The 143863-nt window shown below is 38.8% G+C and overlaps 7 protein-coding genes, 2 long non-coding RNA genes and 1 other non-coding gene across 14 annotated transcripts in view; 4 read left to right on the top strand and 6 right to left on the bottom strand.

Annotated features, from left to right (window-relative positions):
• The window catches only part of grin2ca (glutamate receptor, ionotropic, N-methyl D-aspartate 2Ca), a 50285-nt gene extending 18612 nt beyond the window's left edge, over window positions 1–31673 (top strand). The window contains exons 3-13 of the mRNA XM_055052105.1: window positions 9158–9759; window positions 13643–13757; window positions 17832–18043; window positions 22789–22957; window positions 23403–23556; window positions 23720–23845; window positions 25037–25266; window positions 27235–27395; window positions 27490–27677; window positions 28110–28342; window positions 29197–31673. Coding sequence (XP_054908080.1) covers window positions 9158–9759; window positions 13643–13757; window positions 17832–18043; window positions 22789–22957; window positions 23403–23556; window positions 23720–23845; window positions 25037–25266; window positions 27235–27395; window positions 27490–27677; window positions 28110–28342; window positions 29197–30816 — 3810 coding nt within the window. The 3' untranslated portion in view covers window positions 30817–31673. The remainder of the gene's footprint in view (window positions 1–9157; window positions 9760–13642; window positions 13758–17831; window positions 18044–22788; window positions 22958–23402; window positions 23557–23719; window positions 23846–25036; window positions 25267–27234; window positions 27396–27489; window positions 27678–28109; window positions 28343–29196) is intronic.
• Window positions 1–34193, bottom strand: part of LOC129373950 (uncharacterized) — an 83575-nt gene extending 49382 nt beyond the window's left edge. The window contains exons 1-5 of one of the 5 annotated variants that reach the window (XR_008607428.1): window positions 34106–34193; window positions 32743–32824; window positions 32300–32354; window positions 21441–21526; window positions 20802–21197 (exon numbers count right to left, since the gene is read on the bottom strand). This is a non-coding gene — a long non-coding RNA (uncharacterized LOC129373950). Of the gene's footprint in view, window positions 1–20801; window positions 21198–21440; window positions 21527–22848; window positions 22936–25111; window positions 25316–32299; window positions 32355–32742; window positions 32825–34105 lie in introns of those variants that run through there. The other 4 variants (XR_008607427.1, XR_008607430.1, XR_008607429.1 and 1 more) reach the window with 4 other exon arrangements.
• A 28535-nt stretch (window positions 34194–62728) lies between these two features.
• tmem104 (transmembrane protein 104) lies at window positions 62729–100093 on the bottom strand. Its single transcript, XM_055052223.1, has 10 exons — window positions 99866–100093; window positions 98270–98336; window positions 97179–97300; window positions 96589–96670; window positions 94404–94491; window positions 93808–93885; window positions 88074–88173; window positions 87204–87300; window positions 73056–73149; window positions 62729–65709 (listed from the first exon to the last, which is right to left on the bottom strand). The coding sequence occupies exons 2-10, from the start codon at window positions 98312–98314 to the stop codon at window positions 64946–64948; spliced, it is 1470 nt and encodes a 489-aa protein (XP_054908198.1). The 5' UTR covers window positions 98315–98336; window positions 99866–100093; the 3' UTR covers window positions 62729–64945.
• Window positions 100094–101492: 1399 nt separating this feature from the next.
• On the top strand, window positions 101493–104366 carry LOC129373997 (5-hydroxytryptamine receptor 3A-like). The gene is made up of 9 exons (XM_055052178.1): window positions 101493–101529; window positions 101600–101763; window positions 102124–102168; window positions 102261–102370; window positions 102448–102620; window positions 103081–103232; window positions 103309–103519; window positions 103599–103754; window positions 104066–104366. The coding sequence occupies exons 1-9, from the start codon at window positions 101493–101495 to the stop codon at window positions 104323–104325; spliced, it is 1308 nt and encodes a 435-aa protein (XP_054908153.1). The 3' UTR covers window positions 104326–104366.
• An 827-nt stretch (window positions 104367–105193) lies between these two features.
• On the bottom strand, window positions 105194–109765 carry LOC129373988 (5-hydroxytryptamine receptor 3A-like). The gene is made up of 9 exons (XM_055052168.1): window positions 109680–109765; window positions 109414–109580; window positions 109174–109218; window positions 108935–109044; window positions 107385–107557; window positions 107146–107306; window positions 106863–107073; window positions 106467–106610; window positions 105194–105529 (listed from the first exon to the last, which is right to left on the bottom strand). The coding sequence occupies exons 1-9, from the start codon at window positions 109717–109719 to the stop codon at window positions 105279–105281; spliced, it is 1302 nt and encodes a 433-aa protein (XP_054908143.1). The 5' UTR covers window positions 109720–109765; the 3' UTR covers window positions 105194–105278.
• A 931-nt stretch (window positions 109766–110696) lies between these two features.
• On the bottom strand, window positions 110697–118142 carry tsen54 (TSEN54 tRNA splicing endonuclease subunit). Its single transcript, XM_055052130.1, has 12 exons — window positions 118076–118142; window positions 116643–116801; window positions 116479–116542; window positions 115255–115338; window positions 115080–115178; window positions 114955–115007; window positions 114439–114546; window positions 113436–113838; window positions 113227–113362; window positions 113097–113157; window positions 111929–112042; window positions 110697–111162 (listed from the first exon to the last, which is right to left on the bottom strand). The coding sequence occupies exons 1-12, from the start codon at window positions 118129–118131 to the stop codon at window positions 111012–111014; spliced, it is 1488 nt and encodes a 495-aa protein (XP_054908105.1). The 5' UTR covers window positions 118132–118142; the 3' UTR covers window positions 110697–111011.
• A 728-nt stretch (window positions 118143–118870) lies between these two features.
• Window positions 118871–118942, bottom strand: trnat-cgu (transfer RNA threonine (anticodon CGU)). The gene has a single exon. It is a non-coding gene; the product is annotated as a tRNA-Thr (tRNA).
• Window positions 118943–119331: 389 nt separating this feature from the next.
• Window positions 119332–122376, top strand: LOC129373955 (uncharacterized). Its single transcript, XR_008607434.1, has 2 exons — window positions 119332–119464; window positions 120811–122376. It is a non-coding gene; the product is annotated as an uncharacterized LOC129373955 (long non-coding RNA).
• Window positions 122377–123997: 1621 nt separating this feature from the next.
• Window positions 123998–138466, top strand: LOC129373970 (polycomb protein suz12-A-like). The gene is made up of 16 exons (XM_055052149.1): window positions 123998–124660; window positions 126601–126647; window positions 126741–126805; window positions 128757–128825; window positions 129599–129648; window positions 129749–129834; window positions 130543–130789; window positions 131071–131173; window positions 131291–131396; window positions 133183–133357; window positions 133449–133537; window positions 134547–134690; window positions 134790–134947; window positions 135024–135225; window positions 136564–136643; window positions 137026–138466. Exons 1-16 carry the CDS (start codon window positions 124495–124497, stop codon window positions 137351–137353), a joined length of 2115 nt encoding a protein of 704 aa, XP_054908124.1. The 5' UTR covers window positions 123998–124494; the 3' UTR covers window positions 137354–138466.
• Window positions 138467–143670: 5204 nt separating this feature from the next.
• Window positions 143671–143863, bottom strand: part of crlf3 (cytokine receptor-like factor 3) — a 10486-nt gene continuing 10293 nt past the window's right edge. Inside the window, exon 9 of the mRNA XM_055052211.1 lies at window positions 143671–143863. This exon is cut by the window's right edge and continues 253 nt beyond it. Within this exon, the coding sequence (XP_054908186.1) occupies window positions 143851–143863 (13 nt within the window). The 3' untranslated portion in view covers window positions 143671–143850.

The raw sequence follows: 143863 nt of genomic DNA, 5'->3' as shown, positions 1-143863 counted from the left end.
TAGCGTTAGTTCCTGGTGTTGGCCGATAATTTGATTTAATCTGTTAACTGACATTTTTGTTTTTGAAGATTAATTCTTAAAAAATCTGATTTTTTTTTTTACCAATGGGTTGAGTGACATGAGCGAGGCCGACCATCTCGTTTTACAGCTTCTATGTATTTATTTGGACTTTGAATTCAGCTCAGCTCAACAATAGAGTATTAGGGGCAAGCTAAGCCTTGTTCTTTAATTATGAGAAGAATGTTCTATTATTTCCAGCATTACGCTGTAATATTAGAAGAACGCCTATGTGAAAAACAGCAAAACATTTTAATAGTATCTTTTATATAATCTTTTATACTTAAAAAATAATTATTCTTCAACACATCAGTAGCATTATCAGTAGCAGGACTTTGAAATGGCCCTAATGCCTGTTATTTTTCACAACAGCTGTGGATGTTGAGAAGAAACAAACTGAGCTGGTTATGTCAGATCTTCATGACTATCTGTTTCTCATTAAAATGACTTTTCTCATAATTTTAAGATATGTCTTCTGGTAAAATTACATCTTTTTGCTAATATCACCGTATTTTATGTAATGACTATGTTCTATATAATGATTTATTCTACAAAGTGTAAATTACTTTGTGTTTCGGTTCAACAGGCCCTTTCTACTTATGGGTACATTTAAATTAGAACTTGAAGTTCAGGTTCTGTCTGTTGCAATATATTAGTCAATCACTCCAAACAGTCTAACACCTACTGTACTGTAATTACACTCCCAAAAGCAGAAAGGAAACAGTTTCCCTGAAAGCTAATGATGTATGTCATCAAACATCATTATTTCCATATGGACAGCGAATGTGCTGAAATAACAGCACATTCGCTGCTTTATAATGCTTTGATTCATTATTTTTATGATGAATCAGAAACAATCTCTGTCTGCAGAGAAATGCATAAATAGAAATCAGGAAATTTAACTGGAAACAGATATCTCTCATATTTAATCTAACCTTTGGCTTTATGATCGATGTGGAGTTTGAAATCAGCTCAGCTCCATATGTTGTGAGAAGGGAGTCGTGGTCGAGGGCTCAAGAGATGCTCGTGACACATCAGAGTGTTTAAACTTTGTTTGGTTTGAAGCTGGGAGGTTTAGCAGCAGCGATCCATCAAGGAAGCACAAATACTCTCCACAAAGGGATCAGCCACAGGGACAGACAGTAATCCCTTCAAAATGGCTTTCTCCTGGTTGTCTACTACAGATGTGTACAGAAGGACAGGCTGGCAGAGGAATGTAATACCATGGGAAATGCTTGTTCAAAGTGATGATCTTAAAAGATTTAGGAAACAGTATATGTCATGTTATAGAATAGGACACTGCTGGAGGAAATATAAATTCTGTAAGTGAAAATAATCAACATTGATGCACCGTAAGATATGCATACATCACTATGATCAATCTAAACTTCCAAAGAAATCACTTTGTGTAACTGGCTGGATGATTGGACATCCCTAAGCTTTCAAGGATGCTTAAAACCTTCTGAATAAGGGACTTTACAAGAGTTACACTGGAGGACAGAGATTTTAGCTTGTTTTGATCCATTTTCATCTGCAGTTTGTCTGATAATCTCGACAAAAGAAGTCAGGAGACTCAGGAGACGCCGGAGGCAGCACAACTGAAACTTGGCTTTAAGCAGAGAAGCTAAGCTGATAAACAAGGAGCAGAGTTGGTCTTCCGTTTTATTAAGAACTTTTAAAAGACAAACAGGTCGAATAATGAACTTGTCCATAAAAAGGAATCCAGCTTCTCTGTAAAGCAGCTTTTATTCTGATCTTTGTGCAGCCGTCTGCTAGGCTGTGTCTGACCTGATGGCTTATTTTGCTTTAAATGTTGTTTATCTAATTTCCAGCACACTGAGCTGCATCTCCTTTTAACCAACAATATCTGTCTGTAAGCGGTTCTAATATAATGCCAAGTCAGGCTGAAGGGCTTCACTTCTGCTTAGCTGATTTTTGCCATTTAGTGGTTGATCATTTGTGCTCTGGTAATCAGTCATCTGACCCACTTTGTGTGGGCAGATTATTGATCTCAAAGTTTCAGGTATTGATTGTCTTTCTGAGTATCTTTCAGACCAATCTAATGTTTGTAAGAAAGGAGCCAAACTGGGTGGTAAAAATAATTTCTACTTTTAGATTACGTGAAGGTTTGTTTTCATCCTGCTGTTTTTTTTCCGTAGTCCATCTGGGATTTGTCCCAGTGAGCTCAATTTCTCAGGATGCATTTCATCCAGGCCAATCAGTGAACAGAAGTTGTGAACAATGACTTTGAATTGCAACCTATCTATGGTTGTAGTTTGGCAATGGCAACAGAGGAAACAAAGGACGCCATTCACAATTGCAAATACTGAGCGATTAAACGAGAAATGTTTAGCGGTTTATATACGTCAAAGCCAAAAGCAAGCGACCGGCTAAACACAGATCCAATACTTGAGTGATCAATAGTCTCTCCATATCTGAGGGTCCAGATCTTCTGTATGAAGCAAGTGGCTGGTTTTTACCAGGCTAATTTATCACAGTACTAAAGTTTTTTTTTTTATGTTTATTTGACCAGGTGGGAAAATTTTGTTAAACTTTATTAAGGAATTAAAATTTTCAGCACCCATGATTTCATGGCAATAAATTTAAAAGGATGTTGATATAACCCTAAAAATGTATTTTATTAAATATTGCATGTCTAATTTCTTTACTTATTTCAATGAATTGTTTGGCTGCTTGACATGGATTTATAAATCTTAACGATGTAAAGCAATATGAACGGTGTTGCTGAAATCTGCTGTACAAACAAACTCGACTGACGAGTCTTAACATTAAAAAGCAATATGAAATTTAGTCCATTTATTAACTCAATGTGAAATTAGTAGATAATCTAAAATTCTGGGAAAGTATTTTGTTCCTTTTTTTAGTATCTCATTATTTTAATCACCCGATTTTAGATAAACTGGACTAAACAGTGCATGTTTACTTCCAAACTGAATGCATTTAAACAGCCTGTGTCCAGACAGCTCAGTCCTGAAGGGGATTTTTCCTCCAGAAACTCGGTGAGAGTTGTAATCCACACCCATTTGAACCAAATCCTTTTTTTTAGTTTCTGTTTTTCTCCCCATAATCTGCCCTTCACAGCATATGCCACAAAGAGAGAGAGAGAGAAGTTGCTTCTAAGTGGGAGAGACACGTTGTCCTGTAAAGAGCACTGAGATAATTTTGAGGTTAATCTGCATTAATGGGGTTTGCCAACAGGAGGTGAGTTTCCTCAAGTCAAAAAACAAACCTTCAGCAGTCTGGATGAAAGGTTAAGGTGGAAGCGTTCTCCTCTCAGTGAAAAACAGACAAGTTTATTTTATCTTTAGTCAAAAAAAATTATGCTTCAGTTCATCATTATCAAATAATTTCAAATCCTCGCTTCCTGTAGTGTTAACCCTTCATTTGTTGAATTAAAAACAAGTAAAGATCTTTGTGATTTCCATAATTCACGTGTTTTCAGACTTCTCCCTCATCAGCTGCAGCCATTTTAGCAGAGCTGCTGTGTGATGTAGCCATCAGCAAGCGCCTCCAAGGTAATGAAAGAGGTTTTACTCATCAGTTAATGTTTCCTACTGCTCATTTACACTGAAGCAATTCTAACTCAAATGTAGGCAGAGCAAATCAATCATAATCACTTGCAGAATAAACACGTGTAATAAGAAATAAGATGGTAGGTGTTGAAATAAATCACTGCTCTTTACTGGTAATTAGACAGTAAAAGAATTTGAAGCTGTTAATATATGCCGTCTAGTGAAGGCATTAAAGCTGCCTGTCAGAAAAGTATTGAACGTGTTATTAATGTGGAGCGTCGCTGTTGGAAAGCGAACGTAATCTCCTCACCCCGCTGCGGCACCAGCTTCCAGACGGACATGCCTCACCAGATCCGTTCCTAATTTTGTGAGGCCCTGGGTAATCATTCACTCTATATTCACTATATCTACACAGCAGGCAGCAAGGATCAGGTTACTGTCACTGACCTTTAACAACACAGAGATGACTGTTTTACTGTGCTACAAACAGTACCAGTTACCAAATCAAGAACTGAATTCAACAATAAAATGAATGAAATACTAAATAAATCTGTAAATGAAACATGTATTGCAAGAAGGCAAGTTAACTTTTTAAATTCCACTAATCAAGAACATCCTACAGATTGACCCTGCAGGATGCTAATCCGTAGGATGACAGTCATGAGGCTGTCATGAGACTGGTGTCCATGATAGCCAAGTCTGAATTTAGCCCAGTTCTCGTGAATTCAGTTGATTGGACTTGATTTGGATAGCACCTACCTGTCTATATTGACAGTGGGACCTAATATAGGTCCCACTGTCAGAGGTCAAACACCAAGAATGAAACCAAAGGAACTGGCTGTAGATTTCAAAGAAAAGATTGTCGCAAGGTACAAATCTGGAGAAGAATCCAAATGGCCCAAACCAGAGACTTGAATCTGCTTGAACAACTTTGGAGAGGTCTGAAAATGACTGACGGACGTCTTCATCCAACCTGATGGAGTTTCAGATGAACAGTAGAGAAGCACAGGCCAAACTGCCTAAAGATTACTGAGCTGATGGCATCAGATTCAATGAGAGCAGAAGCTGGAAAGGTGGATCAACGAAGAATCAAGCAAAGGTTGTGAATACTGACGTAAATGAGAAATTGCCATAACAAGGTATTTCTATAAAGACGTTTGACAAAGGAGAGTCATTTACTACATTTTGAAATAATGCTGTAACATAAAATGTGGAAAAAATTAGGTGCTTGAATACTTTCTGGGTGAACTGTAGGTTCAACAGCTTTTCAGAGTGTTAAACAGACTTTAACTACAACATAAAGCACAGATGTTCAGTATTACTCTACATATCCTGCAGTTTCAGTTTTAAGTAGAAAAGCATCAATATGTGAATGTAAAAAAATAAACATCAGTATGAAGGTAATTATGTTGGGGTTTTAGGTGTGCTTAGCTTGATAATTCCACTGCACATTTCAGAGAAAAATAAAATTGCCCTCTTCATCTTATCATATTTATCTGACAGCTTTTATCTTCATATCACAGTTGATTTATGTGACGCTGTCAGAAGCAGTTAAACCAATGGAGCTCACTCACTTTTAAATGCATCACTAGAAGAAAATTCTGATCTAGGAAAGTGGCGGGTGGATATTACAGGCTGATCAGATTCCTTTTCTTAAGCTATTTTACTTTGTTCTGTAACATTAGATTATAGGCTTTTGGTCTCAGAGGTTAAAACAACCGGACGGCTACCCGTCAATTTGAGTTGGAAAAGAAAGTTTTGATTTTGCCAGTAGGGTTGTCATAAAATGGCAGGGCTAATGTGATTGGGGAACAGACATTTGGTGTGCTTCAAATGTAATTTAGGAGTCAAAAGTGCAGGTATATATTTGCAGTTTTCCTCCAATCATTAAAAATTAGCTTGATATTTTAAGTTGAACTTCAAAGCATTCTTTAAGGGATCCATTCTGCAGACTGACACATCCCGTCCTGCGAACCAGAGTGTTTTAAGAGAACAAAATGTAAGTCTTGCAAGAACAAGAGCCTGAGGCGGTTCTCTAAACTAGAGCAGTTCTTTTTTTATCTGTCTGTCTTTTCTACTTTTTGAACTCACTTCTCTCCGCTGCCACATCCTGCATTTTAAAACTGACTGCACTGTTGCAGGCTGACTTATCTCAACTAAAGGCAACAGTGTTAAAACACTGATAAGCAGCAGCCAACAGGGAGCAGAGTTGGCGGTCAGTGGACAAGCATGAAGTCTAACTTCATTCTGCAGGCACTGAAATGTGAAAGACTCTGATGTGAACAGAGGATGGAAGTGTTGGAGAGCTTCAGTTTAGAGGGCAATGAAAAAGATTTTGCCCCCTTTAATGTCACAAATACGAAAAATGAAAGTCTTACTGTGAAGGTCAGTGCAGAGTGTATGGTTTGTCTGTAACTTTTTAGTTCAACCATTTTAATTTGATCATTGATAAACAGAAAAAAAACTAACATTTAGAGAGAAATGCCAGAATAGTCTGTCATTGTGCAGGATCTGTGTGATGTCAGCAACACAGGAAGCTGTTGCCAGGGCACTTCCTGCTGCGTGGCGGAGGCACATATGTCACAACCGAGAGACGTCGCCAGAAGTCACTCTCTTCATGAAGAACCGTGTGCGGGTGTGACTGTGGGATTGGCTTTGATTGACCCGTGTGATCAAAATCTTTAACATTGTTTTATGTTCAGACATGAACACGAACATCAGGTTTAAATGTTTGTGAACTTATATAACTATGTTATTGTTAAATTCATCTTTGGAACTATGAATGTTCAAAATTTCGCTTCCTTAATTCCTGTTTGAAGTATTTTTATAATTTTTTGCATTATGTTTGATAGCAGCAGGTCCGAGTGTCTTCTTAATGGAAAAAGGTCCAGTTGAAAGTTGGCACATTTGTTATTTATTTTACCCAACTAAGGAGAAAGTTTATATTAAAATTTCTGTTCAATAGAACTTGTTGTTAATCAGACTAATAATTCAAATGCAAGGGAAAAAACATATGTAAGTAAGATAAAGATCACGTCTATAGTTCTGAGACATACTGGGAAAAGTGAAAACAGTGTAACTACTTGGTATTAAATTGGTTTAAACCTCATGCAGCACAGTAGCATGAAACACGAGTTGGAGAAATAGAACTTAAGGTACAGTAAGATTTTAAATAGAGATGACTAAATTGTTTCCGAAATAAAACATTTATTATGCCCTTAACATGTATATCCATGAATCAGCCTGCTGTATATACCCTGCATGTGGTTGTTGGGTTACAATATAAGCAAAAAGTGCAACGTTTATATGAGCAGCATCCCTGCAAAGTTACTTCATTTTAAAAGAGGAAAACTAGTTTCCACATGTACATTTTTCGGATAAATATACTCCTTTAAATGCTTAATATCAGCATTTGTAGGATCTACTGAATATCATTTTCAACAGGGGACATTTATACCTTTTGTTTTTTTTTTTTATACCCAACAGAAATGTCAGACAATTTGTTCATTTCAAGTCTATCCAACTCTAAAATTTGCATTCCCATCGAGCCAGCATCCCTGGCGGAGAATTAAATTTCCATTTTCTGTAAATGATTCCTCGCACCCTTTGATTCCTCGGACAGCGCTCTGCACTCTGACAAGACAGTCGTGACTTGGGGCTTTGAGCTGCAGCGGTGCCTGCGGTAATGCCCTGGGCTCATTTGGACCGAGCCATCTGTCTGCCCTCTGCTAATTGAGCTGTCCGGGTCTGAGGAGTTAAAGGTACTTTGTGCTTCCATGTGCAAGGGAGCATGAAGGAATCACTAAGAAAAACAAAACCAGACATCCTCATAGACACTACCAGACAGCCCAGCACCTGTCAATGAGGGAACAACTGATTGAGGCTGTAGCAGTGACAGATCTGCAGCAGGAGGAGTGGATTTCTCAGGTTGTACAAACCTGCATGAAATCTCTGCACCAATCGTAAATGTTCACCTCATCCATCTCTGTCCACAGCGGGTTCACCAGGCAGAACCAGCTCCCACTAAATGAGTGTCCTATGAGCGAACACAGAAAGAGCAACCGTTTTAAGGAAAATATATGAGCTCTGGGCTGATTTAATGAAAAGAAAAATTAAGAATAGCTGCCACAGAAATTTAATTATTTTAATTCCCAGTTTGCTTTTATTAGGGGAGTAAGTTAAGTTCTTCTGGATTATATAAAATGCACTGTGCATGAAAGGTGGATTTATTCCATCCTTTCTTCGCTGTTTGAAAAATCAGTGACAGAAAGACAATGGTGCAGTCAGAGGCTGGATTTAGCCGTGGCGTCTGAAACTGTGAGACGTTAATTCATCACAAGACAGCTAAACCCGTCAAGGACAACAGGGAGTCGGAAAGAATACGATCACAAGCTGCCAAGCAGTCTCGGGACACCTGACCCCTGCACCGCCTGAGCTGCGAGGGCTCGGTGCTCGGGGTAGACAGGGTTCTCCCCGGGGGCGGAAACGGGTCAGGATGGGCTCCTCCAGAGATGTAACACCAGGACTAAAACTCCTCTTTCTCAGGCAAAAAAAATGTTTGGTCTGAATTTTTAGTTCACTCATTATACAATAACAGATCCAGTGGAATTGTGACTGTTTAAACAGCAGGAGGAGACTTACTGAAAATATAGCAAAGAGTCACATTTTTGGTCTGATCTGAACAGAGCGACGGCAATTCATCTTCCAAGATGAAAACATTTTCAGAACCGACAGATAAAACATGCGCTGATCATCTGTCTTTGTTCAGCCTGGTGTTTGCAGCTTGAAAAATGTTATGAAGGTTTATGTCAAGTTTATTTGTATAGTAGATTTCAGTAACAAGACAATTCAGTGCTTTATATCATATAGGTATAAAAATCTAAATCATCAAAAATAATCAAATATGTTGATCAATGTTCCAGTTATTACTAATCAAAAGCAACAGCTGGCTATTGAGCAGTGATTTAAATGAAGTCAGTGTTTCAGCTGCAGTCTGTTCCAGATTCATGGTGAATAAAAGCTGAATGCTGCTTCCCTGTGTTTGGTTCTGCTTCTGAGGATGCAGAGCAGACCAGAACCAGAACCCCCGATTGTTCTGGAAGGTTGAGACAACAATAGCAGATCTTTAGTGTATTTTGGTGATAATCCATTCAGTGATTAAACAGCGGGAGAAAGCTGACCTACTACCAAAACAAATAGATGTGTTGCACACTTTAAAATGTGTGATCTGTCGGGCTTTAACCTTCTTAAGAGATTTGATCATTTGGACCCCACAAGACTTTTTACATTGTGCACAAATCCCTCAGGCACTTTTACAATTTTTTTGTGCATTTCTGGAATTGCCGGTCTGACGGGACAACCCCTTCCCCTGCTGCTCATTTACGCAGTTACATATGCCGGCTTCCCTACCAACATACTGTATATAGCCGCGAGAGGTTTAAAGAATGTTCAAATAAAATCTGGAGAACCTTTTTGGAGTTTGTGTATAAGCTAACACTGCATTTATTTGAACATGACCAACAGGTTAAGTGAAGAAAATGACGCCATGTTGTTCTCCTTTCCTTCAGGGTGAAGGTTCCAACTTCCTTCAGCTGGGTTCCTCCATCGAGCAGCAGATTAACGGCATGTTCAAGGTGATGGAGGAGTACAACTGGGACAGCTTTGTGGTCATAACCAGTCTGTACCCGGGTTACGAAGCCTACGTGGATTATATCAAGTCCTTCACAGACACCAGCTACTTCATGTGGGACCTGCAGGACGTGTTGTCCTTCGACATGTCGGCTGATAGCACCAACGACATACGAGCACGGAGGCTGCTGCAGCAGATTGACGCCCAGGTCCTGTTGGTCTACTGCTCCCACGAAGAGGCGCAGTACCTTTTTTCATTAGCAACCGAAGTTGGACTAATAGGACCGGGCTACATCTGGATTATCCCCAGCATGGCCGTGGGAAACCCAGACATCCCGCCACCTGACAGCTTCCCTGTGGGGTTGATCAGCATCATCACGGACCGCTGGAGGATGAGTCTGAGGAAGAGGGTGCGGGATGGGGTAGCCATTGTGGTTAAAGGTGTCCAGAGCTTCAGAAAGCAGAGAGGCTTCATTCCTGAGGGCCACAGCGACTGTCACAACCCTATCAAACAATCTGCCATCAACGACACGCTGTTCAAGTAAGAACAGTCTAAATCTTAACCCCATATTTTTAATGTTAATAAGATGTACATACAATACAAATAAGGGGGAGGCAGGGGTTATCATAACTATTATTTATTGTGAACATTTATTTTCAAGATAAAAGTTTGGGTTTATTAATGCCACATTAAATTTTAGTCAATGTTCAAAACTGACTAAAATATTATTTTTGTTCCCTAATTTTCTCCATGAAAGCATAAAAACTAAAATTAAAAATATATGATCAAATAAAGTATCTATGCATTTCTCTCACAGCCATGTTTGATGAATGAAACGAACTTATTTTAAATCCAGGTAAAACCATAAATAGACTTCACATTTCATCTGAAGAGTTTCACTCTGGATGAACTCAAACCATTTCTGAAACCAGAACTTTTAAGTTTTTATTTAACTTTGGGTTGTTGTCTAGCAGAGGTTTCCACAAGTTTCATTATTTAAGGCAATTTAAATATTTAAGGTAATTATATTGACTAAATGACATTAACATCATTCTGACCCTGCCTAGTGCTTTCCTGACTTCAGTGTCTTCTCACAGCATATAGTCAGAGTCTGCAACTTCTATAACCCATGGAGACATTTTGCTCTGAGGCCAAATGTTTTTGTTTTTGGTGAGAAATGTACTCCTCCATGACCACATTGTTTTCTCTGATCTACATCGGCCTGGAGCTGCAGATGTAGAGCTTCTGAAGAGGACAGTGATATGTCTGACAGTAATGAACCTGAAGGTTTCTGTACTTCTGACTTCATTGTCTTTTTTTAGTAGTGCTTTAGGGCAACTTCCTACAATTTCAACGATAATGTAGCATAAGGTATTGGTAATAAAAGCAGCATGAAATCCCTTTTTTTTATTCTAACAGTAAAATTCTTACCTCCAATGTATAAAGTGCAGAGTAGAAATATTTAAATACAGAGTACTTAAATTTGGAGCAAGCTGGTACCTTGTCCTACATGTTTCAAAAACAGTCTGCCTTTGACTAACAACTAATAACTGGGTATTAACTCAGTTTCGTTTACAGCTGGCAATTTTTTTATTTTTTGTCAAAGTCATAACATGATCACACTCACGCTACACTAGATTATATCTTTGCGCCCAAAATAGAAGTTGAAAAGTGAGTGAGTGGAATGAAACAATTATTAGCATAGATGCTCCAGGTGTCAGGGGTTCACACTTTGTAATATTCAGTCTGCTGGATGGAGCCTCCCTGCAGCAGATGATCACACTTCCGATGAGTTAAAGTGCTAAAGATGTCAAATATCACATCAAGTGTTGGAAGCACAGATAAGAAACAAAGCCAATACTTTAATACTTTAATTATTTGTAATTATACATAGTAATATACATAGTGATCCGCGCCATCTTGGTAGGCAAGCGCAGCGCAAACCATAGCTGAATCATAAACTATCAGGAGTCGTCTACATGGAGCTGAAGTGATTTCACTGCCATGACAAGAAACAAACAGGTAAAAAGTGGTCAACAGTCCTGTATTGATTTAGGATTTCCCGTCTGTTTGTTGTGGTGAAGCATATTTCATGGTGTCCTCTGCGCCGCTGTCATCCATCTCTTCAGCACTAATCACTGCATGTCTGTTGGAGACTGTGAGGTAATTTAGTCAGAGGGCGGGGGAGTGAAAGTGGACGGGGTGTGGCTTTCCATCAGTAAAGCCATGCCCAAAAGAACAATATGACACCATCTGTGCCGTGGAGCACAGAGAAAATCCTATTTTGCCGGAAAAAATGTTTTAATCAGCAAAGAGAATAGTTGGAAAAAACAGTCCCAGCTACAGCTTTTGACTCATATAAGCTCAGGTTAGTCAGGGAGAATGGACGGTGCTCATCTCTATATGACCTGTTACAGATGATCATCTATCAAGGGCCAATTATCGACCATAATCAGAAGCTCAGGTTTCATTATGGAGGATCACTCTCTCCCTGTGACATCAAAAGCAATTTTCACTTAAGTCAACAGTCTTTGGAGATAAAACTTGAACCGTTTATAAAAAACTGACCATAATCGCTATCTTTGAAATAGTACAAACCATATCGTTCACACATTTAGACCCAGCAGACACGTGTTCAGAAACATGAGTAAGTTGGGTCAGCGAAACAGAACAAAGCGCTTTCAATTAGCTTTATCGTCAGATCTCATCTCGTTGCAGTCAGATCAAACATGAGCAGCATCCTCTGTTGTTGGATTTCTGCTCTCTGGATAAGAGAATCTTTTGATAATGAGTCGGCTCACCTGTTAATAAGATTATCGCACACTGTCAGATTAAACACTCTGTTCACACACACCGGGCTGTGGGCTGTTCTCCTCCCACTGGGCTTTCATCACCTCTGCTGGAGTGAGGTGTGAGGTGAGAGCCCTGTGCCACACGTCTATCGCAACAGAAGATGTGAGTGATGTAACAAGAGGATCAGAAGCAGCAGCTAAATCAATCAGGGAAATGAGATGAGTTTTCTACACAGAAATAGGTAAAGAGTCCCAAATGAACTCCAAAACTGAGGAGAAAACTTGTAGATAGCGAAGCAGTTGATCATTTTCACTAGTCTGACACCCGCCTGGTTTGCAGTAAAGTCGGAAACTAATGAACCATAATCTTGCCCCAGGACGTAAAGGCTAATAGACAAAATTCTAAAACTTTACAACCTGAAAATAGTGGGTTCGATTCCAGCATCCTCCTGTTGCATGTTGGTGTTCCCCTGGGCAAAGACACTTAACCCCAAGTTTTCTAGTGATCTGTGCTGAGTGTGAAAGTGTAAAGTGCTTTGAGTGGTTGGTATGTCTAGGAAGGATTTAAAATTTCCCCATTTGCCTGATGAAACACTTACAGCTTGATGCTGAAGCAATAGTCTGTTGCATTTTAATTCACTATTTTCCCTCTTAATCTGCAGTCTGAGTGAAACTACAGACATCAGAGCTGCACAGTACATTGATTCCTAATTGTCACTGCAATATCAATGTGTGTCTTATTACACTTGCAAATCACAGCTTGGACATAATAATTGGTAGGATACTTTATTGCAAGACCCATGCATACAAATTCTGCATGTCCACAGTGTGTTTGTCTGGTTTAATAGACTTTGTAGTGACTGAGATGTGGAAGGAAAAGATTACGTTTTAGAGTGTGAAAATAGGGACGTTTCCCACCTGAGCTCGGTCGACTCACTTTGGTGGTGACCAAAACTGCAACTTTTGTTCCATCTCCAGCTGCTGTGGTTCTCTTTCACACTGCACTGTGTAAAACCAACCAAACCCTTTGAGCAACCTGATCCCCTCCCTACCTGTGGGGCACTGCACCAAGAACCACTGAAGGAAACAACAAAAACCTCTTAAAAAGACCCTGAGCGCAATTTCCATCTTCACAAAACATAAACAAAAATTGAGTGGTGTCAAATTTTAGCAATTGGAGGATTTCTCTTTCATCTTTGGCCACAAGCCATTTCCTCCACTAAAGCAAGTCTCTCACGTTTATTTCGCTTTACCCAGAATGCCCTGAGCTGTAGTCCACTTCCTGCTTCAAGAACCGTCTCCAGTCCACTTGTTCACAAATGCATTCGAACTACACCAGAGTTCAAATAAACCAAACCAAGACCAGGGTTACACTCCTCCTCAAAGGAACTGGACTTTCTAGATAACCGACCAGAGTTTGATTAAAGCAGGCCAAACAGGGCTGGTGGGAATGCTTCCTTATTCGATGTGTAGCATTTCAATTAAATGTTTCACAACTCTGCACAACTGAAGTTTAATATCTTGCCTATATTTACAAAAATGAAATGTAAGAATGCACGCTTAGCTCTATGTTTATCTATCTGCCTTCTTAAGTCACTAATCATCTTCTTTTGTTTGCTTTGTTCCTTCAGACACATGTTGAATGTGACATGGGAGCACAATGACTTCTCCTTCAACAGTAATGGCTACCTGGTGAATCCAGCCATGATAGTCATCACTCTGGACAGAGAGAGACAGTGGGACAAGGTAAGCTTTGGGCTCATTTCCAAGAATCTTCTCTTCAAAATAACATCTATAATGAGTTTCAGCTCATAAAATGGGAAAACAGAGGGGATACTCTGCAGCTGTAGCCCATTGGTTCTGAAGCAGAAGATAGACTTTCCTCATACCAATGAAACAACTAATGAAGCATCGGCTCCCTCTCACACATGCTTCATTCACATACACTTAGACACTCAGACTCCAACCTTCCTGAAAGGACAGCAGAAAGACAACAGAGTCAAATGACTGCACTTCATCAGTTTGTTTAAAGACAAGTGCAAAATGTAGCCAAAGTGGTGAATGAGATGCTTGGAACATACTCATAATAACATCCACTAGTAATTTAAAACATATTATGTTAGACGTATAATTTAAGGTGGAATACTTCTTAAACATCAACAAGTTATTAGGCGCTAATGGCAACCAAAACTACCTAATTAGAAAAGTTTTCACAACAAAAGAAATACTGTGAGAATCGATGCTCCAAAAAGAAGCAATTAATTTTCTTGTTATGGGATTATACTTACAGCGGCATTACAAATATATCATATAGTTTTATAAAGTAAAATATGCTACAAGCTACAAAACTGATAAATGGACCACGAAATGCCACAAAAACTGATTTATAATCTACCATTTTAGGATAATGAATACAATTCAATTCAACCATTTCTGTGACAGTTTGGCTTATTGTTAAAACCAAGTCATTAATCCTGAGTAAAATGTTGCAAGATTACAATGCATAGTAAAATACTGGAGCAATGTGTGTGTTTCAATTGTTCTACATTTTGTTAGGGAAAAAACATGATTCTTCAACAGTTTCATTCCAATATTCTTTCCAAAAGGAAGATGACTTTTTTCCAATACTTGGAAAGTCATATTCTTTTTTTGGAAAGTATAATACATTATAAGATATTACATTATAAAAGATATTCTTTCCAATATTTGTACACCTGAAAAAAATCAAGACTAAGTAATAAGGAAAAATTGCACCAAATTCTAATTATTCCCTTAAAAACATGTAAGAAGCAGAATGGTGTGAAGAAGCTTTCAAATTAAATATTTTAGTTGGTAACGCTTCCCTGCCACAGAGAGAGCTACAAATAAAAGAGTTTGTATTTGTGTGGCATTCAAAAGATATAAAGCAACTGAACCGTAAAGTTCTGGGAAGGACATGAACCTGCTTCATATGAATGTAAAATTTAAAACCAAGTTGCAGCTTCATTGATTCTCCTCTCGTTATTTCCACCATGCTGACCTTTACGTAAACCTTTCAAGCCAGAAAAAGAAAATCTTACTCTTGTACAGGACAATATTTTGCTCATTTCACTAAATTCCAGCCAAGATGTGGAAGGCAATCTATTTTCTGTGTTTAACTTTCTCTTGCCTTGGGCTTATTTTCACTGCAAGCTGAAAATCAATTCCACCTTTGGATTGCCTTTTTTATTGAGTTTTCTCAACACACTGCCATGCAGCCAGATCGTAATATAATAATCATGCTAGGGATGCAAGTTATTAATTAATTAATCGAAAGCAATTAATTGATAACTGCCTTTTTTTTTTTTAAATGAGTATAAAATGGGTCAACCGTCTTTCCATAACATTATTTTAATTTTGTGTCGGGTGTATTAAATACTGGGTGAATAAGCAGAAAATTTAAGTTTTTCACATTACTAAACTTAGACAAATTTACAAAATGTAACAAAATATTACGTTGCTAAACAGAAAAAATAAAATAAAAAGAATATGTGAAACATTTAATCCCACAAGAAGAGGCAGAAATGTTCAGGACCGCAGACTTTACTGTCCACTTTGTGTTAAAGAAGTGAACAGAAACTGTGATCTACCTCTTTGCCATCAGTGAAATCTTATCACTGATGGCAAAGTGAGCAACACTGTTATTCTTGCCTCAAATTCAGCTTCCTTCTTGTTGCTCTCAAAGGCATGTTTAACTCTGCTCCATAAAGTAAATAAACTCATGAAAACCTTCAAAATCAACCATTTTTAGAGCCATGTTTTAGTTTTCTCCCTGATTTAATGCACATGCATCAAATCATGTCTCACGGGAAGGCCTAAGAAGAATATTGACAAGCTGAGAAGGTTGTTACTACTAACACAGATAGGATGCCGACCCTTGAGGACCGACTTTGGGTACCCCTGTTTTACAACTATCAACTCATCAAGGATGAGCAGCGGCTCACTCGCTGGCCATACTGTAACACTGAAAGAAGGTCCATCTAAATGGACATTAAATCAATCAAATTAAACATTTTAATTCAATAAATCATCATGCGATAATTAATAACTAGTCAATTACTTGTTTACATCACTAGTTCATTCATATCTTGTTTCAGTCCAGGTCTTGCCGCACAACAAATACAAAAATGAGACACCATACGGCTCAGCTTTCAGCTAATAAATCTGTGTTAATGCAACGTTCTTATAACTAGCAGTTTCTGTTACCTGGCAAATTTCCACAATAAACCATTCAGGTGATCAAAAGGTCAGTGACTTTTGAAGACTGATGGAGATGAAAAGAAAACAAAATGGAGTAAAAAGGCAGCAGAGAGAAAGAAGAATTAGTCCTGACCGAACCGTTATCTAGCAACTAGATATCCAACAAGGCAATAAGAAGCTGCTGCCATTACATGTTTATCTGTAATGAACACAGAAATGGAAATTATTGTCTCTGTCCTGAAAATGAATTTTTGAAAAGTGGGGAAAAAAATATTAGCTTCTCGTGTACCTTATCTCTTTAAATTTATACAGCCACTATAGGCTTTGTTTACAATTTTGTTTACCACTCAGGTCACATTATATTTCAACACATGCTTTGTTTTTTAGAAATAACCAACACTAATTTTTGCTGTTCACTGGATGAAGTTGAGCATATTTTACCAAACAATGAAATCTGAGAATCAACTGGGAGCCGTTTTTTCACCCCAGAGTATTTCTGTAATTTAAAATGTAGTTTTCCTCAACAAAATACCCATAAGAGGAGCAACAGTAAAACAGTAAGACTGGTCGATATAACTGGCAGCAGAGAAGAATAACTGAAGTCCAAGAAGAAATTAAATATTTGCACTTCTTCCCCATGTTCCATTTTTCCACCCTTTTCATTTCATTGTGACAAGCCAAACTCGCTGCAGTGTATAAACTGGATTGCTTTCTTCCTGCACAAACAACAGAGATAATGCTGGAAGAAAAACTATTTTGTTTATCTGCAGGAAGTTACTGACATTTGGAGAATCAGTACTTTAATGTGAAACAGCAGAACCAGTTCACATTTACATTGATTATTGCAAATGTAAAGGTAAAATTTAAGTCTAGTGTTTAAAATGCTTTGTAGAAAAGAAGCTACAACGCTGTCATATTGCTCTGATATAAACAAACGGTGAAAAAAAGTTACTGCTCTCTAAAAAACATCCTAAACAGCTGCTCTTTGTTTTATGGCTAATTATCCCCACAGTTCTTTCTAACACCATAACTGGGAACATGCAGATTATAATGAAAGAAATGGCACGTGTGACAATCTACATATGAAATGGGTCAATATTTTTACACTTGACTGTTTTATAACTAAGTGCATACCCAATTGCTTAGTTAAAATAATGTGCAGAAATTAGAATTTCCTAAGAAATTTCAACAGCGGCAAAGGGACAGCTACTAAAAAGTAAAGGCTTCTGAGTTAATATGGTTGATTAAACATCAACGTCCAATTAAAGTCTTCTCACTGTTAATTTAGAAGAGGCTGGAACTGCTGAATGTTTAATTATACTGATTACAAACTCTGTGACTTAAAATCAAAACCCTTTAAAACCTCAGCTCACAGCTAAGGATGAACAATGTAGAGGATTAAGTAGTTTCATTAGTTTAATACATGGTTTATTTCTCACGTTTCTCTTCAATACGTAAGCGTTCAAGTCTGTTAATCTGAGGCATTCTTCCACAAACCGTTGGTGTCTTTGGCCTTTTTATGGAACAGCTAAGTATTATGAGTGCCATCTGTTTGTTTGACTGCCTCCTGCTGATTCACCCTTCTTGTCTTCACTCCTCCAGGTGGGGACGTACGAGATGGGAATCCTGCAGATGAGATACCCGGTGTGGCCGCGGTTTGGCTCCTACCTTGAGCCGGTGTCAGATTACAGACACCTGACTGTGGCTACACTAGAGGAGCGGCCCTTTGTTATTGTGGAGGCAGTGGACCCTGTGACTGGTACTTGTGTTAGCAACACTGTACCCTGCCGACGACAGTCCAACAAGACAGAGGCGTAAGTTAACTGATAGAAATAACTTTACAAATTTTACATTACGTTTTTATTATTTAAGACAAGCATGGATTTTCCCCAGATATTAGTCACCATTGCTTTATAGTGTTTAACATTGAGGTAAAAACTGATTTTCAATAGAATAAAATACTTTGTGCATCTTGATAAATCTTAAATGTTTGAATCTGAAATTATATTTTTAGGCCACATGAATGTACAAATGAATCACACAATGGAACAATTAGAAACCAAACAAATTACAAAGAGGAAGCCACCAGGGTTGCACTTTTCTGGCTGATCACCAGTCGTTAAAAAGCCTGACCAGCTGATTACGATTTTGGCAGATTAATTTTTGTAACTACGTTTCCAACAGTGGGATGACTGTTTTTAACTATCTGTGATGGCAGAGCAAACGGGGACAGTGGCTTATTTTCAGAGCTTGCCACAATTAATCAATCACATAAAAACTAAAGTGAGCTTGATAATTTCCAATCTGAAGGGAATTTTGTGTATAGAGACTTTATATTAAATTTATGGTTTTGTTTGTGTTTTAGATATTCAAAATATCTCGCAGTTCCAGTATGAAATGCTATGTACAAAATTGCATTATTATTGTATTATCAATCCATGACTTGAAAGTGGTCTTATCACTGGTTATTGCAATAATTTCTGGCACAATTTGTTATCTTGCAGAATTTGCCATTGCACCTACTGATAAAACTTAAAGACCTTCTGCAAGCACTCTGTTGCACTGGTATTTCTCTGTTGAGTGAATCATTCAATCATCTTGAGTAAAACAAACCAACATCTGATCGCTGTAGAGTCCCTCAAACACCCTTATGTGCTAGCAGAGCCATCTTAATTGATTTTGAATCTAACTGGAGAGTGCCATTAGCCATGAGATGAAGAGGCTCTTCCCCTGCCATTACCACATGCATGGCTTCTTATCACTCAATGAGGTGAGATACTCATTAGGCTGCTTGGCCAGAGTGCAATATCCCAGGGATCACCTTGTGACCCAATCAGGGAAATATATGTGGTGCATGATGGGGTATCAATTAGATGGGACGATTAGGCCATGTCATCAGTCCTGAGCACCTGAAGACTGATATTGGTGTTCATTAGCAGGGGAGAGAAGCACTGGCCATTATCCATTACTGACAATGGTGTTAACGAGGTGAAGGGAACAGAAGATGAATATCGCGCCCCTTCAGTGTTATGAAGAACTGTGGTGCTTTATCACTCATGTTGACTGAATCTTCCAGCCTCTAGTGGAAAAAATCCCTGTCGGACAAAGGAACCTTTTCATTGAGTTGCATTTTTTCTTTTTAAAGAAGCAGTCAATAAAAGGTCAATGATCCAGTCAGCTTTCAACCAATCAAGAAGAATGGCTTCTACACATGTATGCGTGCATAGCAGCAACAATATGATTTCATAGTAATTAGTAAAAATAAATAAAAATAAAAATGCAGCTTAACAACCAAACCTGTCAAAACAGCTTTACTGTTAAGATTTAATCAGCAGCTCTGATTGGATTCAATTCATAAACCATGAACCAACAGAGGATGTCCTGAATCACTAGAAACTCTCAGTAGAAAGCCAACACCCACGTTACAAAGTGCACCTGTTTATATAATTTGATGATTATCACTTTATCTTATTCTTGATTTGAAGATTGCTTCTTTTGTTAAGGCAATTGAAGTTCGCAACAGTTTTTCATCCAGAGTTGAATCATAAATCAAATCAAATCTGGATGCTGATCAATGCTTCATGGCAGTGATCAATGTTCTGAACACAAATACTATTACTGCAACACAGCTGTTCTTGTATCATCACATGTTCTCTGATGCTGCCTAAACATTTAATATTAAAATATTCTTGCACATGTAAAAATATCTATGACTTGTAAAACTGGAAGGAAAATTTCCTATGTTTAAAAATGACATTATTCAGTGTAAGGCAGAAACATCAAATGCATTTATAATAAGACAGACAAGCTGCAGCCAAAACAAACAGGTTGCTGGTGAAGACGCTGGACTTTATCAGCATAGAGGCTTTATCCACCTGAGGACCTAATTTACAGATTAAAACCTGGCACACTCAAACACTTGAAAATGCAAAACTGTGAGATAGATAGCATAAAATCTTGATATGAAATCCTGTCAAACTGTATGATGAAAATACCAGCAGAAACTGAGATATGACTACGAGTGTTGCTGTGCTTATTATGGGTTAGATGCTGAAAAGGGAGAGAGGAACTGGAGGGAAAAGAGACAGAGGTAACAGAAATTATGACTGGGAAAAAAGGAAAACAATCAGATTCCTGTCACAACAGCAGCTACAGAAAGAGCAGTTCCGAGAAAACAGACACAGCTTGATATTTGTTGCTGGTCATCTTTGGTTGGGAAAACACTAAATCTCACGTGTGACACTGAACAACCTCAACCCATGGGCTTATTTAAGATTAAGACCAGAGATTTTCTTTCATGACAAAAGATTTTGCCAAAGACTACCAACAATCAACTCTGAGCAAAAGTGCTTTTGTAAATAATGATTTAAAGCTCTTGAAGAAAAAATAGCATGTCATTTCCAAAGATCCTAAAGATTTACAGAGAAGACCCAAATGTGTCATATCTGTGGCAGATTATTTTCAAACAACAAAAAAGCTGGTTTTTATTGAAAATGTTAAGAGAATTTACTTTACAAATGGTATCATAGGGAAAAAAATACTCCTGCTTTAGTTACATTTGAAGAGATACAATGTCAAAAATTATTCTTAGTCAGTTATGGTTTCTAAAAAATATATAATGTTTCACAGAACTAGTAATCTGTTTGTACATCTCTCTTGGTAGTTTTGAGCATGATTAGGTCAGTCACAATAACAAATTTAACTGGACAATAAAACATCCCAAAAGTTACAGTGATAAATTATGATATTTAGATTTAAAGACACAAACAAAGCACAGACAAATTAGATGTTTAAATTATTTCGTAGTTTTGCAAGAAACTTTGACGAGCTCCAGCAGATTTCAGCAAATTCAGCTCACAAAGTAGAAAAAAGTTCTTCAGAAGGACCATAATAAATAACACGTTTCCCTCACAGCACTCTGGGGATGATTCATTCAGAGATAATGTCCTGCTGAAGGATGACATTGAGCTGAGGAGATAATTATACATTAACAGTGTTCAATAAAAATGAAATCATAAGTTGATTTAATAAAAGACATAAACTGAGTGCAACTGTTGATGAGCAATAAGATCAGCACCAGATAGCTTTAAATATTGAAAGCTTTTTAAAGTAATGTTTAATTGCTGTAACTCTAAGTTCTGTCAGGACATTTAATCAGGCTTTTTCATCTTCATTTCCCATAACTATAAGAACACACGTTAGACTGATTACTTTTAATTTGCCTTTAAGTGCTGCTGTTTGTCCTGTCCACTGAATTCACTCTGTGCTCGATAGAGAAGGCCCAAAGACGACACTTCCTATGGAAAGTTCAGAAAATGACAGCACAAAAAAGTTCAAAACAAAAGGCAGAAAATAATTTAAATAAAAATAGCTATACTTCGCACTTAAAACCTGAGATCAAATTATAAAACATTTATCACAGTTACACACAAGTTTAAAAGACGCTAAGAACTTTGGTTCATATTTAGTGTGCAGTTAGGCTCAAACTGTTAATTTACTACTAATGACTAAGTTAGAGGGGAGTCGTGAACCTGGCAGCTGGTGAGGCGGTGTGTTGGGAGCTCTGTGTTTACATATGGTCTGCTGTGCCAGGCTGAGTTCCTCTGAAGGATTCATTTGTTTCTGGTTATTCTTTGCTGCCTCGTCTCCTGGCCTATCATGTGTGAGTCCACAGGTCATTAAACTGAGGGTCTGGGGGAGGTTAGGGGTGATGTGTCCTTAGAGCTCTCTGCCTTCAATACATGGCTTGCTAGATACCTAACACACCACAACATGTATCATAAGCAGGAGGCTCTCCTACAGGGCTGTCTCCTATGAAGCCCACTTTAGCCCAAACAAAAATGCTTTCAGTTCTGAGAAACCAGTCTCTTATTTCTGAACATCGCTGACTTCCAGAAGTATGTTTCTTTTCTTGGAAGAAACAGGAGTTTTTTTTCTTTGATAAGAAAATATTAAACACAGTTTGCTTTAAATGTGATAGAAACTATGAGAAAACATGAGATGAACTACGCTTTTATATCCATCAAACACAAAATCTTACCAAGTGTTTTGGTCTAGCACAAATATCTTGGTACACTTGAAATACCCACAAGTAGAGCAATAGAAAACAACAAAATTAACTTATAAGTAACTTTACAGCAGTAAAGTTACGCTGGCAATGCATTACTTATATCAATAATTTTTTTCCACGTTATAAGTGCAATAATCTGCCAGAGAAACTAGTACTTTTTCATCAATATTGAAGAATATTTAGTTCATACAAGCTCCATATCTGGCTGCAAAATTACTTGTAAGTTAGTTTTGTCTTATTTCAAGCGTATGAAGACATTTGCACCAGAAACAGTACCATAATGGTAAGATTTGGTGTTTTCACAGCAACATCACCCAACCAGTGTATTATATTTCAAAGAAAATGTTGCATCAGCAGTAGGAGCTTGAAAGTCTTTTATACAAAATGTGTAAAACACATGCTGGAAGTCACAGATTTGAAACCATAAACCATTATGTATGAGAGAACAAAGAATCTTGCCTTAAAACAACACTGTCTTTTGCTTTTCAGTATTGTGGGTCACACTGAGCCATACACCAAGCTGTGCTGTAAAGGTTTCTGCATAGACATCCTGAAGAAACTCTCACGCACCATCAAGTTCTCCTACGACCTTTACCTGGTTACCAACGGCAAGCATGGCAAGCTGGTCAGAGGCATCTGGAACGGGATGATCGGAGAGGTAGGAATGACAAAGACCTTATAATGTATTCTATTTAAATGAGTTGGGTTCCTTATTAAATGTGTTTTTATAACTGCTAAGTTACAAAACAACACATTTATGAAAAAGAGTTACAAATCATGTTCGGGTGGGGCAACTAAAATCTTAATGTCCGCTTTAACTATAAAACGATGGTCTTATTGCATCTAGATTTATTGATGAAAAGCATTTCTGTTGCAAATCCTACCAAGTTGCACAATATATTGATTAACAATGGTTATGACAATATAAATTTTTAGTAACAATAAAGATGTTAGTGACCAAAATACTAAAGGTCACGTAGAGTAGTGCAGACACTGTGATGATGAAAGAGAAAGAAAGTAGCAAGGAAATTGTGGATCAATTGAAATCAACTGCAACTAGACACAAAAAAAATCTAATTATAAGGTTTTATTTTTGTCAACAGGTGTTCTACAAGCGAGCGGACATGGCTATCGGTTCACTGACCATAAACGAAGAGCGTTCAGAGATCATTGATTTTTCGGTGCCATTTGTTGAGACGGGAATAAGTGTGATGGTGGCTAGAAGTAACGGGACTGTCTCTCCATCAGCATTTTTAGGTGAAAACCAACTCTGAGAACATGCTACCAACTAAAACTGCATCAGAAGTGGTTCAGTATAACTTTTTAGAGCCATCTTAATAGCCTACCTATTTTACTATTGTTAACTAAAAGAGCCATTATGAGTTCTTTCCCTGCCTAATTAAGCTGTGTGTCTCTGCAGAACCATACAGTCCAGCAGTCTGGGTCATGATGTTCGTCATGTGTCTGACAGTCGTGGCCATCACAGTGTTCGTCTTTGAATACTGCAGTCCAGTTGGGTATAACCGCAGCTTGGTCAGTGCCAAAGGTAAATCTCATGTTACCCAACACACCTAAATTCCTTCAGGTAGTTACATGCATAAAGAGAACCGCTGTTGGGGATATAGTCACAAATGTGGTTTGTCAGGAGAAAAGAAGCAAAAGACAGGCAGAGTGGAATGAAAAAGACTGCAAATAACTACAGACAAATCTACAAGTAGTGTGGTATTTTTCTGATCTAATCAAAAAAGCCTCTTCTCCCCACTATCAATGTTTTCTTTTTGTCATGTTGACCAAAGAAACAGAAGTAGTCAAAGGCTTGCATGTAGACATATGTTGCCTAGCAAGGGTTTTGCAACTTTTCCTGAAATACAAAGCTACTGAAAGCATCATTTTAAAATACTGTCAGAGCTGAAAATACAGAAAGCTGTAATTCTGTACTCCTTACACTGGATTCTGAAAAGGTATCAAATGTTGAAGAGAAAATGTAGCATGAAAGCCTATTTAAGGTGTTCACACATTGGATCAATTCTTGTTGAATCAAGATACTGCAGTTTCATTTCATCGCCATGTGGTCCCCTAATACCCAGTAATGGATGAAAGAGCAAAGAGTCACGGGTTGCCAACTAATCTCTACAGGACAAGTCTTTACTTTCTTCCAATATTTTATGTTACACATCAGCTTTGGCCTTAAGAGATGTTAGTGCAGATGATATCCACTGTGTAGATTTTATATCTCTGACATGCACTGAAATTGAGTAAATCAATGAGGAAGGACCTACTTTCAAAAAAAAGTTAAAACTTATAACAGAGAATAGGTTAAAAATAAAACTAACTTATCTTGTACAACTTAAAAGAATTGCATATTATGTTGCAGAAAATGAACGATTGTCTCCAGTAAGAGAATAAGAGTAAATAAGAGCAAAAAAGAGAAAATATTGTGTTAATTACTGTTTCAGTCACATCTACTTTATTCTAATTATAAAAATGTTGAACACAAGAGTTTGTTAACTCCAGTATTTAAATGTACTGTTTACTTCATAGTTTCAGTGTTTTATCCTTAACAGCTTGAGAGACAAAGGCTCCCACAGCTACCATTTGGAAGTATGAACCACAAATGATCTATGCCAAAAATGAACAAATTAACCAAAACAAAATAAAACCTTTTCTAATTTCAGAATTCAAGTTGGAAAACAACCTAATAAAACTGACTCTCAACTCTGTTTTCTTTGGTTTTTAGATCCCGGAGGTCCCACATTTACTATTGGAAAATCAGTTTGGCTACTGTGGGGAATCGTCTTCAACAATTCAGTTCCTATTGAGAATCCAAAGGGTACAACCAGTAAGATCATGGTTCTGGTCTGGGCTTTCTTTGCTGTCATCTTCCTGGCTTCGTACACAGCGAATCTGGCTGCCTTTATGATCCAGGAGCAATACATCGACACTGTTTCCGGACTGAGTGACAAAAAGGTACAGACAGACCTTTGTCTTAGACATTGTTTTGTTGTTGATGTGCAACCTAAAAGACAAGGATGTCTATTTATAAGTTATAAGTTGTGGATAATCTAAAAGTGTTAATGCAAACAGGAAAAAAAATAAATTACATTATCTTTGAGAGCAGGATGTTAATGAAAATGAGAAGATATTCCGGGTAGGCTGTGATTGTAATTTCCTGGTATTATTATTCATACTTGTGTTGCCCTGGGGTCGCATTACATAGAGGTATTGATGAGGAAATCTGTGTTAAACCATCAGCACAAAGTGATTTGTAGTCTCTGTGCTTTCAGACAACTGAGGAGATTAAAGAGGCATTTGAGGAAAAAGACCAAGCTGTCCACCGCTCATTACGATTCTAGGAAAGTCACTAGCAATTCTCTTTTCATTATTCACCAATTCTGCAATGCAGTGCAAGAAACAAAGCTCTTTTGACAGGGACTTCATAGATTATTCTACTTCTTTCTGTATGTGGCAACGCCGTAGGAATGTAGAACTGAACTGCTGCTTGACCAGCTGCGCTAAGCTCCTTAGGGCAGGTGTATGGAAATAAGGTACAACACAAAGACAGATAAAGTGACCTTGTTTTAAAGGAATGGCTAGTCAATAATGAAGTGTGGGAATAACTTCGCCACTTTCACGAAATGATGTTAAGTGAGTGAGTGACAACCACAGTTGTCAAGCAACATGACAAAAATACCTCCGTCCAAGCAAATTAATCTCCAAAAGCTACCTGCAATTTGTCTTAACTCTTGTATTTAGATGTACCTGAGAGGATAAATCGTTAAATTTTTATTGCACTGATAGCTTCACAGAAAAATCAGCAGAAATTGGACTTTCAAGAGTCCTGAAATGGCTGATTCGTAGCTTTTATTTTGTTTTTTTCCCATTAAATAAGTGCTAATTATTTAACATATGGACTCAAAAAGCATTTGCATAAGGTTAATGAAAAAGTCAAATCCTCTATTCCCCCTCGTCCTACTTTCAATCTATAATAATTAAAACCATAAAGTACTGCCAAAGGGAAAAGGATGAAATAAGTTCCTCTTCAGAGAAGACAACAGAAGGACAAATGAAGTCCAGATCCCCCTGGACAGCATCCTGGACTTTAAGTTCCTTTCTAAAATACTGATGTTAGTTGTGTCGATTAACACAACACAAAGCCTCAAGGACAATAAAAGAGGGAAGAAACTAAGCAGATAAAATGAACAAATGAAGTCAAAATAAGTTAATACATGAAGAAACAAAATATGTAAAAATATGTTTTTTAATATAACTATAAAATATATTTTGGAATAAATATATGATGCAATGATTAATTTCCACATTTGTTATTTTATTTATTTTACATTTTCCTTTTGTCCCTCAGGTCTATGGTAATGAAGTGGGTGTTTCCATCACTAAATGTGAAAATACAATATCAAACAAATATTTGATTTATGCCATAGTTATTTATTTAATTCCAATTGTTTATATTGTTACATTGTTTATAAAAGCCCATCTAAGAACAAGTGAGACTAATCAGCTCAGGCTAAAAGCACCAATATGCAGGAATGTGGCTTCTGCTCTTTCTATTTGTCTGTTATTGTGTGCCTGTCCCTATTGAATACACTTAATACATTATTAATTCCTCATTTAGTTATTTAGAGTTTTATTTACTCCTTCATTTCCTATTTTATTCACTCATTTCGAGCTTTGGCAGGACCAGTCTGTGTGTACTTTCTGTTTAAGCCCTGCTTTTTGTAGTACTTCTTAATGACCAAACAGCATACTAAAATGTAATAAAATCAAAGATGACGGGTAAAACTATTTTATTACCTGTATATAGTATGTCAAACTATGTCCACTGAACAATAAGCAAACAACTGAAGATATCTCTTGTTTAGCTACATAAGCACAAGAATCATGTTTGTTGATATAAAATGTTATTCCACATCCATCAAGTTTCAAAAGCCACAGGAGCAGTATCCTCCGTTCCGCTTTGGTACAGTCCCAAATGGCAGCACAGAGCGCAACATAAGGAGTAACTACCCGGAGATGCACTCCCACATGGTCAAATACAACCAAAAAGGAGTAGAGGACGCTCTCAACAGCCTTAAAACAGGGTGGGTTTCTGCCAAGAGAGACATGAACACAATGTAGAAATGGAAAAAGAGCCAGACAACTAAAGTACTTGTGTAATCTGTTTTACAATGTTAGGAAACTGGATGCCTTTATCTATGATGCTGCTGTGCTGAATTACATGGCTGGCAAAGACGAAGGATGCAAACTGGTAACCATTGGCAGCGGGAAAGTGTTTGCTACTACTGGTTATGGAATTGCTCTCCAGAAGGATTCACGCTGGAAACGCCCCATCGACCTGGCCCTGCTGCAGTTCCTGGCTGATGGTATTGTGCTTCATAAATTAGAACTACTACCCAAAAACATCAATATTATGATGCAATTACATTCAACATGCTCATAGAAAGCTAACAGTAACAATGTGCTACCTGCACATTGCTGCTAATAGCAACTATATAAAGAACATGTGAGTAAAACTAAATCAGAAATTGATTTATTTTGCTATTCACTTTTAGTTGAATTTATAAAACTGAAAGAGAAATGATAACGCATAATGCATAATACATAAATGCCAAACTGAGAGGCCATATCAGTCTGTCTTCTGAAGAAACTCTCCTTGACATACAGCCATTTCAGAGTAAATGTTCTGTCAGAGTAAAAATACTCAGCTTGACAAATTAACTGAGGAAATTATCTTACTCTATATAAAAATACATTTCATGTAACCTAAATGTTTTCTCTCTCATTTTTTCACACAGGTGACACCCAAAAGTTGCAAACCGTCTGGCTCACAGGTATCTGTCGCAACGAAAAGAAAGAAGTCATGAGCAGTAAGCTGGACATCGACAACATGGCCGGAGTTTTTTACATGCTGCTTGTCGCCATGGGCCTAAGCCTACTGGTGTTTGCCTGGGAACATCTGCTCTACTGGAAACTTCGCCATTCAGTTCGCAAATCAGACCGATTGGACTTTCTCCTGGCTATCAGTAGAGTAAGTAATTATCACATAATAAAATGGACAGAAGTAGTTTTAACATCATTTCTGGTTGTATTTTGATTTTTTTATTATTATTATTATTTCAGGGTTTTTTTTTTCAAAGGCACATTAAAGAGAAAATATGGTCTTCAAGTTTCTTAAAAAAGAAACTGACTTTTTAGTGTTGATGTATTAAATGACTCAGTATTTGGCATGCCGATCACCCACTGATTTGGTGAATTTCTATCATTTCTTGCCTTCCTGCAGTGTTTAAATAGTAAGAGAGGTAACACTGACAGGTAGGAAGCTTTACCTAAAAGTACAACTTCAAACAAATCAAACAGCCATGAATAAAACAGGTTATTCCATAATTATTATATTCCAAAGATGGCAACGAAAGGAGAATAAAATAGCCTCATAGTGGAAAGAGGATTTTATGGTGTTTGCTGAATGAAATGGTCATGATACCTGAGAAACTGAATTTAAATTACCCCATTAAAAACCTTCATCTCTGTATCAACTGTGGTCAAAGGTGAGATTCTGCATTCCAGAGCAATACACAATTTGAAAGTAAAATAAAGCTAGTGGGGGTGAAATGGAGAAACTAATATGCTAAGTGCATGATCAGCAACTAACATTTATAGGACTGATGTCCAATATCCTGCAGCATAAAAGCATCCTTTCAATCTCAGAAACAGTCACATAAACAAGGATAACATTCTTCTGCAACAAGCCCTTCACCTCATTAAAAGTCTGATCTTCATATGAGAATTTATTAATGGGGAAGTAATCTGTGATTGTAATAAAACATAATCAAGAGTTCAGCGATCTGCAGGTTTATTTAAATTTACCTTTCCATCCATTTACAGGGCATCTACAGCTGCTTTAATGGAGTAGAGCAAACTGACCGCAACGGGAGCCTGCAGAGTCCAGACATCACCACCAACTACAGTCAAGCCAACATGCTTAAGATGCTGAGGACAGCCAAGGACATGGTGTCCTCTGCCAGAGTTGAGAACTCTCTCGATAGCGCCACCAAAACAATAGAAAACTGGAGCAGACGTGGAGTCGACAATGTGCGAGCTGGCCTGCCTCCCAGAGTTACAACCACAGATGTGACCCACAGTCGGCTACCCTATATCTCCAGTATAACAGACAATCATTCCCCCTACCCTCAGAGGGCCATTACACCAACGTTCCCAGTTCATTATGGGGACACATCCACTCAGCCCCTTCTGGAGAAGCCCAGGGTGGTAACCCGACCCACTCCTCTTCGGTACACGCTGCCTACACGCAGCAGTCAGCATCTGTTGGAGAGAACTTTGCCCATTTCCAGCCTCAGCAGCCCACACATCGCCATGAGAGATCCAACTCCCTGTGGAACGTCCAATCCCCACCACAGCAGCAGGCTGTATGTGGAAAACCAGGGCCGGCACACAGCATCCCCTTTTGTTTCCTACAGGGAGTTCCAGGTACCTGACATTTACGTGGAGCACAAGGGACCCCTCCGCAGGAAGTTCAGCTACCCCCCAGACTGTGTAAGCCGGAGACGGAGGTCTTTCAGCTATTTGTTTAATAATCCAGAGCCAAGAGTGAGAGTCGACTACGATGAACCACGGTCTTGCTTTGCTGAGTTGAGAGCCAATCACCTCCTAAACAACCAGGCCCCTCATGGGATGGCCATGGCCTGCACTCCAGGACACTACCCCGGCAGCAGCACCAGCTGCAACTCCTGCATGAAATCTTACCTGGAGCCAGAAATGGACGACATCCCCCTCTTAGGAAAGGACAAGTTAAATCGACGAGCCTCATTTCTTAAAGCCACGTGGGGCAATGATAGAATCCGTCAGGTAGATGAAACAAAGCCTTCCACATCCACAGCTCCGTCCACCCGAACAGACATCCCTGATTTGTTTCCACAGGTGGTGGGGCCGAATCCAAAGCCTCACAGGCTGTACGGCAGTTTGGGGCACAACCTGTCCTGTTACCCCCTTTCCGCTGAGCCAGCCTACTTAGACCCAGCCCATATGGGTTCTTACCCCTACAAGCAAAAGATAAAGTACGCTGACTCTACCCGGCTGCCCTCTTACAGGGAAGCTATTTTGCAGAACGCCGCTGCTCTGCGCCGATCCTCCTCTACGGTGGTGCACAGACATTATTCCACCTACCTGAACTCATACACAGATTTACCAGTGTATGTGGGGCCTCTCCCACAAGGACCGTCCCAGTTCTACAACAGCTCAAAGGACATGTGCCACTTGTTTCCCTGTACCAGCCACTGCCCAGAAAACACAGCAATGCACCCCAGAATGACGGACAGACCAGTGGTTTACCACAACAACATGTTTGGACCTTATGATGGCCCAAAGCGGGAGGACTTGGGTTCAGGAAGCCGAGATCGGAGGCAAGTCCTTGTGGCGCGAAGAGTCAACAGTCCCTATGTGCCAAAGCCCTGGGGCAGGGTCTCCAGTCTGGAGTCTGAGGTCTGAACCACTCTCCTTGTTAGGCCCACTGACTTCCGTCCCTCTGAGGAGGAATATGTATGAAGGTTCTTCGTTGAGCTTTCAGTCAAAGCAAAAATGAAATCCTACACCAGGGGTCCCCAAAGTCGGTCCTCGAGGGCCAGCATCTTGCATGTTTCAGACTCTCCCTGGTTTAACCTGGGAGAGTCTGAAACCTGGATAAAATGATGGCTCGTTACAGACCTAATAAGAATATTGACATTCTGAAAAGGTTGTCACTACCGCCAAGGAAAGAACTAAAACATGCAGGATGCCAGCCCCCGAGGACCGACTTTGGGGACCCCTGCCCTACACCAACAGTGTACTTGAGAGAGGTTCCTCTCAATTATCAGTGCAATAATATATTGGGCAGCAAAAAGAAAAATACAGCCTAAAAGCTGGGACTTTTGTAAGCCAGACATATTGAATTATTAAAAGAAATGGAAATATTGAAAAGTATTTAATGCATAAGAATTTAACCTGTGGATGGTTGTTTAAAAGCATTTAATTTATGTTACTAGCTGAAATCTTTTGGGAGACGATATACTACAGTCTCTCAAATTCTCAGTCTGATTACAACTTAAGATATTTCTGTATTTTTATTTCCGACATCATTTCAGTACCCATGTTTAAAGGCAAAGCATAAAGATAATTTTGTTATTCAACAACTGATATGTCTTCCGTAAATTTTCTAAGTCTACAACACTGGGTGCACCAAGACTTTCAAACCATGTAATGTTGCTGCACTTTTAAAGCAAGGGAAAAGCATATTAAGTATCATGTGTATTTCCATTGTTACCATACCCTTTAATAAACAAGGCAAGTAAAGAGCCATCTGGAATCTTCTTCACCTTCTTTAGATGTGTGCTCTAATTTACAAAGATTGCGCCTGTCTCAGAATAATTAACCAGAGAACAAGAAATGCTGACAAAGGTTTTTACCTACAAAAACAAATTTCACACATCTTCACTGAAGAACTGCACAAAGTATGTTTTACCAATATTTTAAGATTTTATGTTTTCCCAAATCCTCAGTACAGCATTTAACAGCATGAATATAGATTGGTGTTACAGAAGAGTACAAAAAACTAATGAATAAAATCACACCAATGTCATGTAAAAAAGACACACATTGCACACACATTTTTAAAGATAACTGATCAAAAGCACAAATCAACACGGACAAAAATCAATCTCAGCAACCATTTAGGAAAGAATAGAAATAATGAATACAGAGACTAACAATACTTACTTTATATGAATGCCTCTTTAATTTATCAAACGCTTAATAACAGTTAGTTCCCACCCAATGTACTTATTGTAGTTTTATTTCTAATCTGTATTCAATCTTTACAGGAGTTTTTGAAACTTTTTTTACACCAGTACAACTACAAGCTCATAGCAAACATGAGTATACCTTAATGATTATACCTGAATTTATAATCACAAAATAAAAAAAGCAATGCACTTACCTTGTGGAGTTTATTGATAATCAGGTGGTCATATTTGGAAAAGATCATCACAATTCTAAAAAAAAAAACAAACAGAATATACTGACAGTCAAGCCTGAGTGTTACATATGACCATGTCAAGACACTGATGTTTACATCACAAGGGTAAAGCAACCATCTTTCCATGCAAAAGTTTCCTGTGAGTCTGGGCACATTAATAATTGATGTTCTCAACCAGAATCAACAATCTCTAACATATAGAGATTACAGGTTAATTTGTCTCCTGAAAAAGTCTTCAAAAAGCTGGGTATTTTCAAATATGATTTTCAAATAGGGACAAATTAAAGAGGTCAGTACACAGTCAAGTTTTTGGAGAGAGTACTCAGAGAAAGCCCACAATGATACTCAGCTGGTATCACTGTTGTCTCACAACAAAAACAGTTATTTAAAAATTATAACCTTACCTCAAGCGGAGACCACAGTGGGACTTTGGTGAAGTGCAATTGCTTATATCCAGCTTACCTTATGCAAAAGATGAGCAACAGCCTTAAAGACAATGCAAAAAGTTTTATTTTTTTAAACCATGACATTTCTACTTAAGCAGATTATTCTTGTTGAATCAACTTATTTTTACCATCAGAAAAATCTTTATGTTCAGTAAACGTATAAAAGGAATGAGAGCAATAGGAACATAGTGTGTACACACCTAAAGTGTCATTTAATCAAATCAAATTGGATTTGTTTGAACTGCAAGTACACAGGAGCCCCTAAGGATGCTCACACAACATGAGGAGAACGTCTTTCAAAGGTTATTGTCTTGCTCAAAAGGTTGATAATGGAATAAATGTGTCCTTAGCAACTTGCTACAGTAATACCCTCAAACAAACTTCTGGAACAATGTGTGTGAAATATCCTTTACTTCTTACATAATTATTTGTCATGTTTTCATTACATTCTGTTTCTTTGAAAATTGTAAAGGTTGGTGAAGCTTTGAGAAGCTCCAGATGTGAAACAAAATAGTTTCTGAGATTATTTAACTATTAAACTACAAGAAAAGAGCTTTATTTAACTTCTCGCTGTTGCATTGTGAACTTCCCAAAACTCTGGGGTTTGCTTCAATATCTTCTCTCATGGTTTCAGTTATCCCTCCCTTTTTTTGTACCAGTTTTTTTCCTAAACTAGTAGATTCTTTGACAATCACCTCTCATGTCTTTACCTTCAGTGTCCACTGGATGTTTAAAAGTACACAGACTTCCCCAATGACTTTGTAAGCCACAAATTATGTAACAAAACCCTTTCAATGTGCAAATGCTATATTTTTATGGGTTTTCGTTTCGCATAACCAATAGTTGTTAATAAATGGATTTATCCAATAAATTAGGTTTTCGATGGTACACTAATTAAACAGGTATTCATAAATGAAGAGCCAGGGAATGCTTATTTGAATTTTTGATCGCTTGTTGCCATTTAAACCACAAAATAATTCAACATTCACCAACACAACCAGCTGGAAACCGTCAGTGCCTGGCAGTTGACAAAATGAGTTTAGTATAATCAAAAGAAGAAAATAAACTCGTTGAATGAAAACATAAACAGACAAACAAGTCTATTATTAACGAGCTACGAAACATGTCGCGGTCAAACCAGCGGTCGAGAAGTCAGAATGTTCGAGAAGGAAAGGTTAGCTGCAAAGGTTAGCTAGCTAATTGACGGACACCTGCCTGAACACCGCAGTTCACACCCTATATGATTTTATTGTGTGACTATTTCTTATTTAAAAAATAAATCTCTAAAATAAACATATTACGTAGCTCTTTTAAAACCTACCTATGACCGCAAAAAACGATAACTTCCATATTTTTATTCGGTCCTCGGTGACGAACTTCAAAACGTCCATTAACTGATACGAATAAAGGAATGCGGGGTTCACCACCTAGGTTTGCAGGGGCCGGAAGTATACTTTCAAAGACATGAACTATGGAGGACCATAACCAGCATAAAATAGTCCAGAAAAAAAGCTTAAAGTTTTAATTAAATGTACATTTTAGTCACCATTGACTTCATAATAAGTATATCTGTCTCTATTCAATTTACTTATTTAAATTATTATTAGTAGTAGCATTTTTTGTCCTGCAGGATATTAGAAGCACTTTGTATTGTCTTGTTACTGAAAATGCTATATAAATAACATTACCTTACCTTAGAAAATACTTTTTATGGTGAAGTCTTACCTTAATCATCATGATAATATTGTTTCCAATATTGTTACATAATATTTGTTTTTTGCTCAGTGTTAAACACGGTGTATGAAACATATGTTGCCCAAATGTTTCATACACCACTGTACCTTTAACTTTTAATCTAAAAGTTTATATGTAAAAGTAGAACAGTATACAAAATATTAGAGAAATAGAAAAGGAAGAAAATGCAAAACCACACTACACAAAACAACAGAAAAAACTAACCATGAATGATAAAGAAATGTGTTTCCACCAGCAGAAATCTTTCCTTGAAATCTCACAGAATAAAGAAAATTAAAAATGATGACAAGAAAAAAACAACTCTTTATTATTTTATATGTCTCTTGATTCAGCTGCCATATAAGCACATTTCCAAATACATAATTATTCAGAAGATATTAAAGCTTTAGTTGCTACAATATAGGTTGTGGATTATTTTGCTGTCTGTTAGTGGTATGAATATTCAGTTTGTCTCAGACATCAACAGGCGACACAGCGGTGCAGAAATGAGACACGTGTGTTCTTCGCTGCTCCCCGAGACCTGCTGAACTGATGGGAGTTCTGGCTGATTGCAGCAGGGATGATAAATGAGTCTGCACATGCAGATAAAATATGAGCGACAATTTGCTGTCCAACATCCAACATATCAACAGACACTTAGCTGCTGTCCTGTTGCTGTCCCAAACACTGCTGGGAAATTTAACACAATTATAAAGAACAACTCTATTTGGATCTCTGGAAATATGGAAACTCACTGGACAACATCAGTAGTGACTGGTATATATTTTTTAAAGGCTCTACTTAAATTTCACATTAAGATTAAAACGTTTGATCAGTCAGGAAAGTGTGCTTATGTTTTTCAAGATATAGAAAACTGTATTAGAAATTTTTGTACCTCAGCATGTCTCCACCATATTAGTTGATGCCCTAAAAAATAAAAATACCAGCTGCTGGGATGCCAGAATTTCACTGTGTGAATACAGTTAAATTCTAGCAACCCCAGCTGTCAGTATTTTCCCATAAATTAGAGACTTTTTTTTTACAGTGTGTGCCGCATGATTGTAACTGAAACATTCAGGACGTTGCCTCAGAGGTGCAGTATCTTGTGAAATTACTATATGTGACAGATATCTGTTTCATACCTGAAGAAACTTTTATGTACTTTCACCATCTCTCTCCTCCATTCATTTCCAGCATAACTTCAGTATTTTATGTGAAAAACTGCTGTTCTTTATAATTCTTACATGGCCTTTTCTAGGTTAAATCCTCAGCGCAGCTCAATCTCAGCATGATAGACTCTTTATTCCCACTTAAATCAGTGACTGATGAGGAGCATTCGCTGCAGCGCGGTGTCGTCCGGAAACATGGCTTCTAATTGGACAGAGCAAGATTACCGCCGCAAGCATTTAATAAGTGTGAGAACTGACTCTCAGCTGAATTAAGTCATTTCTGGAAACATGCAGTAAATCTCTGTGGGTAAAGTGAACTTTTTTCTCTTTGCTGTGCTCACTGACCAGACCAATCTCCATTAAATTTACTGGGTAATTAATGACTTATTCTCTGAGTGTGCATTCTGTAACGTGTCACATTCATTTCTCCTCAGTCCTTTCTGAAATGGATGAATTCACAGAAGATGTGTATCCAGAGACAAGATGATTCATTTTCCAATTTCACCACATAAATAATGGACAGGATTATATTTACTGTCAGGAAATGTGCTAGTTTATGAATATAATTTCACTCTTCATTTGCTCCAAACATTGAAAACATTAAAATCAGATGGTAGCAGGCGTATAAGCTGCTGATGGGCGTCGAAAGGCTCTAATGAGCTATATGAGACTCCTGTCTTTCCATTATTCAAGATTAGGTACAGAGGGGAAAACAATATTGGCTTCGATCCCAAAACAAAATCAAATAATTAAAATACATGCATGAAATAATTGGTATTTTTTCTGATTCAACGTTTCGAGACACCTTGTAAAAAAAAAAAATTATCAAACAGTACATTAAGCTCAGTTAATGATTCAAATTAGACTACAAAGTTTCCAACTAAGTGAACCAGTCACACTGCATTGAGTATTTTAGTGAGCATGCATGTAGCGACAGTGAAGAGGAAAAACTCCCCTTCAACAAAAAGCTGTAAGCACATTATAATTAACAGAAATAAAATATTTAAATCATGAATGAATTGGTATATTATTTTACCATTTCAGCTGTTTTTTATATAAAAAAAAAATAGAAATACATTGAAAGATGCACATACACAAATAATTCAACTTCTCTTTTAAATAAAAAATGAACATTTTATTGCCTAAAATCCAAAAATAATGTATTATTTTAATAAATTTGATCTGGGTGAAACTAAAACTATGGTTGTTTTTATCTTAAATGGAGAAGTATAGATATTTTGTACAGTTTTCTTAGTTACTGCTCCGAATGTATTGTTTTTAAGCTTTTTGGAGTGTTTATTCTCCAGGTCATGATTAATCAATTACCACATTAGTTGAGAATTATTTAAATAATTGGTTAATCACGATTAATCACTTCATCAGTTCATTTTTAGTTGCACTCTTCCGTTTTTGTCCAAAACCTTGTCGTTGAGCATGATAGTGATGAGCTTAATGAAACCACCGCTAGGCGTTGGCAGAGAGCCACAAGCCGACCCGTTAAAGCCCCTCATGTTGGCTCAGTGGTGATGGGAAAACCCAAAGCGACGCTGAGCTCGGCTGGAGGTTTGACGAATCCTTGAACTCTCCTTTCACAGCAGGAATGACAGAGAAAAACCGCAGACACACAAGAGCAAAACCACACTTTTTAAAGTCAGATCAGAGTAAAAAGAGAATAGCAAACCGTTTGAAAGAAAATGGCCCAAATCCTGTTCTTGTTACCGAAAATAAATTTCTTCAGTTGATCCCTCCAAAAAAACAGAAAATTAGATGATTTTCTTTTGAAAGTATTTTTCTCTTCAAAAAACATTTAGCTCTTTTGGGAAAAAAAAGTCATAAAGTTACACCAAAAAACTCTGAAAATTTGAGAGTAATTTCATAAATTCTCTCCAAAAGAATTTTGAAATTTCTGACTTCCAAATGTCAACAATTTTCAAAAGTCAGAAACTAGTTTCTAGTGCAAATATCTTAGTAAACATGAAATAAGACAAAACTAAGTAACAGGTGTTAAGAATTAAAAAGTAAAGAACTTGATCTTAGCTCGTTAATTAATTCTTAGTCCCGAATTCCTGTGTCTGTGTAAGTGTGCAGAGAGAATAGACCAATCATACGACGTCAGACTTCAGATATTCAGAGTTTTATCCAGAGAAAATCAATGCAAGAAGAATGTTACAATAATCATCTCACCTAGAACATCAAAAGTCCAAGACATTACAGAACAGAGACAAAGAACTGAGTAAAAAAGACAGAAGATGCATCCTCCGGGAAAACTCTCACCCAGCACAAAGATTCCAACTTCTGCTGTAAACCAAATCATTTTATAGAATGCGTAATCTCATCATTTAAATATTTGCATTAGGAGGTGTGTTCTTTTCCTTTGTGTGGGCTGTCTTAATGTTAATTTTATTACCTCCTGCTCAAGAGCCCCAAAGACAGATATATGGCCCGGCTCTTTTCGTACCTGCCGCTGTCCAGTTTGATATAGAGTGCAGCTGCAGCGCTATCTCTTCCACAAAAAAGTCGTTTGTATTTTAACCAAGCTTGCACACAATGTAATGCTAAATAATGACTATAAGTTTGGATCTAATAAGTAACTATTTAAAAACATGCTTAAAGAAATATAGTTAATTCTAATATAGATAAAATTATTTATAAAAAGTTTTAAGATCCTAGTGAACTTTTGAACCATGCTCAGGAATTTGTTAATTGCCTGGCATATAGGCTCCTTATCTCAAGAGATCCAAGGAGTCTAGGCCTATGTTTTCTGTTTCTTCTGTCTGATCCTCCTTTTAAGAATTTATCTGCGTTTCAGAGATTGAGCCGTTGTTTTTAGTTTCATCTAAATTTATATGAACCTAGAGTGTACTTTAACTTTCTATGTTATATTTATATGTGTCAAAGCTATCCTGTGCAGTATTGTGCTAACTTAAAATTCTATGTCAACACAGGTAACTTTTCAGCAATATAAAGGAGCGTGTTTCAAGTCAATAATTCTTTAATGTTGAAGTTGTAGTTCGACTGGCAGATTGTCATTTCTAACACTGGAGAAAGCTCCAATGTCTCGATGAAAATGTACTTGTAAGTTAGTTTTGTCATTTGAAGTTTACTAAGACATTTGCACTAGAAACTAGACAGAACAATTTTGTGAGGTTTTGTGTTTTTTGGGGTGTTGGAGAGAAGAATAAAACCCATTTCATTAGAAGAACAGTGCAGATCTTAATAGCATGAAGCTCTGGGAAAACGGAGCGTAAGCTGTTTGTGGAGGTCAGACACGGCAGCAGATTAGGTTAATGGATGTAGAAAATAACAATGCAACACTCTGCTGCCAAGTTTAAAAGTGAACACAGATCAATATTCTGATTAAAACTGTCCAGGACATGGCGAGTGTCTCTGTGTAAATAAACCAGCTGCCTCTCAGGAGATGGCTCGCATTCATCTTGCTGCTCTCATTTCTGGCTACAACTCAAATTAATTTAAACGACTTAAACAAAAATATCACATTAATAAAAAACGCAATATATTTTTAGATTATCCAGATAAAAAAACAGCAGCATTGTAGCTGAAGAGGCTTTTTTTATGTGTTCAATCCAAACATTCAGACATTAAGTGGTTCCATTTAAACAGCCTTAATTACAGAGCGCTGCACTGAATCAATAAAATGGCACATCTTCCATTTAATGCCACTTTACTCAGAGGTAAACTAATGAATTCATGAATGTCACTGCAAGGGATTAACTAACTATTGAACAAAACCTGAATGATTCACAGTAAGAAAGGATCAATTCAACCAGATTCTTTATATTTTCCTTCCATGCAGTCAGATATTCTAGTCATATAGAAAACATGCTGACAATGCAACATATTGCAGCTCTGAGGCCTGAAACAAACGATTCATCTTCGGATGAATTGTATAAAAATGGGCACATTCTGCAGATTTTTTATTTAACCACTGAAGCTTATTTTACACAAAGTTAAAAGTGTATAAACATGCAAAACAATTATTATTTTTTGATTAATTAGATAACCAATGTGCTTAGTAGATTTATTTTTACAGAATTTGAACCAGGTGAAGCTAAAACTGCCACAAGAGGAAAAGATATATATATATATATATATATATATATATATATATATATATATATATATATATATATATATATATATATATATATATATATATATATAATATATATATATATATATATATATATATATATATATATATATATATATATATATATATATATATATATATATATATATATATATATATATATACTGAAGCATCCCAGGACAGATAATGGCTGAGAAAGAAACCAAAGTCCAAAGACGAAATGAAGCCTAGGCGTAAATTCAATCTGGAAGACTCTTTAGCCCCTCCCGCAGCTTTCAGTAGGCGCTTCCCGCTAATCATTGACGACCTATCATCGCTAGACTTAGCCATGTCGCAGCCAATCACCGACCACGCCTCAGTTCATAAGGACGTCCATCCAAAGTGCCTCCCGTTTCGCTGCTGCGCTCAACACGTTCAGTCGCACGTCCCAGCTTCCCAGCAAACCATCCCAGCGGATCCCTTTCTTGGTGATTCCTTGCGTACAGCTGCTTTGCCGTGTCCTCGACCCTTCCTTCCCCATCAGACGCTCCCGAGTCTGCGCTCAGCCCACCTCCACCCCTTCTCCACCTCCATCGTCCAGGCTCCCAGGCATACTCATTCACTGACCTCCACCACCAGGCCGGGTCCCGGGGGGATGTCATTCCTATCAGCTTCGGGAATGCTCATCCGAGCTTATCGCGTCAGCTCGATGTCCTTAGCCGGGGCCCGAGCGCCAAAGACTTAACTAACTTTTCTAATCGCTTTCATTCTCATCTGAGTCTCTCCAGATTGAAATAGCAGATGCTCCAAAAGTGGAGTGGAAAGGTGAAAGTCACTGCAGGGCAAACAACAGGCTGCAGGGCCATGAGGTCTGAGCCGAGCAGATTGGGGAATATGATCCATCTGGATTTCAGACATTTGTTATCATCAGGGTCCCACAGGGCGGAGCAGACAGGAGCTTCACTGTCACGACACGCCGGTGGGAGAACATGTGAGGGGCCATGATGCCAGAGCGATGATGCAACCAGATCAGCAGCAGTGGTCGGACCTGCAGTAACTGCGTTTCCATCAAACATAGAACTGCCCAAGATCAAATCACAAAGATAAATTTGATTAGTGGAAACACAGCAATTTAAAAGGAAGCAGGTTTTTTCGATAAAAAGTTTTTGCGCTAAGATGAAGTGGTTTTACAGCCGTATCAAAATCCTTTTTTTGAATCATCAAGTGAGCAATAGCAGGATGTTACTACTGCCAAAAACTACAAATAAGACAACAGGATAAGTTAACATAAGTTCATTTCTGAACTAAATTTGGTTTGGAGGGTTTGTTTCTCAATTCTGAGCAGGTTTTGATAATGTTGGAAAATTATTTTCTAAATCTGTGGAGCTAAATTGGGGTCATAGCGTTTGATCAAAAGTCAGAAAATGTAATTTGAAAAAAAAGAAACTTAAAACTTCTGGAACTGAAATAAATTTGAATTTGAAAACAAATGAATCTGAAAAGATTTGAAACTGACAAAAAATATTTGAAATTGGATAGTTTTGAAACTGAAAAAAGACAAGAAAATATCAAAAACGTTTCAAACTAAAAAAAATTGTAACAGTTTTTTTTCTCAAAACAAATTGGAACTAATAAAAATGTAAAAACTGAAAAAAAAAAACACTTTTTAGACTTTATTTTTCAGTTTCAGATTTTTACATAATTATTTTTTTTCAGTTTCAAACTACTAATTCAGTTTTAAAATATTTTATCAGTTCCAAAATTTCTGAATCTTTTGTGCAGAAAACTCATCTTTGGGTTCAATCTTTTCACTTCTGCTCCATAAAGACGAGAACGCGTCGCCATGATTCTGGATCTCCTCCAGCGTGAGAGTGAAAGGATGAATGCTTGAGTCTTTCCCATCGTTTTGAGCTGCTGAATTTCACCGTGTTGGGAAATATTAGGATAAAAATGCATTTTCAATCTGCTTTATGGTTCTGTGTTAGAAAAGTCCAGGCCCATATGGCTTTACTTCTGGCACCAGCCTTTAATCACCGACCATCTCCAATCACATTTAGCCATCTGGATCAGCCTCTCAGACAGGAGACCTGCTGTTCACAAACACCTCTGCTCACTGTGATGATGGTGATGATGTTTGCTATCCGCTCAATGAATCAAATTAACAAACCATCTGTACGTCTTACTTTTTCACATTAAAAAGAGCAAAAATCTGGGGACTGATGAAGCTGCTCCTTAAAAAGATTTGATAGATTAAATCCACTCTGCTGGATCAGTGTGGATTTTTCGCGGAAAATGACAAAAAGAGCTTCAGTGGTGTGTCTTTAATTAAGCTAAAGCGTCTGAAGCCCGCCTGCAGCGCAGATCACCCTCTTGCATTCATACCAACATGTTTTACTGTGAAAAACTTGCTTTACAAGTCAAAGATTTTTGATTTTTTTAAACTCAGAAGTTTTGTTCTTATTGAGACTTCACAATCCATTTTATTTATTGTTGTTTTGTTTATTTATTTTGGATATAATTTTTTTAAATTCCAATGTTAAATGTTTTTTTAGAAATTACTATGTTTTGTTTTAGAGAGGATTTATATTGTATGTAGTATTATATTAATTGAAAATTGTCCCTAAATGAGAACATTGTCATTTATGGTAACTATTTCTGGGACAGTTTGTTTTCCTGAAGAACCCAAACCGATCTGATTTCACCTTCTTATGGTCCAAATGGCTCCTCTCATCTTCAATCCTTATTCTAGTCTTTGTTGACGGCTGATGCAAGGGCAATGCGGGTGCTTTAATAAGTTCCTCCTCCATTTCATTCCCCCATGCCTACGGGAGAACCGGCTGAAAGAGGAACAAGCCGGATCATTACGGAAATCATTTTCCTCCATTGTAAAAACACACAGTCAAGGTCAGGCTGGGAAAAAAGGGACAAGATTCATTTAACCAGTCATTCATTTTCCTTTTCTTCAGCCAGTTTCTGCAGAATAGTGGAAGCTGGATTTGTATGCAAGGTGAGGAGTCTGGAAATAATCACAGGAAAATCAATACAAGCTCGAAGAAACTCCAAAGTCAACATGTTTGTCCATTGTAGACGTTCTCCCTTCAGGACACATCATTCAAATAAAAGAAAAGCTTTATGCAACCCATCAATCAGTGAATCTCTGTGCAAAAAAATGATGCTGAGCTCATAACAAAGTCACATTATGAGCTGAAGTTTTGGCAATTTGTTGCTTGGGTGCATGCAGCACAAAAAATACATCTGTATCTATTGATGTCAGAAGATCAACTATTGCCGTTTGAATGCATATGTGAATGCCAAGTGGACCAGAAACGACTCCAAAAGCAGGAAGTGGACTATGGTGCAGAGCATTCTGGGTAAATACAACAAATAGAAACCAGCCAGTCTGGCACTAGTGGCAGAATTGGCTCGACTAAAGAGAAATCCTAAAACCACTAAAATCTGACGCCACTCCATGTTTGTTTACATTTCACAAAGAAAGAAGTTGAACTCAGAGTCTTCTTCAGATTTTTCTATGTTGTTTCATGCAGTGGTTTTTGGTGCAGCGCCCCCCACAGGCACAACTCTCTTTGGTTGGTTTGACTCAGAGCAGAGAGAAAGAGAACCACAGCAGCTGGAAGAGAAGAAATCTTGACGTTTTGGACCCAAATCAAACCAGATGTACTATCAGGTGTAAAAGCACCTGATCCACAGGAAGACAAGCCAGTTATGTTTTCATAAGCAATCAAGACAACATGACATGTTGCAGCACCACTGAAAGATATTTACACTATTACAACACATTTTTATAATAAAGCTGCACGAGCAGTAAGTTATAAAAATAGCAATGTTATGTTATTATGGTTATGCTATGTATTTATCCTCAAAATGTTGATTCTTGAAAACTTTATTCTGATATTACTACAACCTTATTGTTGTATTATTTTAACTTAACTCTTGTCATTTCATATATTTTAAATTTGCATAGCATTTCATCTACTCCAATGATTAGTTCCATGCAGACCAATGGCCTAATCAAAGTCCAGACCTGGTTAAATTCCATTGACATGTCGGATCTAAGAGGTGAGTGCAGAAACACTTGCAAACCTCCCAGTTCTAGTCGGTGATTGAAGTTTAACTGGGATAAATAAACAAACATCCCTAAATGAAAATCAACAGCAGCCTTTTGAGCTCATATCAGTCAGACGTCCTGCATCAACAAAATAAACCACTGCAAGGCCAGGAGATGTAGTCACAGTATTAGTGTCATAAAGCATATTCCCTGCTCCCTGAAGACGGAGACGCCCATCAGGGTTGGTTGATCCGTGACGCGTTTTCTTCTTCGTAGTTAATGAGCCTCCAGTCTGGAAACAAGTAATCGACTCATCCTGAAGCCCCGCTATGGATTTCACCACTGCAAACATTACAGATGGTTGACTCCTGATCATTTTTTGGCATTGATTTTTCTTCACAAGGCCAAATGCAGCGCAGCGCAGGACATGGGAAAATTGTCACATAAATCTGCAAACAGTCGGCTGGAGGTTGCAACCGGGAAGATATGTGAACATCATCTGAACGCTTTCAGGCACAAGCAAAGCTGGAGTCCCTTTTTTAATCCTTCACTTACTGGACAGCAAATTTCTGTGAATTTACCAGCATGTTTGGGAAGCTTCATCCTGAATGTTTGCATTTTACCTCCACAGGTTGCTGAAAATGTTAATTATTTTACGAGAAAATTGTGAATCGAGTCTATAAATCAAGTGAGCTTAATGGGCCGTGCTCACAATGTTCTTTTGCATTTTGATGTGTAATTAAGGTCTACATTCATTAACTGCAACCTCCTGGGACAGTTTGGGTCTTTTCTCTTTTACAGTTTCATATCTGTGAGGAAAAGTTTCATTCTTTCCCAAAGTTCAGGAGAAATACCTCCTTAGAAACTCGCTCAAATCCCTTGTCCATCCAACTTTACAGTAAACACATAATAACTACAAACAGGGAAGATTGAGACCCAACAACAAAACAATCTGATGTGAACATCTTTATATTTACGTCAGTTTTTTTTTACTGTGGTCCTGAAATGCAAACCACATCAACAAATCACTGAACACAACAAATGAACTAAAATAACATATAATTTGTTATATGCTGCAGGATCAATTGTCCCAGAAGTTATTGCAATAAACGATAATATTATTTTGAAATCATTTTCAGGTAAATTGATGGGAAAGGCAAATTAATGCAGAAACACATTGCCAAAGATCAATAAACTATAAATTCTAATGAACGTTTAACACTTGGACACATTTTAGATATCCAAAATACAAAACAGTAACAAATAAAATGAATTATGAAGTCACTACAGACAACATTGTACAAAAAATAAAAGGCGAGTTGAGACCAAAACACTTTTATCATCCACTTTTAGGTTGAAAAACCGGATTTATCATGCAGTTGATTTCTCATTGTCGCTGGCCTTTTAAATAAAAACAACTACAATATATTTAAACACATAACGAACAGAAGAGGTTACCTAAAACATAGACAGAATAATTTCTGGTTCTAAAGCCAAAAGTGGAATCGTCCAATCAGAAATGTTTTAGCTTTTTCACTGGGATCTAAATCCTGCGTTTTCATGTAGTTGTGTTTCGTTCGCCCTGTTATGTTTAGGGATTTGTTGATGTGGTTTTCACTTCAGGGCCGCCGTAGGTTTTGCCCTCCAACATTAGATCTATACTATAAATCATTAAAAATATCAGGCAGTATAAAAACATGTTGCGTCTTAAGGTTGTTCATTTCTACTTACTGCATTTTAAAGCAATAAATAAACATTTCTGATGTTTTTATTTCACTATGCAAGCAAAAGGCTGAACCCAAAAGGACAAACATTCATCTCCTCCCTGCAAATTGATGCAGAGATAAAAGGACATATTTAAGAAATAAAGCCCTTAAATATCAGGAGCTGTGTGTTGTACGTTTGACAAAAAGCAACAGTCGTGAAACACAAAGGGAAATATAATGAAAGACACCCACAGACCACAGCCGACATGAAGACATACAGAACGAGAGCTGGGGGAGGTGTTCTCCTTTACGGACGCTCTTTTCTGAAGTGGAAATTTCCCCAGAGGAAATCAGCGAGAGAGTAGAAACCATTTATGTGCTCAGTCCTCCCTATTGGAAAGAAATTATCCTGTACAAACCCCCACATCTCAGCCAGCCGAGCCACTGTGACCTTCATCACTCCTCCACCTGGAGAGACTTTCAATTTCCACACTTTTTGTGAGGGATATAAAAACTGGAGCGCCTGGAAATTAGGTGTACACACCTTGCCACGATATGACGTCCTTCAGAAACATCGCAGACAGAAACAACATCCAAAAGAAATTAATCCAACGTTCAAAGCGCAAATGAAAAAACAGAAAGAAGAGGAAACGCAACAAATCAGTGTCATTTAGGAAGAGGACTGTCATGAGAGAGAGAGAAAATGTGAGTTTGTGGGGAATCTGTTGTCAGGTTTGGAAACATGAACGACGCAAACTCCAAAACACACAAATGCAAAAAAAAAAAAAAAAAAAGAAAGAAAGAAAATTCTGTAAACAATGTTGAATTCACAGAAAATGAAAGCAAAAACATAAAATGAACAATAATGCTGCAATCAAACAAAAAGTTGCAAACAGGAAATAAGAGCAAAGAAGAAAACTCACTAATTGGTGAAAAAAAAGAAAGTATGAGATCCTGCAAACTCACTCAACAAAATTTAAATCCTCCAAACCACTAGGGGGAGATAACCAATTCAGTAAAGGTGCAATGTCCAGAAGAAGGTTGGAGGGAAAAAGAAAAGGTATGTTATACCTCATGTCTTTCACATTATTATTGAACATCAGGGTGTTTATCATTGTGAATATGCTGATGTAATCCAGACTCCACCTAGTGGTCTGGAGGACTTCTGTTTTGTTGAGCAGCTTTGTGGTTTTTCAGATTTGCTGATTTTGCTCTTTGTAGCATTTCCCCCTTTTGCTTCTATTTCCTGTGGTTACAGCATTTTTTTATTGTAGGTTTTTGCTTCTATTTTGTTCGATGGTGATCATTTTGGTTTGCAGTTTTTTTTCTGTTGCATTTGTATTTTGGAGTTTGCATCATTCATGCATTTGCTGCGCTGTTTGCACTGTTTTACCGTCAGTTTCTATCCCTTCATGACCCACTGCATCATCCTGCTAACACATCTTCAGGTGACAATCATTTTAAGATGAATTTATTAACAGGAAGTCCACTGGGACTCCTGTTGCCGCAAGTTGCAAAGCATTTTAGGCATTTAGTTGGAAAAATCCAAACTTTTTGCAAGTAGGTCACTTAATGCTACTTAAGTGATCCGTTTGGTTGGTTCTGACTTCAGAAATGATCCCATAGAAAATTTTTTAAAAAGCAGCAGACTTCAGTCACCGCGTTGCGATGCTGACATTAATAGATCCAACGTTTGTGTTTCTGCTTTCCAGCTCCAAGTCTTTGGCCCTTGGCTCCACCTTCGGTCCCACAGGTCCCGCTCCACACACAAATTTATTCCCTCTCTGCTTGGCCTCCTGACTCTTTTCCTTCATTTATTTTTTATTTCTTACAGAAAAAGTAGAAACATTGCAAAGTTGCTGAGAAGCAAGGTCAAAAGTTTCTTTAAATCACATCACTGCCCCTGGGAATACTTTGGAAAAAGAAAACAGTCTTCAAGGAGAGGTCACACTGAACAACAGTCAGCGAACAAACACAAATCCTCCTGAAGAAACGGGTTTCTGATGTTGCGCCGGTTCTTTTGGTGTTTTAATATCTGAACAGTTTCATAGTTGTTTTTACAAATAAGCTCTGGAATCAGAAATCATGTAAAGAAATGGCAGCTTTTAGAAATGTTTTGTTCATGATAACAGAGAAAGAAGTCAGTTGGTTTATGGTGAAAATATTTTAAATATTGGAGCGACTTTTTTAAAATTTAAGGATTTGTAACTAATTAGGTTAATTAGTCTTTATGCTGTGGTAAAAACATTAGTCATCTGTGGGACGCTAAAAACTTCTGGGATAGATTCATCCAGAATCGGTTTCTGACCTGGGAGTAATAAAGCAACAAAGTGTTTCTTTAGCTTCATGAATGTGAACCTGGGGATATTTCTGGAATACCGGACCGGCACTCTTGTGCACACAGGTTCTCCTCTGTGAGCCGGTAAACGCTCCAGCTCATTAAATCCGCTCATTTACTCAAACGACTGGACTTCATGTTCCTCTGCGACTCTTTGATGAGACGGTGTTTTCTTTCTGTACTGCTGCAGATGTTTTATTTGCTATTCATCATCGTCCAGCAATGAGGAAACTTTTTTTTTTGAATGGCTGCCAGCATCGCACCATCTGTCTGCACCTGTCCAAGAACCAGACACAGAGAAGTGTCTGCATGCTGGAATAAGAACAATGCAGAGTCAGAGCTTCAGATTACAACAAGGACTCAAATAAACCAAGCAGCCGTCCGCTGGTTTCGTAAATGTCATCTTGATCTGAGCCACAAGTGTCGTCAAACGTGTGTCTGACTGACGAGTGAGAATTTACCTGGATGCCTGGGTTTCTGTGAGCAGCTGCTGAAAGCCACAGACGTTTGTGCCCTGCTGAGCATCTGCCTCTGCAAATTTATTACCCAAAGGGGAGGCCAGACCCTGACCCCCCCTCCACATGCAAACCACAGCTGCTGCTTTGATTAAAAGCTGAATGTAAGTTTATTGGGTTTTTTATCTTCTCCCTCAAAAAAGTCGACCTGAACAGGATGGACAGCAGAAATGTGAACCACAATGTTCCCATTTCTGAGACAAATTTAAATTATAACTCCTGATTTTAAATTTAAAATCACATGAGGTGTACCCCAAGGCTCAATCCTAGGACTCCCCTTATTCAACATCAATATTGTTCCAGATTATAATAGGAAATGGATTAGCTACAATATCTATGCAGATGATGCACAGATTTACATTATCATGTCACCATGTGACTCTGAACCAGAAGTGGGCGGAGTCCCGAAAAACTTCACTGAAATGAAAGTACCCCTATGGATTTACTCAGGCAAAAGTAAAAACTATCCATCCAACAAATTACTGGAGTCAGACTGAAAAAGTATTTGGTAAAATGTTTACTCAAGTACTGAGTAACTGATCGAATTATTAAGCATTTAATATTTAAAAATTACATCACCACACAGACCAAAATGTACATTTAAGTGAAGATTTTTACTATTTTAAGGATGAAAATTACAATAATCCATAAAGATAACAAAAAATAACAAAAAGGCGAAAGAAAATTTGTCCAAATCATTTTTTTAATTCAAAAAACTGAAGAAAGTTTAACAAAAACTGCAGCAGTGTGTCTGAGTCTGGAGAGAGTTTGGTTGAAACTTGTTTGTTTTTCATTCAGTGGGTAGAAAATCAAGACATTTTACTCCAGTAAGAGTAGAAATACTTCATCATAAAACTACTCAAAATACTACTTGGGTAGTATTTCTACTAACCAAGCAGTAAAAATACTCCAAGACTCTGTGTTTTTGCAGTTTGTTGCTAAATCAGTGCCTGCAGTAGCCCGATCACAAATGGGTGTTTGGTTGCAATATTTGGTCTATTTCACATGTGCTGGATTCACATCCTGCATGTGGATAATGTATCTGGGCTCAAGGCTCACGCCACATTTACTGTCTGAGATGAGAAAGACAAAACATGAGAGGAAAATGTTGATCTATATTCAGCAAAGTCATCGTAAATATGTTCCAGATATTGTGCACATCTAGAAAAATGTTTTATCTCAAACTGCTTTAACAAACACAGTTTCCCCACAAATCAAAGTTTTTCTCAACAAGCAGGAAGGAAAGTCTCATTAGAAAAGGAGTCTTAACTAAATTCTTCTTCTGCAGCCAATTAACTGAGATGGATCCGGCAGAAACAAGGATTGACCTTTGACTTTATGACATTTCTAGAATCCAGCATCATCGACTGGAGAGCTTCAGTCTTCAGCTTCTCTTGATCAAACTACTAGGATTAAATGAAGTATAAAAGAAAAAACAAAGTTATTTAACTTTAGCGGTTTCTCAGCTGGATGAAGATGACTTTTCGCTTCGTGGCGAAGACGAAGCCGTGTTGATATAAATGGTTCTGCTCTGTAAGATGAGACAAAGTGAACGGACAGGAAGAAAGTTTCACTCCTGGCAAACAGGGTTGGATGAACAACAAAATGGATCCAGTTTAATTTCAGGAATGAAAAATATCTGGACATAAAGCGGTGCAGCCATGAGGGGAGGAAGCGAGCGCAAGAGTGAAAAAACTAATGGCTAAACTACCAGGCAATAAAGGTGACTCAGAGCTCTCATGAAAAACACATTTTTCTATCGCTTTATGCTTCGCGGTAAATAAGAGAAGCAAAAGGGGAGAGGAGGAACGGCCTTTTTATCAGCTGAAAACGAGTCGCTCTCCCTCTGCGCCAAAGACTCATTTTAGTTTTATGTCTTCAGACTGTAAACTTTCCCAGATGCATCAATGGAGGATCAATGGAGGATCAATGGAGGATCAATAGAGGATCAATGGAGGATCAATGGAGGATCAATAGAGGATCAATGGAGGATCAATGGAGGATCAATGGAGGATCAATGGAGGATCAATAGAGGATCAATGGAGGATCAATAGAGGATCAATGGAGGATCAATGGAGGATCAATGGAGGATCAATGGAGGATCAATGGAGGATCAATAGAGGATCAATGGAGGATCAATGGAGGATCAATGGAGGATCAATGGAGGATCAATAGAGGATCAATGGAGGATCAATAGAGGATGAATGGAGAATCAATGGAGGATCAATAGAGGATCAATGGAGGATCAATAGAGGATCAATAGAGGATCAATGGAGGATCAATGGAGGATCAATAGAGGATCAATGGAGGATCAATAGAGGATCAATGGAGGATCAATAGAGGATCAATGGAGGATCAATGGAGGATCAATAGAGGATCAATAGAGGATCAATGGAGGATCAATAGAGGATCAATGGAGGATCAATAGAGGATCAATGGAGGATCAATAGAGGATCAATGGAGGATCAATAGAGGATCAATGGAGGATCAATAGAGGATCAATGGAGGATCAATGGAGGATCAATGGAGGATCAATGGAGGATCAATAGAGGATCAATGGAGGATCAATGGAGGATCAATGGAGGATCAATAGAGGATCAATGGAGGATCAATAGAGGATCAATGGAGGATCATTAGAGGATCAATGGAGGATCAATGGAGGATCAATGGAGGATCAATGGAGGATCAATGGAGGATCAATAGAGGATCAATGGAGGATCAATAGAGGATCAATGGAGGATCAATAGAGGATCAATGGAGGATCAATGGAGGATCAATAGAGGATCAATAGAGGATCAATGGAGGATCAATAGAGGATCAATGGAGGATCAATGGAGGATCAATAGAGGATCAATGGAGGATCAATGGAGGATCAATAGAGGATCAATGGAGGATCAATAGAGGATCAATGGAGGATCAATGGAGGATCAATGGAGGATCAATGGCTCCTCTAAGGCCAGAAGCCAGAGAAGGATTCATGAACAAACTCTGATTTCTTAAAGATTTCCATCGGTTTTGAGAGAAATATGAAGTAATATGGTCTTTTGTGTTTTCTTCAATGTAAACACAATGACAATAATATTTTTATTTCCATAATATTTTTATTTATCTTACAATTGTATTACTACCATTGTAGTAATACAATAAAGCATGAATATGTAATGAATATTGTCATTAAATATTGTCCTAAAAATAATAATAATTAAAAAAGACAGCTAGTTGAGACCAAAACGTCAGGCTGGAGGTTTTTTAGCTGGAAAGATAAAAACTAAAAATTATGCAAATAGAAACTATTCCCTCTGTTTATCATGTGATTAATTGATTTATTGCTCTTTGCGGCAGGGTTAGCCCAATGTGGTGGATTCTGATGCTTTAAATCCACTCCTTGTGAATTTCCATGTTCTCCCAGTCTTTTTTTATCAAACTTTTTCCTTCCACTAAATTTTCCAGCAGTAATATGCATGACTACAGCCAGCTTCTTCAGCAGTGACCTGTCATGGCTTCTCTCCCAGGATGAAACATCGACCTGCAAGTGGAATCTTTGGAATCTAAATTAAACAGACGTGAAAACGAAGAACGACTGCAATCGGTTTCAATTGAAGAACTTTTTATGCAAGGCAAATTCCCACTGTGCAGTCCGGCCTCCGGGTTAACAAACTGCTCCTTCCTTATGGCTCAAACAATCTTCTTCCTCCTACACAATTAGCAGAGGCCTCCCAGCAGAGAGCAGGCAGGACGGAGCTGCCGTCTGTCCGCTCTCCGCTCCGTCCGGCTCGCTCCGTCTTTCCTCCCAAAGCACCAGGCGCCGTTTCTCTCCGACTGAAAGGAAACCAAAGGAGCCGCAGAGAAACAAAACTAGCCAGAAATAAATCCCAAAACGCATGAAGAGGGGGGAAAAACAAGTTGGATTGTTATTTAGACCGACTCTTGCATCAGTTGCTGTTTGATCTGCAGGAAGTTTCATCAATTCAGAAACACATTTTCTGTGCAAACAGCAGTTTTCTCTTCCAGTGAGGCTTCAGGTCGGGAAATGAGGTTATTGTTTAGTTTCTATAAAATCTTCATGACATCAGATTCAACAGTCAGTGCTGAATGATAAATGATATTTTGGTTATCAAGTCTTCTTAATCCATTTTAATTATTGTTGCAAAGTTTTCCACTTCCAGTTCTGAAGGTTTTGGAAACATGAGGGTTTTATTTGAACTTTTATTGGGTATAATGTCGTCAATAAGCCATCATCATCATTAAATTAGATGAAAATGGTGTCAAAATAGCAAAATTATTGCTTATGGTAATAATTTTTTCATGGCTCCAGGTTTTTCCTTTCTGAGCTGAAAGATGGCGCTTCTTCCCACAATGTCCCACAATTCCTGCCCTGATGCGGTCCAAACGTCCATTCATGTCGTTAGGGTTGATGCAGCTGATAATAACTTGGACTTAATGAATCCCATTTAGCATCACAGGCTGATTTCATTGGTTTATTGGTTTCACTGGTTCTGGTTCCTTAACGTTTCTTCTCGGGCCTGCTGGGTTTCCCTCACTGCCCAGAAGCTAAAAGCTAAACGGGAAAGCAGTCAACGCTCACTTAGCGGCGCGATGAGCTGCAAGGAGCAGCGCTAACGACCTCTGACCTCTGGCTGACCGAGGCGCTGGATTTACAGTGTGGCCGTCAGATTGGGAGCCTGATGACCTGGATTAATATTCTGCTCACAGAAGGGAGACAAACAGGCTTCAACATCAGAGAGGAAGTGAAATTACACCGAGCTCTGCAGCAGAGGCCGGACGATACAATGAAGCACATCTGCTTTTAGCATTCTGGACATAAGGAACTACTTATTTTATTTTATTTTAATCATTTATATGGATTCAAAGTAAACTAACCTGGATTATTTCTTGATTCAGAGTGAAACATCTTGTTTTTTTGTTGTTGTTTTAAATAGGAGGGAGATTATGGTGCAGATTAAATACCTTTTACAGCAAGTTAGATCTTTTCTGTATTTCTGTTAAATTGCTTTGAATTATAAACCTGTCAGCCAATCAGGTTGCTTCAAAACAAGCACAACTTCCTGTCAACCTTTCAGCGCCGCTTCTCGCTCCATCCAGGACCCATCAGAATCGAACCGAGCGGATCCAGAGGACGTCCAGCATCCAGTGCTAACTGCACACAAACGGAGAAAAACCCCTGGCAGGAAGCGTCAGCAGAGATTAAAGCACCAAACTCTCTCACAGGAATGACAACAGCGCTGCTCGTCTCCCACAGACACGACAGGAGAGTAAATCTAAGGACGGGTCCAGAGGCAGGACGAACACTCAAGGGGAGGGATGTTGTGTCATGTCTCTGTAAATACCAGCAATAAACACATCTACTGCTCCTTGGGAACCTCGCAGACGATTACTGGAATGGCTGAGGCATCACTGTTAATCACAGGGACAAACGAGAGGCCGGGTCGGCGCCGAGAGCTCAACGGACGCCATATTAAAGTGATATTTCACTTTTCCTGAGGTTTTATTTTCCCTGCTGGTGATGCAGTTTGTGTCATCGTCTCATCATCGTCACAATAACAAATTTTACAATAACTTGTCCCAGAAGTTATCGTGATAAACGATTCTGTTGCTTTCGGGTCATTTTCAAGTTGCAAGAACATATTTTTCAAAGATTAACACACTTTACATTCTAATTAATATTTAATTCTGGAACTGGAAAACATTTCAAATATCCAAAATAAAATGAAACAAAACTGTCCAGCTGAGGCCGAAAACTGAAAACTTTTATCATCCAGTTTCTGGTAGAAAAACAGAGAATAGAAGAAAATTAATACAAATGGAAATTATTGAGCTCGTTTCAACTTCTCATACAATCAATTGATTGATTGATTATTGCAACAGGCCCAGTATTGATTAAAACAAACGTCTTGGTTTGACTCGTTGTCAGGATTCATGTTTCCTCCAAACAGCTGAAGTGAGTGAAAGCATCATCATTTAATAAACGAGTCGTAAAAAAAGCCATAAAGTTCATGGAAACCTTGCCGGGTTTGTCCGTCCCGGCCGGCCCGCCTGAGCGGCCGGGCGGCACCAGAACCGGAGGCCAAGGCTGGCAGTAATGGAGCGCAGCCATGGAGACATGACACCGGGCCGGATGAAAAACAAGGCACCTGGAGACTAATTAAAAACGACATCTAAAGCCTGTTATCAATTTGGACTCTGCAGCTCCGGCAGGACCGACCTCCACCAAGGACACGGCGGCGAAGATGGAAGAAAGGAGGAAATTAATGACGAATCTGTGAAACGAGGATTTAACCGAGGAAACCAGAGGAACAGATGTTCAACAGGCCGACTGGAAGGATAAATCGCTTCATTACATGGAAACGAGAAAAGCTTTGCATGATTCATCCAAAATAAAACCCAGAAAAGGAAGTTTATTTTTTTACCTTCCCTGTTTGTGTTTTTCCAGCTGTTTGGGAGAAGAAAAGGAAATTTATTTGAGACATTCATGGAAATCCATTTTAACAAAAGTAATTTTTTAGACTGAGGTGAATGTGACTGACCTATTGATTAAAGAGTGATGATTAAATATTTATATCCTTTATATTATTCAGAAACATTTAGATTTAAACCTCTTTCATGAGCTCAGCTTCATCTCTGCAGTTTAAACATAATTTCTGCTGCAAGTTTATTTACTTCCTTGTTTTTGTCAAAATGTTGAGTAATAAGGAAAATGGCAAATTTGAAATAAAGTCGATATTATAAAATGTTGAAAAAAACGTCATGATTTTGGGAATCACCATGGCAAGAGGTGTTTTTGTGTCTTATACTCATGCATATCTGTGAGAATCTGCATGATGCAAGTTGCTTTGCAGATTTGTCCGTTTTCAGCTCAGCTCCAGATTCCCAACACGACGAAGAAGGAAAACGATGTTCATTTCTCCATGTTGGGCTTTTAATTATTCTCAGTGAAATTAACTGGAAGTTTTTATTTATTTGCAATCAGAGGAAGAAGTGAAGCTGCAGGAAATCACAACGGACAATCAATCAATCAATCAATCAATCAATCAATCAAGCTCCATCATCAAACATTTCCTCCTCATGAACGAGACGATGAGGAACTGATGCTGCAGTTACTTTGAAAAAGTAATTGGATTAGTAACCTAGTTAGATTATTTGATTTGGAAAGTAACTAAGTTAGATTCATTTTAGTTACTTTCAGCAGCTGCTGACAACAAACCTGAAAAATGACTGATGGTCTCAGGATCGCAGCAAATGCTGCAGCCGATTCCCAGCTTGGATGTGATTCTGCAGAAACAAAAGCATCACTTCACTGTCAGTGAGGAAGTTTTTTCCTCTCAAACAGTGAAAATGTTCAACGATGTTTTGCTCTTTTCCTGCTGACGAGATCTGTGTGTTCAGAGAGAACTTCCTCTACTATTAGAATGTGTCTTTATGCTTTTACCATTTATTACTTGAAAAGGATTTAAAAACAATATTATTGCTTATTACAATAACTTCTGGGACAATTTATCATCCAGCAACATTTAATATTGTGTTAGGCCTTTATATTTATATTAAATACTTTAATAATTTCAACACAAATTCATTTAAGACTACATTTCAGCGTGTGAAAACATATTGAATCATTGTGGTCAAAAACCACAAAGCAGAAAACTTTTTTATTGTTGTGAAAGTGGTTTAAATCTTTTCGCCACATTAAATTGGATGTTTCTGGAGCGACTGCCCTCCTTCCAGAAGGGGCCAGCCCGCCGAGGATCCGGTGACAAAGCGAGGATTGATGCGGTCAGACAGCAGAGCAGAGGCGGCTGCCGAGTCACCTCCATGATCCTCATTAGGATTCACCACCTGAATACAAAATGGTGGAAGTGACAGCAGCTTAGGCGCCACGGAGCGATGAGGCAGAATCAGCCGCAGTGGGACGGCGGGCGGGTTTGACACGAGGCCGCCGCGGTCGATGAGAAACCTCAACGTCCCTCGCTGACATTGACTGCAGGGTCGTTTTAACAGAGCTGTCCTGCAATATTAAGAGGATTTATGACAGTATGCACATCATATCTTCCTTACACTCAGAGGTGAAGCAGAAACCCGACGGTGAGATACAGCTGGTCAGCGGCTCGCGATAATCTACTGAAAATAAGACAAAAACATCCAACAACGCTTTGTTCCGGTCGCTCTTTGAGAAAAAGAATTTGGTGAAAGATTTGGATGAATTGATGGAACCCAAGAATGGAGCCTTGAGGAACGCCATCTTTAATCCCTGGGTTTATAAAGACAGCTTAGGAGAAGCATCAATAACAAGGTTAGAAAAGAAGAGCCGTTCCTTTCTGTCTCCCTGAACTCTAAGCTGATTTTTTATTGCTCTTAGTTTTTATCGCAGTAACTCTGAGATGGACGCGCCGATCCACTTTTTTCACTTCCGATACTGATATCAGGTTTAGTATCGCCAAACCGATACAGAAAAAAATTAACTGAATAAACTTTTAAAAAATGATTTCTTTTACTTATTTTTTTAAACAGACATAAATGCCTTTAAAAATCATTCTCAAAGATCAATAAACATTTATTTCTGGACTGACCACCGAACCTCATGATGCTTCAACATGAAAATTAAAAAACGGTTCGGAGTTAAAAACTGTGGATGAAACAGAAGTGGTGACGTTGGACAGGATTTCAAATATTAATATTAATTACCGATATCAACTGATATAAAACACTTTCATCATAATAAGTTTAGCAGCCATTTTGTCCAGCAAAGCATTTTATTGTTTATTTTCAATATTAAAACTTTTGGCATTTTCTTGCAAAAAGTGACTTTTACTCAAAAGCAAACTTTGCTGCACTGAAATCTGTTTTTAATTAATTTAATAAACTTGGAACAAGAGGCTTAAACCCTGACTTTATTGATCAGAATTGATTGAGTTGCTTTTCCCCCCATTTCATTACTTTTAAAATAATTTGCAGAAACCTTTCCAGCAATAATCTGACCACTTCATCTGTCTTTGGCCCTCAAGTCCTTCACATTCGGCCATTTTGGCTCCTCTGGTCTGACTGGTGATAAAAGTGTAGATAGCTTCAAAAAGTCTGGAGAAAACTCAAACTCCAAGGATGGGAAGTGCTGCTGGCTGACCTTCAACCCCCCGGGAGGCGCCGATGATGAACCAACCCGTCACGGCGATCGGTGGAACCACCTGGGCTCAGGTGGACCAAGTAAACCCGTCATCGCTCAACTCCGCTGGCCTCAGCCTCCGCTGGCCTCAGCCTCCAACTAACAAGGAACGGGACGAAACCTGGAGCCAAACTACAGACCCCTGCAGCCTGAACACGCTGCTGTGAAAACTGATCTGCTTGTTTTCTTCTTTTGCTAAACTTTGGATTTATTTTCCAGTCACAAACTGAAAAATAAATCACATTTATTTACATAAACACACAAGTCCATTTTGTTCCAGTTTCACATCTTATTTCTGTTTAACACAAGTCATCTGGAAACTACAGATGAAGGACAAAACTAAATTAAATTAAAATTTAATAATAAAAAACACAGAAAACAATTAAATAAACTGAAAAGAAATACATAAATAAAGATGTCAGGAACCCATCATGAATTCAGTTATTGATTTCCACTTTGATTTGTTTTTTTTTTACACATCCAAAAGTATGGAAGCCCATTAGTGCCATGAAAGTAAAAATAAGAAAACCAACAGGAGGTCATACTTTCAAGTATGAAAGTCTTAAATTCAACTTGCTGAAAGCTGCAGACTCTGCAAATGAAATCAGTTCCATCAATCACTCGTCGTTCATGTCGACCAGATTAGAAACCAGAAACTTGGATAATCCGTCCCAGACGTCACTGAGAGAAACAATAATATTGATGTTTTGAGACCATTTGAGATACGGCATCTCGAAGGTCGATAAACTTTAATATTTGGAACTGAAAATATCCTAAATAAATCAACAAAACAAATTTATTGAACATTGACGTAAACAAAGTTGCCCTTCAATAAGTTGCCAGTTGAGACCAACAGACCAGATTAAAACCTTTTATCATCCAGAAATGATGAAGCTCGTTTTAATTTATCATGCGATCATTTGATTTATTGCTCAACACGACGGGTTTTACTGGTTTCACTGGTTTTATTGTTCAAACTGAGACGATGAACCAGAGCTGGAAGGCAACATCTGTCTCGTCAGAGGACTTTCGTCCATCAGAGGTGAAGTGATGCGTTCTGCTGCCGGCGGTCAGACTGTTGACCCAACAGCAGAAAACAGAACCAAAAATGCTTTCTGGATCTCTGCCTGAGAGGAAAGAAATCATCTATCCATGTTTATACCCAGTATTGGTCACTTCCTTCTTCCATTACGAACGTGGCCTGACACGACTCCTGAGGGTCGGTGGATGCACCACTGAGTGGATTAGGATTAGACCAACATGGGATTTTGAGGCCGATACTGAAACTAGAGTTTTTACCAGATGCTCCGCCCGGAGGCTGTCGTTTCAAACAAGTGAACGAAGCAGGGATTAGTGTTTCCCACTGGGAGGAAAAAGCCTGTAAAGCAGCTTTTCAGACAATCACGTGACACCCAAACAAATGTCTCATTTTTCCCTTTAAGGAAAAGGAAATGAAATCCGAAATAAGTTCATGTGTTGGATCGCAGAATGACCGCAGAGCCGGTCGGGTCGAACACGGACGGAGCCGTGAGGCTGCTGATTGTAAACATGACGCCTGCGTTCATCTGCATGCTGGCAGTAATGGTTATAAATCACAACCTGACACCCAGACAGACGCAGCGAGAATATCCAAACCATCTGCTGATAAAAAAAAACTGCTTCATGCAAAACCAACAAAGAAATGAAACTACATGCTGAATAAACGGTGCACAGAAGCAGCAACTGCAGGATAAAGTCATTAAATTAGATTTTTTAGTTGTTTTCCAGCCTTCATAAAATCTTTGCTACAAAAACTTGTTTTTAAAGAAATTAAAATCAGATATGAACGGATTTGTCTTGATCTCAGCCTCGGGTTTTTGCTGAAATCCTTTTTTTTCTGCGTTGTTGATCAAAGGACTAATTAAATATTTGTATTAAACAGTTCAGCCAAAAAAAAAAAAAAACAAGAAAGTTTGGAGCTCAAAAAGTACAAAAATTGGTAGAAAATACTCATAAATGTTGAGATTATTTTTACTTCTGCTAATTTATAAATGACTGAACGATTTAGCACCAAAATAAAGAGCTGCTGTTGCTGGTTCAACCTTCCTCTCAGGTTCTGGTTCTGGTTCTGGTTCTGGTTCTGCTCTGTATCCCCAGAACCAAACATGGAGAAGCAGGATTCAGCTTCTATGCACCACACATCTGGAACAAACTCCCAGATTTCCAAACATCTGTTGGAAATTTAAAACGTTTTCTGGTTCCAGTGTTAAATGTGAGTTTAAGGTTTGAGAACGTTTTCTTCCATGATGTTACGATAAAATCGTCTCCAAACAACAACGTATCGTTTATCACAATAACTTCTGGGGCGGTTTATCATCCAGTAAAATGTGTTATCAGAACCAGAACCTGCCTGCATGCATCGTTGATGCTGCGCAGCTCTTTGTGCTGCAGTTTTGATGCTGCGCAGCTCTTTGTGCTGCAATTTTGATGCTGTGCAGCTCTTTGCGCTGCAGTTTTGATGCTGCGCAGCTCTTTGCGCTGCAGTTTTGATGCTGCGCAGCTCTTTGTCCTGCAGTTTTGATGCTGCGCAGCTCTTTGTGCTGCAATTTTGATGCTGCGCAGCTCTTTGCGCTGCAGTTTTGATGCTGCGCAGCTCTTTGCGCTGCCTTGTTGCTGCACTAATAACTGGGTTTGGTTCTGGCCTCCTCACGCTGCTGACCCTGATCTCGCCCCAGACGTCTGCTGAGCCCTAATGAAAGTTTGGGTATTAAAAACGAGGCTCATCTGTCTGGAATGAAAAGAAAAGCATCTGTCACAGGAGAGGAGGGACACCTGGCTGCTTTTAAACCTGCAGCAGGTGAGTTTTCCATGTGAATGATGAGCAGACAGGCAGCGGCGGCACACTTCTACTTGCAACTCCTCTTTTCTCTGCTAACAGGCGGTAAACAGCCGCTGGCTCTGCTTTAATGCATCCCGGTCTTATCTCGTCTTCTGCTCACTGGCTGCCATTAGTGAGCAAGGTGAAGCAAAGCTTTCAGCCACGGCCGTGTGACCCGTTAATGAGCGCCAGGAGCCCGGACAGGACTCGGCTTAATAAAGCCGCTTTATGGACTCATCATCACCTCCAGCCTGGATCACCTGTGGGCTCCAGCCAGCAGCCACAGTAAATAAATCCAGTGATAAAGCTGCAGCCCAGAGTGGATCCGACTGCAGATGGTACCGGTACCGGCGTCCTCACAAGGACGAAGCTTTTATGTTGCACTTATAGAGACTTTAGTTTATGTTTCACTTTTAAGTGAATTAAACTGAATATTAAACCTGAAGTTTGTCATGTTTATTTTTTAAGTGTTTTGTTGTGACAATGAAAAGTTATAAGTTAATTTTGTCATATTTTCAAGTGTGTTAAGGAATTTGCAGTAGAAACTAAACCACAAACATGGTGAGATTTTGTGTTTTTTACAGTGTAGGACAGATGATCTGTGTCTGTTCCTCCCTGAGCCTTTATTACTGCCTAAAAAATGTCAAAAACAACCAATCAGAGCCAGGAGGCGGGTCTTAGCGCTGTCAATCAACTCATGAACCCATTTACAGCAAAAAAAAAAAACAAACAGTTCATCACTTTATGTGGAATTTGTTTCGATTATTTTATGTTTTCCTTCAGCTTTAATAAATCAATTTTGATCTGGAAGAGTTTTTCAAAATTGCCATGTTTCTGATAAAAATTTATTTTTGAAATGTCAAATTGTGCAATGAAAATGTTGCTAAAACATTCTGAGTCTGAACCAAACCAAGTTTTTACCTGCTGTAAATCTGGTTTTGTTTATCTTGTCTGAAACCAGAATCTGTTTTAAACTCTGATTATTTCTGATGAAGCCACCAGATTAAAAAACCAAGCTAAATTTCCCTCCAGGTGATTAAATATTTGCAGACGGGAAGCAGCTCTTCTAAATCTCAAACAATCCGGCAGGTAAACATGAATTAATTAAGAGCCGCCAAGTTTGCTTTTCCAATTAAAGTTCTGCCCCCAAACATTCAGACACTCCCTACATGCAGAAAACGGCCAGAAGGTAAATTAAATTACACCGAGCGTCTCAGCTGGGATTGAAATTCAGAGAGGAAACTTTGCTTGGATAATAAAAACAGCAACCTCATGTATTAATAAATAAAAAACAAAAAGCCCACCAACACTGTGCTTCTAGGAAGATTGAGGTGAAGAAGAGATTCAGCCAATTACCTGCCAGGCCTCAGAGTGGAAATGGGTCGAAACGTTGCTGAACGCCACAAAGTTCTGGGTTTGATTCATGGACTCGGTCGGTGGCAACGACTCCAGAAACAGGTGGGCGACTCGTTTGGTTTGGAAAGCAGCCAGAGGGGAATTTCTCATTCAGCAGGATAAAGAAAGTCACACTGCTGCGCTTAAAGGCGCCGTTAATTACAAAAGCAGCGTCTAAAGGGATTTGACTGGATCTTGTTTCTGGATGTAAGGAAGCAGCTGCCGTCTGTTTACGACACTTTAATTCACCGACGTGACAAAACGTTGGTCATCAGGGTAAAGAGGAGCCTTTCACTAAACCGAGCTTTGAGTTTCACAGAGACGATCCGGTAACATGGCTGTTCAGAACAAGTAGGTTTAATTTCCATTTCAGTTTCTGTTTGCACCAGAAGCAACCGGATGTTGCAACCGGATGTTGCTTCTGGTGGAACATAGAAGAAAACAGGAAGTGGTAGGAGGGTGAAGGGTCGCCATGTTTGTTTTGGGGTTTTTTAAATGATATTTTCACCTGTGATTTTAATTATTTCTTCAATAGAAATACCACAATTGCCAAAATGTTTTTCAAACATTTGTAATCAAAACAGCTGGTTTCATGGCTGTGGAGACATGCTAACAGCTCAGTTTCCTGGATGATTAGCAGCTTTACTAATCCAACTCATTTGCTTTTGCTGCTCCTCTTTACATGGTGAGAAAGATGTTGGAGTAGGGGATCTTTACCAGTGACTGCTGGAGCCATGCGGACAGGTCAGACATTAGTGGAGCTTTTGAGATGCTAATCACATCCTCAGTGGTAAAAACGTCACAACTGTCCAAAAGTAAAAGAGCCAATATCCTTCCAGCCTCCCACAGGGAATCATTTTGATGCCTCAACAAATGACGGCTGTTCCCTCCGATGTTCAAGCTCCAGTTTTAAGAAATTTTATTTTGTGAAATTAAAAAAAAAACAGAAACTGGACAGAAAAAAGTAGTAAACATCCATACAGAAACAAACGAATATACAAAAAGGGAAAAAAAACAGTAAACATTTAAAAACAAAAGAGTTACATTGAAAAAAATAAGATTTTTGGCACCATGTGGATTGTCAACATTTCAAACAGGCAAGAAAAAGAAGCACCAAAAACGATGGAAAAATTAAAATTGAGTCACTCAGATTCATAGAGAGAAATAAAAATCATATCCAGCAACTCAAGCGTTTGTTTTCCTCCCTCGACACTTTGCTGCAGGTGAAGCTCACCTGCACACCCCAGCAGCGCCCCCTAGGATCCAACTTTAAAATTTCAGCACATTAACAAGTTTAGAGTCCCAGCAAGCAGCAGACTAGTGTTTGAGGCTTCAGAGTATTTTGCAGGAATAATTCAGTAAATATGATCTAAAATAATGTTTCACATGAAGCTTAAGGTGCTAAACTGAAAGTCTGAGTAGAAATTTGACATTTTTATTTGAAATTACAAAAACATAATTTTGCTTTTCATGCTCCATATTTCAGGATTCAGTTCAGGAATGTCAGCAGAATTTCAGACACTGCGCATCAAATGATTTCATTTGCTCTTCGACTCGGATCTTCATCGTTTAATTGATGATGAAACTCAAACTGAAGCTTTTGATCTGCTAAAGCGGGACGTTTCAGACCGATGAGCTGAAACGGGTCCGGAACGTAAACCCAGAAACCGGAGTGGATCCGTGGGTTTCTCACAGGGGGATCGTCGCCTCAGACCCCCTGCTGAGGGGAGTTTTTCTTCCAGCCTGGTTGCAGTGAAGCGGCTCCTCTTTGCTGTGTTGATGAAGTTTTATTGACGCTCTGCAGGAAGGATCCGTCACCGTTTCTGTTTCCCAGTGGGAGGTTTTAATGACAGTCGTTAGAAAAACTCAAGTGAGAGGTAGCAGGTTGAAACTTGATTACACTGAAAAAACCAAACTCTTCCCAACTATTTTCATCTCGTTTAAATATCTTGGTACAACTTACAAATAACTTTTCAGCTTAATTTATATGAACTTAATTTAAGTCAATAAATTAAGTCCTTAATGTGGATTTAAAAAGTACTAGTTAGAATTTCATCACAATATTTAGTACAATTGTGATGATGGAAAACTATGACTTCTCTTTAGCGTAACTGCATGGCAGCATTCACACACTGCAAAAACAAAACATTACCAAGTATTTTATCTAATTTCTAGTAAACTTAAAATTAGAGAAAACTTGTAACTTTTCAGAAAGCTATGAAACCGTTGCCTTGCAGCAAGAAGGTTTTGGGTTCGATTCCCGGCCTGGGTTTTCCCTGTGCATGGCGGGTTTTCCGGCTTTCTGCCACAGTCCAAAAACATGTCAGGTTTACTGGTCTTTCTAAATTCGCCGCCTGCAACGTTATCTGGAGATGCAGCAGCAGCTGCATCGACCCCAATGGGGACAAAGGTGTTAGAAAATGGATGGATTATATAATATTGATATTTATTTCACTTGTAACAAAACATTTTCCCTTTTATATGTAAAACCATTAATTTTCCATCAATAATAAGAAATTAAAACCACCATTATTTTGCTAAAATGTTACTTGTGAATTATTTTTGATTAGAAACTAGATTTTAAAATTCTTGTTAAAATGTTTTGCAACATAAACACTGATTTCTGTTTTTCAAATCTGCATAAATCTGGTAAATAAATCAAATCAGGGACGAATCCTCTAAAAGTCGCAGGACGCCAACACAAAGCTCAACCTGTCGGCTGCTTGATGAGGAAACACGAGTTTAATAAAATCCCTTTGATCACAAAAAAAATTAAAAAAATTGGTCCCTTTTGTTAAACCGATAAAACATTGATTACGTTAAAATTAAACCAAAAACTACAAAAGTATTTTTTGTCTGGAGCAAACATCTAATTTTAAATAAGACAAAACTAAATTATACTATTTTAAATATATTGTTGTAACTAATTAGTTTTGTGCATGTTTAGTTTTGCCTCATTGACTGTATTAAGATATTTGCAGTAGAAACTAGACTAATACTTGGTGAGGTTTTGTATTTTTGCAGTGCAGTTTGGTTAAAGGCACAGTCCCCCCAGCAGCAGCTAATTCCTCGAGAACCAAGAAAACTGGCCAAACAGATTTCTCCGTTGAAAGCGGTTCTCATTTCTTCGTGTCAGTTAGGATGATGTTGGCGGTGACGAACATGAGGCAAGACGCCGCCCACACCAACACGAACCACACCCAGAAGGAGTGGCTGAACGGAGAGCGGTGCTTGTTGACGGCGTCTCTGCCCATCACGGGCTCCAGGTGGCGCCTGCCGTAGAACACCAGCAACGCCGGGATGACGTACTGGATCCCCGTCCCCGCGTACGACCCCGTGATCCCCACCAGGGACTCCAGATTGTGCGTGCAGAACGCCACCACGATGGGCGGCACCAGGGTGATGAGGGGAAACACGACCCGGTCCACCACCCACGGGTAGGTGCCGCCATCCCGGTGGAACAGCGTCTTCCAGTTGTTGCGCAGCGTCACGGCGATGATGGGGAAGTTGGTGCTGATGGTGAAAACGGGAAACAAGCCCAGGAAGTAGCGCAGCACCGGGATGTCCAACACGTCGCAGTTGTCGGTGAAGTTCAAGGTGTACATGTCGTGCAGCAGCGAGCTGTCGAAGCAGAAGATGGCGGTGAACGACAGCAGGACGTAGAAGCCCAGGATGAGGATGTAGTCGGCCAGAACCAGGCTGCCGACCCGCTTCTTATCCGAGATGGGTGTCACCAGGGAGGGCAGCGAGTGCTGGCACATGAAGGAGTAGACGCACACGCCGAACAGGTTGGGCACTCCGGAGAGGCTGGCGACCGGCGGACGGCCTTCGCCCGTTCCTTTACCGATCCGGATCAGAGCCAAGATGATCATCATGGTGAAAGCTGAGAGAAAAAACAGAACATGAAGAATCACAGGTAAGAGTCAAACACCTAAAAGACTTGCTTTGATTAGCAAGCAGAACATTACATTTTCAGCTGCTGTGATTCTCTTCCAAATCATTTGAGAAACCAGTTCCCCTCCTCGCCTGTGGGGGCGCTGCATTGAGCCACGCAAAATGTTTTGGTGGAAGTTTACTAATTTTTTCTATGTACAATGGGCCCAAATAACTGCTGCTAAAAACCTTTCGGGTTTTGGATCTGCAATAATTTAGATGCTTTGTGTTCTTGATTTTAGGGCTTTTTGGCCCACTGCTAGTCGACCCCCGTATTAGAGGATCAGATCTGGGCTGATATGTTTTGGAGTCGTCTGGGTTTTTGTCGATTTTGCCAGACGTCAGGCAGAAGTGCGGCGACCCGCAGCAGCAGAGGCGACCTGCCGACAGTCTTTCCTCCTGCAGTCACACCAATCAGGGCGTGACTGCAGGAGTTAGTCAGAGGCGACCGGCTGGCTTCTGGTCGGCCAGCAGCCAGCCGGATCCTCGCCGCTCGTCACCGGGTGTCCGCTAAACGCACGGTGACACTCAGGACAGCAGCGAGTCGATTATCTGAACCTCACACCTTCACTGTGATTGAAGACGTTTCACTTTTCCGACTGTAAAATTCAGGCTTTTAAACTTTTCCATCTCCACACTGCAAAAACAAAATCTCACCACGTATTTTTAGTCCAGTACACTTTAAAAAATACAAAACCAATTGAAGATTGCTTTTAAGCAACTAAACTAAGTTAAACTTCTTTAATTAGATGGAACAAATTAACTCAATTTTTAAGTTGGAGCTACATTTTCATTTTTCAGTGTTTTCTGCAAGATCTAGGAGTTTGTTATAAATATTGTATTATTCTGCAGCAGGGACAAGGTCAACTGAATATAACAAGTTTGTTTTTAAGTATCTCACCCTAAACACCTCGGGTATTTTATTTAGGTTAAATAAAACCAAAATACCAAAGTCAAACAAAAATAAATTGGGAAACAAGAAATTTTGCAACATTTGCAAATATGGTTACTTGACATCAGCTATGGCCAAGTCAGCAGTGGAGTAGAAGGAAGAAATACTGCCACCTGCAGGTTAGCGTCAGCATCAACATTTCTGCCCATTTTGTGCATAAAATTAGCCATAAAGTGTTGATTTTGCATGAATTCACAAAAAACTGGAGGGATTAACTGATGTAATTGGGCAGCAAACAGAAAAAACTGAATTGATAAAACAGAAATTTCGTTGAATCCTGTTCAATGACAATAAATGCTATTCTATTCTATTTGATCACATAAGATTTTATTTCTGGGCCAGAAAAAGATGTGGGGGGGCCAGATTTGGCCCTCAGACCTCGAGTTTGACAATCAGGTTTTTCAGTTTTTAAAAGTGCGAAACCAAACAAAAACTTTAGAGGTTCAATATTTTCACCCAATCTGAGGCTGAAGCGGTTTCACTTTTAAAGATTTATGTTTTTTAGAAATAAAAAATGATTTGAAAGCTTTGGAAGACGTCTCATTTTTCACTTGAAGAGAAGATTATTCTGAAAGAGGATCAGCTCCAATCTTCACCCTTTGCTTCCTACTTTTCCTTGAACTCAGCAGAATCACAATGTGGGAAACCTGTTGCACGATTGTTCAATATTTAATGCATCTTTGGCCTCCGTCCAAAGTAATCTCAGGGTGTGGGGAAAGCTCTGCGACTCCCAATTTAAACGTTAACCCTTTTATTACGGAGAGGTCGGGACGGTGGGCAACAGACCAGCTTTCAAGGACAAAAAGTCTGTTTCATCTGCAGCCATAAAGAGAAAAATACATATTCTGTCTTTTATTTGAGCTACTTTTAATCTTTTTTTTACAACTCTGCAGTCACCCATCTGCTCCAGTTTTTAATCTACAAGAGGCTGTGAGGAAGAGAAAGGTGCAGGACAGGAGGAAGGAAGCTGCTCTCCTTCATCTTTAACCCTCAGAGGCTTTCACAGGAAGCGTAATCGCATGGAGCTTTTAATTAGGAGTGCCTCAGGGCAGCTGGCTGTTATCGCATTACTTAAAGCAGCTTCGCCAGTTTGGACAAGATTAAGAGTCAGAAGTGGAGGCTGTGAGAAAGGTGTGAAAGAATCTGAATCACAGACAGGTCAGGCATTTTGATCCAAGATGGAGGATTTCAGTTGGTTCAAGTGATCCATTGAGCTTCCTTGAACATAATAGATCACCTATTTTAGGATCTTACAAAACATGTTTATTATATTTTTGTAAAAATAATTCTTAGATTAAGAGATTTTAGTCAGTTCTGCCTGTACTTATCTGTTTTTTGGCTTCTGTAACGTTTATGCAAATTAGCTCCTGCTGGCCACGCCCCCTTCAACTATATGCAAGTTGCCCAAGTCTTAAGTTTTGTGATGCCAGCACTATTTAAATCATATATTCTGTTACGTTTATTTTCTAGTGGGACGTTTCTGTCAGGCGAAGATTTCAGTCGCACATCAACATGAGGCTATGCTAGTGCTAACTAGCTGCTAAAGTCTTGCTAGCCAGCTAGCTTTGTTGCATCCATCTTTGGTAAATGTTGACAGACGTTTGTCTTCGCCACCAACTCACTTCTGTTACAGATGCAACGCAATTCTGCGGTTTGTACATTTATGCAGGTCTTAAATTTCATTCATAATGGTCTGAAATTTGAGCTGCTGAAACTCTGGATTAAAATTTTAATTGGTGTGATGTTCTGAAACACCAAAATCTGACAAACATGCAAATAAATTAATCAGAATAAACACTTTCACGCTGCTGTTCTTAGAGTTCAGTGCTGATGTACTTCCAGTTCTTTCTTTCGGCAGCCATACATCACGTCTAGGTAACTTCACCATGTCCGTTTAACAAAACCTGATTTATATCACCTAGACGGCCTGTCAGCGGCCCTGTGAGGAATGCTTCGACTTAACGACGCCCAGAGGAAACTCCTACAGCTCTATTGTCTCCACCACAAAACCCAGAGTCACCAACGGCCTCAAGAAAAAGAAAAGATGGGATCCTGCAGTAAATTCAAGCTTGGAGAGGAAATCCATCTCAGCAGCAACAAACTGCAAGACAAGTCGGGAATCAAGGAGGAAAATTTACATTTTCACACAAAACCAACATTTCAAACAGTTTGAGTTGTGCTCTGTTTTCACGTTTATACTTTTCCCTCCAGTGGTTTCGGAGTACGACAATCATCTCATTGATTAGCACCGGCTCTCCTTCAGCTCTTCACACAGTTCCAGCCACGACTTCTCCGTTTCTCCGCAGCAGAACTTTATCGTCTGAAACCGATCAGCTGCTTCTGGTGGACGACTGGCTGATAAGCGGCTTCGCTGCCTTGCTTCGCTGCCTTGCAACGCGTTCAGCGATCTGCGATAGAGCCGTCAGCAAACAGAGCAACGCGGCGCATGCATGACCATTTATCCTGCCAGGCTCAGAAGGACGAGCCGAGGAATCTGAATAAACTGAAGTAAAACTACGTGAAAAGATCCAAACGAGTCAAAATGTTCCTGATGCACAGCAGCATTCATCCAGTCTCTTCATGGTGTATTGGTAAACTAAGCACAGCAGATGGATAGGAACAATTCCACTCCCTTCATCAACTATGGTGTTATCAATGAAAATGAACAAAAGACTGTTTAAAATTTTGACTCATTATTGAGAAAAAATTAACTGCTTTCAAGGCAGATCCAGCATCTCGACGCACAACAGACCTGCTTCTGAATCTGTGATTGCAAAGTTTCACAGCACCTCTGAACTGTGATTCTGCTGCACAGTTCATTAAGACTGGCTCATATTTCACTGTCGCCCTGTGAGCAGCCTGCTGAACTCCCAATTCAACAAGCCACCAGAGTCCCAAATGACCTTCACAAGCAGCTTCTCCCTCCTCCACGCGCCTGAAATGCCACCATGCAGACGTCAACACGCCTGCGGCCGTTTCCAGCCTCTTCGTGGCGCATTAGTAAACTAAGAGCATTAGATGGAGGCGTGAATGTTTGTTTTTCACTTGTAGATATTAGTTTATACTGTAAAGATGCAGAAAAGATTATTGAAATAATCTTCCACTAACTTAATAATTGATTAATCATTGACTGCAGTATGCATACTCAGAAAAAAGCCAACATGCACAGAGAGCTAATTAAGAGAAAATGTCTTTTTTCATGTAGGATTGAAAAAAACCTTTTGTCTGCAAATATATTCAAACATCTATTTAGTTAATTGGTTAAACCAAAATATAATCAGCAGGTCAGATTTGATCAAACTGATCCAGAATGACATTGAGAAAACGGACCATAAATGAACTGGCTGAAGAAAAACCCTGGAGTTGCAGAGTCCGACCTCAATCTGGCAGAAAATCCACAAACGAAGCACAAACTTTGAGTTGCAGCGAAAAAACCCGTAAAGAATCTGGAGAGTTCAGAGGAGAAGGACTGAAATCCATTAACGATTAATCGCTGCAATGATTGACAACTAATTTAGTAAATAATGGTTAATTGGACACTAAAAAATTATTGAAAACATTTTCAGAGCAGAAGTTGGACCAAAACAAAAATGTATATTTGCTTTGAAGATGGAAAAGTCTGTAAATATTTAACCCAAAACTCCTCAATAGGCAATTTTAGCTTCACTTGGTTGTAATCCTGTTAATCTCAGATTAAACACCTTTTGCTACCCAATAATTAGTTTAATCTAAAAAACGACAAGTGAAGCAAAAGAAAAGAGTTGCAACATGTTTAGGTTCAAACTATTTAAGCCAATTTAACTAAAATTAATCAGGTTTACTGCATAAGAAAATATTTTAGTATTTAAAAAAGGAATTTATTCATTTAATCTTTTATTGCATTTGTAATATAAAAAGTTTAAGTGGTTTAATGAAAAAGCTGTAGAATGTTGCATTTTTATATCCAATTAATCGTCAGAATAATCATTTACTAAATTAATTAGTTATTCAAATAAATGCAAATAAGGAGAGAAAGCAGAACAGAACCAGCAGGGAGGAAGGAACATGACACCGATGAAGGATTTATCATGGAGTTTCTCCAAAACGGATTACAGAAGAAAATGAAGTAAAAGAGCCAATTCCTTACTGGGCGTCACTTCGATTGAGATATCTCCATATCTTAAATAACTACAAACATGTTTCTGTCTGTTCCTGTGAGCAGCGCAGCAAGTGGAGTTAGCAGGAAACGAGACTGAATAATTACGTTTTCTCACCCCGAGGAGCCGCAGACGCGTGCCAGCAGTCTATAACTCGCCGTGTCTGCGCTCTCCTCCTCTGGACTGAAAACAAACTCGCGCCGCCACAGACAGAAGAGGAGCGAGGTCATCGGTCAGGATTAATGATTTAATTTACAAAGTAGGTCGACAGTGTGCTCGGCTTCTCAGAGCGCCGCCAAAAAACATCTAAACGCCGAGAACAGGAGTCCGATTTTACAAAGGCAATGTCTCCACCTCCGCTGGGAGAGAAAGGGAGACACTGGAAGGAAGGAAAGGAGGAAAGAAAGGATAGAAGTAGGAAAATGGAGGAGGAAGGAGGGTAGGAAAGAGCGAGGTAGAAGGAAAAACAGAAAAGGAAGGAATGAAGGAGGGAAGAAAACTGGACAGAATTCTGCAGCACATCTACATGCTAAGATTGTCATAGTCAAGCTAGCATAACATTCCTTCTATTTCTATTAAATCTTACATGGTTGTTGTAGAGTTGACAATTAGCAACGTACTGCGTCCTTTTTTCAATCACCAGTACTTTTAAGATTTAGTGTGTTATCTCAACTTGAATTAAATAATTTTTATGATAAGTTATATCACATTTTGATAAAATTCTACATCCACCTACTTGCATCAACCAATACAAGTAAACAAAACCCAGATCTCAGCTAATATCTTTTATATCCGTTTTCCTTCCTGTGATGATGTGAACACAAAGCAAATCCTGCAGCCAAGACATTTTAAATCATTAGCCTGAGCAGCAAAGAGCATGACGTAAAGTGACACCAGGATCAATTACGCCGAGCGTTCAGAGTCAGAGGAACAGGACGCTGCATGGATGCTGCTGTGTTGTTTATGAGCGGCTTGTGATTTTAGCTGCAGCTCCTGGACGGACGGTTTATTTTTGCCCGTCGCCCCAGTGAGTGACGGTCCAATCAGGCTTGGGACGGCCTGTCAAGCCTGTCAGGCTGAGGAATGAGAGGAGATGGGAATCAAAGACACGGGGCAGAACCGAATCGTGATGGATGGACCTGACCGCAGCGGCCACAAAGGCAAAAACAGAAGATAAAATGGAAAACGGCTGCGACGAGCCAGAAATGCAGGACAAAAATCGGCAAATCAGTTTAACTTGGAAAGTTAAAATCCTGTGATGGCAGAAAGGCTTCAAACGAGAGTTAGAGGGAACAGTAGCTCTCTAATCGTTTTCTGCCCGACTCCCTCAGCCCGAGGAGAAGCCGCCCGACTCGTTTCCATCACCGCTTCAGTTCGATGAGGTTTGGCGACGTTCGGCTCTCTGAAGGCCCGACTGCAGCGTTTCAATCAGCCTGAAGCTGACCAGGCCATTACAGCCTACACTTTATCAGACATTTCTCTCCAGATTTGCTGCCGTTTGGTTTTATTCACCTGTTGACGGTCAGGATTAGACCACACAGCAGCTTCAGGACGCATGTATTCCTCTTAAGAAATCAGCTTTATTTAAGTTTAAATGCATCTAATTAAATTTAAAACAAAACTAAGCTGTCAGTTTTCCTCTTAAGATCTTTTTATTGATTTCTAGAAATATGTTGATGCATCCAGTACAAACTCATGTATAGTCGTCACATTTTTAAACAGACTCAAAACTAAACATTAGCAGGAAGTAGAAGCAGATGCAAAGGATTAATGCCATTTAATATATCTTTCAGTCCATCTCAGTAATTATTATGCTAATGACTTTGTAAGGTTTGGTTTTGATAGGACTTGTTGATAATTCAGCTGGTGATTTTTTTCACTTTTTCAACTTTTTTCCCCAAAGTTATGAGATAAAGTCTGCAAGTAAAAGCGGTACTTTAAAAATTAACATTTTGGAGTTAAAATAAGCACCTATGTCTTTAAGAGTTGTGTGTAACTTAGTTTTATTTCAAGTGTTCTGAGATATTTACACTAGAAACTAGATCAGAAATACTTGCTAAGAGTTTGCAGTAAAAGACTTCCTGACGGCAGCTACTAGAGCAATCTGAAATATTGCATTTTACACAAGATTCCAATGTTTTTCAGATGTACTAGTTTATGTTATTTTAACATAAAGTCTTTAACCTCCAACATTTGGATTCCTCTTACCGAGCCAACGCATGAGTGATGTGAGAATCTGAAGATATTTGGTCTTCTGGGCGTTGAAGAAGGTGAAAGGCCCCAACAGAAGGGTAAACACGCTCTGCAGGAACAGAAAAGAAAAAAGTATTTTACTCGTCTGAGAAATAAAAAGGAGTTTCTAGCTTGCAGAAATCCAACTCAGCGCTACATTAAAGCAGCGCTGAAGTTTGAAACCTGCCCCAGTGAGCACTGATGAAACCTGGGAGAAGCGTCGTAAAATGTCAGCCACTGAATAATGCCATAAATGTCAGAGTTAGTCAGTATTAGAGCTCGATTTACAAGGCATGAATACAAAGTCTTATGCAAAGAGCTGCAGCAGAGACACTTCTAATCTTAGTTTAACTGTTTGAGACGCAGAATGTGCTTTCATTAAAAGTTTGAGGTTCAGCTGGTCGTTTCTAAAACCCAACCAAGAGATTCGACCCTTCAGAGTAAAACCGTTTTACCTGAGTGTAAACACAACTGAGTTAAACATAGAAGGGAATGCTAAGAATATTTATCCAAAACGTTAAGTTCTCAGAACCTGGAAGAAAAATTTGACAATTTCAAGAAACTCATTAAAACATTGAGAAATGCAGTTTGTCCAAGGACAGCAGGTGGAAGAAAACCACAAAGATCAGAAACAAATTCACACAGAAATGAAAAACAATCCAATATGCACAGAAAACAGGAACTTTAATATTTCCCAATCAAATAAACGTTTTTATAAAAGTGCAAAAACTAACGAGCAAAAGGTGAGATTAATCTTTTATTGCAGCAGTTTACTGTAAAAGAGGAAAGAAGCTGGAAAAAACAAAAAGAATGGATGATTGACCAAACATTTAGGACTTTTTGTGGATTTTTCTGTGGAACATAAATTATTCTCAGCTTTTTCACTCATCTAAAATATCTGAAAGAAAAAGCAGCTTTTCTTTCAGCTGAAATAGTTGCACACATGACGGGCTACTGGCTGGTAAAGCAGCCAATCCAGGAGTGACATTCATTTTCCTTGCATCTGATTGGTTCAACCTCAGAAATAAGACACTAGCTGTTAGCTTCTGTTGTACTGATGAGGTTTTCACTACATATGTTAAAGCAGGTATGTTTAATATTTCAACTACTAAAATAGGATTTTTTTAGTGCTTTTTGTTCGTTAACTTATTCAGCCTGATGGCGACGCGTCGGGCAGGATGAACATCTGGTGAACTTGACGTTTCTTTGCGCCAAAACCCTGCAGAGACCATTGGTATTCCAGGTGGTTTTGTGTTGTAATGCAGTCCTGATTGAGTGAAAAGAGGCCGATTCTTTCCCTCCATCCATCCATGCCCCCCCGTCTCCTGACACTCGGGTCCGCCTGCACAGCGTGAGCGGCATGTGATCTCGCAGCCACTCTGTGTGCCATTTCATGTGAAGCGCAGCCTGCAGGGCTTCGGCATCGTGCACACAGGTCTCAGAGGACGGAGTGAGACTTCAGCTCAGCGGCTGACAAGAGACAGCAGAGCGCAGACATAAAGACAGCGATTTAACACTGAATCCATCAGGCGTCCAGGGTCACTTCCTCTGAGAATACGTTTGAAAGACGGATAATAAAACGAGACACTTTAAACCAAAATTGACTAGATTATTCGTAAAAGCGAACAAACAAGCACCTCTCCAGTTATAAGGCAAAAATCACAGACATGTGGCTATAAAACGTAGAGATGAAGAGAATAAGTCTGAATCCTGAAATGTAACCAAACTGTCCGCCTGGCAGAGTGCAGTCAAAGCTCAATCTGAGACAAAGCATAAATCTGCAGGAGCCATTGAAGGTAATGAATGAACCATTATGAAGAGAGATGTGTCTGAAGAAAAACTGACAGCAGTATTTTAGTCAGAAATGCGTCTCAACTGCAGCAGAGCAGCTTGAATCCTGGGCTGCTGAACTCAACCCAGGATTCAATGGACAAAATACACTGAAGTATTCTGTAAATAAAATCTAATAAGCACTTTTTGAAATCGAGTTATTAAAAACAAGTTAGTCTGACACTAATCTGTAGGAAATGTGTAGGACCAACCCTACAGATCAGTGTAGGACTAACTCAGTCCTACTCTAATCCTAGATCTTTTAGATTTGCTTGAATCTACTGATCCAAGTCCAGCAAATCTACCAAATCCAATAGTTCAGTAGTTTTGGGTCAATTGGGAATCAAGATTTGCTCCATTTGTTCCAATTTACACTGTTTGCTTCTCTTTTCCACTGAGTCCAAACAACCAAACCCTCTGAACAACCCGTTCCCCTTCTCACCTGTGGGGGCGCTGCAACCAGAACTACTGAAGGAAATCACAAAAACCTCAAGAAAACACAAAATGAGTAGCATTGGTTTCTGGCCTTCTTAGCATTCATATATGCATTCAAACTGCATCAGAGTTCACTTCAACCTAACGGAGACAGAGGTTTGTCTGCAGACCAGAACTCAATAGCGTTCACACCTCAACTGGACCGGGCTTTCTGTACAAACGGACTGGAGTCGGATTAAAGCGGCCCAAACAGGACTGGTGGTAAAGCTCCAAGAATGGTGGGGTCTTATTGGTCATGAGTGACGTGGCGGCGTTACGTGGTTCAGCCTCTGCAGTGATGACGCATCAACCCGTCATGGAAAAGGCAGAGCTGAAGCAAAAGGCGAAGCTCCAGATTTACATTCCTACCTTCATCTCTGGGTGAACAAAAGAACGAGACGCAAGCAGAGACAAAGTCTCAAAAGCTGCTGCGCATCAACTAAAGTCACTTGCATCATTTCTTCAACTGTCTGCCACATGAACCTTCAAAAAAAAAAAATTATATATATATATATATATATATATATATATATATATATATCTGGAAACAGCTGTCAACGAAACAAAAAAATCCTCCAGAATCAAGATCCAATTTCATAACAGACAAATAGAAGCATGCCTGAATATAATGCATTTATTCATTTAATACTTTGTTTAGGCCGCTTTACTGATCTAATCTCAGTCTGGTTTGTTTGCAGACGTACAGATTTTCTCTGCACTTTCTGCCTCCAAGCACAGAAGCTGCTTACGCTTCACGCTCAGCTTAATAAATTTAGCAATAAACAAAGACATATTGTGTCAGAAGAAAAGTGGCCTGAATCAATTCTGCTCTCAGGCAAACACGGCGGGCTTTTCTCCTCTGCAGCAGCTCACTCAGCCACCAGCATTTTGACTGCGACATCAGAAACAATCTTTAAAAATAACGACAGCAGACATTTCTCCTTTTCAGCTGAGGTAAAAGCAGAGCGTCTGGGCGTAATCGCAGTTAAATGAAAAGCAGCGACAGCCTAGTCAGGGAGACTAACGAAGCCCAGAGCGATTCTTTACGACTAATCAGGTATTAGCAAACATGCTCATGTGTACAGCATGTGATAAAGCAGTTATTGCTCTGCAGAAACAAGACTCACAGGTGCAATAAATTGCATCTCCATCATTTATTACTGTTTGTATATTAAGCACACTACATAAGTTAGTATTTTTTTTAAGAAAACATTTCCAGGCCTTTTTTGGAGGTTTGTGTGAAATTAAACTGTAATTTATTTATTTCATCCATTTTTAAAAGTAATTCAAATATCAACTCAATGTTTACACTTGCATGTGAAAATGACTGCAGCCAGATCATGCAACTGTACATCTTTGAAAAGCAGAAGTGGAGCCTTCTGCCCAACCGACGAGAACGCAGCCGTTGCACTGCCCAACCGACGAGAACGCAGCCATTGCACTGCCCAACCGACGAGAACGCAGCCGTTGCACTGCCCAACCGACGAGAACGCAGCCATTGCACTGCCCAACCGACGAGAACGCAGCCATTGCACTGCATAACCGACGAGAACGCAGCCGTTGCACTGCACATGCAGCAGTAAAACCAGCTGACCAAACCTTCTGGAACTCAGTCTGGGTTGCTAGGTAACAGGCTTTCTCAGCTTGGTTGCTAGGTAACAGCATGTGACTTATGCAGGTTTTTGAAACGGCCCGTTTTCCAGACACCAAAAACCATCAACTTGTGTCAATGATTAGCTGGATGTTTTATTCAACTGTTTCTAGAAGCAGTTGAACCAAAATGGAAAAATGAAAACTGAGTAAAATGTGAATTTTGTACGGCAAAATTTAAAAGAGTCTCAAGTCATGGACAGAAAAAGCTGATTCAAAAAAAATGATTGGAATGCAAATATTGCACTGGGAGAGCAGTACTGAACATTACTGAGGTAATTACTGTGATTTGACTTGTTGTGCAGCTTTGACTAGAGAACAAACTAAAATCTTGAGATTTCTCATTGCAGCCTTAAAGACGCAAACTTCTGAAAATAAGATGCCTAAAGTTGACATTTGCTCTGTGAGCCGCCATGTTGGGACCAGAAGAAAGAGCGCAACAGGGTTAGCTCATCGTGAATGAGCTCAATAACCCGCCGCCAACTGGTGAACCAAACTGCAGCTGCCGATCCTTTCATGTTATTTAGGATTTATGCAGAAGAGTCTCTTCACTGATTACATCACTCCTGACAAGCTACGTCCAACGCATTTGACTGCAGAAGACCCTCCGACCTTCGCGCCATTTAAGTAATTAAATATTTCCAGATGCCTGATGGCTCTGAGACGCCGCCCTGGGGAACGCCGCGACTGTCGCCACAGCTGCCAAACTTTGCAGAGTTTGTGAGATAAACGATTTTGGCTGCTGTTGCATCAGATTTGAGGAGATTTATTGGTGAATGCCCAACAGACAAGCCACGAACATGTTAAGAGGGAAAAGCGATGAAATTCTTTAATTACCTAGATTGGTCCAGATTGGACTCAAAAAAAAAAAAAAAAAAAAAAAAGAAGGGAACAGCAGGGATTATAAATCCCAATCTAATCGCAAACAGCTTTCAAACTAAAAATGCTGACAAAGTGATTAATGAATCATTGTTATAAAGATGTGAATTTTAAAGTTAATACAAAAACAAAATAAAATTGGCATGATTAAAAAAATCTTTAAATTACACTTAAGATTAATAAAACTAGAATTTACCGCAGAAAATTTACAAATATTTTCTTCTACTTAGACATTTTAAATCTTAATAAAATCGGCTATCGGTTGAAAAGCAACCGTTTTAAGATTTACTCTTTTGTCTGGACAAAAAGAAATACAGACCGAAAAAAAGAAAAATACAGACAAAAGTAAATATCTTAAAATGTGTAAAAAAGAATGATGGACAAAGATGAGAAAAACAAAAAGACACAGAACAAATTAAACTGACTAGAGAGGAAGAAGCAATGAGGACACCAGGGAGGAAAGGAAGGAATAAAGAATGGACACAAGCAAGGGAAAAAAGAAATGAACTTGCAGAAAAATAAAAGGAAAAGCAAAATGGAGGCCTGCAAAATTGTTTCAAAGTCCTGCTACTCAATTTAATGCCGATTTGTTAAACGCATTTCTGTAAAACGTCACAAGATGCTCAAAATTCCTAAAATTACAACTTTATTCTTGTAATTAGGATAAAATCTAAGCTTGAGCTTTATATTTTGTCTTAGAATTGATCTGAAATAAACTGAAGATGTAAAACAAGATGGCCGCCCTCAGTGTGCATCAGTGAAAAACTAAATCCAGATCTTCTGCAAACTAAAGCTTCAGAGGCCAGAAATTTGATAAAAATCAAGACAAGTCTTCTCCTCCTTGGAGCAAGGTTGCTGTTCTCACCGCCAGGATGTTTCCATGTTACAAACGCTCCTTATAAATTGAAATAAATCACTCCAGCTCCTTCACCAACAGAACAGCTGCAAAACGGCAATAATTCAACTCCTCTACAGCTACATGCATCGTTTAACTTTAATTAAGAGCCTGAGTGGAGACCTTGAAGGTGCGAAGAACAGACTGAAGAAATACCAGTAAACACCGCTCACTTTAACTTCTGTTTTTTAAGCAGAAAACTAAAAACAAACTCGAGTTAAGAGAAAATACAGGAACCTGTGACTGAATGGACAAATAGACATTATGGGACAATTGGTTGCCTGGATTCTGACATGTATGATGAAGGAGCGGAGAGCAACCCGACTGAGGTGGTATGGAAAAGAAATTACATAAAATAGGCCATAAAAAGCCCAGGAGATATTTACAAACCTGATGACAGCCATAACAAGTGAAGTGATTCACTGAGCACACGGGCCAGGAGGACGGGGAAGAAATACAAAGATGCTCCTACATGATTGGAGGAAGGATGGTACTACAGAGGGGAGTGGAAACGACACCAGTTGATACCTTCTGCAGTTAAACGTTTGTCACAATGAAGGAGTGACTAATGTTGGCAATATTAATCACCAGAAACAAATTAAAACCTGACCAGCATAACAGCAAGAGACACTGAAAACATCCCAATTCGGCTTTCTGGACGATACCCAAGGCAGGATTTCTTGGAGATCCAAACTGCTAATTAAAACGCAAATTTAAGGCTTTAAATTTAAGGCCCATTTAACCACAAATGTACAGACTTTGTCCATTTAACTGACAAATTTGCAATTTCCCATTGCAAAAAACAATTGTGTCTCCTGCTCTTAGGGCATATTAGTTAGCTAATAGGTCATTTATTAGCTAGCATTTCTTTCCCGTTGGCTAGCACTGACACTCTGCTTCAAGACCAAAATTACTTATCTTGTGATTGTTAGATTTGAATTTAATCATAAACAAGGACTTTCATGCACTGACAAATAGCCTCTAGTTTTACTCAGTGGCGTCCCCCAGGGGTGTGTTCTCTCCCCACTCTTTTTGACCCTGGACAAGGTCAGGAAATGGACAGCTAACATCTCTGCAGACCCCCCACATGCTGAAGACCAACTATTTTGACTTTTACGCTCATGTTGGCGCTACAGAACCAATTTCTTCCTCCAGGCCGTTTACCTTCATTTACAGTCTGAAGGTTCTGACTTATTTCCAGCAGACTGGATTTGCTAAAGTTAAGCTTTTCTTTTAATCAGTTCAAACCCGAGTGCAGGTGAAATGTTGGGACATGATTCAGCATGATGGGGTCTGAATGCTGAGGAGGGATCCACCCCCCCAAGAGACTAAACTTTATAAACAGAAAGTTAATAAAAGGACAAACCCTGTGGCCTGTAAATGGAAAACAACTGAAAGACGCAGCCACTGCAATGCAAAGGTGGAGTTTCTGCAAATCCTGGAACAAAATAGAAAACTGTTTATCTTCTTGGAAATACTTTGTTTTTGCCAACAGCGTAGATGTACATTCGTGTTATTAAGTGAGAGCACCAACAGCATTTTTTAAATCCAACCCTTTTCTGACTTGAGGTTTTAAGCAACAGCTTCAAAATTAACTCCCAGAATATCAGCAAAAGCAGATTTACAACAACTAGAGGCGATTCCTGGAGGCTGACTGAACTCAAACACGGCCAACATCAACTGTTTATTAGACACTGTTAGCTCTTTATGATCAGATAGAGTGAAAGCAGGAGGAGGAAGACGACCTGAACAGGAGACGATGAAGGAAGATGGACGGAAAGAAAAAAAAAAATGCATCTTTAAGCTTCAGGGTTTTAGAATTTCTTGAGCAAAGTTAGCTAAAATGGAAAATATGTCTAAAAAAGTAAGAGTTATTTAAAAATATTCAGAAACAGAAAAAATAAATCATGCAAACGTAAATTACTGAGCTGACACCATTTACCAGTCAACCTGGGTTTGACCTTTAAAAATAGGCTGAAAACTAATACAGAAGAACTCTCCATTGGATAAAATCCCTCTGAGATTAACAATATGACATTAAATTAATCCAAACCGATGCAACATTTAGCTGAGACGCCTTTATTTTACTGCTACAGCAATAAACCGCATCAATTTCCTCCCTGCCAAAGCAAACACTGTTGCAATAAGCAGATTCTGTTAACGGGACGCCGTGCAGAAAACTCATGTAAAAGTTAATCACACGTTGGTTCATCTGCAGCGTGATTTAGAGGGTGATTAGGATGTTCTACTTCTGTGGTTTTAACAACAACAAAAAAGGTCTTTCTGCAGAGTTCTGAACTTTGTGTAATGAGGTCACAATAACCTTAAATTTTTGGTTCAAACTTTAGAGCAAATTATTAATGTCCAAGAAAATCAAACATGATTCAGACCACTGATGCTCTTTGCTTCGACTCTTCAGCTGAAAAATCTAAAAATTTCTTTGAAAACTAAAAAGAAAATTTACAAATGACAATGAATATAACTTACTGTAATTCCCGGACTATTGAATCGCCACACCCACAACTTAGAGGCCGAACTTCACTTTTAATGAAATGCTTTTTCTGAACATTGCATGTAACATTATTGTTCTGAACCTTCAGAGACATGAAGGCTATAAAGTCAGTCTTCCATCACCTGAAGAACATTTTCAGGACTAATGTCTTAGAATGTCTACTTTCTACTAATGTCTACTTTGTCTACCTAATGTCTACTTTCTTTAGTAAGATCTAAAGAAAGTGATCTGAGCGTTTGAAGCTTTTCTCCTTTCTAGTTATTGAAATTAAACAGAGGCCTGATTTAAAAAGGAAGTGTTAAAATAATAAATGTTTGTAGCTTTAGGGAGGAATTTTCTTTACTCAATACACCTTATAATAAACCATGTGTCTGCTGATGACCTTGAGTGTCGGGGTTTAATGAAAACATGATGCATGGCTGAACAGAACATGCTATCTGGAAAAATAAAGAACACTGAATCATCCCGTTTATCACAGAACAAAATGGAAATACGTCTGTTATGACCTCTGCATCTCCTTCCTGACCACAAACTGACAGCTTCCTGAGACTGCAGCGATTTATTCCTGGCGATTGCCTCCAAAGACACTGAAAACGGTGCAGCGCTTCATGTTTTAAACCCGAACAAAGAGAAATTAGTGACTTTCATTTAGCTCAGTGGTTATGTGTTCAAAGCTCGTTTTCTTCAAACCTTCTGTGGTTTTAACAGGAAGTTTCATGTTAGTTTTGTGAGTTTGCAGCAAAGGTGTCCAACTTTTTGCCTTAGAAGTTGTTAAATTTTTTTTAAAAACATTTTTAAAATGTTTGACTTCTCTAAATTTTATCTGCACAAAAATGTTTTTAATTAAAAACAGTTTGATTTTTGTAGGAAACAAATTTGTAAATCAGTTCTGAATTTCTTTGGGTTGTTTTCTTAGGAAGATCAGCCACTGAGGAAAAATCTTTAATATATGGGAATCTGTTTTTATACCCAATATTTTTTTAAATGTGGCTTATGTAAACACAGCAGATACTAATGTTTAACAGAACAAAGACTGCAGTGAAAGGCGTTCAGAGAACGGGCATGAAGGTCAGTAAAACTCCTGGAATAAATCTTTGTTAGTCAGTTAATTAATCAATCAGAGGCGTCTTTGAGTGGACTGGCAGGGTGGGTCACTTCTGAAGTTTTACGGCCACTTTGATGCACTTTGCACTTTAAATTAACTTCAGTTCAACAGGCTTAATGGAGACAGAGTAATTGCATGAAAATCAGCTGCGAACAATGCAGCGCAAGCATAAACTGTTTCAGATCCCAAAAGCTGCATTGATTTCCCATCAAGTCCTGCAAACTGGGAGAAGAATGCATATAAAGCAGATTGAACTGGATCCAATGGTGAAAACCCTGAGCAGGGGCCGATCGAGGACAGAGTTTAATTCTGGTCAATCAGGAGAACAAACCGTTTCCAAAGTGAGGCCCGGGTGCCCTTTGCGACCTCAGTGATTTTGAACTGCAGTTCAAACTTATATAAATTTGGCCTGTAGATGGTGGAGACTTAATTTGTTATCAGGGTAAAAAAAATAAAATCTTCTTCTAAAGAATGTACAAAGTTCAACACAAAGTATCTGTTTTTAATAAAAGATTAAACAAGTTCATCCAGAAACTTTTACTGAAAGGTCAACTTTATTCTAAAACTTTTTATATAGCAAGTATTTGGAAAGAAAGTGACTCAAATCTGGAAACAAGTTTGTTCAATCAGGCCCAGAAGAGTCTGAAAACTGGATGTTTTTCTGTTAGTATGGGTCCTTGTAGAAATAAAATACATTTCTGCCAAAAGACAGTAATGCCAGAAATGTTTGAGAAAACAAGGAAATTTTTTTTAAAAATCTAATTTTTAGAACATCAGAAACATACAAAAAATGAAAATTTCAAATGTTGAAATTTTCTGAGTTTTGGCAGGATATTTGCTCCATAATGGCCCCAATACACAGTCGTAAAAATACTTCTCAAATTTAGGACAATGAATAACGGGCTGCGATACTGGCTTGACTTTAGATCAGGGTTTTTTGTCCAAGAACTACTTTTGACCCAAAAAAAAGTTTTGCCACCCCTGGTTTAATCTTTCCTATGAAAGCTGCTCAGCAGTCTGTTATGCAATGCTTCCTAATACGATTCAGAAATAAATGAATAAAACAAAATACTGGATAAAGATGCTGTCAGCTGCACAGGACATGGAAATCAATATGCAGCTGAGAAAATCCCAGAAGTTTAAACCAGGATAAATGCCTTCATGTTGATGGGAGAAATGATCAAGTTGAAGATCTGATTAAATATTAACTGGCCTCATGTAATTTCCAAGAATCGGGACGTTATTTCCAGTAACGTCCCGATGGAGGAAAAACTAAGCAGAACCTGCAAATCTGTGAGGAGATCAGAAATAGATAGCAGCTAATTTAACCTCTCTGCCACAGCATTTAAAAGCAGATTCCCCACAGGCCGAGCGTCGCCGTCAGGACTGACAATCACTTCTTGGGTCTGACATGTGATGGAGGGAGCAGCCCAAAGAGGGATCCAAAAAAAAAATAGAAACCAGTGAATCAAAGCCTGAAGGAGACCAAGTTTAAATAAACGCCCCAAACAGGAAAGCTTAGTTTAGAAAATTCATCTTTACAGCTGAGACTTTAAAATTTTAACACAATAATCACGATTTTGTGTGTTTTTGGTGAAACCATAAAGGAAATACAAAACAAAGACGAAATAAACAGAAAGAATGAAAAGGACAAAAGAACATGATAAATAAAAATAAAAAAACAGGTTGGAAAACATTTTACGAAACGGGTTAAATATAGAGCAGCGTAATAAAACGCTAAAATTTGAAGCGGGCCTAATTTTTTCTTGCTCCCTCTGAAGTTGTAGATATGTGCAGGGACAGCTGTTCCACCTAAAAATATCCCACAATCTGTTGTCAATGGTGGAAAAAACAAGTCCTGCAGGAAGCTCCCTGTGGGGGAAACCTGCCAAAAGTGCTCAAAGAAATCAATTTACACCAGAGAGGCTCGTTCAGAAGCAAATCATTTCAATATTTAAATCATTTTAAATCATTTCAATATTTACATTTAAATAACCGTTTGGGATTTTTCCTTGAGGTTGTAGAGTTTTTCACAGGTACATTAAAATACATCAAAGCTGCAGAAACATGTACTGCAAATATAAACATGATTGCTTTATATTCATGAGATAAAACTGAAGTCAATGTCAGCTTCATTATGAAAACGCTTTACAAAATATGAAGATGTGCACCATAAGTGCAACAAAGAGGGAAAACTGCCACTTTAAGAAAAACAAATCAAATTAATATTCAAACTGTATTTGATTTGCATGCAAACTACAGGCAATGCTTTTCTTTTATAAAGGTTTCCAAACAAAATCAGTCCAGTAACTGGAAGAGTTTAATTTTTCCTGGTAATCAAGGCAGGAGTCTCTACAGTAAAGATAAAACCAAATTTTAACCCTCAAAAATTAGGAATAGCAATAAGTGCTGGTTTAATTAAGTTGTATGTTCTACTTAAATAGTTTCTTGAAACAGATTTTCAAACAATATTCATTGTTTTTAAAAGTAGAGACCCAAAACAATTAAGATATAGTATTTAGTGGTTAAATGCCATTTACAAACTAACATTTTTTATATACAGTTAAAATATGACAAAAAGCTTCAGAGCCGATAAGACAGGACCAAGAACACAGCCTTGAGGAATCCTTCACTCAGCAGCCAATACAGCTATTCTATTCAGTAAACATGTGGAAACGCACAGAAAATGCCAAAATGCACAAATAGAAAAACAAAAATGTAGCAAAGAAATAAAATACGACTTAAATTTTACTCCTCTTGAAATTGAGCCTCCGTCTCTTTCTGAAACTCTGCCTTCAGGAAATCATCACAACATGGCTCCTCTATTAACCCTTTCATAAAATTCCTACTAGTGTTGCTCCAAGGACAGCAGATGCTGCTGGCTAGTCTGAAGGAGCTCAGTGGGGAGGAGCTTTGTCTGAAGGCGGGGCTAGGTCCAACCAGGCATTTTGAACAGCTGGAAATTATTTCTCAAACATTTCAATAACATAAAATAAAATTTATTTTATTCGACACTCCCCTTTAAGACTTTATAGTTGCTGTTTAGGGTCACTGTGACAGTGTGATAGAGAAACTACATTGTTAAATACTACATGCTAATGTAATCCGTTTTTTCTATGGCAGGAATGCAATAAAACGTAAAAACTCAGGTGGATGTCAGTAGGAAATCAGTTTTCAGGGAAGTGAGGAGGAAATATAAAGAACAGGTTTCTGATCCTCTGTCTTCAGAGACAAAGGTCAGATTAATATATCTGAACCGTTTTAGCTTTCAGCAACCAATTTTGAGCCAGGCTCCCTGGCTCAAAGCGGTCAACTTGGCGGCTTCGCCCGGCGAACAGCGGCGACGCGGCGGACGCTCGGCCCGATGGCGAACCAAGAGGAGCTGATCAATAATTCAGAGTCAATATTCTGCTGGTTTGGACCGACTGGAGGTTCTGAACGGCTGGAACATTAATATTTATCTGCTGCATGTTTAGATGTTACTAACCGAGTCATTGATTCGAATAATGTTTCTGTTGAAGTGTCATCATCTGAAGCTCAATTTGACCTGATCAAAGACTAAACCGGATTATAATCTGGGTTAAGGAAGGAATCAATGAAAGGAGAATTTGGAATACTGCCGTTTTCCTTCCATAACTGATGCATTTAAAAAGAATTTTAGTTGTACAAACAAACATTATTGCACATAAACATCTCATTTTTACTAAATAGTTTAAATTAATAAAAATCACTATTCCTATGTTTTTATTGAACAGAAATTGTATTTTATTCCAGTTTCTTATATTAATATCTGCAATAAAAACACCTGAAGATTAAAAACATAGGGGAAAAAAAATCAAGTTTTCTAATATAAAAAAAATTAATGGATCGGAGGATAAAAACATCACAAAATAAATAAATCACAAGTTGAAGTTGATATGAAAGTGAAAGAGCCTTTTTACTATGATCAGCCTGTTTATTCCTGGTACAAAATGTACGAAATACCTGACTGAGCATAAAGTAGAAAATTAGTTTTAGAAACTGCAAGTGTAAACACAGCGAACAGAGATTATAAATCAGCATTATTTAAATAACATCCCACAGGAGAGAAAATTTCACTTATTGGCTTTTTTTTGGTAATTCTATTAAAATGTAAGCAAGGACAAGGAGGAGAGCGAAATTACGCAGAAAGATCAGAACATCCGTCACTGTCAAAGTAAAAACTGGAGCTGCGACTTCAAGGACTTTGCAGAGGAGGAGGAAGACGAGGAGGAAGAGGAAACGATGCTGGACAATCACAGAAAAACAGAAAACAGATCTACGAGCAGAACAATTTCTCACCGAGACGAAAGGAGGAAGGACAAACAGGAGGAATGAGACCAAGAATGCGCTGCAGTCTGAATCGAGCTGCTCAGGTCCTCTGTAAGGTACAGTGGAGGCTCTGTGATGCTGTGGGCCTATTTAAAGTCTAAAGGGATCCTGGTTGTGGCCAGATCGGCTTTCTGAACCAGAAGGAGCTCGATGCTTTTAATCATACTTTGTATCAAATTAAAATGAAAATATTAACATGACTAAACTTCAGTTGTAAAAAAACATTTTCTATTTCAGAATTTTTTTTTTTTTTTAATCGATTTCATTTCAGATCCATTCACTGGTGGCCTAAATTTCTTCAGTTGTGATCAGGGCCATAAATGTCATTCCAAGGACCGCAAAGAGGCCCGAGTGCCGTTTGTTTCGCCACGCCTTCTCTGTGTTGAACTTGTGATTTAACCAGTTTGCAGAAAAGACGTCAGCACTCACCAGGAACACCCTGTAGGCGTCCTTCCTGGTGACGGAGCCCCAGCAGGCGTCTGTGTCGTTGTACTTCACACTGCCGGCGCTGCAGGAGTGATTCCCGCTGCGAAAACACAAAAACAAGCTAGAAACATGGGTTTGAATTGAAAGAGACAATAAAATGTAATCAATTTCAGATTTTGCAGTTAAATTTTAATCTAGACCCAACCAGAGACCAGATTAGCTGAATTCATGAGTTTCATTCAGGAAAAAGAATGAGGAAGTGCAGTACCACGCCTCACCTCAGGGGGTGCTGTGTCACATTAAGTAATGTTGGACCAGAGTGAAGTTGCCTCCCCTCTTTTAAATGTAACAAATTCAATAAACATTGTGCTGCGTTTGTGTCACCATCGTTTAAAGATGTTTCCAGAGGTCATGAAAGGTCAACCAGCCCCACCTTCTTCACATCAGATAAAATTACAGTCACCAACTCGACCATTTCTTTTGTTTGTGCTGCTTTTGCTCTGACGATGTTCATGAAAGTTTAAATATCAGAAGGTCGAAAAACACCAGTTGCAAAAATAAGCAGGTCAAAGAAAACATCTTAGATCAAATATGACTTTGCATTGGATATTTTTCATTTTTCTTGTTATATTGTTGAATTGAATGAGATTGGTTAAAGCATAATCAAAAGCTAAGGTTAAAACTGATATGAGCTTCTGTATTGGACATTTGTCCCTTAACTAAATAAAATATTGTATTTTTAGTTTTGCAATAAAATCCTTTCTGGAGGCAAAGGAGAGCAAGTCTGCTGGTTTCTGGAAATGAAGCTTTATTGTTTCATCCTCAGAGGTCAAGAGGTCACGCCAAGAGGAAACAAACGAGCAGGAGTCTCACCAGGCGACCTCCATGAGCGAAATGGGCACGGCGGCGGCGTAGATGGCCAGGTCGCCGTACAGGTAGACGATGATGCAGATGTAGAACATGTTGACTCCGACTGAAACAGAGGATGAAGACGCGATTCATTAAGAAACACGAGATCAAGAGGCGACAAACAAACGCATTCTTCATTCGCGGCGACCGTCCAAACACGCCGCCGTGATTGATGGCTGACTGTCAAACGTCTGCATCAATTTTAGAGCGGCGTCCCTCCATCTGAGGCAGCCTCTAGGCGCCAGGCACATCTTTTATGTCTAATGAGGAATATTAATGGATTAATTATTACCCTAATCACTCAATAAGAGCAAAAACGTCCATCAGCTTTAATTTCCCTGTTCTCTCCCACAATGATCGACAAATTTCACCAGCAGAAGCATCCAAAATGTGCTGCACATCCGTCATCCTCTGCACCATAAACGAGGGGTCAGATAATTCATTTCTGCCCAAGACATTAGAGTGGAGGGTCCATTAAAAAATTAAGCCGGACAGATTTACAGCTTCTCCGACCAGATTCCTAAAAACCCAAAGAGTGGAGCTAATGACCAACTCAAGTTCAAATAGAGATTTAAAACAAAACTAAACAATTTAGCTGAGTTTCTTAAATTGAAAAAGTTGGTGAACGTTTTCCTAGATCAATGCAGTTTGTTTTCATCTGTATGATTACAGAAAACAAGTATATTTTAAATAGTCTATTGATTAAAAAAAAAAACTTGCATTGATCAGTCTATTCTTCGTTTTGTTCGAAATGTAAAAACACTTTCAAAGCAGTTTTGTCTCAAACCAAACATCTCCAACTTTTCCAGGTTTTAAAGAAATGATTGCCACATTTAGAAATGTTCACTGTAAACGTCAAGTTAAAGATCTCGGATGTATTCTTGTTTGGTTAACAGTTAATCTGCAGCCAAACAAACTAGATTCAATCATTTTAAATCACATTTAATTGTTGACATTACAGTTAAATCAGACAAACTCAGATAATGAATCTGTAAAAGGTAAATCTAAAACTGTTCCACTCATGACTGAACTCAGGCCCGTTTGTGTTTATAGTCAGACTATAAAGCTTCATCTGTAAATAAAACCCTATTTCTATTTTATTCATCCATATTATTTTGTCATGCTGACACTTTACACACAAACCAATGTAAAAATGTAGTTGAGATGCCATTTATGATCTTATTTAGAAAATGGGGCTGAAATGTGAACTTTACTTCTGGAAGATTTTAGCTATCCCGGCCTTCAACACGAACGCGTCACCTGCAGACAGAGCAGGAAGTCCTGGTCTCTGCTGCTCCTGTCAGTAAGCGATGGCGTGACCACGGGGGACGCAGACTTTCACAAGACTGTAACTAATATCACCCAATTACCCAGAGCCACAGGCAAAAACGCAGCGAAATGAGTCTTCGTGCAGCGGCGCTTCATGCAGCTGTGGGAAGCATTAGCATCCATCAGCACATTACCTCTGACCGGACTGACAGCGGACATGACGGCCTGTCGGTTCAGGGAGAAAAAACGCCAGGCTACATTTAGTCCAACACAGCAGAGATGGACCGAGCTGAGAAAACCTCTGCAAACTAATGAAGGTAATTTACAGATAACAGACTTATTGATTTCACACCTGATGGTTCGATCGATCCGGTTTGATTCTGTGATCAGTTACATTTGCTTCGTTTTGCTTTAATGTGACTTAATCCAATCTAATTTTTAAAAAATGTTAGAAACAAGAAGAAAAAAAAAATGAAAAAAACCTTGACTATTTGCATCAAGTCAAACCCGTGAGGACGAGCTGCTGCACCCAAAGTGCACAAAGGCTGCAGCTCCTTCCTCCAGCAGCTGTTTAAGCCTGAAACGTTTACAGTCCTGCACAAGTTTTTCCAACTCTTACAGTCTGTTGTTTTTACACACAAGTTTATAATTTAGTCAGCTTTTTCTAATTACTGTATTCAATATTCATTCTTTCTGCTGTTGCGGAGTTTTTGTTGTTACCAATTATAATTTTAATGCTTAAATAGATTCACTCATTTTGGACTGGAGTGCATCGTTTTCTTTCAGCAACGTTTATGTTTAAATGTTACCCAGTATAATATTTTTACTCTCAGCGTGAGTCCATTTCATTTGCACAATTTTCTGAAAGTACTTTTTTCCTGATGCAGTAAATCAGTTTTTACTGTTCAGTCTAATCTTATTTTCTGTTTTTATTTACAAGTTGAGGGACAATAGGGGATATTTTTATTCTATTAAAAAATTCCCATCATTAAGCTGAAGCCATATTTGATTTGCATCTCTTTAAGTCACAAATTCAGCCACAAATTAAGCCCATCATCAAGCGGACGTCTTTCCTGGAAATGCACTCTGAATATTGATCAGTTTGACCGCAACAAGTCTTTACGCAACACTGAAATTAAATGACAGAGGAAACAAAACTGATGTAAACACGACTATTTAGCTTCTAAACCACTGGGATATTCATCTCCTCACAACAATGACATTTAATCCAAAACCACTTAAGAACAAGAATAGATGTGTTTGTGTTTGACTCCAATTACAGACAGAAGCCTGTTTTACTGCAGATTGAATTAGTATTCGTAGCCATGGTCCTGCATATGTTGGGGAGGGGGTGGGCGGCTTACATTGGAGAAACAATCGTGATGTTTGCACAGCCAACGCATCATATCACACAGGTAAAGAACAGCAGAGACAAGATGCTGACGCAAGGACAGCCCCTCTCTTTGTGACTTTCCCAAAGTCGTCTTCTAATCAACTTTCAAATCATAGATGTGAAGGTTAAAGAAGCTGCTGCTACAGTGCTGCTGCAGATAAGCCGGCCCCCCATCAACATTCCTGTCAGTGGCTGCAGGTCGGGCTGATACGAAACCCATGGACTTATTCCAACAGAACCGCCGCTGCCGCGTCAATTCCTACATCAAATGTCCTCCAAGCGTCGCTCTGCTGCAGCAGCAGGGGAAAAGCTTTTTAATTGGCTGTAAAGGTGCAGGACTGATGGGCAGAACGGAGTGGAGAGGTGGTGATGCACTTGTTTAATGTTGTGGAAATGCAACCTGGCGTAATGAACTTGCTTGCATTCATTCTGCTTAATTACCTCAGTGAAGAATCTATATCTTCCTGTGAAAACAGTTTCTCTCTACAGCACTTTGTGAGAAGGTACACCTGCTTGATTGCTCATTAACAATTGAGGGAATCAGCCAATCACCTTGCAGAAACTTGATGCATGTTGAAGTTCAAAGTGAGCATCAGAAAAAGGACTTAAATCACTTTGAATAAGACATTAAGCACCACAGCCTACATCTGGGTTTGCCTCTATACAGAAAAACCCAAAACCTCACATTTTTAGTGCAAATATTTTAGTACAATTGAATCACGACTAACTTACAAGTAAGAGCTGGTTTTGAGTCGATTTCTCAATTTTGACGAAAAAGGATTTCATTGGCAGATTTAGACATTCTCCCATATTATAAGTGAAGTGATTTGTACTCAGCACCTATATGTTGCTGAAAAGTTAGTTTTGCCTTAATTCAAGTTTCGAGACTAGAAACCAGAACAAATGCTTGGTAAGATTTGTTTGTTTTTTGCAGTGCAGCATATTAGAAGGGCCACCAGGCTGACTGACGTTTGTTTTTAAGTGATAAGACGAGTTAAGCTAGGTTTACGTAAACGAAATCAGTAATCTGTAGTAGACCATGATTGTTTAAGCGCCGTCAATCATCCTCTTGTATGCTCTTCTAAATATGCCAATGGGGGAGAAAATTACAGAAAAACCATTAATCAGCCGTCACCACTAGCTATGCAAACTAGCTTTAGCAGTCATGAAATGCTACGCTAGCTGCAGCGTAGCAGAAAAGAAGAAGTTATCGACGGCGCTAAAACCCACCGCCTGGCTCTGAGTGGTTGTTGAAGGCAGGAGATTTTTTATTTTACAAATTACATCTTATACTATCCTGTCAACATGGTAATGTTTCAACAAATGTGTAAACAGATTCTTATGTTGCAGCTTTTAGTGATTAAATGAAAAATCTGCAGAATGTGGCAAATTTTTTATTCATCATAAAAAAAAAATTGTTTCAGCCTTTTCTTCTCATTTTCCACTTTCTGTAGAAAAAGGCAACCGGTGCCACCACAACCAGCCAACTCTTGTCAGCAAAATCACCAAAAAATCCACAGCTTGTGTTTGGATCATGAATTCAAGGCAGACAGTGACAAACATGAAGTAGTTTCTTCATTTTCTCCGGTCAGCATGTGCCTGTATAATTCATTTCTGATTACAGTCAGCTTTCCCATCATGTCGAAGGAGAGACGCTGGGAGAAAAGTAATTTCTTCATCACCGATCGATAGCTCCACGCATTACTCTCACGTCTCAGAGTGAAAACCCAGCAAGGGGCTTCTCTGGATCATTTTCTGCAGCTCCTCAAAACCGAGTGACAAGAGGCTGCAGTTTCAACAGCACAGCCTGCTTGATGGCATGCAAGAGTGCAATAGTGTGTGTGACTGCATGTGTGGCAAGTGCTCCCCCTGCTGGTGAACAACTGCAGGACACAACATCCCAGCACAGATGATGTCAGCTTTGACCTTTTGCTGTTCTTTTATTCGTGCAACAACAGGGACTCTGCAGACTCCGAGTCGAACGCATAAAGCTGCTCAAGGCGAGCAGGAGGGCACTGTGCATGCCAACAGAGCGACGCACCGATACCGACAGAGCTGCAGGGATCTCCATCTGCAAGCTTCAAGGTGATTGACTCCAGCTTACGTCACCGGTTAGAAGCAGCTTCACAATCATGCAGGCATTTACCAGAGTCCAGGTAAAACCGAGGCAATACCTCCTGACTGCAAAGCATAAAATCTTACCAAGTATTTTAGTCTAGTTTCTAGTACAGATATTTTAATATTCTCAAAATAAGACTTATAAGGCATGCTTGTTCTAAGATAAGTTAATTTTAATGAATAGGTTCCAATTCCTTTGGAACATTTTACATATAATATTGGGAGAAAAGTGTTAAGTAAAACTGTTTTTTTTTTAACAATGGTCCTAATACTCCACAGCAGATTTAGCATATTTGCTGTATTAAAAGACATTTACTTTTCAGTTTATGTTGGACTTTATTTAATAAATTATTTTCAGGAATAAAAACAGGATTTTTTTGGGTCACTTTGCTTTTCAAAGCTGATTTTTTTCCCCTTTTCTAAAACTTGCTAAAATATTTTTGAAACAAAAAGTATTGGACTTTTACTGGCTTTTCAGTAAAAGTCTTTGAATAAACTCTGTTTTACCTTTTGCTGAAGTTTTGTGATAAAAATAAATACTTCTCACGGCCACAAATGGCCCCCAGACCGCACTTTGGACATCCCTGCCCTATTGTATCAACTCGAGATGGGAATGATAGAAAGTTGGCCACTCGGAGGTAAAAAACAAACAGCCATGCCGCCCACACACGCTCAGCGCTGATGGGTTCTCACAAAGGTAATTAGAACCAAAGGCAATTTATCCATATGTAATTACAGCCAATTAAACCGCCAGCAGCCTTCCTTTATAAATGAGCGCCGCTCATAAAAGGTGTAAGGGAAAAAATCTTTGATGAACGATCCCACGCAGTCTTCCGACTCGTCCATAAATAATAGACGTGGCTAATGATGATGGCGTCTGTGGCTGATTGAATATCAAGGAGAGAGAGAGAAGATTACCTTTGTTGAAGAACATGGAGGCCATTTGACCCATCTCGACCCGCTCCACGATGTCGAAGTGATCATGACCCGACCTCTCTGTGGAAACAAACGTTAGAAACAGATCAGCAACTTTCTGTGTTTTTCAGTTCTTCTGGATGCTGCAATACTTTTCTGTAAATTATACATTTTCCAACACCTTTTCCAAAAAGTTGCAATTTTAAGCTTAATTTTTGCCATAACATGGTTTTACAAAATAGTCAAAGAAAACAAAAAGTAAATAAAGTTATAAAAACTCAATTTCTAGAATAGTAAAAATCTGAGAAGAAAACCAGCAAGAATAAAAAGTCATAATATTTAGAGAATAAATTTACTACAAGAACAAAGTTGTACAAAAATTGTCATAATATTTAGAGAATAAAGTCAGAATAAAATCCTAACATTAGGGTGCCTTATTGTCATGACATTCTAACTATCGTTGCTTAATTTCAACTTTATTCACCTGGAATGGCTCTCAGTTGAAACGGCTCATTTAAACACTAAAAAACTTTTAACTTCGTGCCGCAAGTGGCCCGTGGGCCACACTTTGGACATCCCTGCATTAGAGCGATACTCACGGACAGACAGGATGGGCTTCGTTTCCGGTTCCGACCGACCTTGACCCGAATCGTCTTCCGAATCGGACGTGGAGTTGCCGTCGTCCGTCTGTGGGGAATAAAACAGCTTTATTCCGCTTTCCTGTTGTCCTAATTTCACAACAGTCAGATTACAAGCTATTAACTCGCCGTTTATTTCACACAGGCGCAAACATCTGGAAATTACAGGCAGCAGCTGGAAGTGCTGCAGAGGCGCTCTCAGAACCAGAGTCTCTGCAGATTAATGCCAATTATCCGTCAATGATGAAAATTTGTGAGCATCATGAGCCGAATTAAAGCAGAACAGATGAAGACCGACAGCAGATAACAGGAAACGGCAGGCAGAGGAAACAGTCAAAACTCCAGTTTTCAGGAGGGAAAAGTCTATCAGTCACCGACTGAGAAACCAGTGATTAAAATCATCAATACGCATTAAATTGACTTGTCAGTGCTTTATTTTATTTATTATGGTTCAAAAGCAAAAATAAAATTAAGCATTTTTAAGTCTTGATTTAAAGCAGCGTTTCTCTATTCCTTCCTGATGCCTTTCAAGTTTTCAGACAAAAGCTTTTATTCATTTTCCCCATTTGTTCCAAAAAACCTGAAAAAAAAAAACGTTTGCATCGTTTTCTTTTACATGACTACATTATCTTATATCAATTTTATCAGTTTTTACCAACTCCTAACACATGGTTATGTTTGGTAAATATTAAACTTTTATTACGACATGATGGGTTTTGATTAAATATTTTAATAAGAGTCTAATTAGAAAGAGCAAAATTTCAATTCAAAAATCTTTTGTTGGTGAATTATTGACTTAATGAACATATGAGCTCAACAAAGATGATATTTTAGTTATTTTTCACCATAATGCAGTTTCCCTCTTTTGTCATTTTCCCTCTGTCCACTCCAAAGTGCTGCTCCTCGTTTCCCTGAGGTCATCTTGCACAACTCCCTTCAGGTTTCAGCTCAGGAGTTACGACCCTACAGATGAAAAGCCGGGGTCGCAGCGAGCCCCGAACGCTCGGCCTTTGATTCATAGCCGCTCCTCAGCATTTTCCTCCCACATAATGGAAAACAACGGAGGAGTAAAACTGGGAATGTTTGCAGCTCAACTCCCTTTACTTCTCCCTGCTTGAGTGAAGCCCATTATCACTGGGCACTTTATTCTCCCACAGTTGAGGAATTGCCTTATATTAGGCTGGAACATTGGGTAGAGTGTATTAGGAGTTGTTCACATGATTTAAACGGACAGTTAGAAATGTCTTAAAGGAGACAGGACTGTTGTAAAATTTACAGACAAGATGTTTGTTTTCTTGAACTGGAGCAGCTAAAATCATCTCTACTGGTGAATTCACACCAGTTCAGTTTGCTTTAATTAAACCATTTTGAAGCAGAGTTTGGTTCAGTGGATAATCAAACTCTGCTCAGCAGCCGTTCGGCTGAAGAGCTCCAATGTACATCTGAACGCCAATTACTGGTCCATAAATTGTTCCAACTATAACTGCAATAAACCACAAAAAAAATTTGAGCCAATTTTTCCTTAATGGCATTAAAATGAAAGTTGGGTCCTTCAAAGATCAATAAGACATTTTAAAAGCCTAAAATAATTTTCTGCAAAAATAAAAAAACCCACATTCAAAACAAATAAAATGGAATATAAAGTTGTCACAAACAAACTCCCTTCAGAAACTAAAATAATCAAGCTCATCTCACTGGAGATCGCTCCAAAAGCAGGAAGTAAACTGCAGCCCAGGGCATTCTGGGTAAATCCAACCAAGACATGCTATGCTAATGCTAGCAGAAGAAATCCTGCAACTATAAAACTTCTGTTTGCTTTTTGTGAAGAAGAAAGTTATGCTCACTTCGTCAAAGGTTTCAATGTCATTTCCTTCACTGGTTGTTGGTTCAGCGCCCCCACAGGCCAAGAGGGCAACAGGTTTTCAAAGGGTTTGGTTTTTTTGACTCATTGAACCACAACACTTAAAATTTAGCAAATTATCCATTTTTGATCCCCACTCAAACCAGGTCTCCAAACATAATCCTAAAAAAAACCCACAAAGTTGCAATTTGGTCCAGATTCAGATCAAAATCCAGACTTTTAGAATCACTAACTGTTTTGAATACAAGCCTTTTCTGATTCATCTCATCGCAGAGTTCATCATACCTCTTCCTGCTCTCTTCTCTTCCAACGCAGCTGAGCATTGGCCGCCGCCATCGCCTCGATCACAAAAGTGGTCGTCATATAACTAAAGAATCAAAAGATGAAAGATTTAAAAAATAAAAAAATGCATTTCAAACAGACTCCAGGGAATGACTCAAGACTTTCAGAGCTTTAAATGATATGCTACAAAGACTTCCCTGAAATTATCTAAATTTAAGAGAAGTTAAATTTAGGTAATTTAAATTAAAGAGAAGTTAAATTTAGACAATTTAAATTAAAGAGAACAGTACTAAAATGACTAATTGTTTCACAGACCACATTTCTCCAAAACCATAAAACTGCTGTTTCTTTAAGCTAAATTTGTTTGTCATTTTTCTGTCTAAAACAATTTTATTTTCAAGCCCGTTTATTCTTAAGATGCCTTCTTGGTTCACTAGAGAAAAGAAGAATGAATGATTCTGCATCTGCTGCATCATTAGAGCCAGAATAATCTGCTCTGCAGGGAGCAGAAAAGTAATAATGTTTGGAGAGAAAACAAAAAAACATGTCAAAGCAGAAGAGGTGGAAATGAGTTTAAATCCCGGCAGACTCACCTCATGAATGCTAAAAAGACGATGAGCGACAAGCTGACCACCCAACCGGCTGCAGCAAAAGCTTTCGGCATGGTCAGGGCTCCTGTTCCCACAATCAGGTTGAACATGTACACCAGCCCCACCTAGAGGCCAAACAAGGCAAGTCATCCATTAATCCACAGAGACTGAACTGCAGCTTTAATTTAAACTAAACTAAATCCAACATTTCATTTGAAGACATTTATTCTGGGGGTGAGAAGATCTGTTAAAAACATAATTAGCTCATGTTACAAGGTCGGATATTTAAACATATTTTAAACAAGTTTTGTGTTTTGCAGCGCTCCCACACCCTGCAGGTTTTCAGTGTGTGCTGAACCTGCTGTTTCAGAGTCAACGACGTCATGCAGTCCAACAAGGTTCTCATTTATCTCAACTTTGACATTAGGTCAACTCACGGGAGGAATTATTTAAATAAAAGCCAGTTTAGATATTTTCTGCAATTTGCATTTTTTTAAAGAAAAAAAGAGATTAAAATCAGAAACCAAATCTGGTATTAAAAATTTTAAATATACTGATACTTCCAAACATTTGTGATAGTGATCCTGTTACAAAAAGATAATCAAAACCCTAAAATTAAAGGGTGTATCTTCCAGTGAGAGATGAAGCTGCTGCAATAAAATATGAACTTATTGAGTGTATTCCGCTTCATAATGATCGAAGAAGACTTCTCTTCGAGCTTCTTAGAAAACTGGACAATCCGATAACAGATTGCTTAATAATTCAAAGGTTTTGCTTCCTAGAGAAATATCTGAGTGAGCCTCTCAAGTCACGCTGATGTAAGCAAAACCAGAGACCAACGGAGTGAGCTGTCAAACATGAGTGCAAACCACACATAGAAGCACAGTGCATGCTGATAAAATAAAGAGGATGTTTGTCATGTGCATTCTGGTTACTTATTAGCAGCTTTTTAACGAGGAACCGTCTCCAGAAGAAAAAAGATCAGCATGTGTTCAGAGCTTTCACAAGATGACTAAATCCTCAGGTGGATTTTCAAATCAGGGAATTTAGACCATCAGATATTTCTTTGCATAAATGTCCTGAGTGATACTCACAAATGGGGAGTAGGGCTCGCCGGTTTCTGTGATTCCACCTGCCATGTTTGCTTACAGCAATCCTCACCTGAACAGATGGAAATGTGGCATTAAAACATCCAGGGCAAATTAATCCAATTATTTAACTAATAATTAACTATTTTAGTTATCAATTAATTGGAGCAAACAGACTCAGAATAATATTTTGCAAAATAAAATAGTCAGCAGATATTAGGTCAAACATTTTCTATTCAAGATGAAAATCCTTTTTGTCTGTAAGTGTGTTTTATGCAAAACTCCTCAAGTGGAAGTTTTACTTTCACCTGGTTCAAATGAAGTAAAACAAAACTTATAAAGCACATTTTGCTCTTCAAGTGATCAAAAACACACAATAGGCAGCATCTTTTTAGCTGAACATGCATCATACGCTACAAATAAAGCATAAAGAACTGCAACAATTTTGTATATTGGGCAATAAAATTTGTTTTCTTATTTCTAAGAGGAACTGAGCCATTTGCTCATTTCATTCTGTGAAAAAAGAGGCTTAATAAGAAAATCTGCAGAATATGCCAAACCTAACATCGATTAATTGTCAAAATAATTGTTTACTTGAATAATTTGTCAAATAAACATTTTCTGCTCTGAGAGATTTGTGTTTAGAATTTATTGTTGATTTCCTTCCACTATACAAAACCCTCCCTTTAGTCAGATTTTGGTAAAACTTTACATGAATGTTTTATCAGTCTTTTTGGGAACATATGCAGAGTTCATTTAAATTAGTCGGTTTCCTGCACTGACTCAACTTTAAGCATGGTGACGAAATTTTCCAACAAGTCTAAGCTTAAAATATTTTGTTTTCAAGGCAGTTTGGATGCCATTGTTGTCCTGCTGCAGAACCAGAGTTTCAACTTTGTTGTAATTAGTAGAAAAAAAAGTGATTTGTGAACAAGAATGTATAATATCCAGAAATGGATCAGCTAAACCTATAAGTTTATTTCACTGCAATGACAAATAAAATGTAATTTTTACAGGTTTTTTCCCCCTTTATTTACTCTGTTTGACTTTTCTGTTAATGTAGTTAACAGGGCCAGATTTCCAAGGATGGTCAGTTTTGGTGTCCAATCCACAAAAGAAAATAGTTTACTAATCCAAATTGGTTTATTAATCATAATAATTAAATATACATAGCAGTTAATACATCTCCAGGATAATATCTCCATTTTGCTCCCCAAATAGTGATACAACTCACCTGATATAGTTTTATATATAGTGCAGTGCCTGCAAAACACGCATTGATTAAAAATAAAAAAAGATCAGCTGTCCCTGTGGCCCAGCGTGAAATGCTTCTCTTAATTTGAATGTTTTACAATCAAACTACTATATAAAATAGGTAGAAGCATAAATTATTTTTTATTTTCGTGTTTGCAGGAATTTCCTCTGGGAAACATGTTTACCTGCCAGAGTTTGATGCCGCTAGCAGCAAAGCGAAACCGTATAAACCTCACGGCTCTTATAATTCATCGTTTTACTTTGTTTTCAGATAAAACCCGATTTGTTTCAGGATGTTCTGCAGGTGTCTTCACGGAGTTAACACCATCAGAAAGTAAACAGACTCACCTCCAGGCTTCTAGCCGAGTTAGCTGCTAGGCTAGCAGGATGCTCCGAGCGGTAACTTCTTGCCGGCTAACCCAATAAACGTTCCCAACCAGCGGCAGCCAACACAAGCCGTTCCGCCCTGAACCGAGGCGGAAACACCGACAAGAAACACAGACAAAATCACATCCTCACGGGCTGATAAGGCTGGTAAATTGAGCACAGCTGCGCACCTGTCACAGCAATCAGCTGACCCACTTCCGCATAACCCCAACTTCCGGCGAGCATTTCCAAAATAAAAGCTAGTCGATGTACTCACCAGCTTGTAAAATACGATTTTTACAGAAATGTTTTAGAAGATTACTATTATTTTAATTCACTGCTTATTTTTTAAAGGAAATTTATACATTTTGACAAGTTTCTACTTTACAGAAATTTTAAAGAACCACCATTAATTTCTGGCTTATATTTTAAAATAAAGAAAATATAAAACAAAAATAGGTCCAAAAATTATTATTATCATTCTTTTGCAGAAATTCAATTCATATTCAACTATTCCATGTAAAAGCTGAAAAAAAAACTGCTAATGCTGCAGGAGTGTCAAACTCCAGTCCTCAAAGGCCGGTGTCCTACGACTTTTCGATGAGCCTCTGCTGCACCACACTTGAATAGAATAATTAGGTCATTAAGGCTCTGGAGATCTGATCTGCATAAAGAGGAGGTAATTAAGTCATTTCAATCCAGTGTTTTGTACCTGTGGCACATCTAAAAACTGCAGGATACCGGAACTGGACTTTGACACTTGTCCATTTTAAGAGATTAATTTAAAAACATTTGTTGTTTTTATCTTTTACCAACTTTCCATGGCTGCAAACCTTTAGCATCCTGGGATTTCACAAATTAAAACTCCATAAGAATAATCTGTCCTTCTCCAGTTTCTGGAATCATTGGGGTCAAACATGAAGAGCGTGGGCCATTTGTGGTCTTTGTAATGATTTTCTGCAGCCCCCAACTGATGTTTAATAACGATAACTCTGAGCTGAAATGATGCATTTGGTTTTCTGCAAATATTGAAGTTCATTGATTTGCAACTCTGAATAGTAAAGTTCAGCTTCTATTTTCAGAGAAAGGAAGCCATCTCCACCCTTCTTCGGTCTTCATCTGATAGTTGTGTCCTAAACTTCAGCATGCTGCATTTTTTGTAATTTCTTCTCGCAACGCATGGTCTTTATATGGAGGGAATTGCTGCTGGGAAGATTAACACCTGTCCTAATATTTTTCATTTGTAAATAATATTCCTTTCTAATTTGATTTGCAGCACCTGATTTTTAAAGCTTGATCTATTAATACAGTCTTGAACGGTTTTCACCCGGGCCTTTTTACGTTATTGAAGCATAATGTTTTCAGTCAGAACTCTATATAAACTATATGAAAGGATTGTTTAATTAAAAAGCCGCAGGTGTTTTGTTCCTGCTGACCAGCTGCAGCCAAACAAAGAAAATATTTGGCTGATCAAATATCCAGAACACACAACCAAAGGAGATTATGTTCCACCATTAAATTCATACATTGATTTTATGTTTGCACTTTTTATTGAGGTGTCTTGATAAATAGCTGGTCAGTTTGTAAAGAATCTTCAGACTGAGGCGTCATGGCAGCTCTGACTGTGACTCTTCTTGCTTTAGCAGGTGAACTTCTGCGGCATAAACTTTTCTATTTAGTCATGTATAAAAGCTTGCTAACTGGGAAATGTTTCAGGTGTTTCCTGCAGCCAGGCTTCAGATTGTTCCTATTCTGCTCTGTTGAATCACCTCAAGCTGGATGCGACGAACAGCGGTCTTCAGATCGAACGTCCTGTGAAGAACTGGAACACAATCACAGAGGTTCAGCTGGAAATGATTCTGGACAGCATTTTAGACGTGGTGAGTTTTCATCATCTGTCTGTCTTATGCAACTATTTCAAAAAGTTTTCCTTCTTTTTAGCTAAGTGGTTAATTAGGATGGGAATAAAATACATTTATTTTTGTAAAGTTTTGTTTACTGAGGTTAATTTAATTTGAAATGTTAAATATAATTCTGCCATGCAGAACTTTTGACTCAACAATTTTGATCAATGTGAGAAAAAGTTTGGAAAACCCTGATTTTTATCTAACCTCAAAAGTGAAAAACACACTTTATTATTTATCATAGCAAAACAAAAGCTACCATGAAAAAGCTGTGAAAATAATGCAGCAGCTCTTAAAATCAGTTTTTGTGTTAAATATTCTTCATATTGTCTTCAGGATGAGAAGCTTCAAACTGTGACAATTCACATTTATGTCAGAATGGTAAGAAAATAAAGAATTTTCTTGAGTTTTGTTGACATATTTTGATTAAACAATTCAAGTTTTTCCTTTATTTTCATTCTGTCATTTTCCAGTATTGGATTAATGAACATCTGACCTGGAATTCCTCTGAGTTTTGTGGGATAAACATATTAAACATTCCAGTTTCGATGATCTGGGTTCCAGATATAATCATACAGGAAGAGTAAGTTACCAAAAAATAAATTCATAAAACATCTGTGGTTCAATGATCTGGTTTGACTTTATTTTCTTCACTTTTAGTGCCTCTGAGACTGCAAACTCTCATGACCATCCTCTGGTCAGCGTGTGTCCGAACGGGAAGGTCAGTTTAGTCAAACGGCTTCAGCTGACCTACATCTGCAAGTTGAACCTCTTCAGATTCCCGTTTGACAGCCAAACCTGCAACATCACATTTTCATCCCTGAATTACAACAGTAAATACAGATTTATCTCCTCAACATGGGTTTATAAATGTGGGGCAGAGGTACAAAAATCCTCCATAAAGACTTTTATAAAGAGAATATTCTTTTGTTGAAAATAATTTATATAGCTCAAACCTTTTAGTGTTTTATTTCTGAAGATGGGAATGAAAGGAATTATGTAAAATATATATTTTTAGCTTTATATCTTGCTTATCCCTCATTAAAAACATACCTGGAGTTTTGCTTGATTCTTTCAAATGTGTTTGAGAAAAATTTGAATCTCCCATAAGGAGAGAAAATTAGAGAGAAAGAACAAAGGAAAGAAAGAAACAAAGAGAGGAACAGAGAAAGAAACAAATAGCAAAAGGGCAAAGAATAAATTTGGAAAGAAATTAATTTAGGAGGTCAGAAAAATATAGAAATTAACCAGGTAATTAATTAATCTTTTAGTGTTTCTTTTATGAATTGTCAGACGACCTGTTGAAGCTGGTAAAATCCACCAACGACTCCGTCCTGATGAAGCTGTCGGGTCTCAAGATGCTGACTGAGGGCGAATGGAAGCTGGTGAACATGGAAAGCATCAGCTACACGTCTCTCATTCAGAGAAGTTCACTTGTTTACCAGGTAAGATGATCATTTCTGGTCAAATCCCAACAGGAGTTGTGCTGTTTTTTGAAATGAAACTCTATGTTTTCTTCAGATCACTCTGGAGAGGAAGCCGTTTCTTTACGTCGTCAACTTAATTTTGCCCTTGTTGTTTTTGCTGATTCTGGATTTGGCCTCGTTCTTCGTCGGTGTGAGCAGCGGCGAGAAGCTTAGCGTCCAGCTCAAGATACTGCTGTCCATCTTCATCCTTCTGCCTATTCTTAAAGACATTTTACCGTCCACTGAAGACTCTCTGCCTGTGATGGGTAGGAAGCCACAGATTCGTTGTGATTCCTGCATCCATCACCAAGCAGAAACCAACATTTCTCCCTATTTTTCTTCCAGCCATTCACTGTATCTCAGTTTTCACCCTGGTGTGGATCAATGTGTTGGAGACGATGCTGATCAGCCTGTTAAAGGACGTCGTCTGCTGTGTTGGTGAGGAACAGCAAAATGCTGAGGTCATCAAAGTGAAAGAACAGGAAGCTGATAACCGAAACGGTACGATTCCAGCCGCCAGTTTCTGCTACCTGAATCGAGTCACTGCCCAAAACCTTCTGCAAATCTAACACAGCTGGTGTAAAACGATTGTGCAGCAAAACCTTTTGTTTGTGCTGCTATCATCTTAAAGATATTAATAAATGTTTCCAGAGGTCATGAAAGGTCAACCACAATCTCCCACAAATCCAAGTTACATCAATGTTGTTAGATGTGAATAAGGTGTTGGGCATCTGGTGCTTCTGCTCTTAAAACAGTAAAACATTTCCATTATTCATTTCTAACTTGTCAGTTTCTGAACATTTTTCTCACAGAGTCTACGGGAGTTTCAGGAACAGATAAACCGGAGGAGACTAACTCGCCGCTGGATTTACCCGGTGATTCACGGGAGCTGAAATTCATCATGGACAGAACGAAACCTGGTCCAAAAACCCCAGAAACACAGAAAAACATGCAAAAGTCCAACAGGCTTAGATGGGTTCAAATCTTTGACTCTGTATTCTTCGTCCTCTACTTTGCCACTGTTGTGTTTACACAAGCTTTTTTATTTGGTCTTTGGAAAGTTTATGTTTAGAACCAATTTCTGAAACTTCTCAGAAAGTTCACTGTTTTGGTCAAACGCTGCAGCGGAGATGCTTCTGTGGTTCTTCTGCGTTTCGTTTCTCCAATGTGAAATTTGTGTTTGACAGTAAATTTCTATCAGTTAAGACAATAAAACATTTCTGGCTTTAGCATGTATGTTGTTTTTGTAAATAAACCCGAATCACCTTGCAGGGTTTCACCTTATGGCCAATAATACACACTTTAAAACAATGCAAGTCTAACTGCATTGCACCATTCACACATAATATGCTTTACCAATGCAAATAAAGCTTAGGGATACATAAAATAACAATTAAATTTATAAATCAAATCCCCAGACCTTTCATTGCTTGATAGACCATCAGAAATATTTTAAAATCCTTCCTTTCACAAAAACCTTATTTTTAGTAACAATCCATCAAACAAATAAAATAAAAAAATTTGTCAAGTTGAATCCAAAACAATTTCTGTCTTTTTGGTGTCAAATTTCTGAGACATTCACTCATTAAAAAAAGTCATAACCACAGCTTGATTTAACTGATCCCACTGACAGTCCCAGGCTGTGGTCCGTGTCTCCAAACTTATGTACCGTAGTCCAGATGGTTTTCTCAATATTAACATAATCTGACGGTCATAGACTGTACTTGCGCTGTTTCTCTGAGTTAGTGTAGCAGAAAATATTGATTTAAGCAATAAATTGGTTGTATTACTAGGAGTCGAAGCAGCTGCAGCCATATAGGCTGCATTTGCTTTCAAGTGAATTACAAAGTTTACATTTTATATGCGTAACATTTTATTGAGTCAAAGACAAAAACTTGTACAAGTATGAGGAAAAATGTCATCTGATGTTTAAATTCATGCATATTTTTAAGAAAAAAAACAGAAAGCAGTATCCACTGGCAGATATCATTACATGCAGAAAAATACTGTGTAGAAAATAAAAATTCAAAGATCAATCCATCCAACACATATATACGTCACAAATGCTGCAAAAGTCAAAAGGTATCCAACAAAGAACAGATTATCGATTACTGTGGCCACCCTTCGGTAGCATCTGGGCTTCTTCTGACTGCCAGCTTCCTGTCGCGCGGCCTTCACTTCCTCCAGAATCAGCTTCAGCAGCGCGACATCACCGAGTTTCTCCAGAGGGAAAAAACTCTGCTCTGCTTTAACTTGTCCATTCTCTTCTTCGGCCTCTTTAAATCATTAAAATATGATTAATCAACATTCATGTAAAAATGTAACTCTAAATACAAATAGTACAGGTTTGTACTCGTAACCTACAACTAGGACTGTTTTTAATGTTTATTTCAGTCATTAGAGATTTGAAATAGACTCGGATATAAACTCTTCACACCTGATAGTCCGGTAGATTCTGTTCACTTGGGGAACTACATTTTCAGCTGCTGTGCTTCATTTTCACACTGCACTGAATGAACCAAACCGTTTGAGCAACCTGTTCCCCTCCTGGCCTGTGGGGGCGCTGCACCAAGACCCACCAAAGGAAACGACTCAAAACCCTCTGAAGACACTGAGAGCAACTTCCTTCTTCACCAAATGGAAATAAAAATAAAGTGGGCTCAGATCTTAGCGGTAGGCTAGCAGTAAATTAGTGCGTTTGTTTTGGTTGAATTTACCCAGAATGCCGTGTGCTGTAGTCAAACTCTGGTCCTAGTACAAACCTCAATCTCAGTTCGGTTTAAATGCATTTATGAATTTAAACCTCCTTTTGGAGGAAGTGGACTACAGAGTAGGGCATTCTGGGTAACAAACATGTTAGCTTTGCGTTAGCTAGTGGTCTTTAGTCAAAGACAATATCGAAGTCCCACAACCTCTAAAATCTGACACCACTCCATTTTGTTTCCATCTGGAGAAACAGGAAGTTGCTCTCAGTGTCTTCAGAGGTTTTTGTGCCATTTCCTCAGTGGTTCTTGGTGCAGCTCCCCCACAGGCCAGGAGGGGAACTGGCTGGTTTGACTCAGAGTTTTGGTCCCAAATCAAACCGAGTCGACTATCGGATGTGAAGACGCCTCACTTTTCTCAGAACTTCAAAATGGTCTTATTTGTGTGAATAAATTATTTGCAAACAAATTAATTGAATCTATTTTTAAGAAATATTCACTAAGAACATACCTTTCTGAACTTTGATGTCCCTTTTCATGCAAATGTTCTTACTTTCTTTATCACAACAAGGATCCAGATTAAGTAGGAAGCTGACCAGCATGGATTCAAGCACACTGAGCCACACCAAGGTGAACACTGCGACGCAGAGGTTGGCTGCAAAAACAGGAATTTAATACAGCTGTGTCTGCAATAAACCAGTTAATCACACAATAAATTAAAACAAGCTCAACAGTTTCCATCTGCATGATTTATGATTTATTGTGAAAATTAAGAAATTAGAAACTCTCATATATTTTGTGTAAGTTAGTTCTGTCTAAATTCAAATGTACTAATACATTTGCACTAGAAAGTCGAGCAAAAATACTTTGTAAAATTTAGTGTTTTTGCAGTGCGGCTGCTACTCACCGATCACCGGCAGGTCTACTTCTGTCGAGGGTAAAATGTCCTTCAGAATCAGCAGTAAGACGGAGATGGACAGGAGCACAGTCACTTTAAAGCCGAACTTTTCACCCGAATCCACAGGAATGGAAAAAGAAGCCAAATCCAGGAACAGTAAATACACCAGCGGGATGATGAAGTTTATGACGTAAAGAAACGGTTTTCTCTCCAATGTCACCTGAAAGAAACGCCACATTGGGGTCAGATGGACTCAGAGAAAATGAACAAACTTTCTGTGGATGTATCTTACGATGTAAGAAATTGTGCTGTGATATCTCCACCCGTTGGTTATGTTACCACTGACTAATTCGATGTCTTTCAGACTCCATTCTCCCTGAGTGATCATGAACTGCGTGGATGTGACCGTCAGAACCGAGTCGTTTGTGAATGATCCGAGGACCAAGCTGTTCACTGTTCACAGGGCAGAAAAACCTTTAATTCATCCTCCTGCCTCCATCCTGGATGCTAATCTGACAGTCTGTGTTTTACCATCAATGTCCATGGATGTAAATGTGATGTTGCAACGTTGCAAATCAAAGGGGAACTTGTAGAGGTTTAAGCGGCAGGTGAAGGTCAGCCTCTGGCGGAGGAAGGTGAACATAGAACCGTCGGGACGCACGATGACCCAAGGAGTTTCATGGATGCTGCCGTCATCAGAGGCACTGAAGGCAACAGAAGAGGAAGCAACTTTAGACTCAGACAACATCTAATGTAGCAAGCAATGCTAAGAAAAGCACTTCCCCTTTCAGTTCTTCTTTTTTTGCCTTTGTCACACTTACATGTTTTAGATTGTCACTTAAATAATATTATCATAAAAGGAAACACAAAAAGCAGTTTTTAAACAGCCATCCAACTTAACCAGATGCATTGCACATAGTTTTAATGTTGCAGAAAATTTTATAACTGCAACTAAAATGCACAAACAACAACAGCTGGACTTTGGTGCAGAACCAGTCAGTGGGCGAGAGTTGAGGTTAGTGGGACAGGATGTAGAGAGGAAATGATGCCCTGGTTGTCAGTTTTATGTTTAGGCACCAGCTGTTGAATATATTTATTAAAGTAACTCGTAATCTAACTTAGTAACTTTTAAAATCAGTCAGTTGGGAAACTAAAGGTGTTTTTTACACCTGATAGACTCAGTTTGATTGGTGACCAAAGTTGCAACATTTATTCCATTTTCAGCTCTCTTTCTCTCTGCTCTGAGTCAAACCAACTTGTTCCCCTCCTGACCTGAGGGGGCACTGCACCAAGAACTACTGAAGGGAATGACACAAAAACCTCAGAAGAAGTCCTGAGCGCAACTTCATCTTCACAAATGTAAACAAAAACTTGAGGATTTGAGGTTGGAGAATTTCTCTTTTGTTCTTGGTAAAAGACAATGAGCCATTTCTCCTGCTAACGCTAAGCTATCACATTTGTTTTGGTTGTATTTACCCAGAACTCCCGGGACTGTAGTCCACTTCATGCTTTTGGAGTGGTCTCCGGTCCGCTTGGCGTTCACATATGCATTCAAACCGAACCAGAGTTCACTTCAACCGAACCGACACCGAGGTTTGTAGGACCACAGTTTGCTTCTTTGGTCAGAGTTCTCACAGAGTCCATTAACAACTGGACTTTCTCTGCAAATGGACTGGAGTTTGATTGTTGAGGGCCAAATGGCTTCCAAATGGAATGCCATTACCAAAGTGCATCTTTGGGAATGGCAAAGTCCTCATCCATCTGAGGACTTTGTATTGACTTCCATCCAGTTTATTAACAACCCAGTGACAAACACAGAGATTTTTCCAAACACAAACTATCACTAGTGTATTCCTAACCAGAACTCAATCCAGAACTCAATCCACTTTAATCAAACTCCAGTCCATTCGCCTAGAAAGTCTGGATTGTTTTAGTGAGGTGAGAAACTGAAATAACCAAAACTCAATTTACACCTTAGTCCTAGATCTGACCCTTGACCCAAAACAGCGTTTCTCCTTGTGGAGACCAGGCTTTGGTTCCCACACGATATTACAAACAAACACGCGCACACGCATACTCACTCTTGTTGAATGACTATTTCTGGGATCCAGAGTTTTGCCTTGGGAACAGAAACCTCGTTTATCCCGCAGAAGTCAGATTGATTCCACCTTACAAATTCATTCGTCCAATACTTGTGAGAAAAAACAAAACCTGAGTGTTTCTCGCACTTACAATTTAGTAATGGTGAATATATTTACATTTACAAACGTCATTTCATCAGATTGAACGAAATGTTTAACAGACCAGTGTAAAATCTTACCTTCGTGACCCAAATGTGACTTGTGACAGTTTGGCTCTTCTCATCCTGCAGACATCAATACTTTATACACGTCAAAGAAACCGGCGATATAATTTAGCTATTGTTCTAATTCTGCCATTAAGTGTGGGGATGCTTATTAATGTGTAATATTTATCAAATAAATACATTAAAATATAAAAATAAATATTTGAACTTTTTTAAATGAAACATTTGAATGTAACAAATAAAGAGGAAACTTACAACCCCCAAAATGCCGTACAGCAACATCTCCAGGTCCACTTTGGTGGCGGTGGTCCAGTTTTTCACTGGTCGGATCATTTCTAGATCCGTATTCGATGCAGTCAGGTTTAGATGATCCAGTAGACTATAATATGTGCAATCTAAAGACAGACTGCTGCAAAAACCTGCTGCAAACAAGACAACAAAATCCAGATCTGAACACAAACTGCACTCATATTCTGCCTCTTGATTCCTTCTTGCAACATAAACATTTTTAAGTTACTAACCAGCAAATATCACAAAAGGAAAAATCCGTAGAGCTGCCATGCCGCCCTTCAGTTCAGTTCAATCCGAGTGAATCTTTATAAACCGGGAAGCTGCTTACATAAATGTGACAACAAAAAAGTGCAAATGAGGCTTTGCTGGAGCCTTTAAATGCATCTTCTGTTTGTTCATCTTATTTAAAGGAAAACAAAACAATAAACCCTTCAAACATTTCAATTGTTCTCCAGCAGCTGCAGGAAAAAGTCAACATTTGAGTGTGACACCATGTGGAACGTTTTTATTCAGATAAAGAGCTTAAGTTGCCTGTACCTGTCGAGCCCTTTAAATAGATGGAGATATATTACATTACTGTTCACATAACGCTTTGAACGGATGTAAAGCAAATGAAAACTAAATATTTTGTGAGAATATTTGGTATCTAACTTACATTTTTGGCTGCAAAACATAAAACAGTTTGTACCACCTTAAAACTTCAAGAATTTAAAAAAAACAATTTTGAGAAATTTAAAAGTTAGTTTTCAGATTTTATTATATTATGGGGCACTTTCTCAGAACTTACCGGCCAGTCTTTTGAAATGAACAAAGTTACTTTATTTTATGAGCAAATGTTACTCCATCAGAATACAACTTTTAGATTCTGATAGAGTCTGATGGAGCATATTACTGATATTACTTTATCAGAATCCAAGGGTTGTGTTACAGAACCTTCAAGTTACTTTATAAGAAGTACTGGCACCACTAAATTTGATGGGTTGTGAATAAGACTGTCCTGGCATCATCATAAAAATAACTGATTAATAACCTGATTTGAGGATGAAAAGGCTGTTGCTGCGTTTATGTTGCACCAGGATTTAGCTGATCAGTGAAGCTTTTCAAGTCTGAAATAGCCTCTCAATGTTAGACATGTAGCATTAGCGAATGCTAATGTCCAGTCCACATTTTGAATGAAGGTCCATGAATGATCAGGGCTTACTGATGGTCCAAAATAACACATTAGAGCCATTACAAAAGTCTGACGCTGAGCTCACATGTCTGTTTATTCAACAATAAAATCAGCAAAAATGTTGAATTGAAAATGTTAAATGTTAAAATTAATTCAGACTCTGCAATGTACTTGATTACTACAACAAGTAAACAATGATTTAAAAATAAAAAAACAGGTGATTCTCATGATATTAAACGTCTGTTGGCAAAAAAAAAAAAAAAAAAAAAAACATTTTCATTCCTTACAGATTTGGTGGGAAAAAGTGAATTGTTTCATTGGGAAACTTGAAAAAGTCTGTATTTTTCCATATGTAGCTCCGAAAGGTTTAAAGACTCCAGGTGGATGAATCTCAGGGGTAGACGTCCCTGGGCAGCTGGAAGTCCTTGAAGGTGTAGAAGGAGATGTCTCCGTGATCCACGGCGGCGTAAACGACGGGAACGTCGCCACTCTGAAACGAAAGCTGCTTGATGACTCGCAGATCGGGAACAGGACCATCAAAACTGGAACAGAGGAAGAAACACAATTTGCAACGTTTAGGAATCAGCAACTGCAAAGACAAACACAGACAATGCTGAACATTTTCTTTCACATTTTTGAACAAAATTTAATTCAATGGAGTTGAAACATTTTGCACCGTGGATCAAAATTACTAAGCTAAAAGCAAGATTATTTTTCAGTTAAGAAATGCATAATTATTTTATTGGAATTATTTTCTTTTCACATGCTCAGCAGTAAATTATTGTGCTGCTTTAATGAAAGCAGGAAGTGGACAACAGCGCAGAGCATTCTATTTTGTGAAAAAGAAAATTGAGTTCTTCTTCAGAGGTTTTCATGTAATTTCCTGCAGTAGATTTTGGCGCAGCGCCCCCACAGGCGAGGAGGGGAATAGATTTTTCAATTAGTTTGGATCGTTTGGACAGCAGCAGCTGAAAATATAACAAATGTTACAAAGTGTGAAAAGTTTGCTGGAGATTACTCGACCATTAAAATGAAAGAAAAAACTTATTAAACATGTCTATTAAAAGAAAACTTGCTCTGTACTTAAAATGTTCTGTTGGTGATATAAATATGAAAATTTCACACAAAGAGAAACACCAAAAGTCTCTGTCTGCATCAGCTCCATTTGATGAGGTCACACTTTGGACACCTCTGATTTAATTGATAGTTTTCACCAGAACCAAAACAATGGATGCGATAAAAATCATGTTGATTGTTTGATTGCAAGTGGATCCTGAGTAAACGATGAGTCAGGCTGTCGCTGCTTACCTGCAGACGCACATGCGGGCGTACGGCTTTCCCGGGTTGCTCTTTTTGAAGTCAGCCACCGAATCCGGCTGGTAAACATTGAAACAAATCCTCCATTCCTCCGAACCTTTTAACCTGAGCAGACAAAGGGACATCCATTTCTCCTGAGCGATGCAACAATTCATCACCACTGGCGTTCACCGGAGCACACGGTGACAAAACGCTGCAGCCGGATCTTTATGGCTCTGGAAATTAAAGATCGTAAACTGTGACAGCGGCGGGACGGGCTCGCATCTGATTTATCGTCTCCTTTCAGAGGTGACTCGGAGCTGATGGCGGCTAATTGCGTTTAACAGGAAGGTCATGTTTGTTATTATAAAGCATAATAATGTGGGTGAAACACACAGGCTGCCGCTCATTTAACAGCTAATCCTTAATTCCAAGCCATGAAAATTGTTTTCAATTGATATTTCTATAAGTTTAAATAATAGTTACACATATGTTGTTTGGAGCTTAGCTTTAGCAATTCAATAATAATTTTTAAATACAGTTTCATCATCAAACGTTAAATTTCAATAAAACTAAGTCTTAATATGGGGGATAAATGGGCTTAGATTTCTATTTATGAAAACATCTGATGTTATTTTGGCAAAAATATGGCAATAAAAATAAAATAAACACATTTTCCTACATTCATCTTATTATTTCTAATAAAAATAATTTTTTAACGTAAATTAAAGAAACAGAAAATGACCTGAAGATCTTTACAGACAAAAAGATTTTACATTTTTAATGTAATTTGTTTTTAAGAAATTAACTAATAATGGATGAAAAAGTAACAACTTAGAAAAATATAGAATTAATGGTACAAGTAATAGTTCTACTAGTGAAAACAATTTTAATCAATGTTAGGAAATTAGTGACTTTAAACAAGCTCCTGTTTTTATTTCCTTATTTCCAGTACATAAAGATACTTGCACTTGGAACTAAACCAAAGATTTATAAAAATGCTAAATGAATCAAATATGACTTAAAAGAAATTTTACTTCCTAATTTAAGGCCTTGAAATTGGCCTGTCTCTTCAGAAACTGCTGCTTTTCCAACATGGCTCCTCTCTTAATGAAAACTGTCAAACTGTTTGAAACGATATAAAAACATCTGATCGTTTAAAGTCTTGTTTTCTGGATACCTGGCTGCTCCCTCCAGCAGGTCAGTTGACTTGATCACGCTGATTTTCTCCAGCAGCTCCGCTGAAATAAAACAGAGATGATCAGCTGGTAACCGGGAGGAGAAAATCCTGGGATCCGGCCTGAACTCACCGGTGGAGATGGGCCGAGTCGGGTCGTGGAGCGGCTGAACTTCCCCGCTCCATAAGTGAGCGGGTCGGCCTCGCCGCTTCGCCTGCCGCCGCTCCAGCAGCTCGTGGTACTCCGCCCAGTTTCTGCACCTCTGGACCTGAAGACCTGAGAATTACTCCCACAGAACCCGGAAACATTCACATTTCATTGCTTCGTCTGGATGATTTCACCTCTCTGTCTTTGTTCACATCCCGCCGCTGCCGTCTCTCCTTCTCCTTCTCCTTTGCAGACATTTTCACTTCCCGCAGGTTTATCCTGCGCATCCAGGGGGCGACGTCGCACACGCCAGGCGTCACGCCGCCGGGGAGCAGCGAGGCGTCCGGAGGGGCCAGGCGGCCGGCGGAGCCCAGGTCAGGGAAACAGATGGAGCTGAAGTCCCAGCGCTGGGAACCGGGGGCCGACCTTTGACCCGCCTGCCGCTCGGGAACGTCCGCCGGCCACCAGGCGCGGGCCTGAACTTCACCTGCCGCGGCAGAGGAGGAAGTCTGAGGCGCCGCTGAGGCCAGCGGGTGGGACTCGGGTCGTTTATCATCCGCCTCCATTTCCTCAGCCTGAGACTCTGCTGCTGTTTTACTGAGACGACAGAAACAGCAAACATTCAAAACATTTTAAACGTCGCAATTTAAAACATTTTAAATGTTGCAATTTAAACTCCTAAATTAATCAACTTCTTTACAACTAAGAATTATTTTAACTATCAATTAAGAAATAAGTTTTTTATTTTTAAATTATTATGTAAGCTATTGCATAATCTATTGACATTTTTGTGATTTTTTAAAATTTCTTTAACAGTATTGATTTGTTGATCAAACTATTGATTATTATTTTTGGCTTTCTTCACAATTATATTAGTTATTTGTTAATGTATAAATTATTGGTTTGTTTCTGTTTTATGATTATTTTAGTTATTGATTAATTGTTATCTAAAATATACAGACTTTTCTGACATGAGCAAATAAAAAATTATATTTTGCAGGTGAATATAAATTGTTTTAAAGACAAAACATTTTTTCCAAACTAAAATATTCCATTACAAAAAACATTGTCATTATAACTCCAAAGGTTTTGACAACAATTATTTTATTTTATTGAGATTAGTTTTTGTAATAATACTGAGACAAATGTATCGCAGTAAATGATCAGAATAATCAATTACTTTACTAATCGTCTTACCTGGAGGTGGGCGCCGGGCTGGGGCTGCGTTTCCTCTTCAGCTGCCTCCCCCCGCTGTCCCGGGACCGAGGCAGGTTCAGCTGCCGGGCGTAGGGCGACGGCTCGGCGCTGAGAGGAAGCAGAAAGAAAACCAAACAATCAGGCTGTAGAACCCGGAAAGATCAGAACAATATCAGAACAATCAGAGCAAAAACTCTCAGAACAATCAGACCAAAAACTCTCAGAACAATCAGACCCATAATGATCATTTTAAATCATCTACAGCAAATTACACTACATTGAGACTACAACAGAATTTCCACCTAAAAATATTTAACTTTTAAAATTACAAGAAATAAAGATAAAGACTATGATTCACTGATTGTCAGATTAATCAATTATGAAAATAAACGATTTGTATTTTAAAGAACTAAAACCATTAGAACAGTTTTATCCTAATTCGATTTTTTATGTGCTGATTTAACTTTTTTACACTTTAAAACAAACAGAAACATTTCCACCTTCAGATTCTGTTACCTGGGATCAAACCTGTGCACCACGTATCCGAGGCGCTTCAGATGACCGAACACCTTCGTTTTAGAGGAAGAACGATCAGATGAGCGCAGACATGAACGTTCCAGCGTTCAGAGTCATGACTGCACCTGATACTGCTGCAGACTCACTGAGTCCGAGGACAGGAATGCCTCGTAGCCGTCCTGGATGGACAGCGGCAGGTCCTGGTGGAACAGCTGCAGGTTGCCCTGCACCCGAGAAACACACACAGGTCATCCAGAGGCGCCAGCAGAGCCAAACCTGAGCAGCATCTCACACACTCACACACTCCATCAGGTAGAGCGCCTCTTCAGGCAGGAGGAACTGCTTCCCTTCTGCAGAGAAACCCATCGTCTGCCAAAACTTGCCCTGAAAAAGATCATATAAAACAAGTATTATTAGCTTCCAGAAACAACAAAGTAACAATTTACAGCAAAATCTGAAATTATTTTTACATCTTTTGTTCAACTTTAAATACTATCAGAAAAAAACAACAGAAAAAAAATCCCAAAATTGACACTTTTAGAAAGAAATTTTTCTATCAACACAGATAAAAATACAATATTTTAAAAAGCAATAAAAGGTGCCAGAAATGAATAGAAAAGTTAATTAAACAAAAATCAAATCAAATCTCGGTAATAAAGATAAAATAATACAAAATAAAGAATACATAAAATAAAGTAAACCTAAAAAAGACATAAGTAATAAAACAAATTATTCAAAATGAAATACCAATGTGGAAGATTAAAAGAAAAAATTAAAACTGAAACAATATCAAATAACTCCCACTGCCAAAACAAAAATAAATGAAAATCAAGCTACATAAACTGAGGAAATATTTCATAAATAAAAAAATTAAATGAAATAAATAATTCAAAGGAATCAAGAAAGATTATTTAGTCAACAAAGAAAAACAGGCCAAAAATTTAAAAAAGTCAACTAGTTGTTAAAGAAAATGCAAAGAAACTAAATTTTCTAAATAAAACTGAAAATTATTCAAAATAACAGAACACAAAGTAAAATTCTGACAATTTGTTTTGTTTTTGGCTGGTAAGCAGCTGACTGTCGAGCAAACCAAACAAACAAAAGACGATAAAAATAAGAAAAAAACATAATAAAACTATACAAAATAACAGGATCGTTTTAAAAGAGAATATCAATAATTATTATAATTAAAATACAACAAAACAAAAAAATTAAGAAAATCTGAAAAGATCCACCTAAATAATAAAATTATATTAAACAAAAAAGAATATAAAATGTAATAATGTAAAAAATAAACTAGCAATAATTATTATAATTAGTATTATTAAAAACAGTCTAGATTGATTGCATAATATTCTAAAAAAGAAATGACAAATGCAAACATTTCTGGCAAGTTAACTGCTAACTCCTAATCAAACCTTCTCAAATTATATATTTAGTTAATTAGTACAGAGCTCCAAAAGTCTATCTTTTTCCCATCATGCACTACTTTTCAGCAAAAGGCGGACGAATTAAAAAACCCACAGCAGGAGTCTGAAGCTCCACAATCCGCTCACTGGGACTCCAGATGGCTTTCACCAGGTTTCCTCTGCAGAGACAGAAAAACAGACGAAACTGAGCTGAAACCCTTTTTGATAAAATGATAAAAAGCCACTGATTTAAAGTGAGGAGTCTGGTATTTCACTGACAGCCTCTCGACCCGCTCCTCTGAAATGAGACTCCAGTGTTCGTCCAGGCTCTGCTGCAGTCGCTGCTTTTGCTCCTCCGAGTCGTCCGGATAGAAATCCTTCTGCCCTCGGGCCGGGATCTTATGGCTCCTGGAGCGGGCCGCGAACAGCTCACATGGACTGCAAGTTATTTACAAACACAACAATGAAACTCAGTCACAGCAACTTCCTGTTTCAGACAAAATTCACCAAAAGCTACAAAGTGCAACTTACAGAGCGCCAGAAAGCTGACTGTTTCAACACTATCTGATATTTATACACGCTAACTATTTATTAATGAAAACACGCTGACATTAAACAAATTGGTAGATTTCAGTATTAAGAAATTAAATTCTAACCACAAGATTGAATGTATGCAAGAGAGAATCGTTTTTTAAAATTATTTGTAAAAATGATTTAAAAAAATAAAGTGAAGATGCATCACTCCCAGACTTTAATTTGATTTAATCGTTCCAAAAAAAATTTAATTAATCAGTATTATTGCACATAACTTATTTGAACATTTAAGATTCTTCTTTTTTCTTATGTTTCTTAATTATTTAAAATAAAAGCAGCTAACAACTTTAATTTTCAGAATACAAAACAAATGTTTGTTGTTTTTTTATCTTTTAACAGATAAAAACACTGTGTTTTTATCTGTTAAAGTCTCACTTTTATTGAATACTTCAATAAAAATGTGAAAAGGTTGTAAATGTGCAGCAGAGTTGAGTGAAAGAAACAATCACAATATTGAGCAGTTTGTTAATTATTATTATTCAAACTAACCATCTAATTTCTAAGATCACATCTGTTTCAAACAAACTGAAAGCACAAATTAAAATAATTAAAAAAACATCTAAATTATTCTAAAAAAAATCTCAAATTAAACTTTATGGGATCAAAATGACACTTTTTAAATTATCTTTGCAAAACTAATTTGCTCTTATTGAATTTTATAGCTTCATTATTAACATTTTCTCCCTTTAAGTCGTTTTATTGTAGAGAACCAAGTATGTACACCTAGTGAAAATATTATAAAATATTACATGTTCAGTTGATATATTGCTGCAAAGCTTAGCAATATTAATCAACACCACCACATTTATACAAAAATAAAATAAAACAAAAGGAACATAAGTTCAAGAACATTTAGAAACACGGATAAAACCTTTGCACAGCTAACTGGATATTTGCCTTCTTTGGCATTTATTCATCACCTGTTATTTAAAACAATAACTCTGCACTGACTCATTTCATTATGATTCACTGCAAAGAAACGTGATTAACTTCAAACCATGTTGATGAGAAATGGAAAGTTAGAGATCCCAAAATCAGAGACAAACATCGCAAAAGACTAAACTAATATTTTAAACTGTTTATCACCTTAGAATTATTGTAATTAAACTGAACCAAACCTTAATATTTCATTGAAGAAGTTCTCTGCGGTTTCTGGCTTGTTTTGGTCCGCCATGACAGTCTGTCCGCGTTGCTTCCTGCTCCTCTTCCGGGTCCTACCGCCCGCCCTGTTCCTTAATGAAAATATGGAACGGGGCCACAGGAGGGCGTCAAATCACGAAAAAAAACTTCTCCTGGTTTTTAAGCTATATTTGGACTTTGTCCCTCTAATATCTTTAAATAATTATATGTTTTGATATATCATTTATAAAAATTTTTTTATCTGATTATAGGTAATAAAACTTAATCGGTTTAGTTAAAAGAAAAGATAAGATACATATTTCCATCATTATATGGTTCATATCTAAGCATTTATAAATGCTCAGACAGGATGGAGACACGTGTCCTTCAGCATAGTCCAAGAAGTCCAAAAAGGACTAGTTCTTATTCAAAATAAAAAAAAAAAAAATTAAACTTTGATTGAATCCATGACACTGATCTGACCGTCTGAGCTAACCGTCCATACATTATGTTGTGTCTTCATTGATCTAAGTGAAATTTACATGATTTTAACAAAAGTGCAGATTTTTTTCAAAATCTATATGCATAGTTCTTGCATATAGATTTTACATATATGAAAAAACTATAGTTTTTATATATGTAAAAACTGATTTTTTTCAGAATCTATATGCATAGTTCTTGCATATAGAAAACTATATGAAAAAACTATAGTTTTTATATATGTAAAAACCGTAGCACATAGTACTATAGTCATAGGTAAAAAATACCCTTTCTGGTTGTCAGCCGGATTAGCTAGGCACGGACGGGGTTCGAACCCGCGATCTTCGGTTTACGAGACCGACGCCTTACCACTTGGCCACCGCGCCTACCCAGAATTCTCGGACGTCATGATCTTATTTGATGGCACAAATAGTTCCAGTGATCGGTCTGTTCCAGAGTGTTTGGTTTTATTCCCTGAAGATTTCGATCTAGACAATTGCACATGATGTTAGACCAAAATCAAATCTGCAGACTGACTCATGATGCGCTCCCGCCGGTTTAAGTCTCTCTAAAGTAATAAAATCAAAACCATACTCCTCCAAATTTGATAATCAGTGCCGAATTTTTCCACAAATGTCTTAACTGATGTTTAGATAATTTAGATGTCAATTTGTGGATTTTATGTTGAACTAGAAGGTGAAATCCTTAAAATGTCAACTTTGGCAATGGACATCCTGTAGGAAAGGGGAACTTTGACAGTGGAGCACACCCGGAAGTAGATGGTTCACAACAGATTGGATTTCAACATTTCTGCTGCTGTAATCTGAGAATGTAATGCTCGGGGAAGCACGTTTGGGACGGTGGATGGATATTTATGATCTTCATGATATTTATGACCTACCCGTACTGTAAGTAACAAAGCTTAAACGTTTGTTTTAGGTAAAGGAGGAGTTTGCTAGCAAGCATGTGGCTAATTAGCACGGGTTACAATGCAGCTCCAGAAATGACAACATCGTGAAAAAGTTCAATATTTTTTGTTAATTATTTGTGAAAGACAAATAGATTCATTACACACAAAGTGAAGTCTTTAAGACTTACTTTCCCAAAGATACAATACAAAGTAAACTCTAAATTCCGCCTCAGAAATCTAGAATACTAATAAAATGTACGTTTTAAACAGAAATGCCAGGCTTGTGACAAGTTTGTTTATTTGTATGAAATCATGCTTGGTTGGGCTCTTTTGGCGTTAATTTCTTTTTGGAGGATAACAGAATATGGTTCTCCCGAGGAGTGATTTCTTGATTTTCTGGTTTAAAACATTTCACACGAAAAATCAAAACGTCCCCATATGTTTTGCGTAAATACATAATTGACAATTGTGTATGTGTTGCAAAATTTCCGCATAAATTGTCGAAAACATTGGGTTAAAATGACGCTAACTACCATCAGCAGATGGCAGCATTTCTGACTTTCACTCGTCCCTCAGGCTGATTATATGCAGCCTGCGGTCGATGTGGTGAGTAATAATCGGTCACATTTATTGAGATGCAACTTCTGAGTTTGAAAAGTCAGAAATTAGCTTGGAAAAACACCCAGGAATTTTCGAGCTGAATATATTAAATTTTTTCTTGAAAAACCAAGAACATTTCTGAGCTCAGAAGATTTTTTGATTAATTTCAGACGTTTTCTAAAATAAAAAACAAGAACATTTTATAAGCTCCAAAAGTTTGAAAAAAATCTGAAATTTTGAGGTTAATCTAAAAAATTTCCAGAAAAAGTTGAATTTTCTGAGTTTCAAAAGTCTAAACTTTTACTTTCAGACATTTTCTAAGTTTCTAAAAAAAATTCAGTTATTTTTTTTAAAGAAATTGTTTGACTTTGGGGCTCAAAAATGTAAAAGTTGTTTTCTAGGCTATTTTTGAGATTAATCTAAAAAAAAAATTTAAACTCAGAAATTTCAATATGGTTTTTCCAGAATATTTTTTACTTTGATCTAAAAATTTCTGAGTTGTGTGGTGGAAATGTACTCCTCTTTTGTTTCTATCTGCAATTGCCTCATTTGACATCTTATTTGAACTCAAATATGGTACAATTTCCTGTAAATATTTCTAAAGTAGCCGCAGAAAGTCAGTGATGTTTATTGCAAAGAAATTCCAAAATCCTGGAGGAACTGATCAGTGTGAACTAAATTTTAAGACTCTTTTTAAAATGAGCTTTACGCGTAGCTCCAGCTGAATCGTTGCGTTCCTTCCAGGCTCTGACGGAGCCACTGCGGCCTGCGGCTGAGCCTCGCCCACCATGCCCCTGGTGGTGGATGCTGTGTGGGCGCTGTGGAGCATCACCGCCGGCATCTACGACTACTTCCACACTAGTGCCATGGAGGAGCGGATCCACACGCTGGAGCATGTCCTCTCCATCCACCAGTTTGTGATTGCAGGCCTGTCAGCAGGCCTCGTCCTGCTTATGGCCTATATACTACTGAGAAAACACTAAACACCTCCTGCTTGATGGTCAGACTGCTCCTGCTGGAAGTTTGACTGATGGCCCAGTCCACTGAGTCTCTGTGTTTTCATTTTTAATCTTGGTCTGTCTGCTGCTCTAACACAAAACCATGACTGGTTCTTGAAGGAGGCACTTTATCCGTTTGACAAGCTTGAAGATTTTTTAAATGTTAATATATTCATTCATTCATGTTTTAAAACTCAGCTAACTTATTTATTTCGAACAAAAGATTCATGGCCACCTCTGGATCAGCGACGTGCGGTCAGGGGAAAACTCTCCTGTAATTCTGAAAAGCAAAATAGATGCTAATAATGATGAGAAAACATAATTTTTTGTATACATTTGTTTTTTATTTGTAATATCAATAACAGCGATTTTGCATTTATGTTTTTTGATGGTAAAAATCGCTGAATTTACACATTGCCACATGAAAAAAGCGAGGCAGTGTAGTGCCGTGCCTTACCTCTGGGGGCGCTGTGTTACACACAGCAGTTGGCGCATGCCCATTACTGTTCTCTTAGTATCACTAATATATTTATAAAATAACACATGTTCTGTATATGTTGACGTTCCTCAGTCTGTTTAGTATGTTCAGTAAATGTGAGCGACACCTTTAGTTTCTCTAATTGGCTGTAAATGCGCAGTAAAAGTTCGCAGGGTGAAACAGGAAGTACCGTTCCTTAACGACAGCGGGAAATCGTTAAGGAAATTTTCAATTTTAATCAGAAAAGGAAGAAGTTAGCCAAAGAAAGCATTAAAAATTTTAAAAATAAATGTGACCTAATATTAAATAGTTTGTTTTCTTGCTATTATATTGTTGAATAGTATGGAATTGATTAAAACACAATTATAAACTTTATAAATGTCAAATCTGGAAAAATAAGCTTCTATTTTGGATTTGTACAAAATGAGTCGGTGTCTCAGCAGTTATGATCCTAACTGCACGTCACTGTCAGAAATGGCTTTTATTTCAATTCCTACATCTCAGGCACTGGTTCCAGTTGACCCAGAACTCATATCATGTTTATTATTCTTAATTATTACCTATAAACTCCGAATTAAAATGCTCTGACAAAAGTAAAATTGCTTTTTTGTGTCTGTATTTATATTTTGTGTGTTCTAAGGTTTTATGCAGTTTCCCATTGCTTGTTTGTGCCATGTGTTTAAAACGTGTCTTATTTAATTAAATTAGGTTTTATCTGCTGTAACAGGTCAGTCCCCATGTTTACTATCACTGTTCACTCCAACATGTTTGAGTGAAAACAACTATAGTCATGATATCGAAGGAAATGTGACTAATAAATGTTATTGTAATTCAGCCTCTGACTGTTTTGATTACTATTTATTTTAGTGTAATTATTTTATAAAATATTTGTTTTTGTGCTCATTGCACTTTTTTATTACATAGGAATCTATGTATGAGCCTATTCTTATATAATTATCTCAAAATTAATAAACTTTTTATACCACAGACCCAAAATTTGAATATTTTACGTTTTTAGGATTTAAAATAATAATAAAAAATAAACTTTTGCAGAAAATATAATAGATGCATTTTCTACTGATCTAAAACAATATTACTAGCATTTTTAGTGTTATTTATGTAATATCAAGTTATTAAATGAAAAGATCCAGCTAAAACAAGCATTTGTTTTTATATCTACATTTAAAACACCCGGTTATTCTTAGTTAAGGTAGAGATATTAGGAGGCACCTAACATCTCTGCAGACCACACACATGCTGGACACAAACTGTTTTGTTTTACCTTCATGTTAGCACTATCGAGATCAGATATTTTTGCACTGATTCAACTTTGTTTTTCTTCGGTGAAATCATACAGATTTAATACACTTGTTTATTTTTTTTTGTGATTACATCATGAAGTATTGATGCTTCTTGATGTTTTCCATCGACAAGGCAAACTGACCTGAAACTTGTTCGCTTCTCTTACATTTTTAAACCGTTCTACTCTGAACTCAGCACTGAAAAATATCAAATTAAAGTGAAAAGACAAAAGAGCATCACACCATCAATATCTATATGAACAAAAGGGGAGATTAATACTTCCTGAAACAGAAATAGAAATGACTGCTGCCAACATGAGGCTAAACCACTGACCCAAAAACATCGAGGACAGAAATAATTTTAGTTTGCAGTGAACAGTGATTTTAAAATGCTTTTTGGCTCCTCTGAACACAGGAGGCGACAAACGTGCCTCAACTCTGCGCCGCCTGCTTCTAATATCTGCAGCAACCAATGAGAGCTCAGCATGTCAGCAGCAAGCGCGGTGATTGGGTAAAGAAATTAGAAGGCGGGATCTCTAAACACGAGTCATCCTTCTGCTGCAGCGTACCTCATTCAAGTCACTGAAGTTAGAGGAATGAGGAAGAAATGGGACATTTTAACACTTCAGAATAAAAGCAGATCGTCCATCGCTGTTGATTTAGTTATTTTATGTAAATGTAAAATAAGCCCTGATCAAATATTGAGCGCATAGTGTTCAGTATGTGGACATACTTTGCAGTGGGTCGGTATTAATGATATTACTATCTTTTTTTTAAATCTCGGTTTCCATTGTTGGCGCACCTATTTCTACCACACTTTTCAATAAGTTTAATCGGTGTGGAGTGAAATTCTAATTTTATTAGAATCTCATTTTCAGTTTTGTTGTCATGATTTTTAAGGCTGTCCTTAATGATTTAAAGAAGAAATTGATGGTAAATGTTTAGAGTTATTTTATTTTAGTCATGATGGTGTCAGTTTTTTCTATTAATTATTTTGTGATGTAATCTCTGTGTATTTATACCAGATTCTTAATTTCAGTGAGTTTATCTGTTGAAATAAAGATGATCTTGCTTTGTTTAAAACCAACCGTCGTAAAGTGAATTTAATTTTAACCATGCTTTTATTGTGAAAATATTGACCGGACGTGATTGGGGCAACGTCATGTAACACACTCGACGACAACAATGTTCATTTGCAGTTAATGATTTTCCTTAAATGGATGACGGTTCTGCCGTTGTAACGGTTTCCCGGTTCCTTCGTGTCGCCGCGGGTTTTTTTTTTACCGACATTCTCCGTGGAAACTGCGGCGATGCTAACCGGTTAGCCCTGGTTTCCGCCTCAGCTCGCCGGAGGCTGTTCTGTTGTTCCGCGCATTCTCCCACCCCCGAACCGCTAAAACAGCTTTAATAACAGTCGGACGGAACTCGGTCGTCCAGTCAGCCTCAAATTTAACATTCTAGAAATTTAGCCACACGTCTTTAAAATGAGGACTTGAGTTTATCGTTAGCGGTTGATTTTTTTTATCACCATCGCTGCCTCTTTTGTTTTGACAAAGGAAGGAAGAGCAGCTGAATTTCTTCTTCTTTATCTATTTCTGTGCCACTTCGGGTGGGGGAGCCAGCTCCATTTCTCCCCCAGCCTCTGACCTCCATGGCTCCGCACAAGCAGAGCTCCTCAGGTGGAGGCCACCACCATGTGGGTTTCGGTTCTGGAGGAAAAACCAACGGGTTGTACCAGCCGCCCTCCGCCGCAGCCAAGAAGCCCAACATGCAACTGATCCGGGCCGACCACGAGTTGTTCCTGCAGGCTTTCGAGAGTGAGTTCCAGCAGTCACCGAGCTGCATGTGTAAAGATGCACATCTGAGGGCCTGTTTTAGCACTACCGGAAGTTTGACTCTGGCCATGCAGTTGTAAAGCTGAGGGGAGCAGCTCATGCCAACCCTCCACCACTAAACCTTATTACACGTTAATAAATGACTCGAGTAACATCTGCTCCAAATCAAAGGGTATTTCACAGCTTAGTTCATTAAAACAGGTATCATGACTGAGAAGACACATACATGTTTCAGGCTAAACCAAATTAGACTATTCAAAAATGAAAAGTTTGATTTGCATACGAACTGAGAGATAAACAGTGTTTTTCCTTTCTGCAACTGGAAGGAATCCAGATTGGAAACTGGATAACCGTTTAGTCTCCAAGATCTGTGAAAATGTTGTTATATTTGCAAAAACAAAACATTTTTTGGGTAACTATTCCAGCCTGAAAAACCATCCAGGCTGGTAAACCTGAATGAAATGACTGGTTTTGATCTGTGAATTTAACTTCATGTATAAAAACACGCAAAAACTGTTATTTTAACAAGTTGAGACTGTTTTAAGTCTTACACCCAGATAATTATACTTTTACTGTCTTATTTTACACTTGAACCACCTTAGACTTGGAATATGCTGCATAAAATAATTCTGTGGGTTTCAGATACCAAAACAAAATTTTTTGTTGAAAACTACATTATTTTTATGTCTGATCTTACAACAAATCTATGATCCAAAGATGCTGTTAATAATCTTAAATTGTAATGGTTTTCTGAATGTTATACAATTTGATGCAGCGCCACAAGAACTAACCTGCTTGAATGTCTCATTTAACTTTATTGCAGATGCTTTTGTTTCATTTTTATTACATTGAACTTGTTTCACATTCCAGTCTTTGATTTAATAGCTTTTATGTCTCTTATTACCCTTTAAAAAGCGGATTAGATAAATCAGCTTGAGACAGCCTGAGACTTGGAAAAACAGAGAAAATATAGATGATTTTAAAAAATTGCTTAAAGTTTTCACTTTTTAAAATGGTGGATTCCAGTCTAAATTCGGTGCTGTTCAAACTGCACAACATTCAAAACTTTTCTGCAGCATAGAATAATCCAGTTTGACCAGTTTCTGTAGTCAAGTTTTAGTTGATCTGAGGGGATTTAAAATGGTAGGAAAGTGGAGTTTTAATCATTTTCTTAAAAGCTTGTTAATAACAGGTTGAGAGCTTTAGATTTGGAGTTTGAGCTCATCCAAGTAATCCTGATTCCTAGAAAGCATTGATCTGCTGAGTTGCAGCTCGACAGTTGTTTGGTTTCTGCTGAAATGTGTCTGAATGGCGTAGCTTCCAGTCTGTTTGTGTCATCCATTCGACGATACTGATCTGCTTTATTTGCATTCCTCTTCTGCTTTGAAGTCCAGGCAGTTCCCAGAAACACCCGGGAAGCTCACGTCTTTGTTTTTGAGACGCATTCTTCGGGTCTGCTTGTCATGAACCTTAGACATGTTTACATTTCTGTGTAATAATTCAGGAGCATTTGTATTGGATCGAATTGGAATTGATTCATCATCTTTTAGGTTTTATATCTTCATTGCTGCTGCTTGTGATGGACTCGACGTTCATGTTTGATCTCAGTGAATCTTTTTCTGGTTGATACATAAAATGTGGATCAAAATTCAAAACTCTGGATCTTACCAGAGCTGATCCAGAGTTTCTGCGCTTCCTTAAAATGCCTTCTAAATTCATGCAACTAAAATTAAAATGTCATTAAAAACATGGAAGTTGGCCCTAAATATAAACACTTGTCTTAAATTTTGTCTACTCAAGCTTGTATATTTTATATGGTTTAATATTCTCGTGAGACTTGCTGTCAGGCTACAGTTTGAGGCGTTCTGTGACATTTTCAACCAAAATAACTGATCATGTGTTGCTAACATGTTTGTTTGCAGAGCCGACACAAATCTACAGGTTCCTCCGCACTAGAAACTTGATAGCTGTGAGTTCTGCCTTTCCTTACAAGCTTCATTACCTGGAGTGCTGGAGAAGAGGATTATTAACAACACATTTTTCTCTGCTTGTTGCCTTTTAGCCGATATTCCTGCACAGGACGCTCACTTATATGTCTCACAGAAACTCCAGGAGTAACACCAGAAGGTAAGACGTTTGCAGATGTTTTTTTCAAAGCAGGCCAACTGTTATTTTGGGTGAAAATAGACAGACATGGCGGCTGCTGGAGGTGGATGGGGTAAGATCAGTTAGGAGAAGGAGTGTTTTTCAGTTGGGGCTGCTTTGCATGAAGATGGGGCTGATACACATGTAGTTTGTAGTTTGTGGTTTGCTGCAGTGAAAGGCTGTGAGGTTACAGGTGGTGTGGCGCTGGGATGTCGGAGTGCGGAGCGTCTGGGTGAAAAGTGAGCTCAGTTGGTGTAAAACATGTGGCTTAGTGAAGTTTTTTCCTTTTAGTGACGTTGGAGGGTGAAGTGTTAATGATCTGAAACTCCTGTTTCTGGTTTGCTGCGGTGAGCAGAAGCTGTTAACATATTCAGCTAGATATCGCTTCACAACTCAAATATTGTTCTGTTACTCAGTTCATGTATTTAAAAATGCCTAAAATGTATTTCCTGAGGAAACGCTGAGACAGATTACACAGCTTACCTTCAAGCTCTTAATTATGGGATTCAGGTATTTTAATGCCTTGTGCAAAATTGTATTTTTATCCTGATCATAGTTTTTTATTGTTCTGGTCTCTCACCTCAGTGATTTTAATCTCCAATCACAGTCAGCTTTTAAAGTTTTGCACACAGATCTTTATCATCTTTGCTTGTTTTAAATGCATGTAAGTTGAAGGTTATTATGTTTTCCAATTGGAGATTTGAAAGTCAGGATCTTCCTGTCATTAATACAACTGAAGATCTGAACAGTTTAAATATTTAGGATTTTTAATGATTCTTTGTCTTTCGCTGATATATTGTACATCTCTAATTGAAAACATTTGTTAACTGGGATAATATATCTGCAACAACATTGATATCAACTGATATTACTAACATATTTTCATTCTGTGGAATGAAAGTTACCATAATGGAGGATAAGTTGATGGAACGTGTTTTTGCTGGTGTCGAGTTTTCATCCTGGAAAAGCCGTTTCTGTGCCGAGTCTCTGCAGCTGTTTCCAGTTACTCTGGCTTCTTACTGGAGTTTCTGCTCAGGTGAAAGTTTTATGTGAGACCACTGGAGTCTTTACCAACGGCTACAAACCGATAATAACTCAAACGTGGAGATTATTTGAGCCAGACGCTCCGCTGATTTTAAAGCAGCAGTTTGAAGCCGACAAAATGAAGGAAACATTTTAGGATCAAATATCAGAACTAAAAAACGAGTCGTAACTTTACGTGATTTTTAACACGACATGTTCAGCACCATTACATCAGTATTTACACAGAAAAGGCTGTGAAAAAGCTGAGTCAATATAGAATTAACTAAACAAACAGGAAGCACAGCTCAATGTTTTATTGACCTTGACCTTTTTTTAAAATGTTACGTCAGACATTTTTGAAGTTTTAAAGGTGAAAATCTTCTTTTGAAAACAGGAAGCTGGTTTTGTTTTACTGAAAATACAGAACTACAACAGATTAGCATTGAATAAATCAAATCTATTTATCAACAGAGGCATAGTTTCAATAATCTTCAACAGTTATTGTAATAAATTATTTAAAATGTGGAAAATATGCTTCCTTTTCTTTTTATTAAGCTCCAGCTTTGAATCCAGAACTGAGACGAAATGATTTGCAGAAAATATGTAAATGCATCATAATGGGAACCAGCTGCACCAGTAATTAATAAACATTTAAAAAAAATAGTCATCGGGAAAAGACTATTAATATAACTATCACTTGTCAAAGTGCTCAAACTTTGCATATTTTTAATATTTTATGTTTATCCGTCTTCCCCATTATGACGTGTGAAAAAGGTTTTGATCCCAAAGCATTAAGTAAATGTTGATGTTATGATGCCGTTTTGCTCTTTCAGAAAACCAAAGCTACTTTCAGGGTGTTCAGTCTGTTGATGAACTGAATTTAAATGAATACATTCTTGTGTTTTTACAGGAAAACCTCTAAGGTCGACAATCTGTTGTTCAAAGTGGAAAAGATGAGAGGAGAGCAGGAGACCCTCAGGTAAATGCTGCTAATTCACAGAAACGTCCAGATAACAGAGAACTATGAAGCTAAATTGGTCTCAAAAAGATTCACAAAGTGTACAATAAGATGTGAAAGTCTGCAGCATAATTTAGAAATGTGTGAAACAGAATGTACATCAGCTTTCACAAATTTGTACAAATCAGCTTGAATGTTCTTCTGACTTTTAAGACTTTCTGACAGCAAGGGATTCACAAACAAGATGATGTGTTCAAGGCTCGTCAACAGCTGGGATTTCTGAGATTTAGAATTATAATGCTGCGTTCAAGGTAGAAGTAAAGCTCTGATATCTGAGTATTAACCAGATTTATTGGAAATGCATACAAAACCATTCTACTAAAGACGTCCACTTCTATTCAGGTTACTGGATTCTGCTGGAATATCTAACAAGTTAAAAGGTCCTTCTTTTTCTGGAAAAAAAAATATCCCTATAAACTAACGAGAGCAGCAGCGCCACCTTGTGTCAGCAGTTTAGCCTCCATCAGAGGACGGTGTGCACACACAGCGAGTTAATGTGCATTTAGGAAAACATTAACAGCATTCACCAAAGGAAAAACAGAAAAATCTCCTCATTGCACAGCCGGCATTTTAATGTCTTATTTATTTCTACTTGTGCAGTTTGAAACTGTAAATTTATGCTGTATTGTGTAACATATTTGTGAATTATGTTCACTTATACATCTTTGTGAATCTTTTTGAGACTAATTTAGCTCCATAAGAACTCGTCTTATTCCACTTTTCTCTTCCTGCAGTTTGGCCTCCAATCTGCAGCTCACCTTTACTGGTTTCTTCCATGCAGCTGGTGAGTCTTTTTGCTCTCTGGTGTCGTTCATTGGCTGATTTCCTGCTCTGACTTCCTGTTTACTTCAGTGTTTTGTTCGCTTGTCTTGTTTTTTGTTCAGGTAAATCGTCTCAGGACAGTGAGAACGAACAAAGCTCGGTTTCTCTGGAGGTCCTGCTGGTCAAAGTCTGCCACAAGAAGAGGAAGGTGCGTTTTGAGGAGCAGGATGATCACTGATTATAGATTATTGGATTAGACAGCTACTGTTGGCCGGTAAAGGTAGTGACATTCTCCTGCATTTTTCTTTTTTATTGTTAATTAAGAAAATAAAACAGGTGAGCATCTTAAAAGCCACCTGTTGGAGGCCCGGCTGCTTTCTTCTCGCTTTTTGTGTTGGCGTTACTCTTCGCACAACCGGCTGAGAGCAGCTCCTCCAGCCAACAGAGCAGAGATTACGTCCGCGTGTTTCTGGAACATCAAAACCAATAAAAACATGCACATTTTTCCCACGCAGAGCAACAGAACATTCATTACAGTTTAAAGTTTTCATGCTTGTTTATTTTGCGATTATTAATAAGTTGCATTAACATTAGAGGGGGTTGATTGGCTAATTTCAACACCTCGTCCACTGATGACCTGTCAGTTACCTGAACTGAGAAACACCAGATTCTGCTGCATGTTGAGCTGGTGAAAGTGAAGCTAGCACAGCTCACCTACTTCCAACTTTCTCTGTATTTACATTTGACGCCTTTGGATGTTCTCCAGCTGTAACAGTGTTGACACGAGTCAAACATTGTGTCCCGTTTTTGGATTCTTTGTGTTGTTTTGTCATTTTCCCGACTCGCTGCGGAGCGAAGTCACATGACGTCCAGTCGTGGATCTGAATGGGGTTGATGGTTCCTCTCTGCTTTCCAGGATGTCAGCTGTCCGGTGAAGCAGGTCCCAACAGGGAAGAAGCAGGTCCCTCAGAACCCAGACACCAGTGCTGGAGTCCAGGTCAAACTGGCCTCCTTCCCCACCTTACTGGTTCCCAGCAGCGAGTTTGAACCCAGTAACTCGCACATGGTCAAGTCCTACTCTCTGCTGTTCAGAGTATCGAGGCCCGGCTGCTCCAGAAGCCAGATCCACGGGTTGAGCAATGGAGAGAACCACCACAGAGGAGGTAGGCAGAGGGAAAACGATCTGCAGATTTGGGTGTTTTTATACAGTATTGATGTTTTTAATAATCCAGTTTATTGGATGTTTTTGGCAGTTACAGCGAAATCCTTCTAGATCATTGATCTGCAACAAGTGGCTCTTAGTAACTTTGGCTAAAAAGGAAACAGACATTACTACCTTGTGTGTGTGTGTTATTTGCACAACTGTTTCAAACTCCTGCTACTGGTAATAATTTGATTTTGCTGTTAAAAGATGAAATACTTATATCTACTATTATCTCTAAAGATTTTTCAGACGAATCCGTCAACAGGAAGAGGAGGAGCTCGTCTCTCAGGGAGGAGGGAGAAACCACGTTTGTGGCTCAGATGACGGTCTTTGACAAAAACAGGTGAAAACTTGCGCGCAGCTTCCGACTTGCACAAAGTCTCACCTTCTGAAGCAGAACAAGCTGCGTTGCGGTTTGGTGATGCAGAAACCAGAGGTGAGAGTTGCTGCTTGTGTGCAGGCGTCTGCAGCTGCTGGACGGGGAGTACGAGGTCTCCATGCAGGAGATGGAGGAGTCTCCCGTCGGGAAGAAGAGAGCGACCTGGGAGACCATCTTGGATGGGAAGGTAGGACATGTGCACAAGTCCCAGAGATCAGCTCCAATATGATGCATTTTCAGATTAAAACTATATTTTTCATTATAACATTTGAAAGAGACTCAGTTGTTGCGTGGAGACTTAGAAAACCGGCACTTTACAGAGGGATTAGAAGCTGTTTTGATTGAGTCCTATGTGTCAATTTATTGGACCTGGAAATCAAGACAATCAAATTTCTGGCAGCAACCAGACAATGTTTATTCCCCCTGCCCAAAGACTCCGAGTTTCACCAACAGTTGTGCACGTCTCACTTTTTTTACACAAGTTTTACTCGTTGGGTTTTCAACAGCTGCATTAATGTAGCTGTCAAAACTTTTATTAGGACACTCTTCAGTTAGTTTTCTCACAAAGTGCCGTCTGAAAAATCTCTTAAAGCTAATGCTACATGTGCTGCATGGAAGGGAAGGTATAATACTGACTTGGTATAAGGCAGTGCTTCTCAAATAGTGGGGCGGCCCCCTTTGGGGGCGCGGTGCGATACCTGGGGGGCGCGTGTGATCCTGGGAACAGGCTTTTTTGGCCGAACTAGTATAAAGTGTAATTGCGCACAGTAGGCGGCAGTGGCGCTCTCATTGTTACTTCTGTCACGTTTGCGACAGTGCAACATTTTACAACTTACAAGACAACAGGTTTGCCTTGGTTAGCAGTGTTAAGTCAACAAAAAGCTCCGACTGCGTTCTGTCTATGGCCTCCGTTATTCAACAACCCCCAACATGAAAAAGTTTTTCACAGGGATGAAAAGAAAAGCGGAGAGAGACAAAGATAATGAGACAACAGAAAGTCAACCGAAAGCTAAGAAGAGGAAATACGACGAAGCGTATTTAGCGCTTGGCTTCACTGTGACTACAGTTGGAGAAGAGGAAAGACCGGTGTGTTTGCTGTGTCTAAAAATGCTCGCAGCGGACAGCATGAAGCCAAATAAATTAGCGCGTCACTTAAATACGTTACATCCCAATCACGCCGATAAGCCGCTAGAGTTTTTTCAGCGAAAAAAAATTTTAATAAGGAAAAAATGTTATGCAGAGATGGATAGTCACGGTGGGAATGGGGGGCGCGAATAGTTTTCTTCTTGCTAGGGGGGGCGTAACGGAAAATAATTGAGAAGCACTGGTATAAGGTATAAGACAGCAACTTTATGCTCACCAACAACATCTACGGTCGACTTGGTGGTCTGACTGTTGACTCCCTGCTTTCTTAGCTTTGGGTTTTTGTTTACTGAAATCAATAAAAATGGTCATTGATGGTGGAAAAACTAGAATTAAAACTATATTGTTTGTCTATCGAACTAAAACATGCTGAAATTGTATATATAATGTCCTTCGATTTTATGTTTATGAATATGTTTTTATATACATATTTTAATTGTTGAAAATAGGAACTTTGCTTGAGTAATAATTACTTAATCAATGTAAACATAATAGTAATATGTTAACCTTTTGGATTAATTAAAATTACTACTATAAGTAACAAAAACAAAACAATATTTAATAAAAACTGGCAAATCCTCTCTAAAATTACCTAAAACTAACTGAATTAGACAAACGAAAGCTAAGCTATAGTGAAAATCCTAAAATCTGACTCCAACACGTCTATTCTCAGATATACTTTTTCAACTCAGGGTTTTATTTCCACCATAAAAATAAATCATTTATGTTTGATATTTTTTCTGGTTTCTGGCTCTAAAATGTGATATTTGGCCTTTTTCATTGCACAGAAACAGCAAGTAGTAAGTAGTGTCAATACTATCTGTCTCCAGCGTTTGCCTCCGTTTGAGAGTTTCTCTCAGGGTCCGACCCTGAAGTTCACCCTACGTTGGACCACCGACCCGTCCGATTGCTCCACGGCGCCCGTTGCCAAACCTCTGGCCACCCGCAACTCCGAAACCAACCAGGACACCCGGCCGAGCGCGCAGAGAGCCACGCAGGCCCAGGGTGAGGAACCAGACGCTGAGTTTCAGCTGGGATCCGTCCGCCTGACGGTGACCCGGCTGCAGCGTGACGCTGTCTGTCCTCTGACCTCCAGCTCTTAAAGAATCCACGCCCGCCGACCTGCAGGCCAGGAGGGAACAGATCTCAGCGGAGCCTCGACAGAAGCTACGCATCTTGTATCAGGTGAAGCAGTTGCCCAAAGTTTTTCAGGCAGAGGCAACAGCAAACACTCACCAATCATTTAATCTAATATTTTCTAGGGACGAGTTGCAGTTTTCGGGCCAATCGCTGGTTTCTGATCTGTAAAAAGCTTCACCAGCTGATTCCAATTTTGGCCGATACTCTAAAATATTACTAAATACAGCAAGAAAGCCGCAGAGTTGGCAACAGTGGGTTGACTATTGTTAACCGCTGAGGTGCAGAGATAACCTGGTGGGTCTGAGTGCCAGTCCAACCTGACTGGCTGCAGAGCTGATTTATAGGCCTTTGCTGAGGTCGATAAGATCGGCTTCACATGAAAGTATCACTGATCTCCCAAAATTAAGGAAAACTGCACCAATAAGTCGGTGCACCCAATTCTTCAAAACACACAGAAATCAAAAATAAGTCAATCTTTACTACAAGTTTAGTCTGCATTGATGACATTTTAGACATATTTGTAATTTTGAAGCATAATAAAATAAAAATAAACTTGAGTTGCTTTCTCTTCTGCACCACTAAATATAAGAATCATTCATCCAGTTGTTTTGATCCATGACATGTATTCACTGATTAAATCGTTTTAAATTAAATAAACGTACTAATACCTGTTGATGTGTTTGCAAGGCAGAAGAATCAAACTGCTCATGAATAACACTATTTTTATTTTGGGAGTTAAAATGCAGTTAGTCAGCACAGGGCGCAGCGCTGCTCACTGTCGCAGCCGCAGCAGAGCAGCTGCAGCAAAGCAGCTGCAGCAGAGCAGCTGCAGCAGAGCAGCTGCAGCAGAGCAGACACAGCAGAGCAGACACAGCAGAGCAGACGCGTCTGCGTGGCGCTGGCATGCAATGCATCATTATAGTGTTCCAACTCACACAAACTGAAAAATATTCCACAACCTCAGTTTGATAAAGACGGGCTTAGAGGCTCACCTGGATCCGCACCTGATGGCGTCTCTTGAACCTCGCTCAAACCCGATGTTCTTCTTCTGTAGTTCCTGTACAACAACAACACACGGCAGCAGACGGAGGCCAGAGACGACCTGCACTGCCCCTGGTGTACGCTGAACTGCAGGAAGCTGTACAGTCTGCTGAAGCACCTCAAGCTGTCGCACTCCCGCTTCATCTTCAATTACGTGGTGAGACCGAATGTCCCAGAGACAGAAAACCTGACCTGGATCACAGTGAACCGCCTCGGCCGGCGTTTTCTGAATCCGTTCTTCCTGCGGTTCTTCCAGCCTCACGCCAAAGGAGCGAAGATCGAGGTTTCCATCAACAACTGCTACGACGGTTCATATGCAGGAAACCCTCAGGACGTCCACCACCAGCCCGGCTTCGCCTTCAGCAGGAACGGCCCCGTCAAGAGGACCGTGGTCACACACGTCCTGGTCTGCAGGTAAACCTCGTCTCTCACTTCCTGTTCACCTGCTTCCTGCTGGCCTCAGCGGTCACCCGCCGTCTCTGTCCCGCAGACCCAAACGGACGAAGCCGAGTCTGTCTGAGTTCCTGGAGCCGGAGGACGGCGACCGAGAGCCGCACCAGCGGACGTACACCAGCGGACACAACCGGCTGTACTTCCACAGCGACAGCTGCCTGCCGATGAGGGCGCAGGAGATGGAGGTGGACAGCGAGGACGAGCGGGACCCCGACTGGCTGCGCGAGAAAACCGCCAAGGTGGGTCGCGCCCTGCAGCTGGTACCGCTCTGCGACTGCTGGACGGGTGAAACCAGTGGAAGCCACAGCGAAGGCTGTTGAAGAATGACGCAGCGTTGACCCGTCCAGCAGACGGAGAGGGAGACTAAAATAAATAACCAAATTATTACTAAAATAATCTTGTTAAAAGTTAAGCACAACACAAAACGTTCGGCTTTTCAAGAGCAAACTTTTATAACAAGTCCATAAAAGTTTATCTAGAGACTTACTGAAAAGCCAACTTTACTTCACACAAATCAACTTTTATCTGAATTAATAATAAATAAAAGCTGAAAGTTGTTGCAAAGCTTCTTTCACTAACGAGTTTTACAAAGTTACTGCCAGCAAAACACTTTGATTTCTAATGAACATTTAACACTGGAACCGGAAAACAGTTTAAATGTCCAAAACAAACAAGAAATAAATGAATTATGAAGTCTTTGTAATTATAAAAGCACCGGACCGAAGACTTCTGTCAGAAAAACAATCATGAAATTAGAACCTTTTTTTAAGTTATTATCATCAATCAATCAAAAAAGTTTATTTGCATGGCATAATTCTACAACAAGGCAGTTCAAAGAGCTTTACATCATAAAAACACAAACTTATAAACGCCATAGAGTCCAAAAAACTGGAAACATTTTGAGGGACATCAGCAAAACCGTTGATGCAGATCAAATAAATTGATCAACGTTTCATGTGTCATGGTTCAAAATAAACGAACCAGGAGTTCATCAGACGACGACGATGATGATGATGATGATCTGTACGTGACTTTCTGCTGTGAACAGTTTGGTTTCTGTTGACTGTGTTCTAACGTTTCCAGATTGGCGTGACAAGAATCACGCCAGATCGAGTGAAGAAAGCGTGGAGGTTTCTGCTGCTGGTCTGTTAACGTCTGATTAAACCCCCGGATTCCACCGGTTACTCCGCCATGTGCCGGAAAATCAGGAGCCTGTAGACAGACTGCTTCTCTCTGAATGAAGGATCAGAGGGGAAGCGGTTGAGAGAATGTAGATGTGAAATCAGGGTGTTCGTTTTAAAGTGCTGCTTCCGGTGGAGTCCCGGGGTTACGGCTGGTTCATATGTGACCCAAAGTGGGTGGTTTATGTATTTTAACCCCAGAAACTGGAGACAAACGTTTATTTTCTTGATTTGGTTCGTCCCAGACGCGTGTCTGACCAATCCGAAGTTTCATTCGATTTTCATTCCAACTCTAATCAAATTGAATCAGTCAGAACAAATTTCGACCGTTTTTATAGGAATTAAACGTCTGATCTGAAGCCACAGGCCGTCTGACTGGTTTGCTCTTCCCTGTAGCAAATCGAGGAGTTCACCGACGTCAACGAGGGCGAGAAGGAGATCATGAAGCTGTGGAACCTTCACGTCATGAAGCACGGGTGTGTACGCGGTTCTGTTCTGCAGCAGGCCCGGTTCTGTCTCTGAAACGCCAGTTGTTTAAAACTAAATCCACTCGGTTATAAAATCACAGAACAAGAGAAACTCTGTTGTTGGGCTTTTATCATGAAACATTTATGGTAAGAATCTGAGTCTTCAGAAATGATATTTAATGAGATAAAACTGGCCAATACTTTACTATTTTCTGTTAATTCCACTAGAACATGACTGTTAGACTAATTGGTCATTCAGATGGTCTGAATTGCGCGTCTAGTTTAGCAGCTCTGTGATTAATTGGTATCACAATCTGGACCTGCATCCATCCCTACATCTGGAACCGTCCTTCTGACGTAAATGAACGCTTTCCGTTTGTTTTCCTTCCAGTTTTATCGCCGACAACCAGATGAACGAGGCCTGCCTGGTGTTCGCCGAGCACAACGCAGCCGCCATCGTGGAGCAGGGCCTGTGCCGCAACTTCCTGCTGCACCTGATCAGCATGCACGACTACAACCTGATCAGCACGCTGACCATCGACCGGGCCATGGCCAGGCTCCGCCTCCTCCAGAGCCAGAACACAAAGAGGGACAAAGGCCAGGAGGAGGAAGACGAAGAGGAGGACTGGGAGACGGCCGCGGAGTCCCAGCCGGAGCCGGATCCGGACACGGCCGAGTTCAAGCCCTGCAGCGAGGAGAGCCGAAACGAGCAGCAGTAAGACGAAGAGGAGGAAAACCAAATGTGAAGCAGCAGAACCCTGACATGGACAATCAAAGGCCCGAAGGACGACCTAAAGCGTCACTGAGACCGGAAGCTCCAGAACCTCCTGATGCTTTTAGGGATTTTTACCTCTGAGATTCTAAGGTGCTACGACTTTGCAGGGAGGAAAATCCAACAACTTCAGCCTGAATCTGTGCTTCTTCAACCAAACTTAAATCTTCCAGCGGCTTATTTACAGACTTCACATGCTTTGATATTTTTGTTTTCAGTCATCAGTTAAGGGATCATAAGGAATTGTAATTTTTTTCCAGATGTGTTTTAAACTCGTCACGTTTTCTCTGGGTTTCGCTGTTTATCCAGTTTAAGAATCGTGACTGCAGATAAAAAAACTGATCCTGGATGCGCTGAAACGGCAGATTCCTGGTTTCATCACTGGTGCTAAATGTATTTTATTCCTCAGAAGCGACCTCTCGACTGTCTCACACCGCCACCTACTGCCAGCACTCAGATTTCCAATTTACTTAGGACCATTTTAACTGCTGAAGCAGCCTCTGGTTTGTAGTTTGAAGCCGTTAACCTGCAGTTTCCTACAGTCTGTGGCTAAAACAAGGTGCTCTTTCTTTCTCTGGATGTTTGTACATAAAGCTGTAGGTCGAACCAATTAGCTTTTGCTTTTCTTTAAATTAGTTTGGGAACATGGAGCAGAATTTAGTTTCCGGACCAAAGGAGATTCAGTCACTTCTCATTTCCCGTTTTGCTGCTTCTTTTCCTTGTTTTGTTTCAATTCTTTCTTTGCATCCAGATCCTCCTGGATGAGCGCAGTCCGGACTCAACGCTGCCTTACTTTACCTGCTCCGTCCAAACAGAACCGGCTCCCCGGTTCCACAGCTGATGAGTCCGTTTGTTTGGTTTTTGACTGGATCTTTTTATGTCTTCACAACACCAGCAGCATTTTGCACAAGATGGGAGGAGCCATGTCTAATAATAATAATATTAATATTAATTAAGAAAAGAAAAATAAGACTGGTCTTAAATAATGCTGTAAAAAACCAGCTTGACGATATAAACTGAGTCAAAATGGTTTTCTAATAAAGTAATAATGTGAAGGGCATCGTGTTTCTCTTTGAGTTGTAGTTCTTCTACTTTACCACTAGGAGGAGGGAAGAGTTGACAAGACGTTAAAAGTTTTATATATATATATATATATATATATATATATATATGAGGGCAGGGTTCGAATCCAGTCTGGGTCCTTAGGCAAGACCCTTCAAGCTACTGCCTACCTCATACCATGAGAGATACTAAGTTGCGTAACATGCCGGCTCAGACGTCGCCCGGCCAAACAAGGTCTGCGTCAGGTGTTGGGGAACCAGAGCACCTTGATGACAAATGGGCTACTGGAACAAGACGGAAATGGGCGAGAGATGAAAATGTGGATCTGTTGGAATGCTACTACTCAAGTAACCCTAGCCAGAGGGGTTACATGCAAAGACTGGGGAAGGAATGGTTACTTCGACATCCCCAGTCAACACTAAGCGCTAAACAACTAGTAGCTCAGTGTTCCAACATCCGCAAACGGCAACTGCTATCACAACTTGAGATTGACGAGATACAACACAAATGCTACGGCAAAAGGGAGGAACCCGGATGTCAGAACTGTGGGGACTTAACTACAAGTCCCCACCCAATGAGCGAAACAGAGCTGAACCAATTACAATGCAGCACCAATGAGCTGATCTACAACTCAGCATCAATGATCCTTGAGATACTTGGCTATAAGACGGTTACAAGGTAACAAGGAGCAAACCCACCAAGGCTGGAGACTGAACAATACTGGAAAGGCATATGGGAAAGGTAAGATGGGAAATTGGACAAAGTGGGACTCACCCTGAATGGTTAACTGAAGGGCGGACAATCCTAATCCAGAAGGATCCATCAAAGGGTCCAGTCCCACCCAACTACCGACCAATAACCTGCCTCTCCACAACCTGGAAGCTCATGTCAGGCATCATAGCGGCCAAGATAAGCAAACACATGGATAAACACATGAGCACGGCACAGAAGGGTATCGGTGTAAATACCAGAGGAGCCAAACACCAACTCCTCGTAGACCGCACAGTTGCCCGAGACTGCAAAACCCGACACACCAACCTGTGCATGGCTTGGATCGATTACAAAAAAGCCTATGACTCAATGCCGCATACTTGGATCATTGAATGCCTAGAGATGTATAACATCAGGATTCTGAGAGCCTTCATTGCAAACTCGATGAGGCTGTGGAAAACCACCCTTGAAGCTAACTGCAAACCACTTGCACAAGTGTCCATCAAATGTGGCATATACCAAGGAGATGCTCTGTCCCCGCTACTGTTCTGCATAGGCCTGAACCCCCTCAGCCAAGTTATCAACAAGACTGGCTACGGATACAGACTCAAAAATGGGGCCAACATCAGTCACCTCCTCTACATGGATGACATCAAGCTGTATGCCAAGAGTGAGCGAGACATCAACTCACTGATCCACACCACCAGGATCTACAGCACTGACATTGGATGTCATTCGGACTAGAGAAGTGTGGTCGGCTGATCACAAAGAGGGGAAGGTGATCCGCACAGAAGGAGTCTCACTCCCACAAGGAACAATAGCAGACATAGAGGACAGTTACAAGTACCTAGGTATACCACAAGCAAATGGCAACCTCGATGAGGCCACAAGGAAAGGAGCCACAGCTAAATACCTCCAACGAATAAGGCAAGTCCTGAGAAGCCAGCTCAATGGCAAGAACAAAATCCGTGCGATAAACAGCTATGCCTTTCCAGTAATCAGATACCCTGCTGGAATAATTAGCTGGCCAAAGGAGGAGATAAAAGCCACAGATATTCAGACTAGAAAGCTACTAACCATGCATGGAGGGTTCCATCCCAAATCCAGCACCCTGAGACTGTACACGAGCTGCAAGGAAGGAGGCAGAGGACTAGTGAGTGTGAGAACCACTGTCCAGGACGAAACAACTAAGATCCATAAATACATCAGGGACAAAGCCTCAACAGACAATGTGCTCAGTGAATGTCTCAGACAACAGGGAACGGAGGTTGAGGTGCCAGAGATACCATCATGGGAGGACAAACCCCTACATGGGATGTACGCAAATAACCCAAGTGGCTGATATCAGTAAATCCTACCAATGGCTGGAAAAAGCTGGACTCAAGGACAGCACAGAGGCCCTCATCCTGGCCGCCCAGGAACAGGCCCTAAACACCAGAGCAATAGAGGCCCAGATCTACCACACCAGACAAGACCCAAGGTGTAGGTTGTGCAAGGAGGCCCCTGAGACAGTCCAGCACATCACAGCAGGGTGCAAGATACTGGCAGGGAAAGCGTACATGGAGCGACATAACCAAGTGGCAGGCATAGTGTACAGAAACATCTGTGCAGAATATGGACTGGAAACCCCGAGATCAAGTGGGAAACACCCCAAAGGTGGTGGAGAACGCCAGAGCTAAGATCCTGTGGGACTTCCAGATCCAGACAGACAAAATGGTAATGGCGAACCAACCAGACATTGTCGTAGTGGATAAACATCAGAGGAAAGCCGTTGTGGTTGATGTAGCAATACCAAGTGATTGCAACATCAGGAAAAAGGAGCACGAGAAACTGGAAAAATACCAGGGCCTCAGGGAAGAACTGGAGAGGGCCTGGAAGGTGAAGACCACAGTGGTGCCTGTGGTCATCGGGGCCCTCGGGGCAGTAACCCCCAAACTGGAGCAGTGGCTACAAACAGATCCCAGGAACAACATCAGACATCTCAGTCCAGAAATGTGCAGTCCTTGGCACAGCCAAGATACTGCAGGACCCTCAAGCTCCCAGGCCTCTGGTAGAGGACCCGAGCTCAGAGGATAAGAACCACCGCGGTGGGTGAGAAGGGAATTTTTTTATATATATATATATATATATATATATATATATATATATATATATATATATATATATATATTTATTAGAGTGAAGCTTTCAAAAAAATATTGGCACAAATTAAATAAAGCCTTTAAGTTTTTAATTCAACTGTCAAATCCACAAAATGTGATCTGCCAAACAAATGTTCTCCTTCCACTGAACTTTCCATGAATATTGTGTTTTCTTTCTCTGTTTACATCAGGGGTGCTCAAGTCCAGTCCTCGAGAGCTACCGTCCTGCAACTTTTAGTTGCAGCCTTACTCCAGTAGACCAGGCTCAGCTATGAACAGGCCTGGTAACGTCATTCATTTGATTCAGGTGTGTTGGAGCAGGGATGCATCTGATAGTTGCAGAATGGTAGCTCTCGAGGACTGGACTTGAGCACACCTGGTTTACACTATCAAACCTGAAGCTTTCCATTCATAAACTAAATTTGCTCGCAGTAAGCTAGCAAACAAATTGACGTTAAAATTAACTTTTTGTTTTTATTTAATATGAAAATTCCAGATTTGCATAAAAGTCAAATGTACTTTTTCAAGCCGCACAAAATGAACAGCAGAAAGTTTTTTTTTTTTTTCTACAGGAAGATTTTATTGAACACAAATGCAATGCACAGTTTTGGCCACGAGGTGTCATCATTTCACCTTCCTCCAGAACAGACTGAAGTTTTGTATTTTTCATTTCTGAGGTTCTGTTGGTTGATTTCAGGACATCTGTACCATCAACCGAACCCGTTTCTGGCTCCAGTTGTCCTCAGCGAGGATAACGAAAACATCCACAGATAAATTAGGATTTTAGGCAACTGGAAAAAGTTTGTTGCGGTCCAGCATTGCAGCCTTCCTATGGTTCAGTCCCAGATGTGCAGGATCCTCATTTAAACTGCTACATGTGAGTAGAAGTACACATAAATACAACACACTTTTTCTTTGACCTACAGAGTGAGAAAGAGGTTTAAGAAATTCACAGAAAAAGATCAGATGGAAGTGAATGAACAAAGGTAGCTATATGAATACTGTCAGGATTGTCACAAAAGTCCTAATTCATGGATATTTTATGCTTTGGGATTTTTCTCCAACTCTATAGACGATAAAAAGGCAAAAGACATTTTAACGTTGAGGTTCTTGGCTCAAAAATTAGCTTCAGGTGAACGAGCTCCACAGTCTGGAACGAACACATGAACGTTTCACTCCTAGATAAATACAAAACATTTTCTCAAAGCACATTATTCTGGCATTCAAGATGCTTTAGAAGCAAAAATTAATTTAGTAAAACATGTAACTGCTGCTTTTAGGTGGCAAAGAGTGCGACATTCACAGTGAGCAAAATTATTCAAAAAATCATCCTACAAGCTGTGAAGCTGCTTCTGTGGCAAAACTAACTGCATAATAAACTTTCAAAAAGTCTCAACAAAACCTGTAAACAACAACAACCCACTCAGTGAGAAGGATCTGGGATAAAACAAGAGCAGAAAAATCATCGCTGCAAATGCCAAGTGATCAGGACCGACCCGATTTCTCACATGAATCTGCTTTTTTTTTATGAAACAGTGAACTTCTAGATTTCTGCTCCACATGTATCTGTTAGAAATCTGCTGTTTTTCTCCATCAATCAACGTCTGAAGGCGGTTCTGATTAAAATGCGCAGAGCATCCTGCGTCCTTCCTTCACCACCAACATCAGGATCGAGATCCTGTCGCCAAGTGACATTTTTTATTTATTTAATGGTTTTGAATTTAATTATAATAAAACACGTCTATGCAAATTACAAAAGCCTAACGGGCTTTTGTAATTTTGTGATTACAAACGGTTTGTGATTTTAATTTTTGTACACTTTTAATATACTAATAAATACTAAAAGTAAAAGGTAGTAAAAAAAAAAAAAAACGCAACTTTTCTCCAAAATAAATTATGAAACTGAACTGAACTCTTCTGCTGAGTTTGTCAACATAAAAAAAATTACAAATTTATTATAAAATTGATACTTTAAAACTCCACCACTTTAAAAATTTATAATAAAAAAATAAAACTGATAACGTTGCTCTGACCTTCAAAGTGACCTTTGAAGGACGCAGCCCCTAAATTTGGACTGAGGAGTTCAGACTGTAAAATGGAACTGAGGGAGAATAAAAACACGTTTTCCTCCAATTCATCCTGGGATCCCTCAGGGCTGATTATTAGGCCCACTTCAATTCCCCCTTTCATGAGACAGATTATCTCTCAAAGGTGAAGCATTAGTTAAATTTCTCTTTATGTCTCCCAGATGCATTCTTTCTCTCAATCAAATGTTAATCAGCTAAGACAAAAAGCAAATAAAGTTTAAGATTGCTAAAAGGCGTCACAGAGTTTAGAAATGTGCTTAAACTGCTGCTACAGTGAAAAGTTTTATTAAATTTCATTTGAAGGGAACCTGCAGATCCAGGCCTCAGCAAACATGTTTGATAGTCAGCCGCGTTGTCATGATGGTCACAATCAAAAGACAAATATTCCTTTGTGACGGAAAGTTGTGTTGCATGTAGCGGTGGCAATCGGAGGATTCATTTTCCTAAAACACGAGA

The sequence above is a fragment of the Poeciliopsis prolifica genome, unplaced genomic scaffold, assembly GCF_027474105.1.
Source record: "Poeciliopsis prolifica strain line A6 unplaced genomic scaffold, Auburn_PproV2 SCAFFOLD034, whole genome shotgun sequence".
NCBI lineage: Eukaryota > Metazoa > Chordata > Actinopteri > Cyprinodontiformes > Poeciliidae > Poeciliopsis > Poeciliopsis prolifica.
Note: the sequence above shows the minus strand (reverse complement) of the source record. Positions and strands in the feature narration are given on the sequence as shown.

Excerpts from the sequence above, each read along its gene's own strand:
- LOC129373997 (XM_055052178.1), top strand. The coding sequence starts at position 101,493 with ATGGCAGCTCTGACTGTGACTCTTCTTGCTTTAGCAG. Across the intron at positions 103,233-103,308 it reads GAAGTTCACTTGTTTACCAG|ATCACTCTGGAGAGGAAGCC; the intron begins GTAAGATGATCA and ends TGTTTTCTTCAG. Across the intron at positions 103,755-104,065 it reads GGAAGCTGATAACCGAAACG|AGTCTACGGGAGTTTCAGGA; the intron begins GTACGATTCCAG and ends TTTTTCTCACAG.
- tsen54 (XM_055052130.1), bottom strand. The coding sequence starts at position 118,131 with ATGGCGGACCAAAACAAGCCAGAAACCGCAGAGAACTTCTTCAATGAA. Across the intron at positions 115,339-116,478 it reads TGGAGCTTCAGACTCCTGCT|GGCAAGTTTTGGCAGACGAT; the intron begins GTGGGTTTTTTA and ends GATCTTTTTCAG. Across the intron at positions 115,008-115,079 it reads TGAGTCTGCAGCAGTATCAG|GTGTTCGGTCATCTGAAGCG; the intron begins GTGCAGTCATGA and ends TCTAAAACGAAG.
- LOC129373988 (XM_055052168.1), bottom strand. The coding sequence starts at position 109,719 with ATGGCAGCTCTACGGATTTTTCCTTTTGTGATATTTGCTG. Across the intron at positions 109,045-109,173 it reads GTCACATTTGGGTCACGAAG|TATTGGACGAATGAATTTGT; the intron begins GTAAGATTTTAC and ends TTTTCTCACAAG. Across the intron at positions 107,307-107,384 it reads TACATCCATGGACATTGATG|TGAACAGCTTGGTCCTCGGA; the intron begins GTAAAACACAGA and ends CCCTGTGAACAG.
- tmem104 (XM_055052223.1), bottom strand. The coding sequence starts at position 98,314 with ATGGCAGGTGGAATCACAGAAACCGGCGAGCCCTACTCCCCATTT. Across the intron at positions 94,492-96,588 it reads AGAGAAGAGAGCAGGAAGAG|ACGGACGACGGCAACTCCAC; the intron begins GTATGATGAACT and ends TATTCCCCACAG. Across the intron at positions 93,886-94,403 it reads GAAGCCCATCCTGTCTGTCC|AGAGGTCGGGTCATGATCAC; the intron begins GTGAGTATCGCT and ends TTGTTTCCACAG.
- LOC129373970 (XM_055052149.1), top strand. The coding sequence starts at position 124,495 with ATGGCTCCGCACAAGCAGAGCTCCTCAGGTGGAGGCCACCACCATGTG. Across the intron at positions 129,649-129,748 it reads TGGTTTCTTCCATGCAGCTG|GTAAATCGTCTCAGGACAGT; the intron begins GTGAGTCTTTTT and ends TTTTTTGTTCAG. Across the intron at positions 133,538-134,546 it reads AGCTACGCATCTTGTATCAG|TTCCTGTACAACAACAACAC; the intron begins GTGAAGCAGTTG and ends CTTCTTCTGTAG.